This window comes from Prosopis cineraria, unplaced genomic scaffold (assembly GCF_029017545.1).
Source record: "Prosopis cineraria cultivar Desert tree isolate PC_DT_omini unplaced genomic scaffold, ASM2901754v1 PC1, whole genome shotgun sequence".
In the NCBI taxonomy this organism is placed as follows: Eukaryota; Viridiplantae; Streptophyta; class Magnoliopsida; order Fabales; family Fabaceae; genus Prosopis; species Prosopis cineraria.
Genome location: NW_026555332.1, coordinates 18,486,791 through 18,630,969, shown reverse-complemented (window position 1 = coordinate 18,630,969; position 144,179 = coordinate 18,486,791). Strand labels below are relative to the sequence as shown.

At 34.7% G+C, this 144,179-nt stretch overlaps 3 protein-coding genes across 13 annotated transcripts; 2 read left to right on the top strand and 1 right to left on the bottom strand.

Moving 5' to 3' along the window:
- Nucleotides 1-33,724: 33,724 nt before the first annotated feature.
- LOC129304798 (U-box domain-containing protein 32-like) lies at nt 33,725-104,346 on the top strand. Of its 5 annotated transcripts, none has more exons than XM_054944600.1 (10): nt 33,725-34,147; nt 35,042-35,163; nt 35,400-35,521; nt 49,973-50,077; nt 73,875-73,999; nt 74,112-74,212; nt 90,355-90,495; nt 91,970-92,494; nt 102,160-102,909; nt 103,892-104,346. In XM_054944600.1, exons 1-10 carry the CDS (start codon nt 33,961-33,963, stop codon nt 104,072-104,074), a joined length of 2,361 nt encoding a protein of 786 aa, XP_054800575.1. In that variant the 5' UTR covers nt 33,725-33,960; the 3' UTR covers nt 104,075-104,346. The 5 variants fall into 5 exon arrangements, with proteins under 5 accessions (XP_054800575.1, XP_054800583.1, XP_054800591.1 ...); XM_054944608.1 differs by having other exon boundaries at nt 33,726-34,147; nt 35,045-35,163; XM_054944623.1 differs by lacking the exon at nt 33,725-34,147 and adding an exon at nt 55,636-55,713 and having other exon boundaries at nt 35,045-35,163; nt 73,880-73,999.
- Nucleotides 104,347-127,372: 23,026 nt separating this feature from the next.
- On the top strand, nt 127,373-128,698 carry LOC129288322 (protein OXIDATIVE STRESS 3-like). Its single transcript, XM_054924843.1, has 2 exons — nt 127,373-127,799; nt 128,233-128,698. Exons 1-2 carry the CDS (start codon nt 127,540-127,542, stop codon nt 128,537-128,539), a joined length of 567 nt encoding a protein of 188 aa, XP_054780818.1. The 5' UTR covers nt 127,373-127,539; the 3' UTR covers nt 128,540-128,698.
- A 1,373-nt stretch (nt 128,699-130,071) lies between these two features.
- LOC129310156 (arginine--tRNA ligase, chloroplastic/mitochondrial-like) lies at nt 130,072-143,254 on the bottom strand. Of its 7 annotated transcripts, none has more exons than XM_054952034.1 (20): nt 142,922-143,254; nt 141,567-141,692; nt 141,018-141,404; nt 139,408-139,484; nt 139,101-139,237; nt 138,913-138,988; nt 138,699-138,800; nt 138,299-138,514; nt 137,587-137,667; nt 136,714-136,797; nt 136,511-136,615; nt 135,755-135,933; nt 135,124-135,208; nt 134,576-134,762; nt 134,316-134,385; nt 133,347-133,416; nt 132,988-133,077; nt 131,956-132,024; nt 131,229-131,330; nt 130,072-130,471 (listed from the first exon to the last, which is right to left on the bottom strand). In XM_054952034.1, the coding sequence occupies exons 3-20, from the start codon at nt 141,073-141,075 to the stop codon at nt 130,361-130,363; spliced, it is 1,899 nt and encodes a 632-aa protein (XP_054808009.1). In that variant the 5' UTR covers nt 141,076-141,404; nt 141,567-141,692; nt 142,922-143,254; the 3' UTR covers nt 130,072-130,360. The 7 variants fall into 7 exon arrangements, with proteins under 7 accessions (XP_054808009.1, XP_054808033.1, XP_054807999.1 ...); XM_054952058.1 differs by having other exon boundaries at nt 139,408-139,488; nt 141,567-141,672; XM_054952024.1 differs by having other exon boundaries at nt 141,567-141,672.
- Between the last annotated feature and the right edge of the window lie 925 nt (nt 143,255-144,179).

The window sequence follows — 144,179 nt, the reverse complement described above, 5'->3', positions numbered from 1 at the left end:
GTTACAGAACATAGTTATTTCTATAGAAAAGTGTCCATGCACCATGGTAGATGTACAATGCACCATAGTGCATGGCACAGAGAGGACTTCTCCAGGTGTGTTAACATGCATACTCCATGACGGCCTGATCCACAAGCCGTGGTGCATGGCACATAACCTTGCCCTTCAAATTTCTTCCTCTCCTCATCCTCAGGTAATCCGATTCTCCTTCAGATTGGAGTTTAAGGCTTGAATTCATAATTAAATATGCCCATTAGATCTCTCTAGCCACACGCCTTGCTAATACACTTAATTAATCTGGTTTAAAATTGAGGATTTTACAATGGCCGGATTACCTCCTAAAAGGGAAGTTGAGTTTTCAACTGATCTGGTGCTAAGCATAGAACCTATTTATAAGGCTTCGTATCAAAACTTACCATCAGAGTTAACTGAATTGAAGAAGCACATTGAAGAGTTGTTAGATATAGGGTTCATTAGATTGAGTGTATCACCCTGGGGATTGCTGGTATTGTTTGTGAAGAAAAAAGATGGTAGTTTGTGACTATGCATTGACCACTGATAGTTGAATAAAGTTATGATAAAAAATAAGTATTATTTACCTATCATTGATGATTTGTTAGATTAGTTAGCTATTGACTCAATCTTTTTCAAGATAGATTTGAGGTCAGGGTGTCATCAGTTGAGAGTTTATGCAAAATATGTACCCAATACAGCTTTCAAAACTCGATATGGTCACTTGAGTTCCTTGTCATGCCATTTGATTTGATTAACATGCCTGTGATATTCATAGATTACATGAACCGTATCTATCCTAGTCTTTATTGATGATATCTTGATATACTCATAGGATAAGGAGTAGCATGCTAAGCATCTCAAGATTGTGCTTTAGATTCTGTGAGATAACAAGCTTTATGTTAAGCTAAGTGCATGTGAATTTTGGTTGAGAGAGGTCACATTTTTAGGGCATGTGGTGTCTATAAACAGGATTTTGATTTCTACACAAAGTTAATACAATTTTAAAATGGGAGCGTCCAAGTTCATTCACGAAAATAAGCAATTTTTTAGGATTAGCTGGATATTATTAACTATTTATCTAGGGATTTTCTCATACTGCATCTCCATTGACTAAGTTAATGTGGAAAGATCAACCATTCTTATGGGATGATAGGTGTGAAGCAGTATTTTAGAAGTTGAAAGAAAAGTTAATTACATCACCTATGTTAGTTATCCCTAATTTGTGGTTACCTTACAAGGTGTATACCGATGCTTCTCTAGAAGGTCTGATTTGTGTGCTAATGCAAAACAAGTAGGTAGTAGCATATGTGTCTCAACGACTGAGACTATAAGAGAAGAACTATCTAGCTCAAGATCTAGAGCTTGCAATATGGGTATTTTCTTTAAAGATTTGGTGTCATTATTTGTATGGTGCGGTGGTCAGTGTATTTACTAACCATAAGAGTATGAAATATTTAGTAGATTAAAAAGAATTGAATATGAGGCAAAGGAGATGGATGGAGTTACTTAAAGATTATAATTTTAAGTTGAAATAGCATCTTAGTAAGGCTAATGTGGTTGCTAATGCATTAAGCTGAAAGATGTTACATGTGGCTAGTCTTATGGTATAAGAGTATAGTTGGATGGAATTATTTTTGGATTCACAACAAGATGCACCATTGAAAGTGTTGGTCATAGTAACTAGTAACAATTTTTGGAGGGTGTTAAGAATGTCACATCTAGAAGATGAGTATTTTCTTAGGGTTGGAGAAGAGATTGAGAAGAATCAGATTATGGATTTCAATTTTAATGATGTTTTATCAGGACAAAATATGTGTACCTAGTGATGAAAATATGAGAAAGGTGGTTTTAAATGACACTCTCTGTAGCAAATGCACTATTCACCTTAGAGTTATAAAGATGTACTAGGATATGAGACACCATTAGTGGTGGCCGAGCATGAAGAGAGAGGTAACAGAGTTTGTATCTTAGTGTTTGATGTGTCATAAGGTCAAAATTAAACACTAGAGAATAGCTGAGACGTTGCAGCCCTTAGATATCCCTAAGTGAAAATGGGATAGTATTTCAATATACTTCATATCTAGGTTGCCAAGAACTCAGTTAGGTGATCATTCTGTCGAGGTGATTATTGATAGGCTAACGAAATCAACTCATTTTCTAGCCATTTGGATCAATAACTTTCTAAAAAAGTTGGTAGAAATTTCTATCAGAGAGGTTGTAAGATTGTGTATAGTTTCAAGAGATATAATCTCTGACCGTGATCTAAGATTTATCTCTAAGTTCTTGGGAGCTTTACAAAGAGTGATGGTCATTGAGTTGAAGTTTAGTATAGCATACTATCCTTAGACTGATGGTTAGATGGAGCAGACTATATAGACTTTAGGAGATATGTTGCGAGCCTATGTACTAGAGTGGAAGGGCAATTGGGACAACTATTTTCCATTGGTTGAGTTTTCTTACAATAACTACCACTCCAATATTTAGATAGCACCATATAAGGCATTGAATAGGAGGAAGTACATATCACCTTTATGTTGGATTGAAATAAGTGAGAAGAGTATGTTAGGACTATACACTATGGATAAAACTACACAAAAGATAGAAATCCTAAGACAAAAACTATTAGTGGCTCAGAAGAGATAAAAAAGTTACATAGGCAAGCATAGAAGGCTATTAGAGTTTTTGGTAGGGGACCATATATTTTTAAGATTACATTAGTAACTAGAATCGAGAGGTCAATTAGAGTGAAGAAATTGACTACCAGATTCATAGGTCCATTCGAGATTCTAGAAAAGATCAAGCTGGTTGCCTATCGAATTTCCTTACCGCCACAATTGTTAGGTATTCATGACATATTTCAAATGCCTCAACTTAAGAAATACCAGCTGGATCCTTATCATGTGATTGAGTCAGAAGAATTAGAGCTCTAGGAGAATATGACTTATAAGGATGGACCAGAATGAATAATGGATATGAAAGATAGACAACTTTGAGACAAGAATATTCGTTGGTTTTCTAAAAAGGTATAGCTCTTGGTGATACTACTTGGGAGACAATAGATGAAATGAGGCAGCAATATTCACATATGTTTCCTTAGGCATGTGTTTGTATGGTTTTTGAATTTTGGGGACTAAATTCTTAAAAAGAAGGAAGGGTTGTAACATCCTATATTCTTAATTTGGGAAAGTAATTGCTAATGAAGGGTGAATTAGTAATCAGTAGATTAATTAGATAATCAAAATTTTGGATGGAAAATTAATGTTTTGATTTATTGTGTTGTTGAATGGATATGATCGAGTGGAATAATGGTGGTTCAGAATGAGGCATGTGAGTAGTAGTAAGATTCTCCTCACTGTGCCACACATCATAGCATATGCTTTATGCTTTATAGCATGGCATAGAAATTTGACTTTAAAGATGTGGATTAAATTATAAAGGAAGAGGAAAATGGGGGCAAACACACGAAAGAGGAGGTGAGGAGATTTTCTTCTGCTAGGGCAAGATTATATGGGCTACAAGATGTTATTTCAGACCTGTCGCTTTTTAGGTAAGTTTCGTACCTCCTTAAGCTCTTCTTTTACCTAAATTTCTCTTAGTTTGGGGTATAGAGAAATTGAATCAGGGAATTTTAAGGGGTTGTTTTCTTACCCTTTAGTAATAAAAAGACCCTTAGGAGTTAAACTAAGATTTTATGACTAGTTTGGAAGTTAACGACTAAGCTTTAAAGCTATAGGCTTAATTTAGCCTAAATTGTGAAGTTTTAAAGGATGGAGTATAAGGTGTGTTTGAGTTGGTAAAAGTGTTCAAATGTTTAAAGGGAATAGTTATGACCTAAGATGGATAAGTGAAGGTGTTTGGGTGGTTAGTTGTAATTTATTATGATAATTAATACTTCTGGTCAATTTGGTAACTAATAAACAGTGGTTAATTGTATATATTACCGTGAATTATACGTTGATCTAACAAGAGGAATATAAGAAAGTGAACAGTACCATGGTAAACCTTTCTAGAAATAGAAGAGTTGAGGTAACCATATAATTTATTATATTTATTAACTTATTTAACTATTTATAGTAAATATGGTATTATGGTTTGTGATCTTATATTGGATGCTCTATAACTTGCATGTGTTAGCATCAAAATGAAAATTTGAGTTATTTGCTAAGTTATTACAAGTGGTTTTAAAAATAAATGAAGAGATATATATATATATATATATATATGAGGATATATGGTTATATGTGTGAATTGGCATGATCATGTTAACTGTGGGAGTTCACCCTGAGTGTGTGGAAAAGTGTGAAAAGAAAATTCATATGGTCGAGTTAGCATCATAGGACTCTAGTTCAGCAATACATTTGAGATTATTATCATAGGACAACTGGACAGTCTGACAACTCCCTAATGCTTATGAGGGTGTTGTTAAGTGTCAATGACATCCCTATCATGTATGTGTAAAGGGGGAAAACTATAGTCTGAAAGTGAAATAGAATATCTTTGGCTGAGTATTTCTACCACTAGAGGTGTGCTTGAATCAATGTTTACAGGATTAGTCCAATAGAGCCTACAGGTTCAGTCAAGGAGCATAGAGGTTTGGTGGATAGATGATCATGTGAGTGTGTGGAGTGTTTTGTGAAAATGATTATAAGAATAGGTAGTATTTGTGAAAATAACATAATTTTTTTGTTTACTTGTTTGGGGTTACTGCTGTTAATAGATATTGATGAATTATTTTGGTTACTAAGATATTTATTTTACCGGTGGTTATCATTTTTTCCAGGGTTTGACATTGGGAGCAATAGAGAGAAAGAGCTGGCCATGAGTAGTAGTGGGACTATTTATAACCCTTCTAGATTGGCGTAATGCATCTAAGTATTTATGAATGATATTATGTATATAAGTTGTCATAGTATTGCATATACATGTAATGTCTGATATGTTGGATATAATGACTTAAGACATTATGTTTAGTTTAAGTTTTGATAATGACAAATATAGAAAAGTTAACTATATATTTATGCCTAATTGTTTTCATATATATATATATATATATAGTAGTTAGTTATAACTATGGAACAAGTGTTTTTACTTATGTTGTTCCATATTACATAAGATTTCAAAAAATTATTCTATATTCAAGAGTGTTCATAGTATCATTTTTCATTACTTGAATATATGCATATTAATATTTGGACTAATTATTTTGTTCATAATATATCATTTAAAATTATCTAATGTGAAGATGAGAGCAAGTATAAAGAGAAAAAAGTTGAAGTCATCATTAGCATGCATGCTATACTCAAGGTGGGAGAACATAAAAAGAAGGATGATTCCCAAGAAGAGCTTCACATGATAGACTTGATTATGTCACTATCTGATGTTGAAGAAACTTATGAGGTATATCATTCCATTCTCTCTTGTGCATACAAGTCAAATGATTTTTAAAATTTTCATAGAACAATTTTCAAATCTATAACTAATTCTATTTTGAAAAATACATGAAATTTTAATTTTAATTTTGCTAAAAGTGTTCGAAATACTTTAAAAAGAGAGTATTTAGAAAAAAATAAAAATTTCTAAAGTAACAAATACACAAATTGCAAAAATTTTTAAAATGCATACCGTTCTATTATTTGCAACTATTGTGATAAATTTGGATATGTTTCTCACACATGCTACATTAGGAGAAATTCTAATATGAGAAACAAGTTTGTTTGGGTTTCTAAAGGACAAGGAAGATCTACTGCTAACTCCTAAGGACCCAAAGCTAAATTAGGTATTGAAATGTCTTTCTAGTACTAAATTTGTATAGAATAAGAAGAATGGATAGCTTGGTGTAAGAAAGGAATTAGTGACTATGAGGGCTTCTCAAGTACATAAAAGGAAATTCTTAAAGTTTGTACTAGCAAAGAGAACTCTCAAGACACTCATTTCTAAAAATGCAAAGTTCTATCAAAAGAAGAAGCAATATATAAGAGCACACATCTCAAGGATGGACTACCATAGAGTGCCATTCAATTACCTTGAGGAAAACAAATGAAGAAGGATCCCTTAAGTGCCAATAAGAAGACTTGTGAAGTCTACAACTTATAAGAGAGGATCATGTGCACCTAAGGCAACTTACACAAAGCCTAAACATCTTACACATTAGGCAACCAAATGTAAACCTCCAAGTACAAAGGTTAAGGTATAACATTAGTAAAACCTCCAATATTGTCACTCTTAATATTTATTGAGGTTTATATCTTGTGAGCTTAGGCATGCACATTGGACAATATTTTGAAATACATTTTGATGATCATATTCCTTAAAATTCATTATTGATAATTCTTTTACAAATGAATTGCAATGTTCAATAGATTATCTCTTTTTGCATACATATTTATTTTAGATGAAAATATCCTTTAAGCATAAAGACATATTTAACCCATTATGCTCAATTATTATGATTTGATAAAATTCATTAGAGCTTCTAAATCATGACTCTTACAAACTAACCATAAATGGATCCAAGCCAAAATGGATACCTTGAAAGAGAAAGGTTTCCATTGTTTTGTAGGAAGATGAAGAAAGCAAGATTTACCTCAAGAATGCTATACTTGGAGAGAATAGAACAAATCTTGAGGAAGTTGAACAATTAGAGCTTGAATTTTGATGTCATACATGCAAAGATGAAAAGATTGACATCCATATACCAAATCAAGCAATCTCACAAGGACGTGTGCGAAATTTGTGATATCATTCCTTACCTTATCCTATACTTTATGATACACCATATTAGGATAGAAGTCCTTGTTGCATTCCTTTAGCAATCCATCATTCATTTCTTTCAAATTAAATTTCATGATCCCTAAATTGACAAATTGAATTGTGCACATTTTGTCAAATGCTTGAAACTTGTCATTTTTAGTGCACAATTTGAAATTGTTCATGATTTCATAAAATAGATTCTTTTTAAAAAGTCATATGCATGATTTGAAACAATTATAATTTGACATCATTAGGATTTACCATTTTTAATTCTCTTCAAATACTTTATTCATGAAAATTCATGACCAACTTGATTTCATTCAAGTTTTTGAGAATTTCATGAAAAGTCAGCCTAAGAAAACTTGATTGGAAAATGAACATTATGCTTCATTTCATCAAGCTTTTACATATATATCAATACTCATATCTCAAATGTCATTTGCCAATTACTTGAATGGATATGAATAGAACTAATGTTTTCTAGCAAGCTTGTGATTCCTTTTGAGCAGTAAAGCATGACATGCTAATTATGGAGGAGAAGCTCAAGACAGCTCAACAAAATTAAAGTTGTCCACCATTAAATGGAGAAATACAAAAATATGACTATAGGAGATAGAGAATGACAACTATGCTAAAATCAATGAGAATTCCTATCCCTTACTCTTAGTATTGTTTCATTTCATTTTGGATAGGTTCTTCCTTGTTAAATTGATAATTTATGGCATGAGTTGTATATGCATGTCAAGACATACTTTGAGCATAAATTCATATTCTACATATTGTCATTGATTACATAGGGTATGACATTGGTTACACATCCTTTGCGCCCTAATTGCATAATTTGAGTTATGATCCCAAGTGCATAAATGCTAGGATGCTTGCTCATTCTAAAGGAAAGCTTACAAGTTTGAAATTTAGCAAACTTTGCATACTTCATGAAAAGTATCTTATCTCAAATTGAGTTTTTAAGCATTCATCAAAGCTTGAAAAATTACATAACATTGAAAATCATATTTTGGAGCATTGTATACAAAATATCATAACCTCTTTCATCACATGTGAAATGAGGAGTTTATTTTTACAACTCATTCTAAAATCCTCCTTACACTCAAAATTTTAGTTTAAAATCATGATCATTTTATTCATAAATATGTTTAATCAAGATGTCGATGATTTAAATTTAAATATAAAAGAATGAGAAGTGTATGAGTTTTAAAAATATAACCCTATTGGATTTAATAAAGTTTTGATACCATTTGTGTTAAAACTTTATAAGATCTTACTTTAATTCTAAGTGGTTACATAATTCTTACGGTGAAGACTAAAGGAATAGTTAATTCAACTATCTTAAAAGGTGAACCAGGCATGACTAAATGTTTTTAGAAGATATATGCTTATTGGTAGCTGAAACAAGCTTGGACTATAGGAGAAACAAGTATGTATGATCACTCCTTTAGCTATCTGAAAATTTGCCTTGAAGTGGCAAATCTAAAACAAGAGATGATTCATGAAACATGCTTGGAAGCAAAGTGAACCAAGCATACATTGGCTAAAGCAGAGATGAATGTGATTATTAAAGAAATCAACCATGATTCATCAATCAGAGAGGATTAAAGCTAAAACAAACATGTACTATAATGAAGAAGTAAAAAACATGTACTACAGTGAAGAAGTCAATCTAATTGCAACAAGCTTATACAGTTAAGAGAAGAGATTTCTTCGCTATGTGATGGCCTACACGGAAGAAAATATGGAATATATGATCCCAACTCAGATTTTAAGAAATTCTTAAAGACAATTCACTTAAAGTTTGATAACTAATTAATTAAGTAAGATGAAGAAGCTTCAACTTAAGGTTGAAATGAATGATAGGAAGAGGAAATGACATTTGGAATTAGAAGGATCTAGCAGTATCAAATTCATCAATCATTATCAAGCCTTTAAAGTTAGAAAATACATGGATAGCAAGACTGAGTTAGATCCAATGATGATATCCATAGAAATCACAAGGCTATATCACTAATGAGTTGTTGAAGTTGTCAAAACTGGGTATCCATGTAACCAATATGTGCCAACATAAGAAAGGTAGATCACCTCAATTATACCTATAAGCAAAGTGATGTTCAAATGATTTGAAGCTGGAAATGATAAAAAAGCATTAAGCTTTGTTAGAGTGTTGGACAATTTCATCAAGTTTAACGAAATTCAACAATAATATTTATGACCTTGCAACTAGCTAAAAGATCAAGAAGGAAGAGAAGAAGAGGAATAAAAAACAAAAGGAAGGAAGAGCTTAAGAAGAAACAATAATGGAAAAAATCTCCACAAGATCAGCACCAATTGCTAAATATCAATGATGTTCTATTCATACACAAAGAAGAATCAACATTCATCAACAAGAAAATTCTCTAACTCCTTTTGTGAAAGAAGAATTAATCATTTAAGGATAAATCAACAAAGTAGTGCATCAAGTACTTCATCAACTTATCACAAAATGGTATCACTAAGGGAGAGAAATTATCTTCGAGGAGCAATTCTCAAAGAACATCAAGAAGCCTCGTGCTTATATTTCTCCAATGAGGGGAGAAAATTCTAAAACAAGACTACCTTGATGTATTCATAAAGAAAGAAGTCACATTCAGATTTTAAATTTCTCTACTTGACAAATAAGAAGAAGTTATATTTAAGGAGAACTTTAAACCTTATCTTATTCTTTTATTCCCTTGCATATACTTTAAAGCTTTTTTGTTAATGACAAATAGGAGAAGTTGTCATGAAAAATATGATTTGCTAAAACACTTATTTTCTATCATATAAGCATATTTTTCATAGGTAATTTGTCATCATAAAAAAGGAAAAGATTGTTGGACATAATGGCTTAAGACATTATGTTTAGTTTAAGTTTTGATGTTGATAAATATAGAAAAGTTAACTATATACTTATGGCTAATTGTTTTCATATATATATATATATCAAGCAGTTAATTATGTGTAACATCCTGAGTTTTAAATATAAAAATTAATGGCCAATTAAGGGTAAATGAGTAAATTAATGGATTAATTTAGTTAACCATGTTTTCGTGTTGCTAATTGAATTTTAGATCATTGGATAGCTCCAAAGAAGGGCTAGGGTCAAAGTTGGATCAAATCGGGACACGACGGCTTGATATAAGCAAGATTGAGCTCACCGTGTCTTATGCTACGACATAAGCACATTATGTCGTGATATAATGCACAGCTCTACAAATTTAAGTTGTGAAAATCAATAGAAAAATATACGAAAACTTGTGGAAAAGCTAGGGCACAAAGGAAAAGGATGAAGGCTCCGCTTAGGCTTGAATTTGGTCAAGATTAGAGGCTTGTCTGGACCTCCAATCATCTAGGTAAGCTTACCCACAATCTTCTCTACCTATCTACCTTAGTTTTCTTAGATTTTGAAGAAAGGTTGGTTGGGTTTTGAGTTGGAGGGATACTATACTTGAACCTTAGGTCTTGTATGTGATTGTGGGAGTTTGATTTAAGCTTCATTAAGTTAAATAAGTGTTAACATGAAGATTTAGGTGGTGGGTTGGAAGGATTGAATGAACCCTAGCCATAATTTGAGAGTTTTAATATTGTGAGAGTTGAGTAATGATATAAATTAGCTTGTTGCTAATTGAAGATGTTCTAAGTAGTTGTAGCTTTGAATAGCTCCATGATTCGTAATTTGAGAGTTTTGATGTTATAGGAGCTAAGTAATGGTACAAGTTAGCTTGTTATTGCTAAATAAAGATATTGTGAGTAGTTGTAGCTTCAAATAGCTCTATAATAGAAGTTAGGGATTTTTGAGTAATTGAATTTAGCTAAGACATACTCATATCAGGTTTTAAACCTAACAAATTGTGCGTATGTTATAGATTTTAGTAGTTGAGACCTCCTTGAGGTTAAGGAAGCGATGAGACTACACGCAGACTACTGGTAATCCTTTTAATGATAAAAAAGTTGAGGTAACTAAATAGTCTACAATATTTATTAATAGGTTTAAGTATGTACAAGAAGTTGCATGTCCACAATATGAATTAAATTTATATAAATATGTTTTATGGAACTATAAACATAATTGAGTACATGTGCATATGTGTGCGACAAGTGCATGAAAGAAAGTGGTTATTAATATCCTTTTATGGGGTAATGTGCATGCATGGCATTGTGGTGAATTGTTTATACATATATGGTGATTTATAGTATGAGAGCGAGACATTAAGGAGAAAAGTGGTGAAATAGTGGTGAAAAATCCATATGGTAATGCTAACACCTTGGGCCTCTAGGTATGGCACACATTTAAGATTGCTATAATGAGTAGTTTAAGTAGTCATCTCAAGTTTAGACTAACCATTTTATTTATAACGTATCATTTAAGATTGTCCAATGTGGAGATGAGAGTAAGCATGAAGAGGAAGAAAGTTGAAGTCATCATTAGCATGTATGCCATACTCAAGATGAAAGAACATAAAGAGAAGGATGATTTAAGAAGAGTTTAAGAAGAATGAAGACATTCATACAAGCTTGGATGCACCTTGAAAGGCTTTAACTTGATAGGTATAATATCATTAGGTTAGAAATTTTTATGTTAAACTCATTGATTTAGATATGCAATATTAGCTTAAGATATTTTAAATTTAAACATGCATTTTAGCTCTTAAGAGAAAGAGTGAGATATAATTTTTTATAATTTTATGTTTTCATCTTTGATCATATATATCTCACAAAGTTTAAAATGTTTTGATTACTAACTCCATAAAGTTTTCAAAGTTTCTCTATTTACTCAAAAAGGAGTTAAGTTGAAAAAGTTATGAACACTTAAACTCTAAGTTTTGAAATGTGAATTATACGTAAAATTATATTTGACCTTTATTATGTTTTTAATCATATCTCTCACTTTACAAATCATTTTAATGTGAAATATATCTCATTTAAAAATAAACTCCAATAGTTTTTCGATGATAGTTTTTTATTTAAAATGGAGTTCTATTGAGAAAGGTATGATTTTTATAAGTTGAGTATTGAGATATTATTTTTTCACCATATTTAGAGTTGACCTTCATTTACTATTTTGATTGTTCTCAAAGTTACATTGAATTTAAGCATGAAACTTCTTTTATTAAAAACTAGACTTTAAGAACTTTTCAATGATAAATAATCTGTTAGATTTGAAGTTGTATTGAGTGAGTTAGAGCCTTATTAAATTCTATGTTGTGGCACCCTCCAAATCAAACATGAATGAAAGAGGGACACACGTGTGAAACATCATTAGAAATCTTCAGTGTCTAATTCTATCATGAATTCTCATTGAATTCACACATGAATGAGCCTCTAGAAGCCTTATTTTTCATTGAATAGCTAACGTCGTCTAAATCAAGCGTGAATCACTTTTTATCCATGTGTGATTTGCCACCTGTGCAATATTGCTTGATGTTTCAAGTGTAATTTGTCACATTTCAAGTGAGTTTTGTCACTCATGCATGTGAAATTGCCATTTGACACATGAATGATTTTGTTCCACAGGTGAAACATTACCAACGATTATAATCACTGTGCAACGACTATAAATAGTCATATTATGTCTCTAATACTTATTTCACTCCATTTACTATGGACATAAAACTCTAAACTTATCTTAATTAACCATAGGATTAAGACAAGAAATTATTGAATTATGAGATTTGCATTCTTTATACTCTTATTATACGAAAATCATTGTTCTTGAGCCAAGATAATCTATATCTTCATCATTTAAGTATTAGAACTTTATTGTACTCATCATTACTCTTAGAGAAATTTTCAATTGAGTGATTTATATATTCAAAATCATTGTAAAGGTGAAGGAGAGATGTTTTTTTAATCAAGAGAGGTTATTCTCTTGAAAAAAGAAGCTCATTAGTGAAATGAGTTGTTGTAAAGGCTTGTAAGTGCCCAAACTAAAGTTGTGGTTATATTGTGGTGGCAAGAACCCACTTAAGCTTGTGTTATAGTGAAGAAATTTTAAGTGATTGCTTGAGGATTGGATATAAGTTCAAGTGGTGGAGCCAAACCAGAATAAATCATAGTTTGCACTCTCTCTTCTTTTAACTTTTTATATTTCTAGAAACCTTAGTTAAAGACTATGTTTTAATGTATAAAATTGAACTTCATATATCTATATGCTCTTACTTAAACTTCCACTTAAAAATTGATTTTATACATATTGACTTGTGAAAATTATTTTAGCATTCTTGTAATAAGAGTTTGGTACTTGAATTTGCTTAAAATCTTCCTTATACACAATTTTACTAAAAAAGGTTTTCAAAGAACCGTAAATTTCATAAATACTTAATTCACCCCTTGGTTTGTTACCATATCTAACACGATGTACTTGTGCAATTTTGTGTAACTTAGCTATGAGGTGTGTACATGTGTGATATATGATGATTTTTGTAAATGAGAATTAAGATACTATTGCAAGTGCATATTTGTGTGGTTGGAAGTGAGAAGTGTGTGTAATTTGGCCAAAAATGTGCATATGTGTGAAAATATGAAAATAGCCTGATATGTGATAAAAAGGTGATTTGGTGACCAAACCTTTATGTATATGTGATTTTGTTAATATATGTATTTAATCAGGTTATAAATATCCCATTGAATGTGGTCAAGGTCTTAAATGTGGCTATTGATATTTGGTTTAGTTTTTAGGATGCTTAGGGAAGTGAAAGTGATATAAAATGATCATTTTGCATCTAAGTGTTCAATTTTCAAATGAAATATCAGATTGAAATGAAAATAGTGTCATTAGTTAGATTTTGAAATAAGTTTTATTGTGGGTGATTGAATCACCCTAATCAAACATCATATGTGAAAATGACATAAGTTGCGTATTAGATGAGCTATTTTGACAGTAAAATCTGGTGCACATGTAGCGGTGTATGTCAAAAAGCATAGGCTTATGGTTTTATACCACATGCCATGGCATGTGGCCCAATTTTCTTGAATCCATTATATTTCACCTGGTACATCTTTTTGAATGATTTAAAGTTTTTCAAACAGTTTCCTTTGGGATCCCAACCTTTACAAAGTATTGAATTTTGAATGTATGTATATATATATATATATATTGGAGTTTGAGTGTATAACACTATAATGTCAAGATGGACATTATACAGCATATGCATGGTATAGAATTTGGATAAGTAAGATATGAGTTAACTTGTGAAATTTAAAGGAAGAAGGGAAAAGAACATAAGGGAGGAGGAGGAAGAAGGAGTTTCTCTTAGTTTAGGATATATAAAAATTGAATTGGAGAGTTTTAAAGAGTTGTTTTCTAACTCAATAGTTAATTAAGGACTATTGAGTGTTAAACTAAGGTTTTACAATTAGTTTGGGGATTAACGATTGAGTTTGGAAGCTATAGGTTCTATGTAGCCTAAATTGATAATTTGTAAAGGGTAACATTATCAGGTAGATTTTATAGGGAGCTAATAGAAGTGATAGAAGGCTTATGAAGGGTGATTAGGACCTAAGATGGTTAGATGAAAGTGATTGGGTGATTTATTAAGCTTAATTGTGTTAAATAGTGCTTGTGGTCAATTTGATAATTGACTTATAGTATTAAATTGTGTAAATTAATGTGGCTCATAAGTTGTTTTAAACAATTAATTGTTAGGAGTGTAAAAAATACCACCAGTAACCTTTATAGAAATAAAAGGGTTGGGGTAACTAAATAATTTATTCTATCTATTAGCTAGTTTAACTATCTATAAGTAAATTTGATAATTTGATATATGATTTTAATAATTGCCATTAGTTGAAAACTTGTATGATTTTGAATTGAAAAGGGACTTGATTTATAAAGTAACTTACTAAAGAAAATTTTTGTAAAAGCTAAATGATAAGCAAACTATTTTATATACATTTAGATATATGATTGTGTATTATATGAAAAGGCATAATCATGATAAGAGTGGTAGTTCACCTTAGGAGTGGTAGTGTGAAAGTCCATATGATAGTGATATATTCTCCTTAGTGCCCAATGGGGTTCAGCATTAGAGAATTTCCTTGCTCAGTGCCTATATGGGTGTGGTGTTGGAGATTTCGCTCTTCAACATATATGAGATGCGACATTAGAGTAACGATGTCCCAGTTGTGTGTGTGATAGGGAGAATTCATAATCAAAAAATGGGATAAAACACTTTTGGTTGAGTGATTCTACCACGAAGGTGAGCTTAGATAAGTTACAATATTGTTCCTGTGAAGCCTATGGGTTCAGTTGTAGCATCTTGAGTCCTTGATTCAAAAGCTAATTGCTAATTAAAGGTAAATTAATAAATTAGTGGATTAATTGAATAATTATAATTTTGGAGGGTGGATTGACTTCTTGATTTGATAATTGATTGTATGAATATGATTGAGTGAAAGAATTGTGGTTCGAAGTGAAGTAAGTGTGCTACAATAAGATTCTTCTCACTACCATGCATGGCACAAAAATTTGAATATTAAGATATGGCTAGCTTATGAAAACAAAAGGGGAGAGAAAGTAAAAATGCGAGAGAGAGGGAAGGAGAAGATATCCTTGCCAAGTCAAGTGATCATTAACACTTGGGAACTATTTTTGACCTCTTTCTTATTGCGTAAGTTTCGTACCTTCCTATTCTCCTATTCTATTCTAATTTCTCTTAATTTGGGATATAGAGAAATTAAATTGGGGAGTTTTAAATTGTTGTTTTCTAACTCAATATTTATTAAAAAAAGCTATTGGGCATTAAACTAAGGTTTTATGACTAGTTTAAAAATTTATTGTCAATCATCAAAGCTTTAGGCTTGGTTTAGCCTAAATTGTAAAGTTTAAAAGGACGAAGATGTTTGTGTGGATTATAGGAAGATTAATGGAAGTTATAAAAGGTATTGGGAAGGTGAATTAGAGTTAAGGTTCTTAACTAGAAGTGATTAAGTGTTAAAGTGAGCTTAACTTAGTTTAATTATATTGATTAATACTTGTGGTCAATTTGATACTTGACTCATAATGCTAAATTATATAGATTGACATAGCTCACATGTTGGTTTGGAAAAAGTATTATAAAAGAAAGTGAAGGTACTATGGGTAACCCTTTCTAGGAACAGAAGGGTTGAGGTAACTAGATAATTCATTTTGTTTATTAGCTAGTTCAATTGTTTATAAGTAAGTTTGTGTATTATAATATATAATTTTGTTTATTGGCATGTTTTGAAACTTGCATGATTTTTAATGAAAAAGTAATTTTATTTATTAAGTAATTTCTAAAGAGAGTTGTTTTAAAAAAAAAGATAAATAATTAGTAAATTGTAATATTATATGAAAAAGGCATGATCATGATAAAGTGTGGGAGTTCACCCTAGTTGAAGGAGTGTGAAAAAAATCCATATGGTCTAGTTGACACCATCGGACATCTGATGCAGCAACATGTAAGAGATTGCTACATGGGACATTCGAGTAGTCATTACATAATTTGAACTCCTAAGTACTCGAGAGGGTGCAGTATTGGAGTAATGACACCTCGATCGTGTGTGTGATAAGGGAAATCTATAGTCCAGAAGTGTTACAAAACACCTTTAGTTGTGTGATTCTACACTTGAAGGTATGCTTGGATCAATACTCAATCAGGGTGATATGGAGGTTCAATTGGATGAGATAATCATGTGTGAGAGTATACATATTTACGGAAATGGATATATGTATAATAATTACAATGTTTTTTTACTTGTTTATGGTTTTAGTTGTTAATAGATAGTTTTGGAATATTTTAGTTACTGGGACTTTGTCTTATCTTGTGGTTATTATTTTACAGGTTTTGAAGTTGAAAGGAGAAAGGGAAAAGTCACTGGCCAAGAGTAGTAGATTTATTGCTTTGCCATCTCAGAGTCTGTATAATGAGTTTGAATTGTTGTAAATAAAAAAGTTTATAAGTTGCCATAGAAATGCGTGTATATAATGTGTTTGTTGCACTTACATAAGGTTGCCCTTACTAAATCCACCATTAATACTAAAATCAAGGTAATCATTGGGCTAACCCTAATGGATTACCAAGTTTGTAATATTTGTAAGGATAAAAAATCCTAAGTTTTTATTAAACACAAATACTTATATATCATTTTGCAAACTAGAATTAGAGTATAATTTAGATACGGAAGCATGAGATTTCAATAACAACTTTAAAAATAATGAAGGATAGTTAAAAAATCCATTTAGCCCTCTAACTGGGAGATGCACTGCGACGCGTTGTACATTTTGATAGCACTATTACTGGTATGTTGATGGTAGTTTGAGCAACTTTTGACTTGCCCTAAATCTGCATCTGACATTTGATTAAGGTGACCTCAGTGTTTATAGAAAGCTTTTGGCATAAATTAGTTAATGGCATGAGTTTTACTCCCATAAGATTTCACACAAAGGAGTTGGACATCCAAGTATATTTTTAACATTTCTCACACTTTTCTCAACCAAGGAGTGTCCAAAACTCACATTTAAGTGTGTCAAAGCTATAATTATCACCTAGACCATATTCAATAGACTTAGGACCACCTGTGCAACTCACCATATTCACATAATAACATCTAATTCACATTTACAAGCCTCAACCCTTTAATATAAAAACAATGGGGGAGGTCAAATATTTACATTAAATTAATATCCATACTCAATAAACAATAAGAATCTTTTCTATACTTGCATTAGTATTTTGGCCCTATTAAAGTTAATCAAATTTACACACAACACACCAAGGCCTAGAATATAATAGAAATTCATAAACCTCCACATAGTGCAAGTATATAAAAATGAATTCCTAGCTTGGCAATATCAATTAATTATACAAAACAAATAAATTTAATAAGGAGGCTTTACTATAGGAATAACAAAATTTCCTAGGTCTCAGGAGCTATTCCTTTTCTGTACTTGAGCTAGAGCTTGTAAAATATTAAGAAAGAGGGGTGAGTACAACTTCTTAGTAGCCAAGGAACATCTATTCAATGAAATTGTTTATTTATTAACAATAAGGATTAGGCATTGTGCAAGGAAATTTACATTTTATCCATCCTAGTTCAGCAGTCACAACATCATATTCTCATATTAATCACAATACATATTGCCACATAATAACAACTAAACGAGAATGTTATCAATGATTATATCAACTTGTCATAAACTTAATAACCATGTGACACGTTTGATATAATATGCATAATCTAACCATCCTTATACCTTCCAACAATCATCAAAACACATGATCCAACTTCTTCACTGGTCTCTTTCTAGTTTCCTTTATTCATGCCATCATAAAGAGTTTTTTAGAGAATTGAGGAATTTAGGTCAGAGAGAGAGAAAATTTCAAAGTGAAGAGAGATGCAAGAAACAGATTAGAAGTGATGGGCAAAGAAATTCGAATGCTAAGATGGCTAGAGAAGAATCAGGAAGGTAGTTAAGAAGGAAGGATTGAGTAACAACTATAAAGAGTAATGTTGGTTCATGCGTGAGAATGAAGGCAGATGAGAAAGATATATATAAGTGATGCAGGATCACACGTGAGACAAAACTGGTTTCACACATGATTTAGCACTTTTAATTACTAAGGTGCTAAATCTTGTCTGTGATAAAGAAGTTTCACGTGTGATTTGACAGCCATAATAATGTTCAAATAGTGCACAATAATTACAAGCAAAGTCACGCCTGATCATAAATTACTTTCACACGTGAAATGACCATAATTATAAACCATGCTCTTAGGAAGGAATTTCATACAAGTAAGCCTTCCACTATCAAGTATGATTTTATACTTCTTAGGAAGAAGGATTCATTAAATGCTATTTCACATAAGCAAGACTAATGTCTTCAAGCGTGATTTAGCACCACTTAGTAGTGAAGCTTTCCTAGGTGCTATTTCATGTGAGTGAGCATACCTATTTCACGTGTAAAAATGCAAGCAAAATAGAGAGGTACATAGAAGCAAGAAAATTTATGGAAGACATGATACTTAAATTTTCAATAATTATTTTCCAACAATAATAACCTATCTTTTAAATGAATTATATATGATCTTCTGACTGCTTTCTTCAAGATTTTCTTTGATTTATTCCAACGAAGTTGAGATTCCTAGATTTCTTCTTGCAAAAACAACTTAAGGTAACTCCGAAGCTTAAATTAGTAAAAGATTCAAAATGTAATTTGTTAGAATTTAGAAAATTTACAACTTATTGGGATTTACCATTCCCAATTCTCTTCTAATAATTGTGAATTATTCTTTAGCCAGAGGTTTAGTGAATATATTTGCTAGTTCCTCGGTGGTAGGCATAAATTCAAGTATGATATCCTTCTTTTTACATATGATCCCTTAAGAAGTGATGTATGATGTCAATATACTTGGTTTTTGAGTGTTGGACAGGATTTTTAGCCAAGTTGATAGTGCTGGTGTTGTCACATCTGATTGGAATTTTCTTAAGATGAACTCCGAAATCTTTCAATTGTTGTTTTAACCATAAAATTTGTGCACAACAACTTCCAGCCACCAAGTATTTAGCTTCACATGATGATAAGGACACATTATTTTATTTCTTGTTGAACCATGATATTAATGAGCCACTAGAAAACTGACACATTCCATTAGTACTCTTTCTATCTACTTTGTACCCTCCATGATCAGCATTTGAGTAAGTAATCAATTCAGGCTTTCCTCCTTTTAAAAACAATAATCCTAGCTGTGTAGTTCCATTTAGATACTTGAAGATTCTTTTCACAGCCTTTATGTATGATTCCCTTAAATCAGCTTGAAATCTTGCATACATATAGACACTAAACATGATATTAGGTCTACTAACAGTCAAGTAGAGTAGTGATCCAATCATTTGCCTAAATTTTGATTGATCCTCCTTTTTTCCTTTTTCATATTTATCCATTTTGATTAATGCACTCATAGAAATGTTACTTGGATTTGAATTTTCAAATCCAAACTTCTTTATTAATTCTTGAGTGTACTTGGTTTGGCTTATGAAGATCTCATTCATTTGCTTGATTTGCAATTTGAGAAAGAAGTTCAGCTCTCCCATCATAGACATCTCAAATTCTCCTTACATAATCTTAGCAAATTTCTCACAAAGAACCTCATTAGTATCTCTAAAAATGATATTATCAATATAAATTTGAACTATAAGAATATCACTACCTTCAGTTTGATAAAAATAGTATTTTATCTACCATTCCTCTTTTGAAGTTATTATTTAATAGAAAAGTACTTAACCTGTCATACTAAGCTCTGGATGTTTACTTTAGTCTATACAATGCTTTCTTCAATTTGTGGACATGGTTTTGCATTAATGGATCCTCAAATCTTGGAGGTTATTCTACATAAACTTCTTCATTGATTAGTCCATTCAAGATTGTACTTTTGACATCTATTTGATAAAGTTTAAAATCTTTAATGCAAGTAAAAGCAAATAAAAGTCTAATAGCCTCTAATCTAGCAACAGGAGCAAAGATTTTATCATAATCAATACCTTCTTCTTGATTGTAACCTTTAGCTACTAACCTGACCTTATTTTTTACCACAATACTAGTTTCAGCAAGTTTGTTTTTAAAGATCCATTTTGTCCCAATAATAGGATGATCACTTGGTCTTAGTACCAAATCCCAAACTTGACTTCTCTCAAACTGGTTTAACTCTTCTTATATTGCAATGAGCCAATATTCATCAATTAAGGCTTCTTTAATATCAGAGGGTTTAATATTAGAAAGAAATGCATTGAAATGGCATATTTCTCTAAGTGAAACTCTTGTAAACTCTATCACTAACTTCTATAATGACTTGATCAATAGGATATGACTTACTATATCTCCAACCTTTTAGAAAATCATTTGTCTTTCCACTTTGATCATTAGTTATGGCATCATTGCTGGTTTGATTTTCCTCCTTTTCTTTTAGTGAGAGATCATTAAGAGGAAGATTCATAGTTTCTTCTTCTTTGTTTTCATCTAATAAGGATTCATCAAATCTAATATGAATTGACTCTTCAACAAATAAGGTTCTTTTGTTAAAGTCTCTAAAAGCTTTACTTCTATTGAAATAACCAAGAAATACAGCTTCATCACTTTTAGAATCAAACTTATCTAGATTATCCTCACCATTGTTGAGTATAAAATACTTACAGCTGAATACATGTAGGTGAGAGATGTTAGGCTTTCTTCCTTTGTAGAGCTTATAAGGAGTTTTGTTCAAAATAGGTTAGAAATGTGCTCTATTTATTATGTAGCATGCTGTACCCATGGCATCCACCCAAAAATATTCAGGAAGTTTCTTCTCATTCAATATGGTCCTTGCTATCTCTTCTAGGGTTCTGTTCTTTCTCTCCACAACTCCATTTTGTTAAGGTACTCTAGAAGCTGAGAACACATGACTAATTCCCTATTCTTCACAAAACTTAATGAAGTTGAAATTATCAAATTCTCCACCATGGTCACTTCTTATCTTTACAATTTTCAAACCTTTTTCATTTTGTACTTTGGCTACAAATGCCATAAAATATTCAAAGGCTTAATCCTTATGAGACATGAAGATAGTCCACATGAACTTAGAGTAAGCATTAACTATAACAAAAGTGTATATATTACCCCCTAGACTTTTTACCCTTAAAAGACCAATTAGATCCATATGAAGCAATTCAAGAGGCCTTGATGTGGATACTATATTTTTGCTTTGAAATGTAGTCTTGGTTTGTTTGCCTTCCACACAAGCATCCTATAACTTGTCAGCTTCAAATTTTATCTTTGGTAGTCTAATGACAAGTTCCTTCTTTACAAGCTTGTCCAATTGCTTCACGTTGACATGGGCTAATCTTTTATGCCACATCCAACTCTCATCATTCACAAAGATGAGACATTTTGTGTTCAGTGAGCTATTATCACAAAGATTTACTAGATATACATTTTAAACTCTCTTTCCTTCTAGAATATTTTTCCTATTTTCTCATCTCCCACAATGCAATGCACAATATTAAAAATAACATCATAACCTTTATCACATAATTAACTTATACTTAAAAGGTTATGTCCTAAACCATTAACTAAATAAGCATTATCAATACAAGGAGAGTTAGATGCATTCTTATCAACTTTACCTATACCATGAATTCTTTCCTTTTCATTGTTTCCAAAGGTGATAGTTTCACCATCTTTGTTTTCCATTATATACAAAAACATGGAGCTGTCACCAGTCATGTGTTTGGAGCAGCCACTGTCTAGATACCATTTTTCATTTGTGGCTCTCATTGATACCTACACAAAGTTATGTTTTCTTAGGTATCCAAATCTATTTGGGTCCTGGTGGGTTAATTACTTCATATTTTCACTCAACTCTTGCTTCTTATGGATACATGACTTAGTCACTTGCCCTTTCTTGTTGCAGTAGGAACAAGTGGACTTGGGTGAGTTAGTCATAGTAGCAAGAACAAAGAAGTTCTTGTAATATTTTTGCTTCTTATTTGGTTTATAGCCTGTGCCAGCTTTATCAAAAACACTTCTTTGTTGACTCAAAATTTTGTTCAAGTTATCTCAACCTTTAACAAATTTTGCAAGAGTGTTTTTCAAATCTTCTTTTTAAGAAATATAAAGAGAATAATTAGCACATGAAATTTCCTTTTCTAAAACAATAATATTCTTTTTCAAAGCATCATTCTCAGTTTTGAGAAATAAGTTTTCTTTTTCAAAAATAGCAAGTTTCTTTTTAACTTGTGAAAGATTTTTCATAAGAAGAAAGTATTCATTATGCAATTCTTCTAAAGCAATTTTTAGTTCTTCAAAAGTAAAATCAAATTTAAAGTCAAAGTCTGAATCGTTTACTTGATCAGAATGACTTTTAGCCATTAGACACAAATTTGCTTCTTCTTCTTTTGTAGACTCCACATCACTGTCACCCAAAATTGAAGAGAGATAAGCCTTGAATTTCTTCTTATCATACTTGCAGCTTTTACTCTCTTGCTTCAGAGGACAATCAGCCTTAATATGTCCAAGTTTCTTGCATTTGTAGCAAATTATCTCTCTTTCTTTTTTCTTTAAGAATTTCTTCTCAAACTTTTTCTTTTCAAAGAATTTGCCAAATTTCTTAATAGAAATAGCCATTTCTTCATCAAAGTCATCATTATCATTTGTTTCATACTTAGATTCCTCCTTTATCACTTTCAAGGCTAGTAATTTTTTTTTATCAGCATCTTCCTTTAGTATAGACAATCTTCCTTCATACTCGGTAAAACTTCCAAATAGAGCTGCCACAGACCTCATGGAATCACTTTTTTCTTTTTCAATGGCAGTAATTTTGGGTTCCATTTAGTTGGGAGTCCTCTTATAATTTTTCTAACTTGCTCCTTCTGGGTATAAATTTTTTCAAGTACTGTAAGCTTGTTGATCATGTGAGTATATCTGACTTGCATGTCCTTGATGCTTTCTCCAAGCTTCATCTTGAATAACTCATATTGCTGAGTCAGGGTGCTCATTTTATTTTCCTTAACTCCTTCAGTATCATCATGAGCAATCTTTAAAGCATCCCACATCTCTTTTGTAGTCTTCAAATTACTTACTCTAAAATATTCTTGTTGGTTTAAGGCACTTGGAATAATCAGCTTTGCCTTAGAGTTGAGCATCACAAGTTTTTTCTTCTTTTTAGTAAATTCACTCCTCTCTTTTATTATAAGTTATCCTTCTACAATTTTGTATAGAATGTAGAGACTATTTTTGACAATCTCCCATAAATCAAGATTTGAGGCCTTAAAAAATAATCTCATTTTACTTTTTCAGAAAGTATAGTTTTTACTATTGAATCCAAGAAGCCTATTAATTGTAGCACCTCTAGGGAGAACACTATCACCAAAATTAGCCATAGGATCCTCTTAGACTATTAAGTATTTTACCAAAAGTTCAAGCTCTGATACCAAATGTTAGGATAGGCAGGCACCCAAGAGGGGGGTGAATTGGGTAACACTTGAAACTTTTTGAAACTTAAAAAGAGTAAAGAGCTAAAAAGTGAAGGAAGAAGATGACACACTCAAGATTTATACTAGTTCAGCCACAAACTTAGCCTACATCCAGTCCTCAAAGATACATTTGATATTTTCAACTAAAAACATAGCTTTAATGGGTGTCTGCCATCACAGTACAACTCTCAACTAAAAACACAGGCTTCAATGGGTGCTTGCCACCATAATATAACTCTTAAAACTAATCTTGTGTTGAATCACTTAACACACTTGTTACAATTCAGCAAGTTGTTACAACACTTAAAAAATTCTTTTCAAGATTTCTGAGATGATAACAGAAGCTTTTTGCAAAAAACTCTCTAAAAGAGTAGATGTGAATACAAATAAAAGCTTATAAACCTTTAAGATCTTTTCACAATTCTTTTCAAGAATAATGAATGAATGCAATATGTAAAATCAAAATTCAAAAGCTCTTTATATATACAAATGATAATTTATTTGCTCAAAGATCATTAGTTCTTGTTCTGGTTCAAAATAAATTACTTATATAGCTTTTGAAAGTTGACAAATCATTGGAACAGTGATTCTATCTGTTGGTGCATTTTCTTGTGATTGACTGGTATAATCATGAGTGTTTTTGTATTAAGAAAGTTACACAAGCTAAATGTGATAGATCATGCATGAACACCTTATCTTCTCACACATGGTTTTGCACTCCTGAAAGATCATTTAGTTTTGTCCTCTCAAGAACGAGTGTTGTAGGGTGCCTAACACCTTACCTATACTTAATTGACTCCTAAACCCTATCTTATTTTCACAAACTATCCTTTCTATTTTCTCTTAGAGAGGTTTTTCAAGATTTTTCCTTAAAATTTTGGTGTGACTCCTTTAAATGCATAGAAAACTACACTTCATTTTATCATGCCAAAACCATTCATATTGCAAAACAATGCACAGAAAACTCACAAGCATTGGAACTATACTTCCATATTTACTTCTACACAGTTATAATAGTTAATAAACATAACAAACTATATAATTACCTTAACCCTTTTATTCTTAAGAAAGGTTACTTGTGTTTCACAATGTTACTCCAAGTTCCCTCTCACTATCTACTACGTTACATATAAAAATTTATACAAAATTGGTAATCATAGTCAATTATCTTATTGACTATTAGTGCCAATTATAGTACTTAAGCATTTAAACACTACCTTTTCCCTTACTTAAACCCATTTCCACCTTCTACACCCAATCATCACCCCATATAAGAATTAGCACACTCATTCCCCATTTTCATTCATTTTCCTTCTTCTAAGTTAAACAATTTAAGCCTACAGCTTTAAAGCTTTTTCGTTTAGACTCAAACAAGTTACAAAGTCCTAATTTAATCCTAGAGAACATTTTTATACTATAGAATAAGAATCAACTTCTTAAAACTTTCAGATTTAGTTTCTCATAAGTTTAAACTAAGAAAATAGTGTAAAATCAAAGGTTAAGGCAGTACGTGAATTACCCAGTGAGTAACAAGTCAAAAAAAACCCTTCAAGTGGTTGAAAATCCTTTCCTTAGCTCTCCTCCCCTTCTTCACCTCTCTCTAGTGTCTCTTTTCTTCTTTTTCCTTCTAGTCTCATAAGCTAAACCATAAACTTAAACCTAAAATTCTGTGCCATGTGCTATGGCGCATCCTGCGCTGGCCATGGCATATGGCACAATGAGGAAACTCCTTACCATACTCACACACTCTGCTTCGCAACATTAGTCTTTCTCTCCCATCCATCCATACAACAACTCAAAGAATCAAAATAACATTCCATCATCTAAAATCCTAATCTCGCATTAATACTAATTCATTCCTTAATTAGCATTAATGAAAGAATAAAAAATTTAAGATGTTACATGAAATGTGTTATAAAATTGAGACTTGAAGTGAAAATTATTTGTGAAAAATAATACTGATGCTCACTTTGGTAGTATGATAGTGTGAACCCAATGTGTTGATATCGAATAAATGAAATTATGAAATAAATGAGCATATTATATTACATGATTGTTTGGTAGGAGTTCGCCTAGGGAGAGGAGTAGATAAAATACATATGGTATTTATGGCTACCTTTCGGTGCATCAAGGCTAGCCTTGTCCAACTGTTTGTTGAGGAACCATCCCATAGTTTGTCGAGGGACTAGAACCTAACTATTTCTACCTGTTTGTCGAGGATATTGGCTTAGGATATATGACACCCTGGAGATTTGAGAGTAAGGAAATCTATAACATCCTGAACTTTAATTCATGAAGCTAATTGTTAATTAGTAGTAAATTAGTAATTAGTAGTAAGTTTGGATGGCGATTGATGTTTAGTGTTGTTTGGATGGTGTGTTAATAGGATCGAGTAGGAAAAGAATGATATGGAATGGAACCCACTAGTAGCAGTGATAGTTGTCTCCTTGTGCCATGCGTCGCGGCATGTGCTTCCTGTATCGTGGTGTATGGCACAGAATTTAGATAAAGCTGACATAAATAAGCTCATGAAACATAGTGGAAGGAAGGGAAACCCATGGAAGAGAGGAAGAGGAAGGTCAGCTTTGCTAAGGCAAGGGTTTTCAAAAGTTTGGGAATTAGCTTCAACCCAACTTATCGAGTAAGTTTTGTACTAACCTGCACAACATTTTTACACTAATTTCTCTAGACTTGGTAAATAGAAAAATTGGATTGGAATGTTTTGAAGGGTTAAAACTTAAGGAAAAGGTTAGAAAGGGCTTTTAGGTGTGAACTAAGGTTTTGTGACTGGTCTGAGGTTTAGTGATTTAGCTTAAGGCTATAGGCTCAAACTGACTTATATAACATCCTAAATTTCGTAATCCTGTGAATAATTATTAATTGGGGGTAAAGTGGTAATTAGCGTGGGATTAGAGATTCGAATGATTTCTTGATAGTTTAACTCATTGGGATGTTGTATGAATAGATATGGGTGAGAGGATTATGTTTCGGGTCAAAGAAAGTGCGCACGGTAAGAATTATTCTCACTGTGCAATGTGTTGCAGCTTGTACTACATGAGCTGTGCCACATGGACTAGAAAATGACCCCTTAAGTTGTGAATTTTGGGTGAATTTCAAAAGGAAGAATCTAAAAACACACGAAAGGAGAGGAGAGAAAGCTGAAATCTATTAAGGCAAGCTATTTTGGAATAATAGAAGGTGCTTTTGATCAGTAACTTAGTAGGTAAGCTACATATAACTCTTACATTCCATTCTACCCAAATTTCTCTGAATATAAGTTGTAGAGAAATTGAATCGATAAAATTTTAGGGGTTTGATTCTTGCCCAATAGTAATAAAAAGGTTCTTAGGAGTTAAATTAGAGCTGTGAGCTTTGCGACTGGTTTAAAGCTGAACAATAGGGTTTTGAACTCGTTGGCTCGATTTGGCCTTAATTCAAAGAGATTTTAGTATAAAAATCTTGTTTGAGAGAAATGAAACCAGTTGAGGTGATGTAAACTAGTAATCAAGTAGTAATGGACCTAGAATGAATAAATGGAAAAGAATAGATAGCTAAATATAGCCATAAGTTGTAATTATGTACTTTTGCTCAAATTTGACCAACTGATTAAATTATGTCAAATGTATTCAGATTGCCATAGTGAGTGTGTGAGTTGAGATAGAAAGCTTGTGATAAACTATAGTGGTAGTTGAAATTCATGGGTAACCTTTCCAGTGACAAAAGGGTTAAGGTAACTAACTAACTTTCTTTGTTTGACTATTTGTTGTAACTATGTGTGAGTTTGCTATGTAATCATGAAATAGCTTTGAACTGAGCATGTTTTCTAGCATTAAATATTTATTGTATAAAAAGATATTTTGGTTAAACAAGTAGTGAAAGTTGTGTAATTTGATGTGAAAATGTGTACATGTATATATATAAGTAAAGTGGTGATTGGAAACCTATGAATGGTTTGAAAAGCATGATCATAAGGGTAGGAGTTCACTTGAGTGGAGAGGTGGTGATATGACCATATGGCATATTATCCTTAGTGCCTGACGATGTGCGGTGTTGGAGAATTATACTTCCTTAGTGCCTTTGAGGTGCAGTTTTAGAGATGATCTCCTTAGTACTTATTAAGGTGCGGTGTTAGAGATTTGAACTCCTTAGTGTCTGTGTGATACAGTGTTAGAGTCAATGACATGCCATTATGTATATTGGAGAAACCATAGTCCGAAAGTGAGATAGAACACTTTTAGCTAGGTAATTCTATGTAAAGCTGGAAGTACTGAAGGTCTATAGCATTGATTATGATTTGCTAATGATGACTTAGGAATGCATCCACGACTGTAACCTAGACTAGGATAGGGAATCATGGCCCTACTCTGTATAAGGCTAGGAAGTCTTTATGGTCCAAACGTAAATTTTTATCTGCTAGTGGGGACACAAGAGAGCATTCCACCCATTCATTATATCCTAATCTAAGCATACCATCCATCTATAATTGTCTAGCCTTTTGTGCCTAAATGATTTCTTTATAGTCATACAAAAATTCAAGAGAATGACAAATACATTTTGGTTGCTCAAAATTATCATTTTGTTGCAGAGATGCTAGCTCCTTTTCTAATGAATGAATTTTATATGTTAAGTTGTCAATTTTGTTATTATTCTAATTGAATAGCCCTCTTATTGTTGAAGAGAGTTTTGCATGCATGTTAAATGATGAAGCTAGCCAAGATTTCTTAATGATAGAATCACATTCAGAGAAATTATGCTCACTAGCTTCAGAAGAGGAGTCATGAACATGCTTTGATGAAAAAGAACCTTTTATGCTTTTATAAAACCTTAACTTAGCATTGTAAGAAATAAAGGTTTTTTGCCTTTTATAAAAAATGATGCAAGATGATAGCTTTTTTCCATTATTATTCCACATATATGAGGTTATTGTAGTCATCCCCTCACTTAAAGAAAATCATGGAAGACCAAGATGCCATGCAGCCATGCAACATGCTAGAGCTAAAGGCAACCTAATTAGGATTGAGAACACTCTTTGTATTGACATGATGATAGAACACATTTATTACACACATTTATTTGTCAATTAGAACCATTTTATTAATATTTTATCATCTCAAAGTGTACACATTGTATTAGAATTGGAAAATTGGCTACATGTCTAGGTTTTGTGCACTAGGGATATTTTGGTCCAAAAATGAACTTTTGAGAAAATGTGCAAGAAAAATTGAAAAAGTGAATTTTATGTCTAGAAGATGAGTGGGTAAATTAAATTTTTGAAATTCATTTTAGTTTGAGAGTAATTAAATAAAAAGTCAACACTTTCTTAAATATTCTAGTTTAACCTAGTTTTCGATTTGCCTTTGTGTGAAATTTTTTATATGATTTTGTGTAGCCTAAAACTTGGTTATTTTAATAAATTATCCCTTCTAATTATAAATTTAATTCTGAATTTTAATTATATTTTATTATGTCACATGTTATTTAATTGAATTATGTGATTTTTGTAACATAGGTGACATGTAACTTGTGCATTAATTTGGCAAATAAAGTTAAAACTCCATGGGGTCAAATCTGATGCATTAGGGACGTTTTTCTTCTTAGTTGGGCGGTCTAGATCAACTTAAAATATGGATGATGTATGGGATTAATTGGATACACATTGGAATCATCTACAAGCCAATAGGAGGATGCCACTTTGCAATTATGACAAGGCCCCAAAATTCCTGTTTATTTTATTTTCTTTTATTTTAATTAGGAGTTAGCTGAAGGGAACCTATTTGCACATCCATTCACTCATTTTTTTCAGATCTAACACCACAATCCACTCATCCCTTCCATTCTCTGTCTATAATTCATAGCGTTCTTCATTTTCTCCACATTCTCACTACTTTCTTCATTTTTCCAGCACTCATACCTCCACTTCTAGCTACCAAAATTCCACAAAACATACACCATTCTTCATATATCTCCTTGCTCATCCCATGCTTTCCATTTTCACAAGAATCTAAGCTCAATTTCTTCATCCAAACTTCTATAGATTTTGGCCAAGGGGTGCTTCTCATAGAGTTCTTGAAGATAAAGATGGTTGGCTAAGTTTTTTGGTGGATTCCTAGAGAGATGATGATGGAGGATGAATCTAGAGCTTCACTTAGCTAAGTTTTTTTTTCTCTTTTTATTAGATGATTAGATATCTTAGTCTAGAGTTTAGTCATCTTGGCTTATAAATTATAATTTGAATTGATTTCAGTGTAAACAGATTGTGTTGATTAATTTCTTCCTTTTACTATCTTGGTTATTTTGGCCACCTTATGTTTAACACATAGTCTTGTGTTTTTCATTTAGTGAATTACATATGTTGGCATTGCATGATCTTGTGATGTTAATACTTGTGTTGTTAAGTAGTTTGACATAATCTTGTGGTTGCTCACTTTATTGCTTTGGCCATGGCATTTAAGATGAGAATTTGAGTGATTCACTTGGCTAATTTTTGTACCAATTGGTTAATTGAACTAAGGACTTTAATCTAAGACTTACGGAAATTGGCTCATTAGGTTAATTGGCTTAGGATGGTCTTCTTAGGTCAAGACAGCATTGGTTAAGAGGAAAGAAAAGCTTAATTTAGCCTAATCAGATGAAAATAATGATTCTAAAATCAACTAATCTCTAGGGTTCCACATTCTTAAAAAAGGAAGTCCACACCATTCACCTTAGCTAGCATTTTTAATTACTTATTAATTAGGTAATTAGGTAGTTAATTACGTAATCGAACATCCAAAACATATGAAAACCGTTTTGGAGGTTGAGTTGGGTTGGGTCGTTTCGAAACGGAGGGCAGATTGGGAACCAGATCAGATTTTCAAGAACCAGGCTGTTAAAAAAACCTTTTTTATTTTTTATTGATTTTTTTAAGAAATGATTGATTTTTTTTAATCATTTAATGTTAAGTTATATTATGTGGTTTATTAAGTCATGATAAACTTAAAATATTTGATTTTTTTAAGTTGAGTAGAAATTTCATATTTATTTCTTGTATTTAGATTATTATATACATATATAATTTTTTAATTTAATTATTATGTCATCAGTTTGACCATTGGTCCAATTCAATTAAACTATGCGAACCGTGAACCGTTGACCTTTCCAATTCAATATTCGATCTGATTTTGAAAACATTACTTTCAAGAGTTTTAGCAATAAATTCATTAAAATATTTAGTAGGGAGACCATTGAAGGAGACCTAACGCGAATAGTTTGGCAACTTGCGGTCATACAAAACTAGATTCAAAGTCCATGGTTTAGTCACTATAAGAGCATTTTCAATTGACCATAGGCTACTACTAGACACAAAGAGCTTGACTTCTTCATTTGAGAAGTGAATATGGAAGAAATTTTTGCCAAACTCCACCACTTTAAAACATACTTCAAGCAACCAAACTCTCCTTGAGTAAGAGGAAAGCCGTTTTTCTTGACAAACTTTGGAGTCCAAGATAACAAGGGCACAACCTTCCCAATATTGTTGATTAGACTAAAACATGGCAGCTTGGAGATCAATGATAGCATGGAAAGGGCCAATGATGTGTCCATGAGTAGAGATTAGATGAAACAAGGCAGATGAAAGGAGCAAAACCACAATGATAGCCGGAAGGACAAAAGCAAGGAAAAACCTAGAAGAAAAGAAGGCGAGACCGGAATGAATAATGAAAGAGAAGGAGTAGGAATGCTAGTTTACAGTAGGAAAAGAAGCAGAAAATGAAGCACCGATAGATATTGGAATAAGGATTGTAATCATGAGGTGTAGCTCAATCTAAGCACATATCAATTCCCAAGCTCCACAAAGAGATGAATATAACATATCTTAAGTTGGAGGAGAAGGATTACCAATAAGATGATGGAAAAACAATTATGCAAATACTTTTGCGTGGTGAGGGCAGTGGCATTAAATGTAGGAAGTGATGAAGAAAGTGGATGGAGGTGGAGAGGGTGAGGAACGGTCAGACACAAAAACAAAAGGCAAACAAAGAGCCAAGGGCACTGAGAACAGAAGTCCGGGAAGGAAATGGGCTAGATGAAAGTGGGCCTAAAAGCCTAAAGGCTATTCTCTCTCAATTCTAAGGAGAAGCCATAATGTTAAAAAAAAAATTGTTTTGTGCCATTAGCATTGCTTTTAAGATGGTTATGCAAGGAGTGTATATATATATATATATATATAAAAGAATGGTTATTATGCATGAGCATCGGGAATATCCATTCAACTTTGATAAGTGAATGGATTATTAATTATAATTATTATTAAGAAAAATTAATCTTTTAATCCTTCAACTTTTAACTCACTTGTAACTCAGTTCCTCAATTATAATTCGCTGTGACTCAGTCTCTCAACTATAACTCACTATGACTCAGTCCTTCAACTTTTGATTCACCTATAACTCGATCCTTTTTTTAATTTTTTTTAAATTTCTTATCAAATAAGAGGGATAAAAAAATGCTCATATATCATTTTAAAATACTCTCCTATTATTCATTGATGTGAGATATAAGTTAATATAAAAAAATTAATAAAAGTTAAGGGATTAATTTGTAAGTGATTTAAAAGTTGAGGGATTGAGTTATAGGCAAGTCATAGTTGAGGTATTGAGTCACAGCGAGTTATAGTTGAGGGACTGAGTTATAAGTGAATTAAAAGTTGAAGGATTAAAAGATTAATTTTTCCTTATCATCATCATCATCATCATCATCATCATCATCATCATCATCATCATCATCATCATCATCATATTATTTTATGAAGTAAGAGAATGGATCATTGTCCAACGAGAATTAGGTTGGACGAATAAAATTTACAAATTTTTATGGGCCAAATTAATTTTTTCATGAGTTAACATGTTCTAATTCTAATTCTAATTATAAATGTAAATATATGGAGAATGACATTGAGTCCATTGTAAGGGAACCATTAACATTTTGGCCTCTTCAACTACCGATGACAATTAATAACAAAATGTTAACAAGGGCAAAATATTAAAATATAACTTGTAACACCCCTTCGCTTTTATTAGCGACCAACGTATTACTAACAGCATGTTCAATTTTTCTCCAAAAGTTTATTTGACTTTCCTTGGGAATGGATTTTTGTGTCCAAAAAATTGTTGTTTCTTCTTTTTTTTTTTGAGCAAAAAAAAAATTGTTGCTTCTTATAAAGGAATTTTTAGACAACGCTGAGGAAAACCAAACATGTGGTCTTTTTCAAGAGTGATTGTATTTCAGCCAATGTAATAATTATTGCATTTTGATTGGAAAAACGATAAATAAATCCTTTCAAAATGGATGAAGAACAAAATAGTACCATAAAATGAGATAATTCTATTAAAGTTTCTAGAGATTTAACTATCATAATTTTTTTTATAAAATTACATTTCTAACTCTACCAAATAATAGAAAGTGTGGCTGTTAAAGCCTATTAAAGCCTACATTAAAATTATTAACAATGAATGTAAAATTGTTAATATAAGAAGTGTAGTTTTGTTTTGTTTAATAAATACAAGAAGAAGAAGTGTAGTCATTATTGCATGACTAAACTAAATTTATGATCAATTGTATCATTAATATCTAAATGGAAGCTGTTGATATAAAAAATGCAAATAATACATACACTTATTATATTAACAATTTTACTCTCATTATAAAAATAACAACTCTATTTTTTATTTTTTATTTTTTATCCTAGGGTCATAATCATGTCATAATATCATCAAAAATTTTTATGTATTAACTCTTGGGCACTTCAAAATAATTACTTCATTTCATGATTGTTATTTATGATTTACATGTTTTATTAGATTTATTTGTCATTGTCACCGTTCTTTTCCTTTGGCATATTTTGACGCGGGACCGTGCGAGCTATAAAATATTATAATCTAGCTTGGTGGAAGTCTTCACTGGACTTCGGGGGCTAGATGACCAATTGCGAGTCATTGGGTCTTGTTTCGCGTTGAAGCACGCCCATGGAGAGTCCTGGGACAGATTACCTACCGATGGCCCACTATGTAAAGCAAATAAAAAACTTCACAAACTTAGATGACATCAACCTTCCACTCTCTTCTCCTCTATTGACATTTTGCCCCGTATCCATCCAATTACTCGGTTGCGACTCGGAATCGCTGTGATGGAATCATCTAGAGAGTAATCGAACTCCTTTTATCTAGTATGGGAAGCACTGAAGTGATTGAAGGAGAGCGCGTGGAGGATGTTGGATTGGAAGAGACTGTATATGTTGCAGTGGGGAAGAACATAGAGAAGAGCCAACAGCTTCTGCACTGGGCATTGGATAATTGTGCCAAAAAGAAGATATGCGTGCTTCATGTTCATCGGCCTGAGCGTATATATTCTTTGAGTGAGTCTTTGACTGGTTTATGACATCTTGCAAGTGGAGAGAAGGAGAATAGAATTTCGGGTCTTTCTTTCTGATTTTGTTTTTCTATATTGCTTGCGTGTTTTTGCTTTTCTACTCACCCAATGTTTGAGATGAATGAATTCTTGGATCACCGCTCAAATTAATGAAAACTACTGCTTTAGGTGAAATTTTCTTGCTGGCAAACGTTTTTTTTTTGGGCTTGTCTGTGTTATACCATGAAATGAGATTTCAATGTTGAGATGAGAATTCAACGTGTGACTCTTGGCTGGCTGCTAACTTGTATTTAAAAAAAAAAAAAAAAACTGCTGACTTGTGCCAGGTTTGAGACTCTGTTTTTCGGTTGGATTGTATGCCTGTTGGACCTTTTAATCCGTTTCTAAACACCTTGCTGATAAATAAAGGAATGAGCATTCATACCAAATCGGAATTTTGTGAAATAAATTATTTGATGTTGAATCTTAGTTCTCATCTCTACCTTCTCAAGGTTTTAAGAGAACAGTTTGCTTAGAATTTTTCTTAGGTGTTTGTTGAAATAAAAACGCGAGATGCATGGAAATCTTGAGGACAACTAAAAAGAACCAAAATAGTTCTATCAGAGAGTTGTTTTCCTCTTCCAAGTTCCAATAAATCAGCCGAGATTGATGTTACATAGAACATGAATGTTAGTTTTGCCATAGTGCACAACTCCCTTAAATACAAGGATGAAAAGGGGAAAAGGAATGATTTGAAAGAATTATTTTCAATTTGGTTTCAGCTTTTATTGCAAATTTTGGTATAGCTACTTTATATCTCACTCGTTTTGTTCTTGCCATTTTCCTTCCAGTTAACTTTGTGGCATGTAACTAACTTCTCCACATTTGTACCTGTGTACAGCAGATGCTAAACCCAACGGGATTGAACCAGAAGGAAATAAAATAAAGGCATTCCAGGAACAGGAAAGGCAACAAGTGCATGAACTTTTAGATCAATATCTTCTCACTCTTACCCTGGAAGGGGTAATATACTTCATTAGTGATACTTTCATTTTGACCAACAAATTAGAGGCTATTCCAGTACCGATTATGTGGTTTAGTTGTAATAACTACATGGTCTATTATTAAGCCAATTAGTTGTGATTTTTTCAAAGCATTAACTCAGCATTCAAGCTCAAATGTTCAATCTTGAAATTGCCCATTCTATTTATCAACGCATCATTGTAGATTCTTGTTTACACTTTAACATATATCTCTAGGTAGAGGCCAATAAAATGTTGATTGAAATGGATAGTATTGAGAAAGGAATTGAACATGCCATTGCTCAGCACAATATCAGATGGCTTGTCATGGGAGCTGCAGGAGAAGGATATCAGTCAGGGTACAGTTGTGAATACCTTTTCTTTTAGCTTTATTTATTTTAATGTTCTCATATTTTATAACAATACTTTGTGATGTGTAGGAATATTTTGGACTGATAGAAATTAGAGAGAGATAGGGGGAAAGATGAGAGAAGAACAGGAAGGTAGGTAGAAGCAGAGAGGAATGAGAGAGATTAAGGAGAAGGGATTGAGAGAATTTGAGGAACGTAAGGAATACTTTTGACTGATCACTAAGATAAAGATTACAACTCAAAAGACATTCCTTCCCAATGGCTATATTCTAACTAACCAACTATTTAAATGAAACACACGTAAGTGATAAAACTATAACTATAACTAACATGTCATAATTATAAATCTATGACAACACCCCATCAAAAAGATCCTTGTCCTCAAGGATCAGTGATTACAAATTGGGGAAATTTTTGCTGGAATTGATGCAAAACCATCCAAGGTGCTTCTTCATCTGGCAATTGCTTCCACTTGATCAAAATTTCAGTAACAATCCTCCTTCTTTTTTGACCAATTCTCTTCTATAAAATACATTCAGGCTTTAAAGCTGGTGGTATTTCTGGCCAATCAAGGGGAGGATGCCTTTACTTCACTTAGGGTCAGGACATAGCTTAATAGAGACATATAAAAGGTTGGATGTATTCTAGATTCAGGTGGCAATTCTAATTTGTAAGCCACTGCACCAACTCTGTCAATAACCTTGTAGGGACCAAAATATCGAGGAGCCAATTTTTGAATGCTTCTAGAGGCTGCAGAAATTTGCCTATATGGTTGTAGCTTGAGAAAAACCCACTGACCAATAGCAAACTCACGATCTGTTCTATGTGAATCAGCATTCTGTTTCGTCAAATTGGCTGCCCAATGAAGGTGATGCTTTAAAACATCCATTACAGCTTCTCTTGCTGAAAAAGACCAGTCTAAAACATCCAAAGCAAAACTATGAGGCAAATAAGGATAGTGAATAGGAGCTTTTTGACATACAAAAGTTCATGTGGTGTTGCTTTAGTAGCTGTATGAAATGTGGTGTTGTACCACCATTCAGCTTGGGAAATCCACTTTCTCCAATCCTTTGGTTGTTCCCAACACATGCATCTCAACTAAGTCTCCAAACATTTGTTTAAATCTTTTGATTGCCCATCTGTTTGCAGGTAATAGGCTGTAGAAAGTTGTTTGACCCCTAAAATCTGCAAATATTCTTTCCAAAAAGTACTCACAAAAATTGGGTCACGATCACTAATTATTTCAGCAGAAGCACCATGAAGTTTGTAAATATGATCCATAAAAAGCTGTGCTAAAGAAGCAGCATAATAAGGGTGATTAAGAGGTATAAAATGGGCATACTTACTCATTCTATCAATTAACACCCAAATTGTATCCTTACCATGAGATTTAGGGAGTCCTTCAATAAAATCTATAGTAATACCTTTCCAAACTTGACTTGGAATTGGAAGAGGTTACAACAGCCTAGGAGGAGCAATAGCCTCATATACTTACAATGAGCACATGTATCACATTGTTTGATAAAATCCATCACATCATTAATCAGTTTTTTCCACCAAAATAATGCCTTAATTTTGTGGTAAATGGCCTGAATTCCAGAATACCCTCCTTGAGGATTAGAGTGCAACCATTCTAAAATTTGCTGTCTCAAAATAGGATCATTTTCGATCACCAACTTTCCCTTCCTTCTCAACAATTCTCCATCCCAAGAAAAATGCCCCCAAATACCACTATTTTCTTGAGTTTTCTTATGAATTTTTGTAACCACAGCATCACTTCCCCAATTTCCCTTGATTTTGTCCAGTCATTCAGGAGGAGAAGTGTCTAAAACCATTTGCAGCATCATCTGTTGTTTGGGTATTCTAGAAAGAGCATCAACTATTGAATTATTATTCCCCTTCTTATATTGTATCTCATAATCAAACCCAGCTAATTTTGCAGCCCAAAACATCTAAAATGAAGTCTTTAACTTCTGTCCGAGCAAATATTTCAGGCTTAGTTGGTCATACCTGATTATAAATCGCTTCCTTTCAAGATATTGATGCCAATGAAGGACAGCTAACACCACAGCCATTAATTCTTTTTCATATATAGAAAGTTGCTGGTGTCTTTCAGCTAAACCTTTGCTAAAGTATGCAATTGGCTGCCCTTGCTGCATTAGAATAGCCCCCATGCCAAAACTACATGCATCTGCCTCGACAACAAATTCTTTAGTGAAATGAGGAAGAGAAAGGATAGGTGCTGATGTTAATACCTTCTTAAGATTGTTAAATGCTTCAAAAGCCAAATCTGACCATTTGAACCCATCCTTCTTAAGAAGACGAGTTAGTGGCTTTGCTAGAGCTTTATAGCCCTAGATAAACCTTCTATAGTATCTTGCCAATCCTAAAAATGCCCTGAGTTGCTTCATAGTCTTAGGTTTAGGCCATTCAGCAACTGCTAGAATTTTCTTCAGATCTGTCTTAACTGTTCCATTCCCAATTATATGACCCAAATACTCCACTTCAGTTGCTGCAAAAGAACACTTGCTCATCTTAACGTAATACCGATGCTTACTCAAAATGGAAAAGACTTCCTTGAGATGCTGCACATGGTCATCCAAATTAGCACTATAAATCTATATATCATCAACAAATACTAGCACAAACCTTCTCAAATAAGGGCGAAATATGCTATTCATGGCCCCTTGAAATGTAGCCAAGGCATTAGTTAAGCCAAATGACATAATCAGCCACTCATAGTGCCCACTACATGTTTTAAAAGCAGTTTTTATGACATCTTGAGGCAGCATCCTAATTTGGTGATAACTAGCTGTGGTTAGACTGAATACTTATTAATTGTATATATTATTATGAGTATATTTCGGGTAGATATCAGGGAGATAATTTAGTATTTATGTAGGAGATATTGTGCGATACCTAGATCTGATTCTAGCTCCATGATTCTCGGAGAGATAGTCGCACACTCACTTGTATATATCTGTATATTCGCTTTCGGTTCAGTGAAGCAGTTTTACACAGTAAATTGCTACATGGTATCAGAGCTGTCACCTGTGACTTTAGACGCAGAACAGCTCGACTCTGAAAGCATTGAGAACAAGTTGAACCTAACTTACACTCCATCAATGTCGAAGAGTGATGGGTCCTCAAAAAATGATCCGAGCAAGCCAGGCGGTGGTCTCTTTGGGTTGACTATCAACCACGAAGGATCAACGATGCATATCGTCACTGTCAAACTCAACGGAGCAAACTACCGCATGTGGGCTCAAGCTATGAAGCTAGCGATTGGAGGCAAGGGAAATATAGGCTTTATCGATGGCTGATCTAAAGTCCTTGATGAATTCGAGACGCAAGAAGCTCTGCGATGGCACACAGACAATGCATTGGTATCGTCGTGGCTTATAAACGCGATGATACCAGAAATTCAGCAAAGTTTCATGTTTCTTTCTTCTGCTCATGAAATCTGGAAGGCCACACGAGATTCATACTCTGATGGAAAAGACTTAGTGAGACTGTACGAGCTTAAAACAAAGACTTGGACACTCCAACAAGGAGATTGTGAGGTCACTGCGTTCTAGTTGGAACTAAACTCTGTGGCAAGAGCTGGATTTGATGACAGAGGTAGAATGGTCAAGTAGCACTGATGCTACTTGCTATAGAGAGCAAATTAAGAATGAACGTGTATTTCAATTCCTTGTTGGTTTCAACCAATCGTTGGATGACGTAAGGGGACGAATTCTGGGTCGTACACCACTCCCATCAACAAGGGAAGTATTTTTTGAGGTTCGCTGTGAGGCAACTAAACGTGAGGTAATGCTCTCTGGAACTTTCCCTACTCCATCCACTCTTTTAGAGTCTGCCACACTTGTAAGCCAGAGTGGTAATACAACCCAAAGGAATCTGAAAGGGAAGGGCACGTGTGACCATTGCAAAAAGGTGGGTCATACTCGTGAGACTTGTTGGGACATCCATGGCAAACCAGCTGATTGGAAGCCACAGAAAGCAAAGGCTAAGGGGTACCAAACCTCTAATGACCCACCACCAAACAAATCAGATCCAATACCTCAAATGCCTCAAGTTGATAAGGAGCAACTAGGTAAGTTACTTGAGATGCTCAATATGCTTCAGAAGAATGATCAAGCCCAGAAATCAAATCATACTGCTTCTGTAGCCCGTAAAGGTAATAGTGCATTACTCACTACTACTAGCAACTTCAAGTGGATTGTGGATACTGGGGCAACAGATTATATGACCTTCGACTCCACGGTGTTTCACGCATATGTCCCTAGTGCTGGGAATGAGACAATTAGTATAGCTAATGGGTCTTTCGCAGCAATAGCAGGAACTGGGAGTGTAATTATTCTGATGTTATGAAATTAGAACATGTGTTACATGTGCCTTATCTAGCCTGCAATTTATTATCCATTAGTAAGCTAACGAAACAAGCAAGTTGTTGGGCTCATTTTTGCTGCACTCATGGTATTTTTGAGGACTTCTTATCGGGGAAGATGATTGGGAGTGCTAAGGAGCATAATGGCCTCTATTACCTCGACGAGTCAACCGTGAGTAACCTATGGTCTTGAATTCAGTGCAATATTGCATCTACATCTGAGGAAAAAGACTTTAAAGATCTTTTGTTATGGCATAGGAGAATGGGTCATCCAAATTTCCAATACTTATGTCGCTTATTTCTTGAATTTCAATCAAATAAAATTCCTTTTTTCCATTGTACTGATTGTGAATTGGCCAAGCATCAAAGATCTAGTTTCAAACCTGTGGAATATAAGTTGACCCATTCTTTTTCAATTATTCATAGTGATTTATGGGGTCTTACTCATATTCCTAATCGCTCTAACACAATGGTTTATCACCTTTATTGATGATCATACTAGAATGTGCTGGGTCTATCTGTTACGTGACAAGTCCTATGTCCCATTCGTGTTTTCTGAATTTTACACAATGATCAAAAATCAATTTGATACTACCATTCAAGTCCTTCATACCTATAATGGAACTGAGTATTTTAATCAATTAATGAATCTTTTCCTCAAAGAACACGGAATTGTTCATAAGAGTACATGCCCCAACACTCCCCAACAAAATGGTATAGCAGAGAGAAAAAACAAACACCTTTTGGAAGTTGCAAGGGCATTACTCTTCACCTATAATGTTCCCAAATATTTTTGGAGAGATGCTATTCTCACAGCAACTTATTTAATAAATCGTTTACCTAGCCGTGTTCTTTCCTATGTTTCACCTCTTGAAAAATTAAAAGAGTCCCATTCCATAGCCCATCTTGACACCAATCTCCCTCTTAAAATCTTTGGCTGTACCTCTTTTGTTCACTCATTTTTCTCACAAATTGGAACCAAAAGCTGTGAAGTGTATTTTTCTGGGCTATGCATCAACTCAAAAAGGTTATAAATGCTTTGATCCTCATACCCGATGCCTGTACATTAGTAAGGATGTCACGTTTGTCGAAACTGAACCTTTCTAACCAAAAGCCTCAATTCAGGGGGAGAGGGTGAGTGACATGAATGACTTTCAGCTTTTGGATACCATTTCTGAAATTCCTGAATCTCTTCCAGCATCAGAAAGAACACTTACAGCACCAGAAAACTCCCTTCCAGAACTAACAGATCCTAATTTCCTTGTCCAAAAACCCACCGAGCCTAGGATCCAACCTTCTAAGCCAGAAACTGGAGTGAAAAGTCTCTCAGAGAATAATAAAAATGCAGGTAGTGCACTGGAGAAGACACCAGCAGTTTACTCTGGAAAAATGTGGAGGAATAAAGAAACTATTATGCCTGAAGCACAACCAGAATCTAAGCCAATAGAGGTTCCTGGAGCTGAGATTGAGGGAAGTGAGAGACCCCTATGTGAACGTGGAGGCGGTGAAGTTGAAGAACCTGGTGATATAGACCTGCCTATAGCCTTCAGAAAACAACCCAGAACCTGCACACAACATCCTATTCAAAGATTTGTAAGTTATCATACTTTATCTCCCCAGTATCATGCCTTTGTAACTAATCTTGATAAGGTGAGGGTTCCTAAAGATATATGAGGCACTCAGTATACCAGAATGGAAGAATGCTGTGATGGAGGAGATGAATGCCTTAAAACGAAATGGCACTTGGGAGATAGTAGAGCTACCTCAAGGGAAGAAAGTTGTGGGATGCAAGTGGGTGTTTACCCCTAAATATGATGCTGCAGGTAACCTGGACAGGCTGAAAGCACGATTAGTGGCAAGGGGATTTACTCAGACCTATGGTTTGGATTGCAAAGAAACATTTGCGCCTGTAGCCAAACTTAACAACATCAGAATTTTGATTTCTGTGGCTGTAAACATGGATTGGCAGCTGCACCTATTGGATATTAAAAATGCTTTCCTGAATGGTGATCTAAAAGAAGAAGTGTTCATGACATTGCCCCCAGGTTTTGATGAAGGAAAACCCAACAAAGTGTGTAGATTGAAAAAATCTTTGTATGATTTAAAGCAATCACCTCGGGCTTGGTTTGATAGATTTTTAAAGGTTTTGAGATTTGAAGGGTATAAGTAGGGGTTATCTGATCATACCATGTTTGTGAAGTCTGAGGATGGAAAAAGGTGCATGATAATTGTATATGTTGACGATATCATCATTACAGGTGATCACGAAGAGGAAGTAACCAAAATAAAGGAGGCTCTAAGTCAAGAATTTGAAGTGAACGATTTGGGCAACTTAAAATGTTTCTTGAGCATGGAAGTTGCGAGATCACAGCGCGGGATTTATGTATCCCAAAGAAAGTATATCTTGGATCTATTGACTGAGACAAGCATGCTGGGGTGCAAACCAGTAGATATACCCATTATAGTAAAAAGGAAGAAAAAGGAACAAAAGAAAGATATAGAGGAAGAAAAAGATGAATTAGAAGAAGAGCCGGATCAGGAAGGAAATGAACCAATAGACAAAGAAAGATATCAAAGATTAGTGGGGAGGTTAATCTATCTCTCACACACTCGGCCAGATATAGCTTTTGCTATAAGCGTTACAAGCCAGTACATGTGTGATCTGAGAAAGAGGCACATGGAAGCTGTATATAGAATTTTGAAGTACTTGAAGGGAACGGCTGGAAAGGGGTTATTATTCAAGAAACAAAACCTGCGGTCTATTGAGATCTATACAGATGCGGACTGGGGAGGAGCAGACCAAGATAAAAGGTCAACATCAGGATATTGCTCATTCATATGAGGCAACCTTGTTACATGGAAAAGTAAAAAACAAAGAGTAGTCTCAAGAAGTAGTGCAGAATCAGAATTGAGAGCCTTAGCTCAGGGCATCACTGAAATATTATGGGTAAGATGTGTCTTGGAGGAAATACAGATCCAAGTAGAGTTTCCATTAAGACTCTTCTGTGATAACAAAGCAGCAATTAGCATGGCATTAAACCCAATTCAACATGAACGATCTAAGAACGTGGAGATTGACAGAGATTTCATAAGAGAAAAGGTTGAAGAAGGAGTTGTGTGCCTCATCTACTTACTGACTAGACTCCAAGTTGCTGATGTGTTAACCAAGGGTCTACATAAGCCATTATTTGATAATTGTATGCGCAAATTGGATATGATTAATATCTATACTCCAACTTGAGGGGGAGTGTGGTCAGATCGAATACTTATTAATTGTATATATTATTATGAGTATATTTCGGGTAGATATTAGGGAGATAATTTAGTATTTATGTAGGAGATATTGTGCGATACCCAGATCTGATTCTAGCTCCATGATTCTCGGAGAGATAGTTGCACACTCACTTGCATATATCTGTATATTCTCTTTCGGTTCAATGAAACAGTTTTACACAGTAAATTGCTACACTAGCCCTTAGGTCTAATTTTGTAAAACATTTTGCAGCATTGAACTTATCGAAGAGGTCTTCTACCAAAGGGATGGGGTATTGATTCTTTGCTGTTTCTTATTTAATTCCCTATAATCTATACGCATCCTCCAAGTTCCATCCTTCTTCTTGACTAAGACTATAGGAGCAGAAAATGAGCTAGAACTTTCTTGTATTAACTCCCTTGCAATAATTCCGCCACTAAGCCCTCAAATGACATCTTTTTTAGATGAGGGGTATCTATAAGGTTTTAACTTATAGGATTAGTGCTCTCTTGAAGGACAATAGAATGATTGTGCCTTTCACAGAAAGGTGGTAACCCTTTGGGTGTTTTAAAGAGATCAGAAAACTCTTGTAAAGTAGAAGAAATCACTTCTGGAACTTTTGAGCAAGTTTGTACAAAAAAACTCTCTATCCTTTCCTATTACTTTGTTATTAATTGTAGCAAAAATACTTGATCAGTGTGAAAATCCTTGATTTCCAACCTCTTCAGATGTACCACACATAGGGCATTAGGAGGAGTAGCTTGAAGCTTGCACATTTTTCCTTCAAGAAAAAAAAAAAGAGATTCATAATCCCAAAAAGCATTTTTAATACTTTTGAGCCATTTAAGCCCAAGTACTAAATCATAGGTATGTATTTCAAGAATTCTAAAATCAAAAGAAAACTCCAAGCCCTGCATTCTTCGTTTGAAGCCCTTCCACATGCCATGAAACTTAAGCTTTCTTCCCCTAGCCACTTCTACCCAAGAGATGCTTGTTCCATCAGGCTACCATCCAAGCTTTTTAGCCACATCAAAATCCAAAAAATCACTGGTACTACCATTGTCAATGAGGATCTGAAATTTTTTCTTGCCATAGTGCCCCATGAGTCTCATTGAAGAAGCACCATCCACTCCATTAATAGCATGCAGAGAGGTGGAAAACTGATCCTCATCTATCTCGGTCTCTATAGCTTCCTCAGTCTAACAATCATCTTCCTAAGTATTTTGAATCTCAATAAAATATAGTTGTAATTTTTGTCTCTGTGGACATTTGTGGTCTTAGAAGAACTTTTCATAGCAGTAAAAACATAGGTTTTTACTTCTACATTCAGCCTCTTCTTTTGTCGAAAGAACTTTAGTAGGATTTCTACTTGATTTTTGACTGAAAGAAGCATTTTTTTTTTGCTGATAAAGATTTGATCTTTTCTTTCGAATGGGTCCTACTGCTTGTTAAAGAATTTTTATTAAGTGCCCGCGTGTTTTGGTGAAAAGGTGGGGTACCTGAGAGTGTATGTGCCACGTACCCACCACTCTTGCTTTGAGTCTTCTTCTTGATCTGTCTCTTAATCGTCAGTTCTTGCATCCTGGCAAGTTTCCAAGCCTCTCTCATGGTTCGAGGCTTGAAAAGGCAAATTGGACCCTTGTATTCCTCTCGAAGTCCCGGTAGATATATGTCAATTGAATATTCTTCTGGCAATCAAAGCTTACACAAGATCATATCAAACTCATCGTTGTAGTCAACCAGAGTTCCTCATTGCTTCAGACGGGCTAGATCGCTCGTCAGAGTCTCGTGCATAGGCCGAAAGCGATCCTTAATCTCTTTTGAGTATTCGTCCCAGCTCGGATGCATGCCCTCCAAGATTTTTCATATGCTTGATGCCACTAGAAGGCTTTAGGATCAAGAGGCATACTGGTGATTTTAATCTCAGATGCTTCTGGGGTCTCGTTGAGTTTGAAGTAATGCTTACATTTCAAGAGCCAACCGAGTGCATCTTCCCTTGTAAACTTTGGGAATTCCATTTTCGTAAGCTGGGTGGGTCTCCTATACTCTCTTCGCCCATACCTATCTCTTTGTCTATGGTCCTCATGCTCGTGGTGATGATCAATGTTCTGCCCGTTTCGATGGTTGCCTTCCCTTTGGTTTTCTCGGTCCTGTACCCATAACTGGAGTTGTTGAGAGAGCCCATCAACCAATTCTGCTAAAGCATTAATCTTGCTGTTGTTTTCTTCAATCTTGACCAGGTAATCTTCCATTTCTTGTCAGGTTTGTTTGCTTTGACTTTGAGTCTTGACCATGAGCCATGATTGATGATGAAGGAGAGGGGTTGAGGAGCGTTTGTTTTGATACCACTGATGTGTAGGAATATGATAGGATTACTTTTGCTGGCCAGACCTACAAAAGAAAACCTAAGAAGAAGCCTGAAAAAGGAAAGATGCCTTCAGATAGTTAGAACGTTGACCTAACTGCTCCAACTATTAAGGAGCAAGAAAATCACAACTAAGGCTGCTTTAGAGTTGCTTTTGACCTGGCTTAGGAGAGGGTTCTTTTTGGAGTCCGTGAGGGTTGTCTTTTGGGTTTATAATTATGCTTGAGGTTCCTAAGTGGGGTGTGTCATTATTTTGGTATTTGAGAGTTGGGAGGAGAGGACTAGCCTTTCAAAAGCCAGCGGTTGCTCTGTAGTAGAGGGGCTGGGTTTATCTCAGTTGCTGTGATTTTCATTGTAACAAGGGAAGAGGGTTTTATACTGAATTAGGGAATCCTTCTTGTAACTCTGATTCAGCACCATATCATATTAATCTAAAACCTCAGGAATTCCTTTATTTTGTGCTCTGTTGTTGCTTGTTTGCTGTTTTCTGGTTTATTATTTAATAGGGTCTCATTAGAATATTTTGGACTGATAGAAATTGGAGAGATAGGGGGAAAGATGAGAGAAGAACAGGAAGGTTAGTAGAAGCAGAGAGGAATGAGAGAGATTAAGGAGAAGAGATTGAGAGAATTTGAGGAACATAAGGAATAGTTTTGACTGATTACTAAGATAAAGATTACAACTCAAATGCCCAAGTATATATAGGCCTTAAGACATTCCTTCCAAATGGCTATATTCTAACTAACCAACTATTTAAATGAAACACACGTAATTGATAAAACTATAACTATAACTCCGCCTATGTTTATAGCCGGTCCCAAGCCCGGGTAAAGGAGGAGGGTTGTGTTAGGCCATCAACAGCCAATGTAAAAATTTGTTGAATCTATCATGAACATGGACAATAGACGTTATAATGTTAATGCTAGGTCGTTGCCCGTAAGTAACGCGCTGCATGGCTCGAGTACAGTGATAAGTGAGTTAGAGCCGCTGCATCGGCGCTCGGATGTAGTGTTAAATGAGCAAGGGCTAGCGCGTCATTCTGGACGCACGCGGCTAAAGAAGTTAGTCCATAAGAGCAAAATTAGATTTGGTACTTGGAATGTTGGGACATTAAATTGTAAATCTGTAGAGGTTGTAGGGGTTATGATTCAAAGGAAAATCAATATCCTTTGCTTGCAAGAAACAAAATGGCGTGGAGAAGGAGCTATGGATATTCAAAGTTTCAAACTTTGGTACACAGGAAAAGTAAGTGCACGCAATGGAGTAGGCATCATTATAGATAAGGAGTGGAAGAAGAACGTTGTAGAAGTTAGCAGAATTGGAGACAGAATTATTTCTTTAAAAATGATAATTGGACGTGAGACTGTTAATATTGTTAGCGCTTATGCGCCGCAAGTCGGGACAGAAGCCAGTCTTAAGGAATTATTTTGGGAGGATCTGGAGGGGTTGATTCGACACATACCACAGAGTGAAAAGATTTTTATTAGAGGAGACTTTAATGGGCATGTCGGGAGGGAAGCTGGTCAGTATGCGAGGGTGCATGGTGGTTTTGGTTTTGGAGAGCTAAACAATGAAGGGCAAACTTTTCTTGATTTCTCATTGGCGTATGATTTTAAGATTGCCAACACTTGTTTCAAGAAGAGAGATGAGCATCTCATCACTTACAAAAGTGGAGCCTCAAGGTCGCAGATTGATTTTCTTTTGGTTAGGAATACAGATAGAAAACTTTGTAAAAATTGTAAGGGGATCCCCGGAGATGCTGTAACAACACAACATAGGGTCCTAGTCCTTGATGTGTGTATTATGAGTAAAATCCAAAAACGTCGACAAGTAGTAACACCAAAGATTAGGTGGTGGCAATTAAAAGGTGAGAAGCAAGATATTTTCAAGCGAAATCTTTTGGATAAAGGAATTTGGGATTCTCAGGGAAGTGCTAACATCATATGGGAGGATATGGCTAAAAAGATACGGGAGGTTGCAAAAGTAGTTTTGGGAGAATCGAAAGGTTCTGGTCCGAGAGATAAGGAGTCTTGGTGGTGGAATAATAGTGTACAGGACAAAATCAAGTATAAGAACTGTTTTAAAGCCATACATTTGTGTAACAATGAGGAAAATTGGGAGAGGTACCGTATGGCTAAGAAGGAAACTAAGAGAGCTGTGGGTGAAGCTCGTTCCAAAGCTTTTGAAGAATTTTATAAGCACCTTGAGACGAAGGAAGGAGAGCAAAATATTTATAAGATTGCCAAGAGTAGGGAAAGAAAATCAAGAGATCTAGAACAGGTAAGGTGTATTAAGGATGAAGAGGGAAGAATTTTAGTTACAGATGATGAAATTAAAAATAGATGGGAGACTTATTTTTCTAAACTTTTCAATGATGGAGAGGATTCATCTAGTAACTTGGAGGATTTAGTAACTGGTGAAGGAGAACAAAATTTGTCATTCTATCGAAAAATACGTGATAAGGAGGTAAAGGAAGCTCTTAAGAAAATGGCAAATGGTAGAGCCAACGGACCTGATTGTATATCTATCGAAGTATGGAAATGTTTAGGTGAAGAAGGGGTGAGATGGTTAATTAAGTTATTTAATGTGATTTTACGGTCCAAGAAAATGCCTGATGAGTGGAGGAGAAGTACATTAATTCCTATTTATAAAAATAAAGGAGATATTTAGAATTGTACTAACTATAGAGGGATTAAACTCATGAGCCACACAATGAAATTGTGGGAGAAAGTAATTGAGCACAGGTTGAGATTGGAGACAAGTATTTCTGAGAATCAATTTGGTTTTATGCCAGGTAGATCAACTACAGAGGCAATTTATCTACTAAGGGGATTAATGGAAAAGTATTGTTGTAAAGATAAAGATCTACACATGGTTTTTATTGATTTGGAAAAAGCTTATGACCGTATACCAAGAGAAGTGCTTTGGAAAGCGTTGGAAAAAAAGGGAGTACGGATTGCTTATATTAAAGCCATACAAGATATGTATGAGGGGGTAAAAACTAGTATAAGAACGCCTAGTGGTCAAACAAAGGATTTTCCTATAAAGATTGGACTACATCAGGGATCATCTCTGAGTCCTTATTTGTTCAACTTGATTTTAAATGTTTTGACGGAACATATTCAAGAGGAAATCCCGAAATGTATGCTCTTCGCGGATGATATAGTTCTTATAGCAGAGACAAGAGAAGAGGTTAATTACAAACTTGAGTTATGGAGGAGGACATTGGAGTCGAAAGGTTTTCGTCTGAGTAGAAGTAAGACGGAATATTTATATTGTAAATTTGGTAAAGGACTATTCGAAAATAATTTGGAAGTGAAATTGGGAGATCAAATTATACCTCAAGTGGAAAAGTTTACATATTTGGGAGCCATTATTCAAAATGATGGCGAAATCAGTGGAGATATTTCACATAGAATTCAAGCTGGGTGGTTTAATTGGAGAAAAGCTAAAGGAGTTATTTGTGACCGTAAGGTGCCTAATAAACTTAAAGGAAAGTTTTATCGTACTGCTATCAGACCGGCAATGTTATATAGTAGTGAATGCTGGGCTCTAACGGGACAGCAAGAGCATAAAGTTGGAGTAGCAGAGATGAGAATGTTACGATGGATGTGCGGACATACACGTAAAGTTAAAATTCGAAATGAGCACATACGTGAAAAAGTGAGGGTGGCACCTATTGAGGAAAAAATGGTAGAAAATCGGTTGAGATGGTTTGGGCATGTACAAAGAAGACCAAGGGAGGCACCAGTGAGAAAAGTGGAACATATAACTTTGAGTCCGATTAAGAGAGGTAGAGGAAGGCCTAAGAGAACACTCTTGGAAGTTGTTGAACGTGATCTCTTAATTAATAATATTTTTAAAAGCTTAATAAATGATAGAGCACAATGGCGTCTTGCAATCCATGTAGCCGACCCCACCTAGTGGGATAAAGGCTTGTTGTTGTTGTTGTTGTTGTATAACTATAACTAACATGTCATAATTATAAATCTATAACACTTTGCCACTTCTTTTTTCTTGTTTGTTTGAGATTATTGGAACCTTATTCTATAAGGTGAGGCTCCTTACTCAAATGATAATATTACTGTCTAAAGAATTTTTATCTTCTTGAGAGATTAGATGTTGGCAATGATGTAAGAAAAAGAACCATGGGGTTTGGCAATTGATGAGGTCTTTTAGATTGCACAAGATTGTTTTTATATAGTCTCATCAATTAGTTTTTGTGCTTTGGCGCCTATAACTATGACAATGTAATTATGATGTACAATAGTTCTTTAAGTAGAATATCGTATTAACATGGACCATTTGGATTTTGTTTGTGAAAAGTTACTATGTGAGTTTTCTGTAGAATGCCCTGATGGCTGAGATTTATGAAAGTGTGAATCCTTAGATTCAGTATTGACTACGAAATCATAATCATTGTAATTCCAGTAAACTGGCAGATGAAGAGACGAAGAAAGCTGTTCTTGTACTTGAGCAAGCATCAGTACCCTGTAATATTTGGTTTATTTACAAGGGCAACCTCATATGTACAAGGTACATGCTAAATTAATGCATTTCAGAAGCATAAATAATTGTTAGTTGTAGCTGAAGCTGAAGGCCAAAAGCTGTAAACTCAAATGATCAATGAACGCATTGATTTAGGGGTTTATGATCCAACCATGATTGAATCACAAATTATTAAATATATTGCATATGTATTTAATTTATTTGTTAAAAATTTAATATAATAATTAGTATGTTATGTGAATATTATTTTTAATTTTTATTATTACATTACAAGTCAAAACCATGCTTCCAAGCCATTCAATCCATCTTGGCTCGTTGTAAAAATTGCATCTTTCTATATTCAAATTATCAGGATCAATCCTCTTGGTTGATAGTGTTGCCAAAATAAAAATAGAGTTCTTACATAAAACTTTTATATAAGTAAGCGTCACTTGCAAGCTACACAGATGAGATGCTGGCATGAGACACTTTGTTCAAACCAATGCAATTTTAGCAAAATTAAAGTTTGGATTGGTTCAACACTTAAAGGATCATTTGTTAAAGCATATAATGCTGGATTGGACCTAGTTCGATCAGTTATGAGCCTAGCTGCTTTATAATCTCCAGGCCCTTGTGAATTGAATTTGAGACTGGTTCTCTAGTTTTTTGGTTGAACTGACTCGTGTGGTCTAGTTTTGATAACATTAGAAATGACATGCACATCTTCTATTCTTGATTGTATTGTCTGATGCATATTAAATGCACTGAATTTTAGCCGCTTAAACTCAGAAATTGTTGAGTATTTCTGTCAAGTCAGAGTAGTTTATGATGTGGTATTATGAACTGTGAGGAAATGGTATATTTTTACACTGGTGAATGGAGTGGAGATGTTGAGATGAATGAATTCCGATGTGTCAGGTCAAAAAAAAAAAAAGAAATTTTAGATAATGAATGGAGAATACATTTATGGTGAGAGCAGGTGTTAGGTGCTCAAAAAGTAATTGAAAGGGATAGGAAGAACAAATTTATTAAGACGATATAAAATATGAATCTTGTTCCATACTTTTCTTAATAGTCATGTTTAAGAGAATCCCCAAAGGATTAAAAGACAATTTTATTCATTATATACTAGCTTCTAAGTTGTTAGGCATATTTATATAGCCAAATACAAGGAAAAATGCTAAATGAAATCTAAATAATTAAATAAAAAATGAATAAAATATCCTAAAATCTAAATAAAGTCTAAAGAACTAAATATTTAAATAAAATATCCTAAAATCTATCCTAAATAATATCCAATTTCAAATCAAATGATAACAAAAGAATAAAATCAGATTTAATTTATCTTCCATCGCTTCCTTCTTGAGTAAGTCTTTAATAGAATCTTATATGGAATCTTATCAGTAGGGAGGCAGGGTAATGGAGGATACAATAAGCAAAAATGGAGGCAGGCTGATGGAGGATGTGATACTGATAGTGTGACTCTGCTGTGATACATCTTGAAGGACTTTGTTAAGAAAAAGTAATTGAGGGAAAACAATTGATTGAACAGATGGGAAAGAAAATGTTGGTTTGGGGTTTTTGAGTAGTTCAGGTAGTGAGGAAGGGGTGTGAAGTATCATTTTGGAGGATGGTACTTGGAGAGACTTGACCCTTTTGAAAGCTAGAGAGTTATCATTCTTTATCTTATGGTTTTATGGCTTGAGGTTCTGTTTTAGATCTTTTAATTCAGTAATTAGAAAAGAATGACTTTGCTCTGCTTTGGTGTTGAATTTTGCTGTTCTGTTTACTACGTTCTATCAAATTGGTATCAATTTGGTGAGATTTGTTGGGGATTTGCAAACTCCGCCTATGTTTATAGCCGGTCCCAAGCCCGGGTAAAGGAGGAGGGTTGTGTTAGGCCATCAACAACCAATGTAAAACTTTGTTGAATCTATCATGAACATGGACAATAGATGTTATAATATTAATGTTAGGTCGTTGCCCGTAAGTAACGCGCTGCATGGCTTGAGTATAGTGATAAGTGAGTTAGAGCCGCTGCATCGGCGCTCGGATGTAGTGTTAAATGAGCAAGGGCTACCGCGTCATTCTGGACGCACGCGGCTAAAGAAGTTAGTCCATGAGAGCAAAATTAGATTTGGTACTTGGAATGTTGGGACATTGAATTGTAAATCTGTAGAGGTTGTAGGGGTTATGATTCAAAGGAAAATCAATATCCTTTGCCTGAAAGAAACAAAATGGCGTGGAGAAGAAGCTAAGGATATTCAAAGTTTCAAACTTTGGTACACAGGAAAAGTAAGTGCACGCAATGGAGTAGGCATCATTATTGATAAGGAGTGGAAGAAAAACGTTGTAGAAGTTAGCAGAATTGGAGAGAGAATTATTTTCTTAAAAATGATAATTGGATGTGAGATTGTTAATATTGTTAGCGCTTATGCGCCACAAGTCGGGACAGAAGCCAGTCTTAAGGAATTATTTTGGGAGGATCTGGAGGGGTTGATTCGACACATACCATAGAGTGAAAAGATTTTTATTGGAGGAGACTTTAATGGGCATGTCGGGAGGGAAGCTGGTCAGTATGCGAGGGTGCATGGTAGTTTTGGTTTTGGAGAGCTAAATAATGAAGGATAAACTTTTCTTGATTTCTCATTGGCGTATGATTTTAAGATTGCCAACACTTGTTTCAAGAAGAGAGATGAGCATCTCATCACCTACAAAAGTGGAGCCTCAAGGTCACAGATTGATTTTCTTTTGGTTAGGAACATAGATAGAAGACTTTGTAAAAATTGCAAGGTGATCCCCGGAGATGCTGTAACGACACAACATAGGGTCCTGGTCCTTGATGTGTGTGTTATGAGTAAAATCCAAAAACGTCGACAAGTAGTAGCACCAAGGATTAGGTGGTGGCAATTAAAAGGTGAGAAGCAAGATATTTTCAAGCGAAATCTTTTGGATAAAGGAATTTGGGAATCTCAGGGAAATGCTAACATCATGTGGGAGGATATGGCTAAAAAGATACGGGAGGTTGCAAAAGTAGTTTTAGGAGAATCAAAAGGTTCTGGTCCGAGAGATAAGGAGTCTTAGTGGTGGAATAATAGTGTACAGGACAAAATCAAGTATAAGAAAAACTGTTTTAAAGCCATACATTTGTGTAACAATGAGGAAAATTGGGAAAGGTACTGTATGGCTAAGAAGGAAACTAAAAGAGCTGTGGGTGAAGCTCGTTCTAAAGCTTTTGAAGAATTTTATAAAAGCTTTGAGACGAAGGAAGGAGAGCGAAATATTTATAAGATTGCCAAGAGTAGGGAAAGAAAATCAAGAGATTTAGAACAGGTAAGGTGTATTAAGGATGAAAAGGGAAGAACTTTAGTTACAGATGATGAAATTAAAAATAGATGGGAGACTTACTTTTCTAAACTTTTCAATGATGGAGAGGATTTATCTAGTAACTTGGAGGATTTAGTAACTGGTGAAGGAGAACAAAATTTGTCATTCTATCGAATAATACGTGATAAGGAGGTAAAGGAAGCTCTTAAGAAAATGGCAAATGGTAGAGCCAACGGACCTGATTGTATATCTATCGAAGTGTGGAAATGTTTAGGTGAAGAAGGGGTGAGATGGTTAACTAAGTTTGCAAACTTTACCAACATTTTCTGAGTTTCTCTTACCTAAAGGGACTTCCATGTATCTCTCTTCCTCAAGATCACCGTTGAGGAAGGCATTTTTCACATCTAGTTGATGTAAAGGCCAATCTAAATTTACAGTAAGGGATAGTAAAACCTTTATCGTATTGAGTTTAGCCACAGGAGCAAAGGTCTCTTGGTACCTTGGGCAACTAATCGAGCTTTGTATTTATTTATACTTCCATCAGGATTATACTTCACTATAAATACCCACTTACTACTCACAACAGATTTGCGCTTGGGTAGATTTACAATCTTCCAAGTTCTATTCTTATATAAAGCCCTCAGCGCTTCTTCTATAGTTTGTTTTCAGTTCGTATTAGCAAAAGTCTCATTAAAACTTTTGGGGATTTTTACAGTTTCAACATTAGCAACAAATGTCTTTAGATGAGTAAAGAGCTTTCTGTATGAGACATACCTGCCAATAGGATGTTGGGTATAGCTTCTCTTGCCTTTTCTCAAGGCTATAGGCTAATGAAGATCTTCAAGACTTGTCTCAGGTACAGAATCATGGCTTTGCCTTGGTATGGTAATGGAACTTTCTCCTCCATGCTGCTGTTCAGTAACATTAATAGATTCATCCACCATAGTCTTAGTCAAACCTGGTTTGGTGAGAGAGTTTAGAGTCTCAAAAGGGTTTTTATCTTGAAAATCAGATCTGGTTGGTGGATTTCCAGAGTTTGTAGACTCTGATTCACGGGTTCTAGGGCTGTTTTCTGATAAAAAGTGGGAATTTGAGCAATTTCCAGATCTATCCAGAAGACAACTCTCAGAATTTGTGGCAGGTGAGATAGGGATAATAGGTTCATCTAGTGATGTGTGAGGTCCATTAGGCTAAATAGTCTCAATATGTTGTTTTTGATCAGATTTATCACACTTGGTGTCACAAATGAGCCATTCACTCCACTCACTCTCCCCTTGAATGGGTGATTTGGGATAAAAAGACTGTTGTTCAATAAATTTGACATTCATATTGTGGAATTTTGGGAGAGAAACAATATATTTCTCGTTCATGTGTTTTCTAATGTACAAACTAAGGCTATATACACATCAAGTGAGGTAAAACCTAATAAATGCTAATAAAGCCTAATAATGATAATGAATGCTAATTGATCACAATAATGACACAATATTTCCATACTTCCCCTCAAGTTGGATCATAAATACCAATCATGTCCAACTTGCTTGTATAACTCTCAAGGGCAAGTTTAGGCAATCCTTTGGTGAGTACATCAACAGCTTGTAACTTGGTAGGTAGGTATGTCAAACATACAATGCCTTCCTCTACTTTCTCTTTGATAAAATGCCTATCTACTTCAATAGGCTTAGATCTCTTCTGTTGTATAGGATTCAATGCCATGCTTATGGTAGCCTTGTTGTCACAATACAACTTCATTGGTGGATCAATTCTTACCTGTATTTCTTCCATGATCCTTCTTATCCATAGTTCTTCTGTGATTCCTTGAGCTAATGCCCTCAATTCTGATTAAGCACTGCTTCTGGGTACGACTCTTTGTTTCTGACTTTTCCAAGTCAGTAGGTTTTCCCACCCAAATGAACAATATACAGAGGTGGATTTCCTTTCTCTATAGGTCCCGCCCTAGTCTGCATCTGTATAGATCTCAATTGTCCTTTGATCATTCTTCTTGAATAGCAATCCCTTACCAGGTGTACCTTTAAGGTATCTGAGAATCCTATATATAGCTTCCAGGTGTTTCTTCCTTGGATCACACATGTATTGACTTGCTACGCTGACAGCAAATGTAATATCTGGCCTTGTATGGGATAGATAAATCAACTTTCTAACTAATCTCTGATATTTGTCTTTATCAACCATTTCTTCTTTTTCATTGTCTTCTTCTTCTTCAACCTGATTATCAGAGTTGTCATCTCCTTCTAATTCCTCCTTGTTGTTTTTCTCAGGCTTCTTCTTTCTTGAGACCACAATAGGAGTTTCCTCAGGTTTACAACCTAACATGCCAGTTTCCTTGAGAAGATCAAGTACGTACTTCCTCTAAGATACATATATGTCTCGTTTTGATCTTGCAACTTCCGTTCCAAGAAAATACTTCAAGTTCCCAATATCCTTGACTTCAAATTCCTTACCAAGGATAGTCTTTATCCTTGCTATTTCCTCAACATGATCTCCTATAAGAATTATATTGTCTACATACACAATATGGATGCACTTCTTAGCTCCCTCAACCTTAACAAACATCGTATGATCTAATAATCCTTGTTTGTAACCTTCTAACTTCAGGACTCTTGAGAACCTATCAAACCAAGCTTTAGGTGACCGTTTCAAGCCGTATAGGGATTTTTTCAGCCGGCGTGCTTTGTCACTTCTGTCTGTATCAAACCCTGGAGGTAGAGTCATGTAGACTTCTTCCTTCAATTCTTCGTTTAGAAAGGCATTCTTGATATCTAGTTGATGAAGTTGCCATTCAAGATTGGCTGTTACTGACAATAGAATTCTGATAGTATTTAGTTTTGCCACTAGTGCAAACGTCTCGTTGTTGTCTATACCATATGTTTGGGTGAAACTCTTTGCTACTAACCGTGCCTTTAACTTGTCAAGTGTGCTATCAGCCTTATACTTTGGGGTAAAGACCCACTTACAACTAACTAGCTTCTTACCTTTACATCTCTCAACAATCTCCCATGTTTCATTTTTCTCCAAAGCTTTCATTTCCTCCATAACTGCATTTCTCCATTCTGGTATTTTCAAGTGCCTCTTGGATGTTGGTAGTAATAACAACTTTATCCAAATTAGTGATGAAGGCCCAGTAACTAGGAAAGAGAGCCTTGTATGATACATGTTTTTGAATCGGATATAAAGTACAAGTCTGAGGTTGTTTCCGAAGAGCAATAGGAAGATCAAGTTCAGCGGATTCACTTCCTTGTTCTGAATCATCTGGCTTACTAGATGGATCAGTCCTTAGTACTTCAGCTTCGAGAACTCTCTCTGGTTCTGTCTCTCTTGGTGCCTCAGATACAAGTTGCTCACTATCTTTTGATTTCTTCATTCGAGTGTAAATCAATAACTCTTCCTCTTATGGTCCTTCTACATCTCCCTCTGTTTTCTTGTTTTCCCCAAACTTTGTCATAAGAGAAGAGGTTGGTGAAGGTGGGGTGTTTGACGGAAAAGATGATGAGGGTAATGATGCTGGTGAGGGCTCAAAAAGCACGTATTCTATGTAAGGTGCTAGTTCTCAAGTTTGAGATTCAGCTATACTCTCTCCCTGAATTGAAGAATTGAAATAAAAGGGAGTTTCTTCATGAAAGGTAACATCAAGGCTTACAAGGGTGCATTTAGAAATAGGATCAAAACATTTGTATCCTTTTTGAGTGGGAGAATAGCCAAGAAAGATGCAGTTGATAGCTTGAGGTTCGAGTTTATTGTTTTGGTGGATATGAACAAAGGCTGTGCAACCAAATATGCGAAGTGGAAGTTCGGTTTCAATGTGGGATGTAGGAAAAACACTTTGCAATTTTTGGAGAGGAGTTTCAAAGGATAAGATTCGATTGGGCATTCGATTGATGAGATATGTCGCGATTAAAATGGCATCTCCCCAATAAAATTTTGGCACCTTGCAAGTGAACGTGAGTGCTCTTGCAACTTCAAGGATATGTCTATTTTTCCTTTCTGGAACCTCATTTTGTTGAGGGGTATGAGCACAAGTACTTGTATGGATAATACCATGATTTTGGAGGAAATGACTCAAAGATTGGTTGAAGTGCTCGGTATCATTATCAGTGTGTAAGACTTGAATGCTAGTTTTGAATTGGTTTTTGATCACAATGAAAAAGCTCATGAATGTGGATGCAGCCTCAGACTTGTTCTTAAAAGATAAACCCAACAAATATGAGTATGGTCATCAATGAAGGAAATGAACCGTTTTGTTTGAGTACGGTTTGGAGTACAAGATGGGCCCCACAGGTCACTGTGCATGATTGTGAAAGGTTTGGTGGGTGTGTATTTAGCTTTGGGAAAGGAAGGTTGATGGTGTATGGCAAGTTGTGCACCTCACATTGGATTTCACTATAATTTAGGTTAGTGCATAAGGTTGGAAACACTTGTTGAAGGTAATGAAAATTAGGATGACCCATTCTCTTATGCCATAATATAAAATTATCAATGTTAGAGGTAGACAAAGAATTACCGATAATAGGTGAGTTATCTTCTCGAGTGACGATCTCTAAATAATAGAGCCCCTCGTATTCCTTGGCACTGTTGATTATCACACTAGATGATTGGTCTTGAAACAAGCAATGAGATGGAAGAAATGCAGCAAAACAATTTGACTGCCTGGTCAATTGACTGATTGAAAGTAAATTGCAATCAAGTTTTGGTACATGGAGAACAGATTCCAAAACAATAGAATCTGATATACAAATACTCCTTTTCCCCGCCACAGGTGCTAAGGAGCCATCTGCAATTTTTACTTTAACATTTCCAGCACACGGGGTGTAAGTGCTGAACAATTGATGATAGTTAGTCATATGATTGGATGCCCCAGAATTCACAATCCATACCACTACACTTCGAGTTGTCTTTAAAGCTTGAAGAAAGGAACCCCTTTTTGCCACTAATGCTACAGGTGCAGATCTGGAAAAATTAGTCATGACACTATAGAGGAGTATACATAGCACTTCAAATAAGGGAAATGCTTCATAATAGACTGAAAACAGAAGCCACAACCCATTATAACTCCAAACCCAGAAAAACAAGGCACTAACAACACCATACGACTTGATATGGTTCGAAAACGATGTACCCATACACCGGATTGTGTTGGATTTGGCTGGAGAGAGTGCGTCGTCACTGTCCGAGAAGATTGTGTCCTGAACGGAGCCTACACATGTCGTCGGAAGCTTGCTGACGCAGTTCGCAGAGGTGGCGTGTGTGGTCCACACACGCTGCCGTTCACTGTCGCCGTCTTGGAGGGTGGCGGTGAGATTCAAAACTCGCTCCACCATTGTCTACACACAAATGCCCTCATGTACTGTTCAGAAAGTCTCATCCTAGCCACTCCAAAACTAACCTAATTTGAATTTTTGAGCTTGATGCTTTAATGCCATGTGGAATTTTGGGAGAGAAACAACATATATTTCTCATTCATATGTTTTCTAATGTACAAACTGAGGTTATATATACACATCAAGTGAGGTAAAACCTAATAAATGCTAATAAAGCCTAATAATGACAATGAATGCTAATTATTCACAATAATGACATAATATTCCCACACATAGTGATATACACCTTTTTGGTAGTAGGAGAAGACTTAAAGAGTATCCCAAAAATATACATTTAATAGCTCAAGGATCTAGCTTCCCCCTAGTACACAAAAGCAGTACAGCCCCTTTTTGGTAGAGATTTAGTGAGGGAGGAGTGGGGATATATGTCAAGGAAGGTTTAAAGGGGTGTACAAAAGTTCAGAGTTTTAGATGGTATAAGGTTAATCAAGTAGGCTGAGGTGAGAACAGCATCCCCCCAAAACTTGTGAGGAACATTACCCCCAAACATAATGGCTCTAGACACTTCAAGGAGATGTCTATTTTTTCTCTCTGAAACTCCATTTTGTTGAGGAGAAGAAGCACGAGATTTGATGGTGTATACTATGAAGGGCCAAAAAATTTTTAAAATTAGAATTTAAGCACTCCTTTCCATTATCACTACAAAGTATCTTGATTGTGGTCTGGAATTGATTTTTAACAACAACAACAACAACAACAACAAGCCTTTATCCCACTATGTGGGGTCGGCTATATGGATTGCAAGACGCCATTGTGCTCTATCATTTATCAAGGTTTTAGAAATATTATTAATTAAAAGATTACGTTCAACAACTTTCAAGAGTGTTCTCTTAGGCCTTCCTCTACCTCTCTTAATCGGACTCAAAGTTATATGTTCCACTCTTCTCACTGGTGCCTCCCTTGGTCTTCTTTGTACATGCCCAAACCATCTCAACCGATTTTTTACCATTTTTTCCTCAATAGGTGCCACTCTCACTTTTTCGCGTATGTGCTCATTTCGAATTTTATCTTTACGTGTATGTCCGCACATCCATCGTAATATTCTCATCTCTGCTACTCCAACTTTATGCTCTTGCTGTCCCGTTAGAGCCCAGCATTCACTACTATATAACATTGCCGGTCTGATAGCAGTACGATAAAACTTTCCTTTAAGTTTATTAGGCACCTTACGATCACAAATAACTCCTTTAGCTTTTCTCCAATTAAACCACCCAGCTTGAATTCTATGTGAAATATCTTCATTGATTTCGCCATCATTTTGAATAATGGCTCCCAAATATGTAAACTTTTCCACTTGAGGTATAATTTGATCTCCCAATTTCACTTCCAAATTATTTTCGAATAGTCCTTTACCAAATTTACAATATAAATATTCCGTCTTACTTCTACTCAGACGAAAACCTTTCAACTCCAATGTCCTCCTCCATAACTCAAGTTTGCAATTAACCTCTTCTCTTGTCTCTGCTATAAGAACTATATCATCGGTGAAGAGCATACATTTCAAAATTTCCCCTTGAATATATTCCGTCAAAACATTTAAGATCAAGTTGAACAAATAAGGACTCAGAGATGATCCCTGATGTAGTCCAATCTTTATAGGAAAATCCTTTGTTTGACCACTAGGCGTTCTTATACTAGTTTTTACCCCCTCATACATATTTTATATGGCTTTAATATAAGCAATCCATACTCCCTTTTTTTCCAACGCTTTCCAAAGCACTTCTCTTGGTATACGGTCATAAGCTTTTTCCAAATCAATAAAAACCATATGTAGATCTTTATCTTTACAACGATACTTTTCCATTAATCCCTTTAGTAGATAAATCGCCTCTGTAGTTGATCTACCTGGCATAAAACCAAATTGATTCTCAGAAATACTTGTCTCCAATCTCAACCTGTGCTCAATTACTTTCTCCCACAATTTCATTGTGTGGCTCATGAGTTTAATCCCTCTATAGTTAGTACAATTCTGAATATCTCCTTTATTTTTATAAATAGGAATTAATGTACTTCTCCTCCACTTATCAGGCAATTTTCTTGGATCGTAAAATCACATTAAATAACTTAGTTAACCATCTCACCCCTTCTTCACCTAAACATTTCCACGCTTCGATAGATATACAATTAGGTCCGTTGGCTCTACCATTTGCCATTTTCTTAAGAGCTTCCTTTACCTCCTTATCACGTATTATTCGATAGAATGACAAATTTTGTTCTCCTTCACCAGTTGCTAAATCCTCCAAGTTACTAGATGAATCCTCTCCATCATTGAAAAGTTTAGAAAAATAAGTCTCCCATCTATTTTTAATTTCATCATCTGTAACTAAAATTCTTCCCTCTTCATCCTTAATACACCTTACCTGTTCTAAATCTCTTGATTTTCTTTCCCTACTCTTGGCAATCTTATAAATATTTTGCTCTCCTTCCTTCGTCTCAAGGTTCTTATAAAATTCTTCAAAAGCTTTAGAACGAGCTTCACCCACAGCTCTCTTAGTTTCCTTCTTAGCCATACGGTACCTCTCTCAATTTTCCTCATTGTTACACAAATGTATGGCTTTAAAACAGTTCTTCTTATACTTGATTTTGTCCTGTACACTATTATTCCACCACCAAGACTCCTTATCTCTCGAACCAGAACCTTTCGATTCTCCCAAAACTACTTTTGCAACCTCCCGTATCTTTTTAGCCATATTCTCCCATATGATGTTAGCACTTCCCTGAGAATCCTAAATTCCTTTATCCAAAAGATTTCGCTTGAAAATATCTTGCTTCTCACCTTTTAATTGCCACCACCTAATCCTTGGTGTTACTACTTGTCGACGTTTTTGGATTTTACTCATAATACACACATCAAGGACTAGGACTCTATGTTGTGTCGTTACAGCATCTCCAGGGATCACCTTACAATTTTTACAAAGTTTTCTATCTGTGTTCCTAACCAAAAGAAAATCAATCTGCGACCTTGAGGCTCCACTTTTGTAAGTGATGAGATGCTCATCTCTCTTCTTGAAACAAGTGTTGGCAATCTTAAAATCATACGCCAATGAGAAATCAAGAAGAGTTTGCCCTTCATTGTTTAGCTCTCCAAAACCAAAACCACCATGCACCCTCGCATACTGACCAGCTTCCCTCCCGACATGCCCATTAAAGTCTCCTCCAATAAAAATCTTTTCACTCTGTGGTATGTGTCGAATCAACCCCTCCAGATCCTCCCAAAATAATTCCTTAAGACTGGCTTCTGTCCCGACTTGCGGCGCATAAGCGCTAACAATATTAACAGTCTCACGTCCAGTTATCATTTTTAAAGAAATAATTCTGTCTCCAATTCTGCTAACTTCTACAACGTTCTTCTTCCACTCCTTATCTATAATGATGCCTACTCCATTGCGTGCCCTTATTTTTCCTGTATACCAAAGTTTGAAACCTTGAATATCCTTAGCTTCTTCTCCACGCCATTTTGTTTCTTGCAGGCAAAGGATATTGATTTTCCTTTGAATCATAACCCCTACAACCTCTACAGATTTACAATTCAATGTCCCAACATTCCAAGTACCAAATCTAATTTTGCTCTCATGGACTAACTTCTTTAGCCGCGTGCGTCCAGAATGACGCGGTAACCCTTGCTCATTTAACACTACATCCGGGCGCCAATGCAGCGGCTCTAACTCACTTATCACTGTACTCGAGCCATGCAGCGCGTTACTTACGGGCAACGACCTAGCATTAACATTATAACGTCTATTGTCCATGTTCATGATATATTCAACAAATTTTTACATTGGCTGTTGATGGCCTAACACAACCCTCCTCCTTTACCTGGGCTTGGGACCGGCTATAAACATTGGCGGAGTTAACCGAGTGTGATCATTAATAAAAGTAACAAACCAATGAGTGTCAGAATTCATTTCAAGCTTAGATGAACAATGTTAAAAAAGGATGAGTGGGAACATAGGTATGATTTGGATAAGAATTTCGACTTTGTTTTCCTAGATGGTAAGTTTCACAACTAAATTCATAAACTAATTTATTAGTAATGCTGGGAAACAAAAGTTGCATATAACTGATATTAGGGTGGCCTAACCTAAAATGCCATAACATAAGATCATTTGCAGAAGTAATAAGTAGTAGCACAAGAATTATGCGCCGTAGGTGAACCTCCTTCAATGTAGTAAAGTCCATTCCATTCCTTGGCATTGCTAATCATCCTCTCCAAGGTCAAGTCCTGAAAATCACAACTGTTTTTGTAAAAAATAACAAGACAATTTATTTGGGCTGCAACTTGTTGGACAAATAATAGGGTACATTTGATTTCAGGAACATACAAGACATCCTTTAACACAATGTTTGTAGAAATAGCAACTATGCCTGAGCCCAAAACTTTAACATACTACCCATTAGCTACTTCAACAGAATCATGTTCAGAAAATGCATTCAATTCAATAAATAGCTATTTAAACCTGGTTATATGGTCAGTTGCACCTGAATCAACTATCCACATATTCTTAGATGTAGTGGCACTGCTAAGAGCTTGAGTGAGGGCAGTACTTGAGTGTGCTAAGGTAATAGAGGGGGAAGGTTTCTTACATAAATTTGCAGAAGCATGTTTGTTTAGAATTTTTCTCAATACCAGTAATTCCTCAGGGCTTAGAGAACCTCCTTTTGACTCAATAGTACCAACCATCAATCCTTTGTTTTCTGATTTGGGTTTTTGTTTGAAATTTGCTGGCTTCCCGTGAAGTTTCCAGCAATCATCTTTGGTGTCTCCTTGGCAGTGATCACACCATTTATTTGATTTTTTACCCTTTGTATTACCTTGATTTCCCGGGACAGCAAGTGCAGAAAATTCATGGGAGGCAGTAGAAGAAGCGGATGAGAGAGAGATGAGTTGGTCAGTACCTGTCTGCTCTCCTCCCATTTGATCATATTAAATGATTCTTTTAATGATGGAAGTGGCTTCATGCTCATAATGCAACCACAAGCATCTTCAAAAACATTATTGAGACCAAGGAGGAAATCATAACACCTTTCTCGATCAACGATCGTCTTATAATACAATCTATCTTTATGGCAGGACCATTCTTGGATCTCATAGAGATCTATTGTGGGATTTTTGAGAGGAGAAATATGATTTTCCATTGATCATAATAGTAGGATACAGAAGACTATATATACACAAAGCTAGGAGACAAGCAAATAAATGGCTAATAAATACTAATAATTCTAATAAATCCTATTAACTCCTAATAATCAGATAATAATATTTACAATAAATACAATATCTCCACACTCCCCCTCAAGTTGGATCATAGATGTTAATTATGTCCAACTTGCTTATGCAACTTTCAAATGCGGGCTTATGTAATGCCTTTGTCAAAACATCTGCAGCTTGAAGGTTTGTAGGTAAATAAATCAAACATATGATTCCTTCTTCCACTTTTTCTCTGATAAAATGTCTATCCACCTCCACATGTTTTGATTTCTCATGTTGAACAGGATTTAAGGCCATGCTTATAGCTGCCTTATTGTCAGAATAAAGTTTTAATGGTGAGTCCACTTCGACATGTATCTCTTCTAGGATTCGTTTCAGCCATAACTTTTCCATTATTCCTTGAGCCAAAGCTCTTAACTCGGACTCATCACTACTCTTAGAAATGACTCTTTGCTTTTGACTCTTCCAGGTAACCAAGTTCCCCCAAACAAAGGAACAATAACCAGAAGTTGATCTTCTATCAGGGTGAGTTCCTCCCCCATCTGCATCTGTGTAGACCTCTATGGTTCTCTGTTCTTGTTTCTGGAAGAATAACCCTCTACCAACAGTACCCTTTAAATATCTCAAGATCCTCTAGGCTGCTTCCATATGCTTCTTCTTCGGTTCAGACATGTATTGGCTAGCCATACTTACTGCAAAGGCAATATCCGGTCTTGTATGGGAGAGGTAAATCAACTTCCCAACAAGCCTCTGATATCTCTCTTTATTAGTGGCCTCTTCATTCTCATTGTCTTCTTCTTCAACCTCATCATAAGACTCATCTTCTTTTGATTCTTCCTTATTCTTCTTAGGCTTCTTTTTTTCGGAACCACAATAGGGGTTTCAGCTGGCCTACAACCTAACATACCTGTTTCCTTCAGAAGATCGAGTATATACTTCCTTTGAGATACATAAATACCTTTCCTTGACCTCGCAACTTCCATCCTAAGGAAGTATTTCAAGGCACCAAGGTCTTTTACCTCGAATTCTTTGCCCAGAACAACCTCTACTCTTGTGATTTCCTCAAGATAATCTCCTATAAGAATAATGTCATCAACATATACAATAAGGATACACCTTTTACCTCCCTCAACTTTAACAAACATTGTATGGTCTGACAATCCCTGCTTATAGCCTTCTCGTTTGACGACTTTTGAGAATCTATCAAACCATACCCTAAGAGACTACTTTAGGCCATATAGAGATTTCTTCAATCTGCATACTTGATCACCTCTGCCTCTATCAAATCCTGGTGGTAGAGTCATGCAAACTTCTTTTAGTTCTCCATTTAGGAAAGCATTCTCGATATCAAGCTGATGGAGTGGCCATTCTAGATTAGCTGTTACGGATAAGAGAACTCTAATGGTGTTTAATTTTCCCACTAGTGCAAAAGTCTCTTTGTAGTCGATACTATATGTCTGAGCAAACCCTCTTGCTACCAAGCGTGCTTTTAACTTGTCAAGAGTTCCATCGGCCTTGTACTTTGGGGTGAAAATCCGCTTTCATTTCCTCCATGACTGCATTTCTCCATTCTGGTATTTCCAATGCCTCTTCAATGTTGTTGGGAACAACAACTTTATCTAGACTAGTGACAAAAGCACGATAACTTGGAGAAAGAGCTTTGTAGGATATGTGCTTTTGTATTGGGTGCAAGGTACAAGAGCGGGGTTGTTTTCTGAGAGCAATGGGTAAATCAAGATCAGATTGAATACTTACTTGTTCAGGACTTTGCTGAGGTGATTCAGGAGCTACCACTGGTTTTGACTCCTTTGGTGCTTCAAATACAAGTTGCTCTCCTTCCATGGATTTATGCTTTCGAGATTAAACCAATAAGTCTTTGTCTTTTTACCTCTCTATATCTCCTCCTGATGTTGAATTATCTTCTGTGACTGGCACAAGAGATGGTGATAGTGGTAAGGGTTCGGATGAGCGTGATGGCTTTGGTAATTGAGGTGGTAATGACTCTGCTAGTATGGACCAAGAATACGAAAGCACTTGTTCTTTGTTAATCTCTTGTTCCCAAGTTTGAGATTCACCTATGCTCTCCCCCTGAATTGAAAAATTGGGGTAAAATGGCATATCTTCATGAAAAGTAACATCAAGGCTTACAAACATGTGTTTGGAAATGGGATTGAAACATTTATACCCCTTTTGAGTAGGGGAATAACCAAGGAATATGCATTTTGTAGCACGAGGTCCAAGTTTACTAGATTGATGGATGTGAACAAAGGTTGTGCACCCAAAGACACGAAGAGGGATGTTGGTTTCAATATGAGATGTGGAGAAAACACTTTGCAATTTTTGAAGAGGAGTATCAAAAGACAAAATACGACTGGGCATTTGATTGATGAGATAGGTTGCAGTTAAGATGGCATCCCCCCAATAAAACTTTGGGACATTATGAGTGAACATGAGGGCCCTAGCCACTTCAAGAATATGTCTATTTTTTCTTTCTGCAATCTTGTTTTGTTGGGGTGTATGGGCACAAATGCTTCGATGGACAATGCCATGCTTGTAAAGAAAGGTACTCAAGACTTGGTTAAAATATTCAGTACCATTGTCGGTGTGTAGAATTTGGATATTTGTGCTGAATTGGGTTTTAATCATGGTAAAGAAATTGATAAATACGAATGCAGTCTCAGACTTGTCTTTTAGGAGATACACCCAGCAAATACAAGTATGATCATCGATGAAGGTAATGAACCATTTTGATTTGGTGCGGTTTGGGATACGAGATGGACCCCATAAATCACTATGTATGGTAGCAAATGGTTTGGTGGGTGTATACGGTGTTCTAGAAAATGATGTTCGTTGGTGCTTTGCCAGTTCACACACTTCACATTTGACATCATGGTTGGTAGGGCAAAGGTTTGGGAACAAACGAGATAAATAATGAAAATTAGGATGCCCCATCCTCTTGTGCCATAACAGAATATTTGTATCTTTAGAGGTCGATATAGAGTTACATACATTAGTGGCTTGATGGTGACTCACTTTAGCATTCTCAAGGAAGTAGAGTCCCTCACACTCTTTAGCATGTCCAATTGTCATACCTAATGATAGATCCTGAAAGACACAATGGGTTGGAAGAAAATTAGCACAACATTTAGATTGCTTTGTTAGTTGGCTCACAGACAACAAATTGCATGCTAATTTTGGTACATGAAGAACAGATTCTAGAGTGATAGATTCAGAGATACGAATACTCCCTTTCCTCGCAATAGGAGCAAGAGATCTATATGTAATTTTGACCTTCAAATTTCTAGCACATGGAGTATATGTAGAAAATAATTGGTGGTTATTGGTCATATGATCCAATGCGCCAGAGTCTACGATTCACACTGTTTCAGCCCTAGACGTTTTTAAGGCTTGAAGAAAATTACTTCTTTGTGCCATGAAGACAGAGACTGACTGTGGAATCTAACTAACACATAGTGCATCAGATTCAACAACTTTTGATGACAATTTTGCAAGTTTCATCATCCAATGTCAAAAGCTTATGAGCAAATGGGTACAAAGCAGACGAGAAGACCAAGACATATCACTTCTAGGATTAGAAGCCCCATTTCCATTAGAAATTTTTGGGTATTTGTGTTCTTTAGGTCCAATTTGTTCTGACAGTACGCACATTAAACGAACAAGGCGAAGGCTTGGAAGACTCACAACAGGAAAATGCTGAGACTAGGTCGGAAATGGTCCATCGTTGCCGAAAAAAGTCGTCGTTGCTGGAAACAGCTCGCCACGCGCTTCCACGCACCCAGACTCTCCCTCTGACATAAACTGGACAAGTGGCGCGTGTGACAACCACGTGCCGTCGACGGACGCCAAACTTTGGGGTTGAACCGATCGGAGGTCTCTGGTCCTTCCTTAGTCGGCGGTGAGATCCAACGGCGCCTCTCGTACTCCATTAGGGTTTTGTCCGTGAGCTAGTCTGAAACTATGTTATACGACAGAACAAAAAACAACTAGGGTTCTGATCTAATGTGCTCTGATACCATGTGGGATTTTTGAGAGGAGAAATATGATTTTTCATTAATCATAATAGTAGGATACAAAAGACTATATATACACAAAATTACGAGACAAGCAAATAAATGGCTAATAAATACCAATAATTCTAATAAATCCTATTAACTCCTAATAATCAGATAATAATATTTACAATAAATACAATATCTCCACATCTATTTGTTGCCAAAGCCTCATTAACGCACTATAATATTGAGTCATAGATTGCTCGCCTTGTAGAAGGTTGTGAAGCAATCGTTTGGTTTGAAAAATTGCAGCAGTGTTCTCCTTGACAAATGCGTTGTCTTGGCAGAATCCCAGATCCCTTTGGCTGTTGTTGCGAGCAAATAGTTCTTGCTTATTTCCATTGTCATGGAGTTGACTAGCTATGTCATGACCATGTTATTTTCTGCACACTAATGTTCAAACAGAGGATCATTGGGTTCAGGTGGTTTTGGATTCCAAGTGAGATATTTCTCCTTTTTTTTGCCATGAACGAACATCAGAATATTTTAGGACCACTAGACATAGTTGTTGGTTTAAATCGATGTGTTACTATGACTTGTGAGAGAGACTCAAGTGTCAAACTAGTCACCATCGTGTGCGAGTTTGCACTACTACTCCCTCCTGATTTCATCAAGTCTAGTCCTTGTAAGCCCTCACTATTCGACGAAGATTTGTTGGGTTCCCCATCAACATTGAAGACACATCACTGACCAATTCTTGCTGCCTTGGACGACATTTTCAAACCACACGCTTTGATACCATGATAGTATTTGCCAGCAAAAAGCTCTGATTTTATTCACAGTAGGTGTACCGATATATAGTACAAGGAGGGAGAGAATAATTGAGATCAAATCCCTTAGATTTCTCCCACAACTATGAATATTAATAACTAATAAATACTAGAATAATAACAAATCAAGAAATAAAAGAAAATTAGGTTAAATGTTGATTGTGGGCCTAAAGGCGACAAGCCCATTCTCAACACTATGGCTAGAGGCATGTTTGTTGCGGTGCAAGTCACCATGACCTACTCATTGTGGCTAATAGCTCTGCTCGCTGCGGTCGAAAAGCACCAACCACTCACTACGACCACAATTGTTGTCCACCGTGACGAACTCTACATTATCAGCATAGGAAATAGCATGTAGAAAGTTACTTCAACCTTGCTTAACTAATCATTCAGACCTCTGATTAAGGCAATCCAAGAGTTTGTTTAGACAAATTTAATATCCAACAACTACTACCCATTATAACTTAATCCAATACCGAATGAGGATCTTGGAACACTGCGTGGCAATAAGAGCATTCAAGCCCTTTGCACATATACAAGTGTCCCCCTGTAAATATTAACGGGAGAATCACATTCAAGGATCACTCAAGGAAATTATTTACAAGCAAGAACCAAATACGGAATGGATTATTGTTAAAATGAGAGTGTGACTTGTTATTTCTCGAATGTGACTTTTTAGTCCTTGTTTGTGAATAATTTCATTGAGTGGTCCTTGGATGTGATTTTTCCAATATTAATTCATAGCAAATGCTAAATTGCAATGACAGATATGCATGAAAATATTCTCTTTAATATACCAAGTTGTATCAAATACTAAAGTTGATCTGCCATATCACTACATTTGCACAAATGCCTTTCCAACTCTAGGACCAGACCATCAACAATGCTCAAGTTAACAAATAAGTCTATTAAGCAATTGTTGAATAATTCAAACGTGCAAATGAGATATAGCTAACATATGCAAACCTCTAATATTGGCGATAATAAGTATTCAAATACACAAACTACAAATCTAGACGTTTTACTAAGAAATTAAGCATTTTCAGCCTCTGATGCTTTGATCTTAGCCACATCCTTAGCATTTTCTGGAAAGTATTAAGCAATAGGAGTGATATTATATTTAATATATAGAAGTGTGGCAAATATAAGCATATAGGGCAAAGATTCACATTTTACATGCTATTCGTATTCAATATGCATCATAAAACTATTAATTAATAACAAAATGGGCATCTAATTCAACGCATGACGATGATGCATGATCATATGCAATCCATTCTTGTTTCTTTCCTTATATCTTCTGATTGAATCCATCAGCTACTAATAATATAGGACTAATCCGTGTGACTGGATTAGGCCAGCTCTTCCATTGTGATGGGTGATCAGGCTAAGGCCTCATGCTTACTCTTGGGCCATAGATTCTCCTATTCCAAACTCATGGGATGTCATTCTGCGTAGTCTAGGGCAATACATAGTTCAGGATAATAGTCAAGAATCAACATCGAAGCCTTGCAATGTTGTTGAGTACCATGCGGGTTTCCTTATTGTCCTACTCTTTTGGGTGAACTCTCACCTATCCATGATCATGTAATACACTTATGTTATTTGATGTTATGTCATAAATGCAAGCTTGATTAACTCATCTCATAATCAAGCGCATGCCATCAAGTCAAGAATACATGTCTAATATCGATCTTAAGTCATAATCATCTATTCATGCTTTTTATAATACTGAGCATTCACTTAAGCACATAATACAACTCAATCACATGCTCATCCATTCACTAGAGTCATGTTCATTAAGATTACAATGGTCATAATTCCAGCATCACTTTGTGCTTACTAATTACATTGACATTCATTAAGATTTACTATTTCCATCATGCCAAACAATTCATGCCCTCATTACATTTTAACATGGTACAATTACACAACCCAAAACAAGTCAACCGTTATATTTCATTATCAAACAAACTCATGACCACATGTTGCATCATTCTTAGCAATCAATACCCACCTGCTTGCATATTCATATCATCAAATTCATCACAATTAATAACATACAACTCATAATTGCAAACAACTATTATCTACAAGAATTTAACTTCTGATTACTTCGACTCTTGGGTTACCACCCCAAGAGCACACTTTTGGATCCCAAAAGAGCTCTCAAGCAATCAATAAGCTCTGAGAGTAGTTAAATTTACAATTAGAATCATTAAACCTCATTAGTGACTAATCTTATTAATCAACCCTTAATCATGATTAAGGCTTAATACCCCCATTAAGCATGATTAAGCAAAATCAACACCTACCTCTTTATGATAAACATCTTCAAAACAACTTAGATAACATATTTAACTTCAAACAACCCATAAAATTTGAACCCCATGGCTTGAGTTGCTTTAGATTTGAGCCCTTACCTTAATCACTACTAAAATTACTTAAAGAAGAGATTAGAGGGTAGGAGATGGATTAGAAGTGTTACCTCGAGTGATTAGGAGTTAAAATTCATGCCTTAGTGTTAGGAATTCCAAAACCTTGGTAGCACTCTTCAAAAATTGCTCCAAGCTTCTCAAAAACTCCATTTTTGCATTCTATTTCATGACAGAGCATTTAAGTATGAAAATGCGCTATTTGCCACGGCCAGAAGTGCCACTCATCATGGCCAACAGTACCATTTCACTAACTGAACTTCACAAATTCATAATTAATTCCACACATATTTGAAAATTGCAAATTAAGGCTCTATAGAAAGCTTAAGATATCTATTTTCTATTGTAAAAAGAAGTGCTAAAAAATATTATTAATTGCCCTTTGAAAATATTTAATTACAAAGATAGCTCATTTCTTATCTTCTTCCAAGCCCTAATTGACTATAAATCATTTTTCAATGTATTAAAATACTCTTAAGCTCTCTTAAAATATTATTAATTAATTAACTTAAAAGGTAAGAATTTAGGATGTTACAGAACTATAGTCCTCAACTCCTGTAGGGATTGAAGGTGGTTCTAATGACTGTGGAGAGGGAACTTGCTAAGTTCAGCAAGCTTGGGGTACCACTTTTTTCTAGGGATAATCCCATTGAATGGATGTTTTAGGTTGAACGTTATTTGTTAGTGAATAAAGTCCCTGGTGAGAAGTTAGAAGTGTTGGTGATAGGATACAGAATTGATTAGATTTAAGATTTTTATTTTATTAGAATGATCCTAAGATTTGATTTGAATAAATGTAATCTTTTAGATTGCTAGGTTATCTTTTAAATTATTTTAGAGTATTTGCATTTAAGCATTAGGATTTTGTAGAATATTATGCTTTTAATATTTTTATTTCTAGGGTTAGGTTAATACATGCCTATAAATAATGCCTTAACATATTTACTTTGTACCCCTTTTTGAATAAATAAGAATTAATATTGATTTGCCTCTTCTCCGAGTTTCTCTCTTCTTTAGACTTAGTTCTTTTTTTTCCCCCTCTATTCTCATTACTCCCTTTTTATCTTTTCTATATTCTCTTTCCTCTTCTCCTTCCTTGTTCTACATCAGTTGGTGCTCCTAAAGTCCTTAGTATATCTTGGGTCGCATCTAAAGCAGCTCTTGGAGCTTGCTCTGCCTTCTCAACAACTTTCTTTTGCCTTGTTTGGGGAATTGTAACTGTCAGTGCAACCAAGTAGTTGGCAAAATTATAACACAAACCAATGGACTGTCAAATGAGGCAATACTCTTGGAGTTTAAAAACAGCTGGGAAAATTTTGAAGACATTAACTAGAAACTTCCTTCATTTTAACCTTGTGGACAAGTTTGAAGTTGCTTTGAAGGGGATTGAAATCAATGTGCTTGCTATGCCCTAGTGCTAATATAAACTAGAAGTCTTGTTTCAATAAAAGAACAACAATAGTAGAAGGGGATTAGAACAATATAATAGCTATCTTTGACATGAGTGGAGCTTGAGGGAGAGTAGTGTATCGGAGAGAAAAGGATGTCATTGTGATTTTATGAAAGGTTCATGGGGAATTTGAAGGATGGTCCTTCGAAGAGAATCGAGCCCCTTAAAAGCTAGGGAATGATCAGTCTATAACATTTATTTTCTTTTTGGTAAAATCAAAAGTATCCCTTGCCGACGACAGAGACTAATCTCCTTTGAGGTATGGAGGACAAAGGGTAGACCCCTCCCTACTAGGTTTGCTCCTTGCACCAGAGTTTGAATTCAAAGCCCTCGCTACTTGCTTAAGTAACAAGAATCCTTGCCACTAAGCCACTCATGCCAACCTGAGTTCACATGAGTCTAACTTTTAATATTTGTGTGTGGGTCCCCCCTAAAGATTCTATTGCTCCTCTTTTAATTCCGTAAGCAGAGAGTTGGCAGCCCTATGAATACTATATCTTCGTATTATTTTCTGTGTATGTTTTCTGTTTATTTAATAATTGAAATGAAGTTATTGGGAGTTTCCGTGTTCTGCTTTGGTGTTTGTCTTTGCTGTTCAATTATCTATGTTCCATTAGAAAATCGTTATATTAATATATATATATATATAAAATAAAATTTCCAAAAAACTGAACTATATAATCATATATAATAAAATCTATAAGAAGTCGCACTGTTTATAATTCATGAACAATGTAGCTTGTCTTAGATATAATGCAAAAAACGTGGCCAGCAATCTATTTTTCTATAAAAAATTGAGTTCTTTGCTAGACGGAACAGCTTTAATATAGAATGATGTGCTAAAACTGCAAGGATTGAATTAGATTAGAGAATGACTTGGAGGGACTTATTGGGTATGTCATAATTGCCTTTTTATCATTGAACAATCATAATTTGCATCTTAAGTAGGCATAATAAATGATTTTTAATGAACATGCCATAATTTGTTTGTCAAAAGTGCAGACAAAATGAAAGACAAGCTGAATAAGAAATGGAAAGGAAAAAGACCATTGTTTAACTAAGATGCCCTGATAATGTATTTTGACATCACTTGTTTTTTTCTGTATATTCTGCAATCTTTGCCATAAGTCATTGTGGCTAGTAAAATATGTTATCACTTCAGCTTACATGAAGAAATTTGAACAGCGCAGATTGTAAACATATATCAGAAATTGAGACTAGTCCATCATTGTTGGTGATTAGTTCGAATACAGGAGGCAAAAAATCTAAGATCAATTCTGAATGTACTGCTAATTCACAGAAATATTTAGGTATTCTTGCTCGGAGCTTCATAGCTTTTCAAATGTTCAGTTGACAGGTTTTTTTGGAATAATATTTATTATTGTCTATGAGTATTGAATAACTTATAACAGGGTTGTGCAGATGCTGAAAATATGGAAGGAATGCTCAGAAATTTTAGTTGCCATTGTTCCATAGAATCAACACAATCAAGTACTATGTTGACAGATTTGCTGTCTCTTAAGGTAAGTGATGGTTTCTCTCTTCAATCCTTGCACATGAGTTCCTGGCATTTCGAAACTGTCCATTAGTTTTTCTTGATGTCACTGATAATTTTTTTATCATTATTCTGTGTTGAGATCAGCATACAACAGCAAATAATATGAAAAAGAAAAACATTGCAAGGGTTTGGATTAAAACATTTCTGGGTAAACTAGGTGTTCTATATGATGACTGATGTGCCAATGATGCTGCTACTTGACAACTTGGTGAGAAAATCCAGGAAACTTTGTTCTTTGTCTATTTCAAATACCATGGCAGTGAACAAATAGGGGAAAGACAACCACATACACTTGGGGTACTCAATCTTAGTAAATCAGATTGAAAATGGAATCAAAGGAAATTAAAATCTGATCTTAAGAGATTGCACATCTAAAAGCATCCTAAGAAAGAACTAGTAAAGGGAAAATATGTACAATGATATTTGGCCTTAATGGGCTTGATGCTTCCTAATATCCATGCTCAAGCTAAAGAATAGATGACATTTATTCCCAACTTTATGATTAATTCATCTAATCTTACTCTCAAATTATTAAATCTCTCCATCTGTCACCTTCATTGCATTGGCCCCTGTGGAAACAGAGGTGTACTGTGCCTTTGTTATTTTATTCATGCGATACAATATGTGTATCCAAATGGGATTGATATAGGCTACAGCAAACCCTAAACCTAGGATCCTAGAAATAATATCTCTGACTAATTATTATTATCTTAGGTTTATCTTCTAAGATATGATATCTTAACAGAGGATATCATATCTAAAACTAACCTAGGGAATTATTGATAGAACAATAATAGTAATGATAATAAAACAGAAACTAATGTAATATTAATAAAGTAATAGTAATCAGTGCCTCTTCAATACTCCTTCTCAAGCTGGGGAGTAGATGTTAAGCATCCCCAGCTTGGATGTGACTTCTTCAAATCTTGGTCTATCAAGTGCTTTAGTAAGTCAGCCGCTTGAGAACTTGAGTCTATTTTCTCTTTGATAAAGTGTCAATCAATTTCTACACATTTTGTTTTGTCAAGTTGGACTGGGTTCTTTGTCATCTTAATGGTCGATGTGTTATCACAGAACATCTTCATAGGTAAGGTCACCTTTTGCTTGAGTTCAAGTGACCTTAATAACCAGATCCCTTCACACATCCCATGTGCCAATGCTCAAAGCTTAGACTCTGCTCGGCTCATGGATACATGTTGTTTCTTCTCCAGGTCACTTAGTTCCCCTACACATACATAACATATTTGGTAGTGGATCTATTATCTGTTATTGAACCTCAATCATCAGCATCAGTAAAGATTTCTGTACTTCTACTTTCTCCTTTTGTGGAAAATCTGAATCAATTGCATCAGATATAGGAGAATCAGGAATATATAGGAAAATCAAGGATTGATTACATCGGTTTCTATTATATTTATTGTATTTATTCTATTGAGTTTACTATAAGTTATCATCCTTGCTGTATAAATTCCCCTAAGATGTATGAATGAACCTATGAAATGAGAATATACAATCTTTCCTCTCCAAATTTCCACATGGTATTAGAACCTCTAGGGTTTGAAAAAATTCTTTGCTTAGAGTTAGAGCTCTACATTGAGATTACGTCTCTGTTTTTTTTTTTTTGTTTTGGAAAGTGGCCTCAATCTGGTGTGACTGGTTAGTCATGTACCTGAGGATAGAGAGCTTGTTACCCAAAGAGCATCAAAAGATGTTGATCAGCCAACCCCAGAAATATCACAGTGAATGGCAGTGCATGTAGCTTACATGCGCCACCTGGTGAGTTTGATGCGATGCAACGCAAGGGCAGTGGCGCACTGGGGCATGGAGCCTCTAGTTGGATGCGAAGTGCTATTTCTAGCGAGATCTAAGTGCTTCTTGAGTCTAGGAAGCCCTCTATCCAAATGTCCATATCATCTGTACCTCATTTTACATTGTAGCCTTCTGTGTTTAGGGTTATAGTGCTTGATTTCTCTCTGTTATGGGAGAATTTTTTTGTCTGAGGCTATAAGAGCGTTAATGTTGTTACTCCTGATCATCAAACCACTCATACGCATATTTACACCTCTCGCATTAGTAGTAAAAAAGGGGATGTTTCTTTAGGAACTAATGACATCCGAGAATCCATAGTATGGATTGTTGACTTAGGAGCATTAGATCATATGACAAGTTGTCATGAGTTGTTTACTACTTACATCTTGCTATGATTAAGACCTAATTGTAGTATAGTATTCAAATTTTGCATGCCGACAATGGCATGGAATACTTTAATCAGACCTTGAGTATGTTTCTTCGAGAACATGGCATCATTCACCAAAGTACTTATGTGCATACCCCCCAACAAAATGGGATAGCCGAGATTTAGAGGTGGCAAGAGCTCTCATGTTTATTTGTAATGTTCCAAAGTACTTTTGGGGGGATGCTATTCTCACTGCCACTTATCTCAAACAGAATGCCAAGTCGTGTATTATCTTACGAATCACACCTAAACACCTTACATAAGGTATACCCTACCTCCTGTATTGAGGCCAACCTTTCACTTTGAGTCTTTGGTTGTACCTCTTTTGTCCACCTTCACCAGAGTTCTAAACTTGAACCTCATGCACTTAAGTGTATATTTTTAGGTTACTCACCTACGCAAAAAGGTTATAAGTGTTGTGATCCTATATCCAAACATCTCTTTGCTTGTCTTGATGTTACCTTTTTTGAAGATACTCGTTTCTATCCCTAGTCCTTAATTCAAGGGGAGAGTATAGATGAATTTCAAACTTGGGAAAGTGAGAGACCCAACAAAGATTCCATTTCTAGCATACCTACATTGCGTGAACCTCTTAAGCCCTTTGAACCCTACTCTCATGAACTAATTCCAACTCCGCCATCATCAACTATGCTAGAACTTAAGGAAAATAGAAAGACAGGGGGAGATGCAAGAGAACCATAATAGAGAGAGTTGTTTGTCGACACTCGGAAAAAACAAGTCCAAAGATAGTGAACAATTCATGCCTAAAGCACCAAAAGAGTCAAAACCAGAGGTAGCTCTTGAAGTTGAAGCACCAAGAGAAATAGTGGCTGAGAGAACTCCTAAACTCCCAAATGCTGATTCATCCAATAAGCCAGATGGTCCTAAATCTACTAATCTAGATCTCCCTATTGCTCTAAGGAAACAACTTCGCTCATTTGCTCAGAATCCTATAGAAAGGTTTGTGTCTTATAAGGCTCTTTCTCTAAGACTATATGCTTTCACAACAAATATGTTGGATAGGAATGTGTAGTGGAAGATTAAAATTTTAAAGTCCCTATCCTGATATGGACCAAACGAACTCGTTTAAGTCAAAATGGATAAAAGAATTACCTTTTAATTCTTTGAACTTGATGCACGTTCTCTACAAGAGTTTGGATCTCAGGAGCTAACAATATAGATCTGCTTCCTCACTGATATCCACACGAACAGCACTCCAACTTGAACAGCGTGCTAGTACTCCCAACGTCCGTTGTTCTTTGAACGTTAATTTTTCTTTTTATAAGGTATTTCGTGGCTCTCAGAGTGCTTTTTCTATGAGAACTTTTCTAACTTTCTCTTCCTTCACAAAGGACGTCCCTATTTGTGTATAGTATATCAGGGTTTTCGACTTCCACTTAAAAGCCTACGAAAATTTAATTAAATTTATCCCATTAATTTAATCCATGATATCTAATTCAAATTTGTCTTATAAATTTAAATTATGAAACTGACATAATATTCTCTCATATCATATTAGTTACTAAATTTAATCTATCATATAAAATTAATTTTAAAACTAACATAACATAACATAATATAGCATGTGATGTATATTATATTATATATATATATATATATGAATATATATATACATATATATTTCGATAATAATATATATATATTATATAAATTTAATTTTATATATCATATATACACACACATGAATATATATATGAAATTATATTTTATATTTTATATTTCATATAAATATATATAAATATTTATTAAATAAATATTCAATAATATATATATAATTCATTCACCTTATATTGCATTCATTGAATCTAGATATATTTCATATTCAGGACATTATAACTCGAGTTGGGCTGTTTTTGTGTCTGATTCTGTAGGCCCATATAAAATTGGTAGTGGGCTAATTACGCCATTAGCCCACAAGTCACAAGTGGCCTTTAACAAGACATTGCAACTACCCAATTTACATGGGGATCGATGATCCAATGTAACCTATCATGCAATCGTATCACATTCCTTTTCCCATGTGATATTTCGGTGAAGTATGAGATATGGAATTGTCATTCTCCTTTACCTGACCATTACTTTCTCGATCTCTAAGTAAACTAACAATAATAATGGAAAAACCCTTTTCATTGTAATATGGCCATACATTTTCTCAGTCTTACTCATCGAGGGACCCAGTAATATCTTTCACTTAATGTGAGGGACAAATTTCATCTTGACCACTTATATTCCTTGGCATGAATATCACTAAACTCAATCATAGCCTTTATGATCACCTGGTTAAAGGTGACTTTTGACTAGGTCAAAGTTTAGTGGTCATCATGTAAGAATTCATGATGATTTTAGGTCAAAGGGCTTAGTGATATAATTACATATGAGATAAACTTATGACTTGTACCATGCAGCTTTCTCATAGTGGGTCAATTTAGCACTTTATACTCTTTCAAGTGCCTATGATTTTGATTTGTATTTCTATAATTAATCAAATTCATACTAGTCTTGTTTCATCTATGATCCCTCATAGATGACCGACCAGGGACATTTAGGACAATCACTATAGGTTGTCCAAGAATACAATTATCATATTGAACATACAATTGTTATAATAACAAAAGAGAAATTCATTAAATAACAATGTACATAGTAATTGACCTTAGGGCATAATTTTCAACAAAATATTGATAGGATAAAAATACCTAGTAATATCCATGAGGCTTTCGAAATACCAAAATGGGGAAAGGCTGTTATGGAAGAGGTGAAAGCTCTGGAAAGGAATAACACCTAGGAAGAAGTTGATTCACCAGCAGGAAAGAAGTTTGTTGGATGCAGATGGGTTTTTACATCAAAGTATAATGCCGATAGTTCCTTGGAGAAATACAAAGCTCATCTTGTTGCAAAAAGATTCACTCAGACTTTTACACAATTAGAGTATTATTATCTTTGGCTGTGAATCTTACTTGGCCACTCTATCAACTGGACACAAAGAATGCTTTCCTCAATGGTGACTTAGCAAAAGAAGTCTATATAACCCTTCTCCCTGGTTTTGAAAAATAGAAGGAAAAAAAAAAACAAGGTGTGCAAGTTGAAGAAATCCCTTGGTTTGATAGATTCTTAAAAGTACTAAAAAGAGAATTATCAGCAAGGCCAGTGTGATCATACACTCTTTGTTAAACGCAGAGAAGGAAAAAAGGCTATACTTATTGTCTATGTGGATGATATGGTCATAACTGGTGATGACTTTGAGGAAATAGAGAGACTGAAGAAGGTTTTGGCCTTTGAATTTGAAGTAAAAGATTTGGGCCAAATGTGTTATTTTTTGGGCATGGAAGTAGCTAGGTTGAAGAAAGGAATATGCATCTCACAAAGGAAATGTGTTCTTGATCTCTTAACTGAAATTGGAATGCTTGGTTGCAAGCCAATTGATACTCCCATTGCAGTAAAAAAGAAGAGAAGGAAGGCAAAGGAAGGCAAAGATGAGAAGGAAGAAGGCGGCCAACTAGTTGACAAGGGGAAATATTAGAGGTTGTTAGGGAAGCTAATATACTTATCACATATGAGACTTGACATTGCCTTCACTGTGAGCTTTGTAAGCCAGTATATGCACTTGCCAAGGGAAATCCACTTGCGAGCTATGTACAAAATCCTAAGGTACTTGAAAGGTACTCTAGGAAAGGGTTTATTCTTCAAAAGGGGTGAGCAACTTAATTTAGAATTATTTACTGGCGCCAATTGGGCTGGTGTCTCAGAGGATAGAAGATCTACATTCGGGTATTGTACCTTTGTTTGGGGTAATCTAGTAACTTAGAGGAGTAAAAAGCAGAATGTGTTGTCCAGGAGTACAGTAGAAGCTGAGTTTAGAGCTATAGCACATGGGATCTGTCAAGGCTTGTGGTTGCAAATACTTCTCAAAGAACAATAGATTGGTATGGAATTGCCTATTAAGCTCTATTTTGATAGCAAGGCAGCTCTAAGCATATACAGAATCCAGTCCAACATGATAAAATGAAACATGTTGAAGTGGATAGACATTTCATCAAAGAAAAGATTGAAAGCAGAGTAGTATGCCTATTATATGTTCCATCAAAGAAGCAAGTTGCTGATGTGCTCACCAAGGGCCTCCCAAGAGAGAACTTTGATACGTGTGTAAGCAAGTTAGACATGATAAATATCTACGATCCAACTTGATGGGAAGTGTGAAAAATCAGAATTAATTACATCAGATATAGGAGAATCAAGAGTATATAGGAAAATTAGGGATTGATTACATTAGTTTCCATTATATTTATTGTATTTATTCTATTGCATTTATTGTAAATTATCATCCTTGCTGTATAAATTTCCTTAAGATGTATGAATGAACCTATGAACTGAGAATATACAATTTTTTCAATCCAAATTTCCATACCTTTCTTAAAGCGCAATCCCTTTCCAGGAGTCATCTTTAGATAATGCAGAATTCTAAACACTAAATCATTTGTGCTTCATTTGGATCATTCATAAATTGGCTAACTACATTCACGGGAAAGCAGATATCTAGTTGAGTGTGTGACAAATAAATCAATTTTCTCCCAAGTGTCTTGTATCTTCTTAAGTCTATTGGGGGAGGAGTTTCATCTTCATCCTCATTTGGCTGTATTATTGACTTGTAATCTGCCTCCATGGGAGTTCTTGCAGGTCTAGAGGCTAACATTTTTGCCTCTTTTAAAAGATCTAGTGTGTATTTTTGCTAGAATATTGAGATGCCCTCGTTTTCGAGCAACCACCATGCCCAAAAAATGTCTCATCTGTGCTAGATTCTGTACCTCAAAATTCCTTGCTAACCTGCTCATAAGTCTATGAATTTATGTGTCCCAATCAGTGTTGTTAAAGGCACTCGCCTCAGCACCTAAGGCGCAAAGGCGAGGCGTTGAACATGGCTATCACCTCTCAGTGAAGAGAGGCAATGGGTTTGGTCAGGCGCTGGCCTAAGAGCGCCGTGTGCGCTTTGCATAACCAAAAGGCGCTTGCCCGATAACGCCTTCAAGCAGTAGAGAAGAGATGATCAGTAAAGAAGAGAAGATCCAGATCGACAGGGACTGGGTATTCAAGAAGGGAAATGACAACTGGGATTGTGTATTGCAAAAGACAAGACGAGGAAGGAGGACGACGCTGGTTGGGAATAGAAGACGATTCATCCACCGACTGGGTATTGCATGACCAGCTGGGCGTTGCAATCATGAGACAACAACAACAACAACAACAACAAGCCTTTATCCCACTAGGTGGGGTCGGCTACATGGATTGCAAGACGCCATTGTGCTCTATCATTTATCAAGCTTTTAGAAATATTATTAATTAAGAGATCACGTTCAACAACTTCCAAGAGTGTTCTCTTAGGCCTTCCTCTACCTCTCTTAATCAGACTTAAAGTTATATGTTCCACTCTTCTCACTGGTGCCTCCCTTGGTCTTCTTTGTATATGCCCAAACCATCTCAACCGATTTTCTATCATTTTTTCCTCAATAGGTGCCACCCTCACTTTTTCGCGTATGTGCTCATTTCGAATTTTATCTTTACGTGTATGTCCGCACATCCATTGTAACATTCTCATCTCTGCTACTCCAACTTTATGCTCTTGCTGTCCCGTTAGAGCCCAGCATTCACCACTATATAACATTGCCGGTTTGATAGCAGTACGATAAAACTTTCCTTTAAGTTTATTAGGCACCTTACGGTCACAAATAACTCCTTTAGCTTTTCTCCAATTAAACCACCCAGCTTGAATTCTATGTAAAATATCTCCACTGATTTCGCCATCATTTTGAATAATGGCTCCCAAATATCTAAACTTTTCCACTTGAGGTATAATTTGATCTCCCAATTTCACTTCCAAATTATTTTTGAATAGTCCTTTACCAAATTTACAATATAAATATTCCATTTTACTTCTACTCAGACGAAAACCTTTCGACTCCAATGTCCTCCTCCATAACTCAAGTTTGCAATTAACATCTTCTCTTGTCTCTGCTATAAGAACTATATCATCCGCGAAGAGCATACATTTCGAGATTTCCTCTTGAATATGTTCCGTCAAAACATTTAAAATCAAGTTGAACAAATAAGGACTCAGAGATGATCCCTGATGTAGTCCAATCTTTATAGGAAAATCCTTTGTTTGACCACTAAGCGTTCTTATACTAGTTTTTACCCCCTCATACATATCTTGTATGGCTTTAATATAAGCAATCCGTACTCCCTTTTTTTCCAACGCTTTCCAAAACACTTCTCTTGATATACGATCATAAGCTTTTTCCAAATCAATAAAAACCATGTGTAGATCTTTATCTTTACAACGATACTTTTCCATTAATCCCCTTAGTAGATAAATCGCCTCTGTAGTTGATCTACCTGGCATAAAACCAAATTGATTCTCAGAAATACTTGTCTCCAATCTCAACCTGTGCTCAATTACTTTCTCCCACAATTTCATTGTGTGGCTCATGAGTTTAATCCCTCTATAGTTAGTACAATTCTGAATATCTCCTTTATTTTTATAAATAGGAATTAATGTACTTCTCCTCCACTCATCAGGCATTTTCTTGGACCGTAAAATCACATTAAATAACTTAGTTAATCATCTCACCCCTTCTTCACCTAAACATTTCCACGCTTCGATAAATATACAATCAGGTCCGTTGGCTCTACCATTTGCCATTTTCTTAAGAGCTTCCTTTACCTCCTTATCACGTATTATTCGATAGAATGACAAATTTTGTTCTCCTTCACTAGTTACTAAATCCTCCAAGTTACTAGATGAATCCTCTCCATCATTGAAAAGTTTAGAAAAATAAGTCTCCCATCTATTTTTAATTTCATCATTTGTAACTAAAATTCTTCCCTCTTCATCCTTAATACACCTTACCTGTTCTAGATCTCTAGATTTTCTTTCCCTACTCTTGGCAATCTTATAAATATTTTGCTCTCCTTCCTTCGTCTCAAGGTTCTTATAAAATTCTTCAAAAGCTTTAGAACAAGCTTCACCCACAGCTCTCTTAGTTTCCTTCTTAGCCATACGGTACCTCTCCCAATTTTCCTCATTGTTACACAAATGTATAGCTTTAAAACAGTTCTTCTTATACTTGATTTTGTCCTGTACACTATTATTCCACCACCAAGACTTCTTATCTCTCGGACCAGAACCTTTCGATTCTCCTAAAACTACTTTTGCAACCTCCCGTATCTTTTTAGCCATATCCTCCCATATGATGTTAGCACTTCCTTGAGAATCCCAAATTCCTTCATCCAAAAGATTTCGCTTGAAAATATCTTGCTTCTCACCTTTTAATTGCCACCACCTAATCCTTAGTGTTACTATTTGTCGACGTTTTTGGATTTTACTCATAATACACACATCAAGGACTAGGACCTTATGTTGTGTTGTTACAGCATCTCCGGGGATCCCCTTACAATTTTTACAAAGTTTTCTATCTGTGTTCCTAACCAAAAGAAAATCAATCTACAACCTTGAGGCTCCACTTTTGTAAGTGATGAGATGCTCATCTCTCTTCTTGAAACAAGTGTTGGCAATCTTAAAATCATACGCCAATGAGAAATCAAGAAGAGTTTGTCCTTCATTGTTTAGCTCTCCAAAACCAAAACCACCATGCACCCTCGCATACTGACCAGCTTCCCTCCCGACATGCCCATTAAAGTCTCCTCCAATAAAAATCTTTTCACTCTGTGGTATGTGTCGAATCAACCCCTCCAAATCCTCCCAAAATAATTCCTTAAGACTGGCTTCTGTCCTGACTTGCGGCGCATAAGCGCTAACAATATTAACAGTCTCACGTCCAATTATCATTTTTAAAGAAATAATTCTGTCTCCAATTCTGCTAACTTCTACAACGTTCTTCTTCCACTCCTTATCTATGATGATGCCTACTCCATTGCGTGCACTTACTTTTCCTGTATACCAAAGTTTGAAACCTTGAATATCCTTAGCTTCTTCTCCACACCATTTTATTTCTTGCAAGCAAAGGATATTGATTTTCTTTTGAATCATAACCCCTACAACCTCTACAGATTTACAATTTAATGTCCCAACATTCCAAGTACCAAATCTAATTTTGCTCTTATGGACTAACTTCTTTAGCCGCGTGCGTCCAGAATGATGCGCTAGCCCTTGCTCATTTAACACTACATCCGAGCGCCGATGCAGCGGCTCTAACTCACTTATCACTGTACTCGAGCCATGCAGCGCGTTACTTACGGGCAACGACCTAGCATTAACATTATAACGTCTATTGTTCATGTTCATGATAGATTCAACAAATTTTTACATTGGCTGTTGATGGCCTAACACAACCCTCCTCCTTTACCCGGGCTTGGGACCGGCTATAAACATAGGCGGAGTTGTTGCAATCATGAGACAACTTTTATAAAAATGGCAAAAGATTCATTCATGGACTCATGACTCATGAGCGTGACTGGGCAGTGGGTATTTCAATATTTTAGTTTCCTTATTTTTTATATCATATAATTTATATCATATAATAAATTTTAATATTTTATATCATATTTTTTCCTTATTTTTTATATCATATAATTTATATGATATAATAAATTTCTATATTTTATATCATATTTCTCTTGCCTATTTTTTTATATGATATAAGTTTCCTTATTTTTTATATCATATAATTTATATGATATAATAAATTTCTATATTTTATATCATATTTCGTATTTACAGGCAAATACAATTACAAAAAAGAAAAGATTAATTTATTATAAGAAATTATTTTTGATTGAATTTTTAAATATGACAAGAGAACACAATTTTATATAAAGTTTTTAAATAAATTTATATTTATCATTTTATCTTTGGTTAGTTGGCTATATATGTTGCATTTTTACATGGTAGCGCCTTGCTTCATTCAGGCGTGTGCCTTTCTAGTGCCTTGTGCCTAAGGGATTTTACAGGCTTTATGCCTTGAGTGTGCCTTTCGCCTTTAATAACACTGTTCCCAATTGTCACACCCCAATACTAAAGGTATGATCGGCAGGGAATATAACATGGACTCACATTTCATAAGCCTTGATTATCTAAAAATTTAGTTAAATTGGCGATATATGCAAGTTATATATAATAGTAAAGTTCTTAAAGTTTTTAAAGTTTTTGTAGAAATTTCAGCAGAGTCTCTCCTATAATTTAGACCTCTCGAAATTTCCACAATAACTACAGAACTTGTCAATCAAATCAGCAAGGAGACTAGCTCCATTCCAGAAATTTTCACAATAACAAAATAAAACTAGGATCTAACTATATGGTAAGTGGAGCACTAACTTATAATTTACAAAATACAATATAAGATTTCACCAAAAAGGGTAATCACAATGTACTTCCTTTATCCAAAAAGCAAGAATAGCCCTCAATGGTCAGTTGGAGGCGCAGGGTTAGCTATAATATTTGAGACCAAATAAATTTTCGGTGAGTAGCGTTCCAATCAAGTTTATAAATTATAAATAAATAAATAAATAAAAATGTGAAAATAATAACTACTAATTTAATTTAAACAAATCAAGGAAATAATGAAACACTTGCCTTAATTAACAATAAACAAAGAGTTTGCTTAATGGTATAATCGTGGAATCACCAACAATATTAGAACCAAACAAGTTTATAATATATATAAAATTTCGAGTAATGGTGCTATAAAAAAAATGCCTTTAAATAAATTAGTAGAAAAACAATAAGTTTTAAGTCCAATCTGGAAGGGCTTTATCAGAACGAACAACGGGCGTGGGCACATAATCTACGAGGGTAAGTAACTTATTTGGCATGGCAAGAAGCCACAAAAAAAAGGCGTAAGCATAAAGCTCATGAATAACAGGCATGGATTATATCCACAAAATTACATCCTCCATTCCACGTGTGTTAGCCAGCACACGGGGCTAGCATCTTCAATATGTCCTGCTAGCTAGGTGTACCATGGCGCGCCAAGAGCTAACGGAACTGTTGTTAGCATCCAGCGTTTTGAATTCAGTCCCCCTTAGTAAAACAATTTTAAAAATTTCACTTTCAATCACTATTCAACTATCATTTTTTATTGTTCAAATTATTATCATTTCCTCCATACACAAATTATTGCATATAAATCTTTATATCTACATAGAATTAACTAATTAAACTAGTTTTGAGAAATAATATCGTTTATCATACATCCGTTTTAAATGTTGCTTATCAACAATATAAATTATCAGAAAAATCAACATACTTGCCTTAATAAAACAAATGTTAGAAAAATAGAATTAACAATAATATTTGTATAATTTATAAAAGAATAATAGTAAAATTTAAATAAAGGGATTTTATAAAACACTTTTCTAGAAATTGATTTGAAACAATATCCACTCACCTGAGTTTTCAAAATCTTACAGTCCAACTCCCACAACTCCTTGCTCATTCCAATGGTGCCCGAAGATTAATCTATCACATAACCCAACAATCTTCTTGTTATTATGAATATTTATAATTTCTCTAGGCTTTATTATAACTTTAACAGCCTTATTTTCACTTATAAATCTTTCAAGTATATATTTACAATTACCAAGAGGAAATATATCATACTAAATCATGAAGTAAGCACCCAAGTAAAACTAATAATTTCCATCTTCCAATTTCCTTTGCAAAATTCTAGCTCAACATATACTAAAATAGTATCTAATCCACACCACCCAATTATTTCTACCACCTTAAGAAAATACTATAAGGAAGCAAAGCACGTTTTCGGTCACTAAAGAAAGAAGAGTAAATCTCCTAATATACTAGAATTCCACATTCACGGAAGAAAAGAGAATCAACATATAATCTTGGCCAACACGTAGTAATATCTGCCACTCACATATGTGACTCACGGACAGCATGAGAGAGAGAGAAAACTACAGCCCAAACAGCCCAAGAGAAGGAAACCGATCAGATTTCATAGAGCAAAAGAGGAAGAAAATATTAAGCTTCCTCTGTGCATGGATGATCCGATGATGAAAATGAAAATAACAAATTATGTTTCCCACTCACCACCAACAACCCTTGGCAGAGAAACACAACAAAAACCTCAACCTCTTCCCTCACCATGGCAAACGGGAAAAAAAAAAAAAAACAGAGAGGAGGAAGAAAATAGCTGTGAGTGCATAGACCGAACAGCAAGATAAGAAATACAGTATCACGCACCTCCAATAACACCGAACAGCAACGGTGAGAGGGAAGGAGAATCAGCAACTCATCTCCACTGTGCTGGCACGAGAACGATGAGGCCAACAGTGATGATGATTACAGCAAATGAAGCAACAGCCACACAAAAATTCTCAGCCGACAATGAAGTAAGAGGTAGACAAGAGTTAGAGAAGGAACCGACTATGTGAGGCTCTAAAGAAGTGTAGAATGGCAGTGAGAAAGAATGATCAAGATGCTCTGTTTTTTAATTCGCATAAACAAGCTGATTCAGAGCAAATGAAGAAATGGGAAAAATTACCAAAAGAGCACAAGAAAATTACAATAAAAGGCATGAGAAAATTACAAGAAAGGACACAACATTTTCCTATAATTTAAAACCAAACTTCAACTTAGAAAATTTGGACTCTAGATCCTTGTGAAAGTTTCTAGCATAATCTCATATAAACTACCCCTTTCTAATTGCTATAAAACTTATTAAAATATTAGGAATTTTTTTTTTCAGTTTAAATTTAGGGTCATTACACCAATCACCTGTAACAATGATATCATCTACATACACAATCAAAATTGCAGCCTCTCCCTTTGGGTTTTGCCTTGCAAACAATGTGTGATCTGTTTCAACAATCTTTTTGTAAGTTTCAGCAGCTTCACTACAGTGCCACTGGTGATTGTCATAAGCGTCAAGTTGCTGCCAATGCATAACAAGAGTATTATAATACCGAGTAATGTCCATATCACCTTGCTGTAACTCATGGGTGACTCCTTTTATCTAGAAAATAGTGGTTGAGTTCTCACGGGCACAGTAACATTTACAGACATGCCTCCTAGATGCCTTTAGTAGTACGAAAGAGAAGAAATGTTTGGCCAATCTTTGGGGTCATGGAATTAATGAGCCAGGACTTCACCATTTTAGTTTCAGCATTCCATACCTTGTGTTTAGGGTCATGCAAAGGTGGTTTAGTGGTTTCTCCCCGTGAGATAATCCTCTTTTCCTTGCCAGCAACGTACATGAGTACTCCTTGAGACCACTGTAGATAGTTGTTGCGATTGAAGCGGTGCATTGTGATAGAAAGCAGCTGATTTTCTGTCATAGAGGGACATGACAGAGAGAAACCAGCACTACCAGGAGTCCGTCCTTTGTGTTGCTCTCCGTCTTTGGGCTTCTCATGTTCATCCACTGTGTTGAGAGCGTTGTAGGTGCCAAACTGCATCATAACTTTGATTGATGCTCCGATACCATGTAGAAACAGAGGTGTAGTGCACCTCTATTTTTAATTCATGCGATACATCTTGTGTATATAGATGGGATTAATATAGGCTACAGCAAACCCTAAACCTAGGATCATATATATAATATCTTTGACTAATTATTAGTATCTTAGGTTTATCTTCTAAGATATAATATAGTAACAGAAGACATTATATCAAGAACTAACCTGGGGAATTATTGATAAAACAATAGTAATAATAAACAGAAACTAATAAAATATTAATAAAGTAATAGTAATCAGCGCCTCTTCAACAGCCCCCATTTCCTTTAAAGCATCAATTACCCCCATTCTCAGTAGTTATCATCAATACATTTTTAATATATCTGTAACCCCGAGTATTTAATATCTACTCCTTCTGAACCTATATGTTAGACACTTTTAACCAAATCATGAGGATTGAGAAAGTTGGTTAAAATTAGTTAAGAGTCTTGATATTTTATTTTAATTTTTTCTCATGGAAATCCTAAGTCACCCTTAATTAAAATTATTAACTTTACCTTTAAATCCTAAAGTCAAACATGCCATCTAAATGAACCAATTAGATATGTAGGCATTTTCAGAAACAACTCATTGGTGCTTTATCAAGTTTTATAAGGTATCTTATATTAAGGACCAAGAAAAGCTTCTAAAAGGCATCTTATATTAAAGACCGGAGGGAGTATATTATCTTTGTAACCCTGAGACCTAAATATTGCAGAACAGAGTAAACCTCAATTCCCCCAAATATCCTATTCTTTCTTTTCTTCTCTTCACTCTTTTTCTTCCTAGAAAGAAGGTGAAAATATGGAAAGCTGAAAATCTACTGAATTTTGTGATTGGCACTTCAATATTGCTGTACTACATGCGCAATCCCAACCTCTGCCTTTTGTTTTATCTATTCCTGTTTATATGTCAGCTAAGAACGTAACAAAAAGTTGTTGAAACTAACCTATCTTGCTCTGTTTTGCAATATTTATTCATGTTCATTCAATTTCAAGACTTTACCATTGTCCCTTGCCTTCTTATCTGCGTGTTTACTCATTAGGTAATAGTGTTGGCTTTCAGTTCAGACGAGGGTTGGGTTGAGATGATGTGGCAATGTGGTGATGTTGGCTTTGAATTTCACTTGGCACCGATTTACTATTGTTTATTCAATTAGGGACTGAGTTGCTATTATTTTAAATATAGGGACTGAGTTGCTAGTTTTGAAAGTATTGTGATTGAGTTGACAACTCAATGAAATTATAAGGATGTATTAATTAACTCTCCCGATTTTGAATGTTGATTGAAATATTGAAAGATATGCAGTTTGGCCAGTTGTCTTGAAAATATGCATCTGCTTGATTTTAAATTTATTTCTATATTTTGAGTAATTCGTGATTTTCTAGGAGGAAAGTGATGTGCACAATGATGCCAGAGAACAAGGTGAAAGACTGGAACTAGCTAATGTAGATGCTACAAGCTTTAAAACAAAGGAACCTATAGGAGTAGAGGAGAGCAGCAGCGTAGAAGATGACAATACTATGGAGGTTGACTGCAAAAGAAGTTATTTTACTAATTCAATTTGTTTTGAGTGATGATTTTTTGACCTGGAAATGTGGGTCTTGTTTGGTTCTTTTCCTATTTTTTATTTTTAAAAATACTCCCTCCAGTCCTTATTGTGAAACACTTAAGAAAAGTTAGTTTTTTTCTTGATATCATCAAAAAATGAGATGTACTTCCTTTTCAACTGCATTAAATATCTTCACATTGATCAGGAAGGGGGGAAATTGGAAAAAGTGGTTTAACTATTATAATGTGTCCTACATTTTGAATCAAAAATTACTTCTGGAAGGTGTCTTGCAAATAGGACCGGAGAGAGTATTTTGTAAACTAATTTTTAAAAATTGTTTTCAAATCTGAACAAAAAGAAATTTGTTTGATTATGTTAATTTAAAATCAATTTTAGACTTAAAAAATTGACTAATAGTAGTGGTCGCCATAGTGGCCTATGATAGTGGTTGGTTATAATGAAGGAAGTTTACAATAGTCGAATGTGGCATGCCTTAAAAACAAAGAAAGAAAACTAAACTAGATCTAAGATGTTTCCATTTTCTTTTGAAACCAAAAAATGAGAACAATTTTGAACACATTTTAATTCAAAACACTTACTCAAACAATTATTATTATTATTATTATTATTATTATTATTATTATTATTATTTTGTTTTTACAAATATAAAATAGTTTTTAAAAACAGAAATCAAACAGGCCCTTGGTTTTTTGAATTTTGTTTCCTGATAGTCTTTTTACTTGGTTGCATGATTCACTTTTGATGCCTGCAAGTAAATGAAGCATACATGCATTGCATGATGTAAATGTGTTTGATAGTTATTGCCTGATTCGAGATATGGAGATCAATTCAATTTTCTTCTATAACATTACATTTGACGTGTACTCATTCAGGCCAAAGCATTAGAAAGCTTGTGTGTCATTGAGATATGTAGAAGAAGAGAGCTTGGAGAGCAATTGGCTGGGGAAAAGCTACAGAAGCTATTGTTTTGATTGATGGTTGTTTGACTTGGAAAGTTGGGGTTTATTTGTTTTTTTCCTATTTTTTTAAAATTATTTTGTGAACCCAGTTTTTAAAAATTGCTTTTCAAAACTAAACAAAAACAATTTTAGACTTACAAAATTGGTTGATAGTGGTGGTTGCCAATGGTCAATGGTAGTGGCCAGTGATAATAGTTGGTCTTAGTTGAAGGTAGTTTACAGTAATCAAAGGTAATATTTTTTGAAAAGGGGGAAAAAAAATAAAGAAAACGAAAACAACTCTAAGAGGTTTCCATGTTTTTAAAATGCAAAAAATGATGACAGTTTTGAAAACATTTAAATTCAAAAAACTTACATAGAAGCTGATATGCATTGCATGATGTAAATGTGTTTTATAATTATTGCCTGGTTCAAGATATGGATCAATTCAATTTTCTTCTATAACATTGCATTTGACACGTACTCATTTAGGCTGAAGCATTAGAAAGCTTGTGTGCTATTGAGATTAGTCGAAGAAGAGAGCTTGAAGAACTATTGGCTCAGGAAAAGTATGAATTACTAAAACTGAAAGATCAACAAGATGAGACCATGGTTGAACTGCGAATGATCCAAGACCAAAATTCAGCACTTAACAGCCAAGTTGTTGATTCCCGGGCCATGGTAACAGAGTTGGAGGAGAAAATTTTATCTGCAGTGGAACTCTTGATTAGCTTCAAGGAAAAACGAGATAAGTTAAGGATTGAGCATGCAAATGCAGTCAGGGAAGTCAACAAGTTGAAGTTTGTGAATGCAGATTCTGAATATCCACATGAAGCAGAATTTCCCACATTTTCATTCTTAGAGATTAATGAGGCAACTAATGATTTTGATCCATCTTGGAAGATTGGAGAGGGAAGATATGGAAGTGTTTACAAAGGATTGCTTCACAATATGCAAGTTGCTGTAAGGATGTTACCTTCTTATGGCTGTCAGGGCCAACTGGAGTTCCAACATCAGGTCTTTATTAGCATTTATTCACTAGCCTGAAAATCATAATATGAACCATATTTTATATTGTGAATGGAACCTATAAATTACTTACATGCTTGTTCCCCTTTTTCTATGGTAAATGTTGAAGTTAGATGTGTGATGTTGTAATTTGCACTGTTCTTTTGTAAAATATTCCTATTAGAAGCAGTTTTCTAATGATTTTCTACTCATAATGATTATCGAGCTTATTAATGTCAATAATCAAAGGAAAATTACAAAAGAAAGTGGAAATAGAGAGAGAGAATAGTAGTTTTCTCTTGCTTGTAACCATTTCATTTGCTCCCCAAGCTATGAATGATATGGAAAGTACTTCAGGTTTACCATCTATGTTAGATTAATAGCCATTTGCCCACAGCCTGTGCACTTTGTTTTGGAAATTGGTGGTAGAATGAATTTGTATTTTTGTATTTGTTACTATTTGGTGTGTTGTAGTTTAATTGGAAATCATGAAGTGGATAAAAATTATGAAAAGAGGAACTTAAATTATTGAATACAAGAAATATGGTGGTTTAGAGACAATGGAAAACATGGCTTTAAGGTCAGTAGCTGTTCTGGTTTTACCCGAAAGTTTACGTCACTTCCCCTGTTTTAAGGTGTTGCTGCTTGTTCAAAATGTTTTGGCCTATCTTGTCCTATCTTTGAAGGCCAATTAGTAATAACTATTGCAATTTTGATAAGAGGCTAGTTGGTACCAATTTGGAGGTTAGATTGGGAATCAAATCATGCCACAAGTGGACAAGTTTAGAGATTTGGGAGCAACTATTCAAAGTGATTGTGAAATTGATGGGGGGTGTTGCACAAAGAATTCAAGCTTGGTGGTTCCAAGGGAGAAAATCTATGAGAGTTATTTGTGATTGAAAAGTACCTAATAAGCATGAAGGGAAATTTTATCAAACAACTGTAAGATCAAGTGTAATTTATGGTTGTGAGTGTTGGGCTTTGAAGAGACAACAAGAACAAAAACTTGTAGTAGCAGAGATGAGGATATTGAGGTAGATGTTTGGGTATACAAGAAAAGATTTGTAATGATCATATATGAGAAAGAGTAGGACATTTATTGAGAAGAAAATGATAGATAATCATTTAAGATTGGACATGTCCAAAGAAGGCTATGAGAAGTGCCAGTGAAGAACGTGGAACAAATAGCATTGAGCCCTATGAATAGGGTAGAAGAAGGCAAAGAGAATAATCAAAAGTTGTTGAATGAGACCTTTTAGTTAACAATATACCAAAGCTCTAGTTGTTCATAGAGCACAATAATGTCATTCCATCCATATAGTTGATCCTTGATAACAGCCGACTGTTAGTTTGTAGCAAGAAGAAGAAGCCTAGACTTGAAACACTATCGATAGATAGGGAAATTATTTATTTAGAATAACTAATAATGTTGTGTTGTCAGTATTTTAGACTTGCAGTTTATTTTAAGTGTTGTACTGTCATTTTAGTGTTGTGTTGTCAGTATTTTAGACTTGCAGTTTATTTTAACTGTTGTACTGTCATTTTAGTGTTGTATTGTCAGTCTATTAGGATTATTAAGTGTCGTGTAGCAATTATAGTAATTGCTAAGCGTTTTACAATATAAGCATGTAATTTCAGCATTATGAATGACTAGTGAATATTCAGATAATGTTTCAGGAGATTCTCCAACTGTTGGTTAGTTTATGAAAGTGAGATTCTTGCTACATAAATTAACAAATAATCTTCTTATTCTCTGTTTTATATTTCTGGTCTCAACAATTTGGTATCTAAGCTTGGTTATCCAGGATGGTGAGGCCAAGAAATAATAACAACCCTAGTGAATCAAGCCCAGATTCCATCACTCCTGCGTCCATGGAATCCATTTTGCAACAATTAAATCAACTTACCTCAAGGTTGAATGCTATGGACAAGGTCTCGGTAGAATTAGCAGCATTAAAAGTCTAGCAATAACAACTTATAAGAGAGACAGAATTCCATACATTTAGACAAGCAACCCGACCATGTTAATGATGAAGAAGATGAAAGACATAATCCTTGGTGGTTAAAAGAACCATTGAAGTGTAGTGTCCACAAACTAAGGTGGATTTTCTGAAATTTGAGGGAGGAGAGATGAGAGGATGGATACTTAAAGCTGAAAAATATTTTAGATATTATTTGACTTTAGAGGACATGAAAGTCGATGTAGCTGCAATGTATTTGGAAGGAGATGCTCTGGACCTCTCCGAAGGAATTAGTGTGCACGCTACAAGAAAATTTTGGACCAGCTGAATTCTGAAATCCCAATGAATTCCTTTGTGGAATCAAACAAGATGGCATGATGCAGGAGTATAGACTTGAATTTGCTAAGCAATCGGCACATGTCAAACAGTGGCCAAAACATTGTTTATTAGGGTTTTTTCTAAATGGGCTTAAGGAAGAATCAAGGGCTGACCTAAGAATATAAAAGCCCAAAACTATCGACAAAGCCCAAAGCCTAGCTTTGGAATATGAGTCCAAATTGCAATACTCAAAGGGCCCAAATCTTTAGTGAATAACTCCAGCAAATTCCCCTTGCAGTCAATGTGGCAAAATAGACTCCCAAGTGTTACCTTTGTGGAATTTGTGAAGAAAGTATTTCTCATTGATACTAAATATTGAAATACAACTAGGTATTTATACACTAAGATGAGAAAATAATAATAATGACTAATAAAGACTAAAAAAGCTTAGGAATATTTACAATAAATGTCTAATATTCTAATATTCCCTCTCAAGTTGGATCATAGATGCTAATCATGTCCAATTTTCTTATACAATTCTCAAATACAGGTCCAAGTAACCCTTTAGTCAAAACATCAGCATCTTGCAACTTTGCAGGCAAATATGTCAAACATAGAATTCCTTCTTCAACTTTTTCTCTGACAAAGTGTTGGTCAATCTCAATATGTTTAGACCTGTTGTGTTGTACTAGATTTAAGGCCATATTTATGCTAGCTTTATTATCACAGTAGAGCTTCAATGGTGAGCTTGCTTTTTAGCCACAACTCTTCAGCAATTCCTTGAGCCAAATGTCACAACCTCTCTTCAAAAAGAGAAGAAATCATGAGGTTATGATGCTTTTGGAGACATTCAGGACGATGCAAAGATTTCCAGGAAAGTCCAGGACGTTCAAGAAGAATCTAGGATGATCTAGAACAATCTAGAAATATATAGGAAAATCTAGAAGTTTTTAAAAGGTTCTAAAAACTTATAGAGAAATGTGGAGATGTCTAGAATATTCTAGGATATTCTAAGATGTTTTAGAACATTCCACACATATCATAAAGATTAGTCTGGAAATATCCTTGTAAATATCTAGATATTTGTTGTAGATATTTCTATAGAACATTCTAGAGGATGAATGTAAACTGTTGGATTGGATTAATCTCCACCGTCCATTAAGGAGGTGGGAAAACTCTAGAATAAAGGGGAAGTCTATAAATACCCCCTCACCTTTTATTTGTAAATAAACAAGAAAACCAAGTAAAGTTCTAAGCTTTCAAGTTCTCTCATCCAAGCTCTCTCTCTCTCTCTCTCTCTCGTGTGTTCAAGTTTCCTAGTCTCTTTGCCTACATTCTGAGGGTTTGGTTGATTTAGCAAAGATCAAGAGGTTAATCACGTTAAGGCAGCACGGTTCAAGGAAAGGGGAGTTCCAAGGTCGTGACCCAAAGCTTTCAATTTAGATTCAGCATTGTTTCTGGAAACAACTCTTTGTTTTTTGCTTCTCCATGTCACTAAATTTCCCCATACAAATGGAACAGTAGCAAGAGGTTGATCTTTATAGGTTCCATCCCAACTTGCGTCGGTGTAAACTTCGATGGATCTTTGCTCATGTTTTCTAAAGAACAAACCTCTAATGTGAGTGCCTTTTAGATATCTCAAGATCCTGAACACTCCCTCCATATGACTCTTCATTGGACAACTCATATATTGATTGATTACACTGACAGAGAAGGCTATATCTAAGCCTCGTATGAGAGAGATATATTAGTTTTCCAACGAGCTTCTGATATCTCTCTTTGTCAGCTGCTTCTTCCTTTTCTTTGACCTCCTCCTCCTCTTCTTCACCTTCCTCATTTACCTTAAGCTTCTTCTTTAGTTTTTTGACCTCAATAGGGGTTTCAATAGGTCTAAGCCCAACATACCTGTCATCATCGAGAGGTCAAGTATATATTTTCTTTGAGAAACATATATTCCTTTGCTTAACCTGGCAACTTCCATCCCAAGAAAGTATTTTAGCTTTCCAAGATTCTTGACTTCAAATTCCTTTCCAAGGGAAGCCTTCACTCTCTATATCCTCAAGGTAATCTCTGGTGAGTATTATGTCATTGACATAGATAATAAGGATGGATTTCTTGCTTCCCTCGACTTTAACAAACATTGCATGATTCGACAAAGCTTGCTTGTAACTTTGGACTTTAGGACTTTTGAGAGCCTATCAAACAAAGATCTTGGTGACTGTTTCAAGCCATATATGGACTTTTGTAGTTTACAAACTTAAGTTTCTTTGCTTTTATTACACTTAGGAGGTAGAGTCATATAGATTTCTTTTTTCAACTGTCCATTTAAAAAGGCATTTTTTATGTCAAGCTGGTGAAAAGGCCACTCAAGATTAGTCGCTACAGGTAACAAGACTCTAATTATATTCAATTTTGGCACCAGAGTAAATATTTCTTCATAGTCCAATTCATATGTTTGGGTAAACCCCCTTGCAATGTGTGCTTTCAATTTGTCAAGAGTTCCATCAGCCTTGTATTTTAGGATGAACACCCACTTACAACTGTTCTCCTTCCTTTAGGTAGATGAACAAGTTCCCATATCCCATTCTTTTCTAGGGCTCTCATTTCTTACATGACAGCTGATAGGTTCCACATCTACCTAAAGGAACAGAAAAAAGGAAGACCACATCCCGACAAACGAGCAGTCACACGAACAAAAGAACTTGAGATAGAGGAATATGGAAAACAAGTTGCCTAGACCTAGGGCACATTATAATCGGATCATAAATGTCACACCGATGACAGAGGAAAGCGTCGCTGGCCACCGTGGTCCTTCACACACTCCCACACACCACATGGCACTCTCTGGAGTAGAATCTTCAGTTGGCATGTGGGAGTGCCACGTGTTTCTGGCCATTGTCAAACTCTAGGATTTCGCCAATCGAACCCTTGTGCACTGCCCTAAGCCAGCAGTGAGATTTGGAACTCCCTCTACTACAATGAACAACAATGGCCAGAGACACTCCAAAGGCCACATTTGACGAGGCATCACTTAAAAAACCCTAGACGCCCTCAACCAGAGACCTTATATGCATAGACTCTAATACTGTGTGGAATTTGAGAAGAAAGTATTTCTCATTGATACTAAATATTGAAATACAACTAGTATTTATACACTAGGATGAGAAAATAATAATAATGACTAATAAAGACTAACAAAGCCTGAGAATGTTTACAATAAATGTCTAATATTCCCACAAACTTCCACAATGACAATACCTACAACTTCAACTCCCCAACATAGTGCAAACACCATATGGAAGGCTAGGAAGTAGTTACATCAAGACAAAGGCTTATGTTTTATACGCAAAGAGAAGTTTGCTCTAGGACATTGTTGCAGAACTAGAAATTTAACACTCATGGAGGTTGCTGAGGAACACAATTCATGTTCAAAGGCTACAATAGTGTTGAATGAAGAAGAAAATCAAGAGGTGCATGCAGAAATGACTTTACGTGTTATTCTAGACCATCCCATGAGTACAAGTGTACAACAATGAAAATAGAAGGTTTCATTAATAAAAAAAAAAAAAGTATTCATCTTCATCGACAGCTGGTCAACTCATAATTTCATCTCATCAAAATTGGTGAAGGAGGTACAACTTCCTACCAAGCTTGTTCCTTCTTTTGGTGTACAGCTATGGAATGGCAACGTGATCAGCTGCCATGAGGTTTTCTCTCAAATTACTCAAAATTCAATCTTTAGAAATTATGGAAGAATTCTGCCCTTTCTCTCTCAAAGGCATTGATGTAGTGCTCGCATTAAGTTGTTAGCCTCTTTAAACACTATACAAGCTAATTGGCAATGTATATTCATGATTTTCTGGATCAATTGCAAGCGTCATAGGTTACAAGGGGTGAATGTGGGGGTACATAGAGAAGCAAGCATGAGAGCAATGACACGGCAACAATCTACAGATATATCACCTAGCACATTCCAAAATGTTCTCTAAGGAATCTTGGACAATTTTGGATCTATATTTGCTGTTCCAACATCACTTCCTCCTTTTTGAGAAAGGTTCTACTCCATTCCTTTGCATCCTGATGTTGCTCCTCTAAATATTCACCCTTACAAATATCCACATTATTTGGAGGATGAAATTGAGAAACAGGTTTGACACTTATTGGAGAAAGGCTTTATTCATCTCAGTGAAAGCTCATATGCATGCCCAGTCCTCTTAGTGAAGAAAAAAGATGGCTCCTGGTGTTTTTGTGTAGATTACAGAGAATTGAACAAACTTACAATGCCAGATAGATATCCTATACCAAACATTAATGAGTTGATTAGTGAGCTTCATGGTGTGTTAGTATTTTATAAAATTGATCTTCGTTCAGGGTATCACCAGATTAGAGTCAAGCCAGATGACATCCACAAAACTGCCTTTAGAACTTATTTGGGACATTATGAGTTCACAATGATGCCATTTGGCCTTACCAATGCTCCTTCAATCTTTTTGTCAATCATGAATGACTTGTTCCGACCTCAACAAGATGGAATTGATAAACGATAAAATTGACACATCCTTAAAGTTGCTAGAGCACTAATGTTATGTAGCAATGTTCTTAAATGTCACTGGGATGATGCAGTTCTCACTGCTATTTTTCTCATCAATTGCTTACCCAACAAAATGTTTTCCTTTCAAACACCCCTACAAGGTTCTCCATTAAACCTACATACTTCCATTTGTCTTTGGCTGTACCACATATGTTCATCTTCACCATAGTGATAAACTTGAGCCCAAAGCTGTTTTGACCCCATCACTAAGCAGCTCTATGTTACATGTGATGTTACTTTCCACATGAACAAGTCAAAGTACTCTCAGTCTTCAATTCAAGGGGAGAGTTGGAGTGAATTTCAAACCCAAACCAAAACAACTCAAATTGAAACACCTATCACCTTCGAATCTGAACCTCTAGATCTTATCCTTCATCAGTCCATTGAAAGTTATAATGTGCTTAATCCTAGTCCAAGAGAGAAATCTGAGGCAAGGGCGACACTAATCAACATATGAAGGTCTATGCATGAAAGCACAAGACAAGTAATGCGCCCTAGGCTCCTAGCACTCACCAAGAGTTAGAATCAATGATAGATTTTAATAAAGAAGCTGGTGTGCTTGAGGATGAACAGATGATTGTGAAAACAAGTGAAGTGGCAGGAGACCTTGATCTTCCTGTAGCTGTAAGAAAGAAACCCAAAGCTTGCACTAAACATACTATAGAAAGGTTTGTCTCTTATCAGGTTCTCTCCTCATAGAATAGTGCATTTGTTACTCACCTCAACAACATCAAGGTACCCAATACTATTAATGAGGCAATGGCTTCACTTGAATAGAGACAAGTTGTGATAGAAGAAATGGAGGCCCTAAGAAAGAATGATACTTGGGAGATAGTTGATTTGCCCTATAGAAAGAAACCTACTGGTTGTAAGTGGGTGTTTGCACAAAAATTCAATGCTGTGAGAGTCTCAATAAATATAAAGCAAAACTTGTTGCAAAAGGGGTTCTCGCACTAGTGGCAAAGCTCAACACAGTAAGAGTGATGCTGTCCTTGGCTAAAAATTTAGAATATTCTCTACGCCAGTTAGACATCAAAAAATGCCTTTCTAAATGTGATTTGGAACAAGAGGCATACATGAAAATTGTCTCTTGGCTTCCCATGAGAAAGATCAAATCAAGTGTGTAAATTGAAGAAATCATTGTAAGAGTTGAAACAATCCTACTGAGAATTGAGATTGGTGTGCACAATTCACCTGAGTTCTTAAAATGGACAGCTATACTCAAGGACAAAGTGACCATACTGTGTTCTTTAAGCATCATAATGGCAAGATGACTGTCTTGATAGTGTATGTTGATGATATTATTCTTACATGGGATGATACGGATGAATTAGGAAAGATTGAATAGGCATTGGGCAGAGATTTCTAGATAAAGGATCTTGGTGAAATGAAATACTTCCTTGGGATGGAAGTTGCCCAATCAAAGAAGGGGATTTATCTCTCAAAGGAAGGACATTCTAGATCTCCTAAAGTAGACATGCATGTTGGGTTGTAGTCTAAGTGATACTCCCATACGAGCAGATAAATTGGTAATGAAGAAGACCTTGGCAAAGTTGTTGACGTGGGAAGATACCAATGCATGATGGGAAAACTGATATACCTCTCTCATTCCAAGATTGACATTGCTTTTGCAGCTAGTCTGGTCAATCAACACTCATGACCCAAAACAAAAACATTTGAATGAAGTGTATAGGATTCTTGGGTACATGAAAGCTACTCCTTGTGGTTTCATGTTCAAAAAATCAGTAAACAAGATGTAGAGATCTTTGCAGATGCCAGATTGGATAGGAGACCAAGAACATAGAAAATTTACATCCAGCAATTGCACATACATTTGGCGTAACTTGGTTACTTGGAGGAGCAAAGAGCAGAGTGTAGTTGTAAGAAGTAGTGCTGAAGAAAATTTGAGATCAGTTGCTCTTGGAATTTGTGAAGTCCTATGACTTCTAGAAGAATTGAAGATGAGTGTCGGTTTACCAATCACACTATGCTCAGACAATGTTGCAACCATTAATATCTCATATAATCATGTGCAGCATTACATGACTAAGTATGTTGAGATAGATAGGCACTTCATTAGAGAAAAGATCGATAGTAGTATCATCCACTTGCTCTACATACCTACTAGAGAGCAAACAGCATATGTTCTTACCAAAGGGAGCTCAAGACAAATTTGAGTATTTGTTTGGCAAGTAATGATTCAACTTTACAGTGAGTGTGGAAATCTGATATTGACATAATTAGATAGAATATTTTTGTTTTTATTAGGATAGATTTTATTTTATTTTCCTGTATCTAGTCCAAATTTCTCGCTGAGATTATTGGGCCATCTCTGTACATATACTGCTGTAGATGTATTTTCTTGTAGTCAACTTATAGCTAGTTTCTTTTTGTAAATGATATATTAGAGTAGTAGCTGATAGACCATTATAATGTTGTGATTCATGTAGGCTACCTCACTCAGTGATACAAGGCTTGTAAATCTTTTTTTTTTTTTTCATATTGCATGGGATCTAAGACAAATCACAAACTGTACTATTTATGGCTTTTATGTGCTTCATTTATGTTTTTTTTTTTTTCCTTTTCAAAATGATGAACTTACTCTCTAGAATGCTTTATTTTTTCTACTTATCAATCAGTCCATCTCAATTCTGGCATTACTCTAACAATCCTCTAACATGAAGTTTCTGTGGACCTAAATAATGTTGACAGATTGCCCAAAGTAATATTTATGTGACAAATTCAACTTTCTGAATCCATACTAAGAATTGCTGGTGTTGTCCATATTATTCGATGAATTTCAGGTTGAGGTTTTGAGTAGGGTAAGACATCCAAACATTGTCACACTGATTGGAAGCTGCCCGGAAACTAGATCGCTGGTCTATGATTACCTTAACAATGGCAGCCTTGAGGAACACCTTGCCCGCAAAGACAAGACTCCACTTCCTTGGCAAATTCGAATATCCATTGCTGCTGACATATGCTCTGCTCTTATCTTCCTTCACTCCAGCAAGCCTTGTATAATCCATGGGAATTTGAAGCCCAGTAAAATTCTCCTTGATGTGAACTTTGTTGCCAAACTTTGTGATTTGGGCATTTCTTCTTTGGTCCAGCGCAGTGGGCATTCAGCTGATAGTAACACAACAGTCAACAACAGAAATGAAAGTTCGGTGTATGTGGATACAGAATTTCTTATCACTGCAAAGCTCGTGCCAGAATCCGATGTGTATTCGTTCGGAATCATATTGTTACAGCTTTTAACAGGAAGACCTATTTCGGGAATAGTAAGGGATACAAAATGTGCATTGGAGAAGGAAAACCTAAAAGCGGTATTGGACATTTCAGCGGGAGAATGGCCACTTTATCAGGTTGAACAGCTGGCATATTTGGCATTGAGATGTTCTGAGAAGACCCGGATGAATCGGCCAGACCTTGTATCAGAAATCTGGAGTGTTCTTGGACCGTTAAAAACTTCATGTAGTAACACGTCACCATATTTGACTTCCAAGAAGCTTCATCGTCCTCCTTCTCACTTTGTCTGCCCCATATTTCAGGTGAATATCATAAGCTCCTCCAAATATATTATAGGGGGAATGACATTTTGGTCTCAAAAGATTTTGCTGAATAATAAGACGCAAATAATTTTTAAACAATTGCAAATATAGCAATCTTGTTTGCTTACAAGTAGGGGTAACTTCTGAGATATAAATGCATTATTTGCAACTAACGTTCCTATATTTGCAATTGTTTATCTATATCTGCAGCTCATTTTTTCAGCAAAAATTTTTGGGGCCCAACTGTCATTAAACTGGAAAAACATAATTTTAACTAATTTAAATCTATTAGTTTTATAATAATTTTTAAATGAAGATTAAAAAAAATCATTCATTCCTCTTATAAAACTTTCAAATAATGGAACGTTTTGTTCCATTTCACCCCATCTCACTCCACCCTATTCCACTTTGTTAATGTTCATTCCTCTCCATTCTATCATATGCTCTCAAACATAACCTAGGTGTCATTCTTCCTTTATTTTAACCAATCCATCATTGCAGTCTAGAATATTATTTACTTTCATAATTTTCTCATGTTTTAATCAAATGCCTTTACATGTTGGTAGTTAGTAAACAGTTATGGCATGTGAATTGCTAACATGTACACAAGATTTACTGACAATTTCAAAGCAAAGCCGATCAATAGTCATTACCGAGTAGTAACGTCACGTATGGATCACACTTATGATAAATTTGCCCCACAGGTTTAAGTGGAACTCTGGATCCATCATCTATTCTGGGACTTAGTGTCATTTTTATAAAAGAGATAACTTTTATACATATAGAAAAGCTGCATTCATACTTTGAGAATCTGTACAACTCAAGATGTACTGAAGCGAAATTATCTCCTTGACCCAAGTTGTAAGAGCGCACGGCAAATTACACTAAAAAATAATAATAATTACCTGGTTGACAAGGTAACTATAGATTTCTTGTTGGATTGTTATCTAATGCTTCATTGGTATTGTGTTTGAAATTGTAGGAGGTCATGAAAGATCCTTTTATAGCTGCAGATGGCTTTACGTATGAAGAAGACGCAATAAGAGGATGGTTGGATAGTGGTCACAATACTTCGCCAATGACAAACCTTCAGCTTGAACACACCAACCTGGTGCCTAACTATGCGTTACTCAATGCCATACAGGAGTGGCAGCAACTGCAATGACATATTTGCCCTTGATCAATTCTACTTGCACATATGTATAGTGACAATCATAATTCACTGGTTACTCTGTTCTACACTGTAATACTAACCATGTAATTGATTTAGCAAAATATGCCTGTCATTTACCATCACAAAGGTACACATAATTGATGTTTTATAGAGGGTCTATAGGCATCATCCCATTTTATGAATTCTTACACATTTAAATTTAAATGCTCTCTTGAGCTTCTCTGTTGATGGATTTGCTATATAATATTCTCTCATTAAATTTATATAGATTTGTTATTTAAAAATGTACTGAATTTGTACCCGCCTTTTTTTCTTTGGATAACTAGTGCATAGCAAGAAATCATGCAAAGAGGATAGAATGAGGACAAATCAGTCAAGCATTCTCGCTTTGTGATGGAGACAGCTTGGAAGACTTGACATAAGAATTTACCTGAGAGCATGCATTTTTTTTTTTTTAACAAAAAAAGCTATAAACAGATTTGAATCCTGCTTAATAGTTTGTTTGACCAAAATAATTTCCACCCATCTAAATACTTCTGTTTGATTAAAATACTCATTTATATATTTAAAAAAAAAGATTAATAATAAATTTTGGTAGCCATGCGAGTTTGCTCAAATGAATCACATTGATTTTGTCTATTGATGTAATTTCTTGTAAGTAATTGATAGAATCACGCATGAAATTGCACTTAAATTGTTTTAAAAATGTATATGTGATAAATTGCATGTGAACTTCTTGATCTCATGCATGGTATTGCACTTCTGAATAAATATTCAGTTTTATGTGCTAAAACTCGCATGAAATCTCATTGATCTCATGCGTGGTTTTACATTTATGAATAAGCATTCAGTTATGTGTTAAAACTCACGTGATACTTTTTTGCTCTCTCATGTGGTTTTACACTTGTGAATATACTCACATATTGGAGTGATAAATTTTGCGAGTGAACCATTAACTCTCACATCATCAATTCTGTGTGACAAATCACATGTGGAATCTCTTTCCTCTCACGAGTGACATGGCTAGTAGAAAGCTAAAGTCAATCTATATGGTCAAAACTCACATAAAACCAAAAAGCTATCACGTGTGAAATGCCGAGCAATAATGCACAAACTTGTTTGGGTGCATTTTCACACATGGAACAATACATAACTCAAGCAAAAGAAATATAGATTTATGAATCAATAATCATACAAGTGAACAATTCTAACTTGACTTGAGATGACTTAAGACTCAACAAAGCAAAAATGTAATTGTGCACCAAGTGATAAATCATGTATGGCTATCATCAGTCTCATGCATGATTTTACACTTTGACACAATGTAATGAAGCATAATTGCTAAAACTTGCATGGACAACAAAGGCTCTCATGCATAATTTTACATGCAGAAACAAAGCTTAAGGCATCAGATAATACAAGTGATAAATCACGCATGAATCACTTCCTGACTCTTGCGTGATCTAACAGTCAATGTGCCTAACCTGCAAAAACTCATGAATGACGTGCAGAATCACGCATGATTCGGCTTCTCACACTGTAAACAGCTTCTATGAAATTCAACACGCAAGAAAGATATTATTTGCAAGCTTTAATTTGCTTAGATGAGTCTTAATGCATATAAATGAAACATATAATGCATTCATTTTAATGATTATGAAAAATAATTAAGCTCTCAAAGTTTTCACATTAAATCTAAGAAAATTTAAAATAACTTATCTGAAGCATCTTCATCTTATTTTGATTCTTCATGTTCTTGATGTTTTATCTTTATCCATGATTCTTTATATCTACACACATAACAAATACCTCTTTTCTTGGTTTTATAATCATCAAAAGACATGATCCAACATATACAAGCTTAAGAGATGCCTTATGGGTATGATATCCAGATTTTTAGTTTTAAGAATTAGGGAAGATTTAATGTTAATGGGAGAATTAATTGAGGTCAATAATGAATTAGATATGATGATTGAGGTTAACTCTCAAAGGCTAAAAGTTCGAACGCATTGTCAGTATCACTGAATTTTGACCGAGGCGGCCAGAGCAAAAGTATAGGCTCGGTGGGAGCATGAATGGCAGATCTGAACTTGGCGACCAACTCATCTTTTGGCTTGAACTCTACACAAGAAAGAAAGGTCAATAATTGCCAAGCAGAACGACGATGACAAGGAAACAGAGAACTAAGATACTCACAGAAAAAGCCATGCACAATAGCTTTGAAATGTTGGACCCACCATGGCAAATAGATTCTGCAACTCAATGTGGTCCCACTTCTAGATAGAAAACTGAATCATACAAGTACCTGTGGTGATCAATAAAATCAGGGCTTGCATCGAAGGAGGATAGGGAATGCAGATTATTAGGCCAAACTGAACATAAGATGTTGGCTTAGAGGCTTACTAGAAGCACGGTACCAAGGGTTAAATGTTTCCAAGTGTCCAGATATTGCACCAAAGGGAGCAGATCACTAGTTGGTTTGCATCTGGTTGGGGAGAATATATAGGCATACATATATATATGCATAGTTGCTGATAGGGGTCCCAAGAAGATTAAATGCCCATTCACATCAGGAATAGACTTATTCCTACAGCATAAGATCCCAAGATCTTAGTACCCATTGATAGCTTTGGAGTGGAACTTGATATAAGGCAAGGCAGGATCATGGGACTTGATATCGTAAGAGGGTCCCTAAATCATTCATTTATAATTAAACACTATTCATACCCATTCACAAGTGATGTTCTTTATGTTCACAAGTGACATTCCTTAAATTCAGAACTAATTATCTCTACATCACAAATGAAACATAAATTCGTGATCCTATCTATTTATTTAAAACTGAATTTCATAAATTCATTGATGATATTTTTAAAATTTGCAAGTGATTATCCTTAAATTCATAAATGATGAAATATAAAAAAGTTTGATTTGAAAAAAAAAACACAAATTATGATGGGATTTAATCAATGTTTTGTATACAACTAAGATTTGATTTTCTAATGAAAATTGAGAAATAAATTTGAAATAATTAATTTTTAAAAAAGATAATTGTAACTAAAGTGAATGTTTGTATTCAAAAGAAATAGGTGATATTTGCTAATTAACTAATGAGTGAATGAAGACGTTTCTCTTCTTGCAAGTTGTCTCTCAGTTCTTGAGAGTGTGAGTACTTATCATCTGTGGGGACCCATTGTGAATACTGTAATGCCCTTCCTGACATTACCGTTTAAAACTCAAACACACAATCTAATAAATAAAACTCTTTTAAGAAAGGTTGGGATCTCAATTTAAAATATTTGAAAACTATTTCTAAAATGTTCAAATCATAAAGTAGTACACAATGGAAACACTAATATTATGTGCGTGAAAACCTTAAAGAAAGCTAATTCTAAACAACACATTTTAGGCAAAATATGGGTCATGCGCAGCGGCATGTGACACAGAAGCACCAGCATTGGCTCTATACTGCGTAGCGACGCACACATCAGTTTTTACTGTCAAAATAGCAATTTTGATGGAAACTTCAAATGTGCGTTATTTTCACATTCGATGTCCGATTAGAGTAATTTAATGGCCCACACAGTGCTTGTTTCAAAATCTAGCCAATGACATTCATTTAAATCCAATATCACATTTGAAAATTAGACACCTGAAAGCATTTTGACCATTTTAAGTTAAAATCTTCCACTTGAGCATCACAATTATTGGCCACTTCTAGAACCTTGACCACATTCAATGGGATCATTTACATCTAATTGACCATTAATATAATTAATATCACATATATACATAAGTTTGGCTAGTAAACTGCCTATTTTACGCATTTGATCAATTTTACAAACTTTCCATTCAATTTCACATCAACGGCCAAGCTTTTACATTCATCACATACCCATTTTGTTCATATGCACATACATTCAATTCCAAGCCTAGATCATCACAATCACTTCAAACACATACATATATAAACAATAGGACTAGGACACACAAAAATCACACACATATTTGTATTGACAAGCTTGTGCACAATTATATACTCCTATAGCAACTTATATACAATCTCTTACTCCCAACCAATGGGTATATTAGCTTCTATTAAGTACAATTTAATCATATGAGCATAAATAATATTGATTACAATATCCAACAACCTAAATCATCATTTCAATGTCTAAGGTTCATCCCAAAATTCAAAACCCAACTTCTCAATTTTATAGAAACTTCAAAACTAAAGATGGGAAACTTGAATAACTCCCTTTAGCTTTAATTATCATTAACAAATTCATTAGACAATATTAATGGCATCCAACCCTCCTCACCATTAAAATAAATATCATTTTTCATCCATAATGAGGAACTCAAGCTCAAGGACATTCAAAATCATTAATATTAAGCTTAGACAACTCAAACAACTCCTGTTCACTTCATTTAAATCAATGGGTTCAAACCCATGGCCTCAAAGGTTTGAAAATTACTTCTCAACACAAGTCCTAACTCAAGAATATGTCAAAATGGAAGAGGAATGAAGAATGGAGCTTGGGAAACATATTGTAGGTGATTGCAAGCTTTAAAGTGCTCCCAAATCTTCACAAAACCAAGCCCTAGCAGCACCCTAGAGTGTTCTCCGATGCCTTCTATCTATCTCCTTTTTTCTCTCTCTGTTTCTGATCTAATTTTATGACTTATTACTATCAAATTTTGTCGCACCGTGTTATGTGACACAGAGAGGGTTCCTTCATGTTTTCTAGCCAAATGTATAGCAAAACTTGATGGACGTGACATGGCATCTAGCATAAAGTTATTCCTCCTTATTTTTCTTCCTCTTTGAGGTCTAAGTAACCCAACTTCACTCCAACCCAAAACATAAGGCTGAAACCACAATTCAAGGCATTCATTAGCCCTCTCTAACCACACAGCACATTAATTTACAAAATCATTCTCATTTATCCTAATTAATCAAGTTTAAATTTTTTGGGCTATTACATATGACATGGCATAAAGTCCTATTTGAACAATAAACTCCCACTCAACATTCCACAAGTCATGTATATAAGGATTCCAAACAAATGAACATGCTTTTAAACATAATAGTTTCATACCAAATATAATCATATACAATATTTCATCCCACTAGAAATATCTTTTAATTTAAATCTGAGACAACTTCTCACACACATAACTAACATAAGAATTTCTCTCATATTGTTATGCTGTGAGAATTTCCTATGACATTTTCTATGAGAAATCCTCACATACAATAAATCTGAAAGAATTTCTTTTAAAATATATCTTAGAGAAATTCATTAGTCTCTTATAATAATGTATCATGAGATATGTGAATTTAATACTCTCCACATAAAATGATTAACCAACAACTCTTGAACGTATACTAAAGGCCTTATCAGTCGAATTATACCTCCATAATTTATGCTATTATGACGGTATTGCGCTTTAGATGGTTGTGCACGTGCCTAATATTTCAATAATACTCTAGAGATTTTGTCATAATCTCATAAGAGCAGCCCCACTCCACATTCATCTTGGTAATTTCACCAAATGTATCTACAATGAATACACCTTCTATAAGAATATGAAATCATTAAGAGCATTGCTTAACCTCACCAACAATGCATTCTAGTACTTTCTCATATCATACACCATAGGAAGAGGGACAAAGTAATTCTAGAGCTAGCAGAACTAACAATTGACTTATTCTTACCCATATAAACCTTTTTCATAGGATCACCAATCACAAAGGTTGGGTTACCATCATTCTTTAGTTTCAAACTAGCTTAAATCTCATTCTCCTCAATGTTTTTATAATTTGTTTCCTCCTCGAGGGCTTGTTAACAGATCTACCAAATTTATATCTTATCTCACATATTCGATTAAGATGACTTCATTTTTTTAGTAGCTACTTTATAATATTATACCTCAATTGAATATGCCTACACTTGCCATTATAAGTCTTATTTTTAGCCGTAGTTATTGCTAATATGCTATCACAAATCATTGACATACTCTATGTCAATTTTACTCTTAATATAATATTTGCTAGTTGCAACTACCCAGCCTCATTGTTAGCCAACTGCAGAGTAATAAGCTCTGACTCTTATAATATTTTATTTGGCTATCGATGGGTTTTTTCTCATTGGAATATAAAATTCAATGAGCATCATTGTATTATTTTAATACAATGAAAATTCATTATACATGATAACAACATTTATACTTCATTCATGGTAATAAGCTCGACCTCCATTATGATTCCAATAATATATTTGTTTGCATCATCACCTAGGGGTGGATAATCACTAGTGGATTTTCTTACATGAGTATGCAATTCAATTAATAAAATCTATGTATTTTATGCAAAAACAATCCACAATTCACAATATCATAATTAAAAAAAATATTTCATATTTCATAGGACCACAATGACACATAAATTAAAATCATTTACAATCATGAACATTTATGTCAAGATAAATAGATCATGCACAATTTTAAAATACATTTAATCTACTCTAGACAAATAATTAAATTTTCATGCCACTAATCACAAATTTCATAATTAATAGGCATTTCTTTTTATGCAAATAACAAAGCCTCCACTTTAAATTTTTTTGGCTTCAATGTCAAAAGTAAAAAAAAATTGGTGTTTATTCTCTATAGGATATGCCAACAATCTTAAAAGCATTTTTGGTATAGTTGTCAAAACTTCTCAAGATTAAACGGAACCCTTCTATAAAATAAATAGGGTGATAGAACAATAGAAATATAGAACAACCCAAGAGAGGCACGAGGAGGGGAGGAGATTAGAGTACCTGTGTAACATCCAAAATTTCTTAATCTCATGATTAGCTGTTAATCGAGGGTAGAGTGAAAATTAGTGTGAAATTAGAGATTTGGATGGTTACTTAATAGTTGGGATGTTCTATAAACAGGTATGAGTGAAAGGATTTCATTTCGGGTTGAAGCAAGTACACGTGGTGAAAATTATTCTCACTGTGCCACACGTAGTGGCTTGTGCTGCATGCGCCACAGTGCATAGACTAGAAAATGACCCCTTAAGTCATGAATTATAGGTGATGTTTAGAAGAGCAAATCAAAAAACACATGAAAGGAGAAGAGAAGAAAGGCAGGTCAGCTAAGGCAAGCCATTTTAGGTCATTAGAAGGTGCTTCTGATCGATTCTTAGCAGGTAAGCTATATATGACCTTTACCTTCCATTTTACCTAAATTTCTCTAAAAATGAGTTATAGAAAAATTAAATCAGTGAAATTTTAGGGGTTTGATTCTTGTCCAATAATAATAGTAAAAAGGTTCTCGAGAGTTAAATTAGAGCTTTGTGACTAGTTTAGAGCTGAATGATAAAGCTTTAAATCTGTAGGCTCAATTTAGCCCTAAATCAAGAGGTTTTTAGGATGAAAATCTAATTTAACTGAAATGAGATTGGTTAAAGTAACGCAAAGTAGTAATCGAGTAGTAATGGACATAAGATGGATAAATGAAAAGAATATACAGCTAGTAGGAGTTCACATGAGTAGAGAGGTGGTGATAAGACTATATGGCATATTCTCCTCAATACCCAACGAGATGCGATGTTGGAGAATTATACCTCGTTAGTGCCTTTTGAGGTGCGGTGTTATAGATTTGGGACTCTTTAGTGTTTGTGTAATATGATGTTGGAGTCAATGACACCTTATTGTGTGTATTAGGGGAAACCATAGTCTAAAATGAGATAAAACACCTTTAGCTGGGTCATTCTACCACTAAAGGTGAGCTCGGGGCTAATGTGAGTGTACATTGGTCTAAGACGAGCCTATGATTTCATGTCGAAATAATTTAGAGGTTTGGTCAATAGTGGCCATGCTATGTGATGCTATATGTTGCTATATGCTATAAAAGTGAAGAAAAGTGGTGAAACAAGTGTAAAAGTGATGAAATGTTTGATATGACTAATATTTGAAATAAAATATGTGATATGCTACATTAAATGGTATATTTTGCTTTACTTTCATATAGTTACATGTGATAGTCAATAGGAGTGAATTATTTCATTACTGAGATTTTTATCTTACCCCTGTGATTACATTTTTACAAGATAGAGCAGTGATCAGAGCAAAGAAAGAGAGTCTGGACCGGCATAGTGGTACTGTGGTTATGGGATCCTTTTCAGTTTGTGTAATGAACTAAAAACTTATGGATATATATGTATATAAGTTTCCATAGGATTGCATGCATGTCTTGAGTAGTGATTTTGTGAAATCCTGGCCCATGTGTGAAATTATGATGAAATGAGTAATTTAAGGATAAGATTGAGTAATAAATATGTTATGGATGTGAATGTGTTGAGAAAAGGCAGTTGTGCCAATTTGAAATATATTGTGTAAAGTTGGAAAAATATGAAAATTGGCCATTGAGAGGTTAAATTTTTAATATATATATATATATACACACACACACATGTTATGTTGTGGTCAATCAGTTTTGGACTTGATTCCAGGCCTTGTATAGTCTAATGAGAGAAAAGGATTGATTTGAATGCTTAAGTGCGCAAAATTTTCAAACAAAGTGACTTTTTGCACCCGAGTGTCCAAATTTTGATTGGACCGTTAGATCATATCCAAACCTATCTCAGTAGCTAGCTTATGAGATAATCTTTATATAGGCCCTTGAATCACTCTGCTTGAATTTCATATGTGAAAACAGCACATGCTAAAAGTTTGTCATTTTACTGTCAAAATGACAGCAGAAATTTCAGATTGGATGTCACAATGCATGATGTCACATGCCACAGTGCACATATTGCACGTTGCAGTGTATGACCTAATTTCCAACTTGATTTTATGGTTTTTAGGGTAGGAAATAAATGATATGAATGCAACTTTTTGTCTTCCACTGTATGATGCTCTAATATGGTGGGATTTTAGTGATTTTGCAAAACAAATATTTGGCCAAAGCTTTTTAAATAAATTCTTTGATTACTAATTGGTGTTTAAGTAATGATTATGTTAATCTTCTCTTGTATTGAGAAATATGGGAGGAGGTTACAGCGTAAGAGCTCGAGGTGGTGACCGTCTACTATATGACCCACACTGCCTTTTATAGGCAAAAGGTCATGAACATTGGGCAATTATAACACTTATTAATGACACCTTAATGCAATTAAAAAAATTTTAAAAAATAATGGTGTTTAAATTACCAATGATGAAATAAATAGATTTAAATGTTAATTAATATCATTAATAAAAATAAAATTGCCAAAACACTATTTTTAGTCCCTACACTTTGTTTGGGTTTTAGTATAGGTCCTTGCACCTTATTTTTAATACTCTAAATCCATACATTTTCCTACTTTTGCAACATTGGTCCCTACATTTGCAAAAGGGCATTGATATGGCATAAATGATATTAATAATGCTGACATGTCAATTAACATCATTAATTTTGTGCTTACATGTCAAAATGATATTGACATAAAATTATTTAATAAGAAAAAATTTAAAAAAAAACCCTACATCAAATCAAATAAGAAGATTGATCTGGACTTTTTAAATAATTAGCAAAATACATAAATTCTATATATAGGCTTTTAAAAAAAAATTGCTTACTAAAAATTTCATGTCAACATTAATTTGACACGTGAGTATAAATTAATAATGTTAATTGATATGTTAGTATTATTAACATTATTTGTGCCACATCAACGCCCCTTTAAAAATATAAGGATCAATGTTGCAAATGGAGGAAAGTGTAGGGACTTAGTATATAAAAAAAATTATAGGGACTTGTACCAAAACCCAATCAAAATATAGGGACCAAAAGTAATGTTTTTTTAATAAAATTGCTTTCGAAATACCATTATATAATTAAAATATCCAACAATTATGATGGAAGAAAATTTTCACAAACAGAATATGCAAGAAGAATGTTGTATATATCTTGCACTTATTGACAGAGTTTCGCTTTTCGCAAAAGAACTCTTCCATTAATTCTTGGAAGAAATCTATACCTCATGAGAGAGTTTTGCATCTCATGAAACGAACTTGCAAATGAAATACGCTCAAGTTATGTGCTCTCTCTATGGCGAATGGTTTTTCTCTGTGTGCGCCTCGTCGTCACCCACTGTGCCGACACGGTGGAGAGTGTCTTTTAGCGAGTGATATCTAACGCCCACTGCATTGGAAATATTGAGAGTGTTCATCTTTGTTTTTTCTTTTTCTTTGTTAGTTTTGTTTTCTTTCTTCTTTTGACTCTCTGTTCTATCATTCTGGTGTTTAAAAGGCCGGTAACTCTCGAATAGAAAATATGGATGGTCCCAGCCATCAGAAGCAATGATTTAATCTCGTTTGGAAGAGCTTCCCTGCTCAGGCACGATTTGAAGGCTCATTGATTGGAAGAATCTTATCGGGACGATGCCTCAACAGAAACGCTATTCTCGAGATGGTTCAAAATGCCTGGGGATTAGAGGAGGGCCAAGATGTGGATATAATAGATGCTGGGATAAATACATTTGTTTTCCATTTTGACGCCATTGCTATGAAGGAGCGTATTCCGAGGGGTAGACCATGGGTCGTACACAGCGATACTATTAGTTTTTATCTATGGTCGGATTATATGGTTGTTGATGATGTGTCATTCCACCTGATTCCTTCATGGATTCAATTTCACAATCTCCCAAATGCTACTATGGGTGATGAAAATGTTATCAACATGAGCTCTCTGGTGGGAAATGTTGTCCGGTTTGAGAAACCTGAGGTTGAAGGGCGCTTACACCGTAACTTTCTTGGAGCCAGGGTGGTTATTGATACAACTAAACCCTTCCTTCCTGGATTCTGGTCTTCCCGCCCTGACTCGTCTGAATTTTGGGTTGCAATCAGATATGAGAGGCTTCAAAGTTTCTGTTATGCTTGTGGAATCATTGGGCATGATAGTTGAAGTTGTAAGAATTCATCCCCTGCCCTTAGTGAGGAGGATAGAAGGCTAGGTATTAGCCCCTGGTTATCAGTTGAAGCTTCTCGGACTAATGAATTTGCATTGGTTAAGCATGCACCAAGTTGGAAGGAGGAAGATGGCTTGCTAGTCATGGTGGCGAGTGCAAAGAAAGCGCAAGAGGAGCACATGCCTGATAGCTTCAAAAACCGTTATGCAAGCAGCAACAATTTCATGCACCCTCAAACGTTCGGCAAGGGTAGTGGAGCAGGGTTTCCCGATACGGAATGCCAGGCTAGCACTAAACGACAAGAGAAAGAGAATTCTCATTCTTTGGGCCTAACTATCCGTGAGCCCTTACCTACGTCTTGTTCGGCACCACTGCAGCCCAATGGACCGAAGAAGACCAACCTGTATGAATTTGGCCCATCTAGCATCATCAGTATCCCAGGCTCTCAAATTGACACTCCGAAGCGTAGAGTCAAGGTGATTACCTACGTCTTGTTCGGCACCACTGCAGCGCAATGGACCGAAAAAGACCAACCTGTATGAATTTGGCCCATCTAGCATCATCAGTATCCCAGGCTCTCAATTTGACACTCCGAAGCGTAGGGTCAAGGTGATTACTGATTAGATGCCAAAGTCCACGTGTCTCTCATAGCAAGGATGATTTAATTGATCTGTCGAAAGCCATTGTCCCGTACACGCCTATCTCACCTGTCTCTGAAATGTCATTGAAACTTCAACAGCTTAATCTTAAGCACGGTCTAAGTGATCCTAGTTCTCCAACTATTCCAAAATGTTGAGAGCTTTTCTCTGATGAAGTATCTGCCGAAGAAGTTGATAGCAAGGTAGTTGCAGAGAGCAAGATCGAGAGGAAAGTTGTCAAACGACCAGCTAGAAAGACTATTAAGTTGAAACTGAAAGCAAAATCTCCTCGACCTCACCCTCAATCCTCTGTTAGCTTGGATGATTCACTAGTTAATGTTCCTATTTTGGAGGAAATTGATTTTCCCACAAATTGGTTGAAGTTTAATGCTAGACCAAGTAATGAGAAAGAATCTAATTTCACTGAAGGTTCTGGTGGCTGGCCTCAAACAGCCACCAGAGTGCCATGAGTCTCCTATCTGGGAACTATTAGGGGATTGGAAAACCCCTGACAGTAAAAAACCTCAAGGAGGTTATTTCCAAAAGTAAGCCGGCTGTTGTTTTTCTGGTGGAAATTAGACAAAAGGCAGAGAAGTTAGATCTAATCCGTCATCATGGTGGTTTTATTTCCTCCTGGCATGTTGACCCGGTTGGCCTTTTTGGTGGTCCAATGAGGTCGATATTCAGGTCCTTTATTCATGTAAAAATTTCACTCATACCAACTTTTCATCTTCAACGTGGGAAGTTCCAGAAACAATCACTTACATCTATGGCCCTCCGATTGAATCTGATAGGAGGCAAATCTGGAATTTGATAACTGGTTTTGGTAGAAATATTAAAGCTCCTTGGTTCTGTGTAGGTGATTTTAATGATTTTTTATCTATCTCTGAGAAAAGTGGTGGGAATCCTTGCGTTATGCGTAGGATCTTGAATTTTCAAAATTTTGCTGCTAACTGTGATTTATTGGATATTGGATCAAAGGGTCCCCGGTTTACTTGGTGTAATCAAAGAATTGAGGAAGATTGCATTATGGAACGTATTGACAGGGCAATGGGTAATGGAGCTTTCCGTGACAAATTCCCAAAAGCCCTATCTTTGATCTTAGAATCAGTTGCTTCTTACCACCACTTTCAATGGGTTAGTTTTTGTTACCAGCATCAAAACTTGCCCCCTTCATTTAAGTATGAAATCAACTGGGCATATCATCCTGAGTTTAAGGTGTTGTCAAGAGATCTTGGTACTTTGAAGATCCTCATGCAGCATTTATTGTTCCCCAGTTTCATCATTGCACTAAAAGATGTAGTAAAGCCCTATCTATATGGATTAAAGGGGCTTTTCCCAATAACAGAACTTCAATTAATGGTCTTTTGAATCAGATTGCAAAGATTAAAAGCTCTAGTTTTACTTAAGAAAGTAGGCAACAATTGAAAGCTCTCTCTTCGGGTCTTGAAGAATTCTGGAGACAAGGGGAGAATAACTAGTGGCAGCGGCCTAGAATTCAATGGCTCACAGCTGGAGATCAGAATACCCATTTTTTCCATCAATCCATTCAAATTCGAAGACAGAGAAATCAAATATTGAAACTCAAGACCCCTGCAGGCCTCTGGATTGATAATGAACAGGATGTGGCGCAAGTAATCTCTGGCTTTTATGACAATCTCTTCTCAGCCAGTGAAATTAAAGAGCTCAATTTGGTTCTTTCATATGTACACCCAAGTGTAAGTGAAGAGCAAAATGATTGGCTTGTTTCCTGCATGTCAAGAGAGGAACTCAAGCAAGCTATCTTTCATTTAGGGGCCACTAAAGCCCCCGGCCCTGATGGATTTAATGGAAATTTTTACCAAGCATCTTGGGAGGAGGTAAGTGAAACTCTCTTTGCTTTGGTAAATAACATTCTGTTTAAAGATGAATCTTTTGGAAAGTTTAATGAAACTAATTTGGTGTTGATCCCAAAGATAGAAGGGCCAGAATCTGTCTCACAATTTCGACCTATATCTCTTTGCAACTTTGCTTTCAAAGTCATCTCTAAAATTCTAGCAACAAGATTTAAAAGAGTTTTAGATTGATTTATCTCTCCTTCTCAACATGCTTTCATCCCAGGTCGTCTCACACATGACAATATAATCTTAGTCCATGAAGTCTTTCATTACTTGAGACTAAAAAACGGTGGTAGTGACTCTGAATTTGCCTTTAAAATGGATATGAACAAAGCTTTTGATAGGCTTGAATGGAAATTCATTAAAGAAGTCTTCAGAAAAATGGGTTTCTGTGAGTTATGGATAACTTGGGTCATGAAATGCGTAAAATGTTCTTGTTTTAATATTCAAATAGCAGGCACGACCATAGCCAAGATTACACTAGAGAGAGGTGTCCGGCAAGGAGACCCCCTGTCTCCATACCTTTCATCATTCCTGGTGAGGTCTTATCTTATATGCTTTGTTCTCATAGTGAAAAAGGTGATTTGATGGGCGTTCAACTGTCAAAAGATTGCCTGATTTTTACCCATTGCCTTTTTGCTGATGATACTATGCTGTTTTTGAAAGCTAGTAGGAAAAATGGCAGTGTCCTCAAGGAGCTTTTAGATTGCTACTGTAATGCTTATGGGCAAAGAATTAATTATGACAAATCCTCTCTGTTTTTCTCTTCCAATACTCCTCAGGATATTAAAAATGAGGTCTTCTCTTTTCTTCAGTTTAAGGCTGTCACTGAACCTGGTATATATCTTGGACTACCAGTTATATGGGGTAGATCCAAAGTTGCTGCTCTTGCCTATATGTGTGATAAGGTAGGCAAAAAGGTCCATAACTGGGAGAGTAAGATGTCCTTCGCTGGAAAAGAAGTTATGATAAAATCTGTCATCAATGCCATACCTATTTTTCCAATGACTTGTTTCAAGTTTCCCAAACACAGTTGCAAAGAACTTGACAGTATGGTAGCAAGCTTTTTTTGGGTAGACTCTGATTCTGACGGAAAAATACATTGGAAGGCGTGGAATGAGCTTTGTGCTCCGAAGAAAGATGGTGGTCTTGGATTCAGAGACTTTACCCTTTTCAATAATGCATTGCTAACCAATACTGCATGGAGACTCATCAATAATCCTGATCATCTATGGGTAAGAGTACTTAAATCTGTTTATTTTCCTAGCAAGTCTTTTTTGCAAGCCTCTAAAGGCCCTAGAGCCTCCTGGGCTTGGAGCAGTATTCTTACTGGTAGAGAATTTTTGCTAAAAGATGCTTGCTGGAAAGTAGGTGATGATACTAATATTCGGGTCTAGTCTGACCCCTGGATACCTAACATGCCTAATTTTCTTCCCGAAAATATTACCGAAGACGCCATACGTACCACCCAGAAAGTGGTTGAGCTTGTATCAAATGCTAATTGGGACCTCCATTGTGTTGAGCATCTCATGTCTTCTGCCTCTATCACCAACATTCATAATATTTACATTCTATCTCAGTCCCAACCTGATTCGTTAGTTTGGAAAGGAAATAGAAATGGCTCATGTACTGCTAAAGCAGGATACCGAATTAATTATCCCAGAGAGCACCCACCTGATCTGAACAGCTCTTGCTCATCTTTCGCCTTTCCAGATCACTTCTGGCTTGATATTTGGCAGCTCAAAACTCAACCAAAAATTAGGCATTTTATTTGGCGTGCACTCACTAACTCTTTGGCCACAAAGGAGTCCCTTTTTAACTGAAAGTGCTCACCAGATCTCTCTATCCAATTTGTAAAATTTATCCAGAATCAATTGAGAACCTGTTTTATGGATGTGATTGGACCCATAGAATTTGTTTTGGATGCCCTTTTTCCTTTCAGCTGGATTTAGCACAAACTAATTCTTTAGCAAGATGGTGTTCTTACTTTCTATGCAGATCTAGTCCACTTGATGAATTTGGCAAAGCATATGTGGCATGCTTACTATGGAATATCTGGAAAACGCGTTGTGCATCAGTTTTTAAAGGGGCTGAACTGAATCCTGTTCGAGTCATTAGCATTACTGAAGCTGCTATCTTGGAGGTCTGGATGCATAAGTACAGAGGCAATAATGATGATGCTCCTATTGATTCTGCCATTTATCCAAACTGGCAGCCTCCACAGGGTAATACTATCAAAATTAATTGTGATGGAGCTTTCTCTACCTCTAAAGGTGCTGGCAAAGGGGTGATTTGTAGAGATTCTCAAGGCACTTTCTTAAAAGGATGGATTGAAAAAGTCACTGCAGATTCAAGTTTTTTGGCTGAATTGAAAGCATGTAACAAAGCAATGACTCTGGCAAAAGACTTCCATCCTAACCCTGTGATTATTGAAACAGATTGTAGTACTTTGTTTAATATCTCATCTCATGGGAATATATCAGTGGGTCCATGGATTTATCAGAATATGCTCAGTGATGTTCTAAACAAACTTAAATCCTATTCTCATGTGAGTCTTGCTTTTACAAGAAGAGAAGGCAATTTTGCTGCATACTCAATTGCAGCCCTTTCGCTTTAGGGGATGGCGGCTGAGGGATGTCTTCTTCAACCTCCACCCTCTCTCCTCAGGATCCTTACCTCAGACTTGCAACCTGTTTCAAGTGGCAATGCTCAACCTATGATCAATAGGGATAGAGAAGGAATTGGCTAATTTGTCTGCTTTTGTTATTTGTCTGTTTTGTAGTTAGGTCTTTGCCTCTCGGCTTATGACTTTCATTTGCTATTAGACTTTGTTTCTTTCTTGCGGTTAATGATATGAGTATTTCCCTGTTGGTCAAAAAAAAAAAAAATATTGGCATGAATGGAAGAAACTTGCATATGGTGGAAGAATGTAGCGTGTACTTGTAGAAAGTTGCATCCAAATGAGGGCTAAGTTGGTCATTTTGCAATCAAACTTTATTCCTCTCAAAGACCTGAGTCCTTATACAAATTCCATGTCACTCTGGACAATTAAATTTTTAATGGGGCAATTTTTAGCAATTTCCCCTAGTAATATAATATAAAGCATTAGAGCTAGAAACCACGCTGCTAGAAAATTGAGAAAGGAGTAATAATTCATAACCAAACCTGTGGGCACTGATTAAGAGTCGTTAAAAAACCATCAAATTAATTCATAATTTAAAGCCTTCTTTAGCACGTGGCGTGGTGTGGTGGTGGTGGGGCAGTTTGATTGCTCTTTCAAGGACTAGTCGGTGAATTTAAATAAATGTATATACTACCAATAAGATTAGCTCTAACAGAAGATGTTGGCTTTTTATAATGTGATAAATTAAAATATAAATTTATATTAAAAGATATGTTATATTAATATCCAAACGGTACTTCAAATAAAATTACTTTTAATAAAAAAAATACTTGTGAGTAATTAAAAAAAAAGAAAAAAGAAATGTGCATGTTGCTTAATGTTCATTTCATCTCTATCGTTTAAATTTACTCTAAATGGTTTATATATATTTTTCTGGGATGATTGTGTAGTTGTCAATGTTACCATGTTAATATTTTTTTTAATATATTTGGCATCTGATACTATATATTGAGTTATTTTCCAACATTATAAGACCTAAATGGGTGTATGGCTCTGTTATACCACTGATGAATTTTCTTGTTAAGATTTTAAATAGGCATAATATTTATGGACATATCAAAAAATGTCTTAAATATAAATATAATAAATATTTGATACACACACATATATAACATGCGGATTTTCATTACCTCCGGATTATCTTTAAAATTCTATACTTAAAACTCTATGAATGTTGTCCTTTTGAGTTTTTATTATGTTTAATATCCATAACTCAAATGGTAGATTTAAACTAGTGGCATGTTCAAATTTTATGACTAATTTGGTGCGCAATTTGTAAATATTTTTATAAACTAATTTTTTGAATTCAAAAGCATGCATTAACTTTGGTGAACTCTCAAGACTTAGCTTATTTAAATCTGCTTATTCAAATTCCTTTTATTCAACACTACTTCTAATAATTCATTTTTGAGATAATGAAACTTATAATTTTTTAAATTTGTCTCAATTATTAATCCAGTCCCTCATGTTCAATTCTCATCAATTTAGTTTTTAAAATTTTATCAATTACCAATTTGGTCTTTATTATCTAAAGACAAGGCATCACTGTTAAAATTCGATGATATGAATTATAGAATATTAAGAAAGCCATGTAGGTTAATGAAAAATGTAATTATTTAAGTAGGAAAAGAAACAAAATCACAAATGTTAAAAAATAAAAGAAAAAAAGATGTTGCTCGAGGGACTAGATTTACAAAAAGTAAACGAACTCACAGGGCCGTGTGTACTTCAAAGCCATTATAGCCTTTTGAAAAAATTTACTTATACCCTATATAACTTGTCATTATTTTTCTTGTTAAGTATATTGATAGTAATTAAATATTTTTATTAAGAATTTGTTTATTGATTATAACCAACCATCATTTTTACATAAAATATTAATGTTAATTATATCTTTCCATTAAAAATTTACTGCCACACATTTCACTATACCTATCATTTTCATTCTCAATATCAATTGATCATTCTCTAATTACAAGAGTAACATGCATATTCTATATTAAAAGATTAAACTCCTTTTCAAATATATATTGCTTAAGAAGTATATTATTGATAATACCACTAATAGCTACTACTAATGAAAGAAACTTTTCAAACATAAAATAGTTTAAATTTAATTTTAAGATCAGTCATTTATTAAAAGTAAAATGTTAGAATTATTTGATTATAAAATTTGAATATATGATTTTGCAACTCAAAAAGCTAAAAAAGTGATATAAAAATAGATCAATAATAATACTTTAAGCCCTAAAACCTCTTCACATGGCCCTGATAATTCGAGGCCTAATATGTTTTCATTTAGCTATATATGTATGTCAAGTAATTGACCTGCTTTAATTTATATATTAGATTAATTTTAGAGTTACTTTTTGTTTTAAAATTCAAGAAACCAATATGATAATTTTAAAAAATATAAAAGACTAAATTTATAAAAATTAAATTTAAAAGATCAAATTGATATATGAAACAAACTTAAGGGAGTAAAAATTTCATTATATATCCCTTCTTTTTTAAAAAATTCAATTCTAATTTAACTTAAGCAAACCAAATAATCATTATTTTTTAATTATCACTTAAAATATAATTTAATTTTGAAATGTGAAAAAATTGTAAGACCTAAATTATTTAAATTTCATTAGCATAAAACAACACATGGACAATGGACCAAATCTGAGTAGTCCCTTTGTGATGAAGTCAACAACATCATCTCCTCATTGCCACATTCCAATTCCAATGTCATATCATTCTCGCACCAATCCACCTCCTTCTTTAAAAAAATTCAAATGATAATATTAATAATAAAAAATCTCATAAATAAAAGAAAATTATAAAATGACAAAAAAGAAAATAAAAAAAGTTCAGCAACGCACTGAGTATTCTGCTTATACAAAAGAAAAAAAAAGAATAATAAAATATTAATTAGCTCATTCTTGAAACAACAGACTGCTTTTAATACAAGCTCCTTTTTTTAAATTATTTTTAAATATGAATATAGAAATTGATTTAAATATTTATGTTGTTTTGGTAAACATATTTGCCAAGCCAAATACACAGAGATATATCTGTGTGTGTGTGTGTAATATATTTTGTGTGTGTGTGTGGGGTGAGCAACAACAATTATCTATCTTTCTATTGTCTATAGGTTATATCTTACAACTACATTCCGATTATTTTCCCTCTATCCCTTTACGAGTGTAACATACCAAATTTTTTTTTTAAATAATTTAACTCAACCATAGTTGGGTTACAGCCACCCAACACATTTTTATATCAATAATTTCAATATAAAATATTTTATAATTGGCTTCAACTCACACACTATAACATTTCAGATAAATTTTTACCTCCCACATGCCATTAGGCTAAATCACATTTGTCCATCCTTATACTCCCAACAAGTAAATTAAATCACATTTGTCCATCCTTATACTCCCAACAAGTAAAATAAGCAATTTAATAAATTTTCAACACAAGCCAGTTATTTGGCCTTATAATCATGCCATTTTAACCAATCCAAAGTAAACCAAATATTAAAATTACAGTCATCCAAATTGTACCAAAAATAGAAATAGTTTGAAAGGCATGATTACATTTATATATTCATATAATTGACAATAAATAAAAAAAAGTCCTAATATTGGCAATATAACACATTATAAATTATAAATTAAAAACCCAAAAGAGACAGTGGATCTATACCACTAAGCCTCTGGGACTCCTCCACGTGTCACTCGTGGCTCTTCTCCTGAAAATTGTTAACCACATAATGAGACTCAAAAGTCCCAGTAACCAAAGCCAATTTATGATAGTGTATACAAACAGTTAAGTGTGTGCTTACTAAGTGAGAATTAAAAATAATATAATTCCAACAAATATAAGAAATATTACAATACACACAAATAACCATCCTTATATCCCTCCATTAACCTCGAGCCATAGCCCTCACTCGGTACTAAATTACCCGGCCAAAGGTAGATTAGCCCGAGCCCTTACAAGCCACCTATTGAGCTCCAATAGGGGCGTACCACGTGGCACATAAATATAACAACAATAGCAAGTCTCCCAACACATCCCACAATAATCAAACAAATTCATAATAATATTGCACAATATACAATATAAAAAAATTCATAATTTTCTCAATAATCACCCAATTAACATGAAGTAACACTAATCATAAATTAAAAGCATGGTTACCTCGTGGCTTTTTCAATAAATTATTTCTTAAAATTTCTCTCTCACCACAATCTTCACCAGTAATACAACTTACAAATAACATATTATTTATAAATATTAGTTTCAATTTTTGAAACTAATAAAATAATTCTAATAATAGAATTAAAAATATAACATAATTTCTAATCTCAATCTTAATACAAATCTAGAGTCAATACTATTAAGTAAAATTTTTAACTCCTCTTTTAATTATCAATAAACATTAATAATCTAAAAATCAACTTCTAAACTAATTTTTATTATCAAAATTTTCTTTTTATTTCATAAATTCGTACCTAAAATATCCAAAAATTAAAAATTGAGTCTCTAGCTTAGAATCATAATCCTATAACTATAATAATTCATTTCTCATCCCAAATAATCATCTAAACCTCAATAAATCAACATATATTTTTAGATCTAGTTTAGAATTTGATCCATAAGCCACAGATTCAAAGATCATCAATAAATTTATACTCTAGAACATTTATTATACTATTGACAACCTCAAAAATCATATTTATTCAACATAAATTCATCCCTCTTCCAGATCTTAAATTTTCTACCACTACAAACTCAGAAACCAAAGAAGAAGGATAACTAAGAAAAAATTTTAGAACACTTACTTAGTCTTGAAAAGCTTAAAATCACACCCTAAATATTTTATTAAAAACTCTTACCTTAAAAATTTAGATATTTTGCACCGGCGACTTGCTTCTCTCCGCCTCAGCTCGCACGCAGGAAAAGAATTGAAGAAATGAAAGGAAACAGGTGAGTTTTATAAAAATTTAGTGGGTCTCACATTTTTTTATTATTTCCTCTCTCTTCTTCTTCTTTCTTTTTTTTATTATTATTTTATTTTACTATTGAGGCGGCCGAAAGCATTCACGTTTTCTTCCTTCTTTTTTTTTTGCATACCTTTTCCCTTTTTTTTATTATAATAATAATTTAATAATATTTTTTTATTATTTTTTTAATTAATTTTTTTAATAATTTTTTTTTAAATTTTTTTTTAAATTTCTATTAACCCAAATTAACTATTAAAATTTAAATTGGGATGTTACAACGAGTACGCCACATGCAGTTAATTTTGTGCAGCATAAGAAAATAGGAGAATTATGTTGAAATTTCATACAAAAAAATTAATTATTATAAGGTTTATTAATAATTGAACCAAGGCCAATGACTATAAATCTTGTAGTAATTAATTTTTTTATGTGAAACCTGTATCTAATTTTTCCTAAAAAAAAATTTGGGACAAGGAGGGATGAAAAATTATCATTTTTATTTTTAAGTCAATAATGTAATATTTTCTAATTCTGCGCTTTATTTCTTTAAAAATATAGTACAAGATCATGAAAATTTTAATCTCTCAAGTTTTTCTCAATTATTAATTTAGTACTTTAAGTTTAATTTTTATTAATTTAATCTTTATGCTTGTTTAAATTATTATGTGAGTCTTTTATATTTTAAAATACAAATTAATTTTCAAAATAATGTAATGTATAAAATATATTGATGATTTCACACACACACATATGTATAAATGAGAATAAAGTAACCCTCAAATTAATTTAAGTTTTATCAATATAATCTCTTATACAGTGTTTTATTCTTGTTCTTTAAAATTTCAAATTTTATTTTTCTCCCTAAATAATTATTCTTCTTTTTATTAATTTATATGGCTGTCATCAATATTCTATTATACATGTCAACAAATTTTAACAATATAATCTCTTTTTAAATAATAAAGATCAAATCAATATTCTAATTAAGTTTAATAGATTAAATTAATAAAAATTAAATTTGAGCAACCAAATCAATAATAATTGAAACAAATGAGGAATGAACAATCCCTTGGTGGAAGTCCGATAATTAAGCAGAGTAGGAATGAGAAGAACACATGTTGAGCCCAGACAAGGTTTGTTGTAAGAATGTAGTTTCCTCATGCAAAAGAATGAAACTTTATCCTTTCCATTATTGTTGTTGTTGTTGTTATTTTCTCCGCGCATTCTGTGACTTTTTCTAAATATTCAAATATTTACATTTATACCCATTATTGTGAAGCGAAATTGACGCCTTAGAATCAAATGAAAATAATTTTTTATACAATTATCATGACATCTAATCTATCTATAGTACTGTTATGTCAATCAAATCTGAGGATCCACTCTAAATTAATTGAGATTAAAATAGCTCTCTTAACATAATTTCTATCTCAAATGCTTACACTATTAGAACGAACCATTCACCTTTATAAAAAAAAAAAAAAAACAAAAGAACGAACCATTCACCCAACCTAATCACTCTTTCCAAAAATAAAAGAATTGCACCTAAAACCCCCAAAACCAAGAAAATTGCAACTAAATTCTAATAAAATCTGAATTGATTCTGCATGCCCAAAGAACACCTATGCAATTAAGTTGTCTTATGAAATGATGAAATTGTCCTTGATATGAATTCCATTGATCTTCCCTTCTTGACCGAAATTTCTCATTTCATAAGATAATTTAATTCCATAGGGATTTTTGGGCTTACAGAATCAATTCAAATTTTATGGGATCTTAGTTGCGATTTTCATGATTTTGGATTCGTAAGTGCGATTCTCCTTTTCAAAATTAACATATAGAAAGAGAGATAGCTCTCTTACCATGATTTATCTCGTTTTTAATAGATTTGAATATTAGCCCTACTTAGGATGTATTTGGTTTGGGGGAGGGGAGGAGAGAGAGAGAGAAAATGATGATGGTGTCTCAAGATATGGATATACATGTTCAATCTAGATCTTATCCTCAATCTTAGTAGGCCTGAAACAAGCCACTAATTTTGCACCATAAACCGTGATTGATAATGACCCTTTTTTTTTAATTCAGATAAACAAACATTACAAAACCAATAAATAACGTTGGTCAATGTTATCCATATTTCTTCTTCATTCGTGTGTCTGAGTGTGCAATAATAAGACTCCATTTTGCTCTGTCAAACACACATCATGCAATCAGGTATGTGGGATCTATGCATGCTAAGGAACTGTTCTTCGTTCTCTCGTTGACAGATCAAAACTTTCTGAAAACTTATTCGCCCGGAGAATTATGGAGGTAGGAAGAAACACGACTTGGGATTTCAAAAAAGCTGATGATGACGATTCGACATCATCCATTGGATTTGGATCTATCTCAGAAGATTCAATGAACACTCTGAGTTCATCTTCTTCTTCTTTATCAGAATTATCCTCTGAGGAAGAGGCAGCGGACTCTTCAAAAACATCATCTTCTTCTTCATCATCATCAACTCAAACAAATAACGGACCTTTATATGAACTGTCCCAGCTCATGAACCATCTTCCTATAAAGTAAGCAATTTCCTGCCTTGTGTTTCTTTTCTTTTCCATAAATATGTGCGCGCTTGGAATAATGCGGAGAGGAGAAATGAACAATAATAACAGAAGATGCCACTTCTTAAGTTAATCACTCAAATTTATACGTCTTTCTTTTTTTATTATATATTAGTTATTAAACTTAATTGACAAACGGGCGTGGCATGAATCGTCTGTATCCTTAAATATCATTCCAGGGATTGATTTTGTTGGGAGAGTATTTCTCCGTAAATGACATTCAGATATTTCTTGAGAGATTAATGTTATGGTTGCCAGCTGTAAGAATAATTTGGGAAATTTAAAAAAAAAAGTTGTTAAGCTTAATTTCATCCGATATGTAGAACTTTTACTTCAACTAATTTCATTCATACTTAAACAGTCTAAGATTGGATGTTGTGAACTGATGCAGGAGAGGGTTATCAATGTTTTATGAAGGGAAGGCTCAGTCTTTCACTTCTTTAGCAACGGTGGAGAGCATAGAAGACCTTCCTAAGAAAGCCACGTTTTGCAGAAAGAAAATGAAGTCAATAAGCAAAAGCTATGGAGGAGATTTGGATCTGGACAGACACAAAGCTATATCACACATTAATACCAAGGCGACAATATCAAAGGATAAGTCTTCAAGATCAGGATCTTTGGTTTCTCCACTGAGTAGCAGAAGAAGAGGGACTTTTCTGGGAGCTTCGAGGCTCTCCATTGCTGTACACAAGAACTAATTTGAAGATTCAAACCAGTAATCTAGAGCTTACTTCTTTAATTCATGCAAACAAAAAATTGAAAAATTTTGGTGGGTTCTGTTAAAAATGCGAGTATTTTAAATTTTTCTTTAGTTTATTTTAATATATGAGAGAATAATTGACGCATTTTTCTGACAATACTTCTTCATATGAATCTCGCACCTTCATGCTAAAGTATCATTTTCCATGGTGGTCCATGTTCATATGTGGTTTGTTTTGGCTAATAATACAACCCTACCCACAAGGGATAACCCATTAGGATATCATTACCATGAGAGAAAATATAACTTTAAATTCATATTGTATTTTATTATTAGTTTCTATACTTTTTTCAATATTTTTAGTTTTTATATTTTTATTTTTCATTATTTTAGATCCCTTCAAGTCCCTATACTTTGTTTATGAAAGAATCTAAAACAATGAAAAACAAAAATATAAGAACCAAAAATATTAAAAAAAAAATATAGGGATCAATAACAAAACATAAATAAAATACAAGAATCTAAAATTATGTTTTTTCTCATCATAATTATCAATTGGGATAATCGAAGAATCATTACCCAGATCTATCTTTAATAATTATCTGAATCTCATTCGCTCCCTTTTCCTTTATGTATTGTATCCACCAAACCATACCGTGTCTTGTTATTCACATATTACCCTAGTAGGAATGGGATCTCCCGAAGTTGATAACAGTGAAACCATGAGTGAGTGAATGGAATGATTTCTGTTTTTTTTTTTTTTTTATGTGTTGGGCTCATGCCTTTCTATATTTTACTTTCTTTTAATTCAAGCATTAAAACCAAATCAATTATTAAACCAATTAAAATACTAATTTAAAAATTAATAATTAAAACTATAATCAAACCATAATCATACCGATAATAAACAAAACACGTTGGTTTAATGATTTATCAATTTAACCAAACAAGTTGCCTCAAATTTTCATACTATACTGTTAACCTTTCAAAAAGAAAGAAAAATCGAGAAAAAAAAAAAGAAAAGAAAACTTGGGAAGGAAACATAAAAATAGTATAAGAAATTATTTTTGAAATTCTTTTCTCCTAATTTTTTTCTCTTCCCTACTTTCTTCTCACTTTTCCCCATCTAAACCAGGTTCTAAGTGAAGCACAATTGATCGGTGAAAAATCGAATTCACTAAGAGCTTTAGGTTAAAAAGGATTAAATTCCCAATTTCAAGGATTTGGTAAAAAAAATCATATTGAAAAAAATATTTATACATGAGCTCAACTATAATCGAATCAAACTTTACAGTATCAAATACCATTACCATTCACCGCAAATCTAACAACCCAAATATCCAAATATGTCGCGTAAGTGAAATGGTTGACGAGTGCAATGAAAAACTCAATGAATGATTACTAGGCAAGAGAATGAAAAAAAATAATAACTGATACATGTTGAAACTAAAATAAAAACACGCACTCCATCATGTTACATTAGGATTACTTTTCAGATTAATCATCCTTATATTTGAGGCACAATGCAAGTTGAGGAAAAGAAAAGGAAGTGCAATTTAACTTCTGCCATAACTTCGGACATGGCATATGGTTACAAGCTCACATCACAAGATGAAGAAAATTGGGGATTAGCGGCATATCATGTCAAATAAAAGTTCAAATATTACACAGCACTCATCATTTACCACGTTTTCTTCCGGCCACGTGGACACAACAGGAAACTAAAGCCCCGGAGGACAGATGAGTTTTAAATTAACAAGTCTAGAGAGGTGTACAAAAAATGACAGCTGCAAAAATTGTGTATTTTACACTTGATGAATCATATCTTGTAGACAGGTACAATCCCAAGGAGATAAAAACACTTTCTCATCACAGTGGCTGTTGCTTCGCAAAGCAAGAGTCTACTTGTTTCCTCAGGCGACCCAACAACCTGTGATCTCATTTGCTTGAGTCAGTATTCTTTAACCACATGCATATCAATTCAGACTCTAGGTTGTTTAAGGTTTTGCTGTAAGTAACAATTTAAAAAAAACATTAACACAATAAGGTTGATGGGGACCTAATAGTATGAAATAGCAAGTCCCATATGAAGTAGTATGGAATGCTCAATGTGATATTTAAGTGGTGCGTTCTTTTGCTTCAAGTGCTAGTTTTTAGAATAAGGTTCCTCATCCCACTTAGATATCCATCATTACTAGGTCTACATCAATTGGCCCCCCCATGAAAGTCGACATCACGGTGGCTACACTTAATGGAACTTGACTTGAGTTCCTGCTGGTCAAAACCTGCCATGGGTACTTAGGTGGGATGAAAAACCCTACCCCAAAACCTAGCTACTGAGGTAGGACAATCAACCCACTTAAACACCCCTTTAAGCATTCCATACTACTTAATGTGAGACTGTATTCCATACTGCCAAGTCTCTATCAAGTTAAGAACAAGTTTCAGCTGATTAATGACCAACTGGTACTTCTAAAGATTACAACTCATCATTTAGCAGGCACATAAGAAATATTGCAAGCTAGATGTAGGTTCCTTCCATTGCATGAAGTTTGAGGAATGAATTGTGTTGTTCATGGCTCATGAATAGTATAGCATGCCAAAATTGTGAGCTCCACTCTAGGCACGCCACAGATTGACAAGAAAAACATGAACATAAAGCATAAATTTGAGTGTCAGGATTATACCTGACAATTGGAATAAAACTTTTTTGTGAAGATCTCTGATAAATTATATAGGTATTCACACAACACGTTGGGCAATAAATTGGTGCATGCCTCCTCAACAACCTGAAAAATAAAGCAGCAGAAAGTCAAACAAAAGGAATTTAGGGCATGTTTGTTTTCTATTTTTAAAAATTATTTTTTTTTTCAAAGCAAAAAAAATTAAAAACTTGTTTGGACGAGTGTTTTCAATTTAATTGTTTTTAAAATAGTTTTTATTTTTTGTTTTTAAAAACAAAAAAAAAATAGAAACAACTTCAAGTTGTTTTCATTTTATTTTTCCTATTTTCAAAATATACTACACTTGATTATTGAAAATTACAGTTATCTTAACTAATTTCTATCATAAATCACCACCATTCATTCTACTTTTTAATTCTAAACCTATTTTTACATTAACATAACCAAACAAATTTTTGCTTTGTTTTGTTTTAAAAGACAATTCTGAAAGCCGTATTACAAAACATATTTTAAAAACAAAAAATAGGAACAGAAACCAAACAAGCTCTAAACATCGTTGTGGATTAACCAATAAGCCGGAACACAATACAGGATTAGAGTTGTGATCTCATCCCAGTCTTGTGCTTGAAGAAGTGAAGCAGCACGACTTATCAAATTCTAAATATTTAAGTACGGATTATAGGTCAAAGCATAAGAATCAAAGCACATATATCCTTTTGACATGATCTACCTCACAGAATTGTAGCAAATGGAGCCCCAGTGCACGCTCATCTTGATGATCCAATGCTATTCTCCCAGTCTGTCACATCAAGTAAATAAGCATGAGATACACAGCACTACATACAAGCTGGGAAATTAGCAGACTGACAATATATAAACACGAGTGGAATATCTATTATGACAACACTAGTCTTGGGCGATCCACACATGCAATTAAATCATGTTCAATTTTAAATGGATGCATAAAACAGCAAAGGAGTCAGAAGATCATTTCAAAACTCCAGCTGTCCAATACTCAAATCTTATGAGTAAAAATAACAACAACAACAAAAGCCTTATTCTACTACAACTAAATACATCACACGGCCCCATTGCGTTTTGTCCAAGACCAATTCTACCAATAAGCATTAGCTGGGAGATCTCAATTAATGACTTCTTTAAGTGTTCTTCTTAGTCTCCCTCTACCTCTCTTCATAGGCTACAGATTATACGCTCACCGCTCTTTAAAGGCACATCCACTGGCCTTCTTAGCACATGAAAAAACCATCTTAAATGATTTTCTATATTTTCTCCTCGATAGATGCCAACCAACTTGTCCTCTTAAATAATCATTACATATCTTGTTCTTCCTTGTGTGGCCACACATCCATCTGAACATCCCCATCTCTACAGTTCCCATTTTATGCTCATGTTGTTCCTTTAATGCCCAACACAGAATTTTCTATAAAGCTCTATATGGACCTTACAATCACAAAGAACTCATGACGCCTTCCTCCATTTCATCTACCCAACTTGTATCCTATGTGTAACATCATCATCAATTTCCCCCTTATTTTGTAGAATTGATCCCAGGTACTTCAACTTTGTGACTCAGGGTATCGTCTCCTAAACTCTTAAGATCCACGTTGCTTAATTTAACATCTTTTAGTAGATTAATATCACAGCTCACAATTACATTAGATGAGTACTAGTCATATCAACCATGGAAAAAAGCAATTTATTCAAACATAGCCAGAACTGCAGGAGGAAAAAAGGAACTTACTCTTTTTAACTCTTCTATGTCTTTACCAGATTTCCTGATAATGGAACAGATCCGGGCATGAGCATACAATAAATAGACAGCAGTATTGCCCTGTTTCACATGAGGTTAGTAAGACGACATTAACATCAAAACCAACAGTTGTTGTGGAAGATAAGGAGAGTTTGGCAACCACTTAGAGAAGTTTAATACACACATATTTACAGGTAGCTTTTAACCATTTTCAAAGAAATTGTGAAATCAAATAGAGTAAACGATTATGGCTTGTAAAAATGGGGGTAGGGGGTAATAGTCCTGAAATCAACAAGATTCTTCCCCTTAGCTTCATTAGAGTACTTAAAATTTATATGTTGATACTGCACCTTATCGCTAAGCATCTGATCAAAGTTGAATGTGTAATTTGTTAGTCTGTTGTTCTTCAGGTCAGCATACCTGTCAAGACAAATTAAGGAGAAAGAAATAAGAGGCTTCCCCTCATTTAATATTCTTATTCATAACATCAGCTTAATTCACAAAGATTGTACATTGAAGAATATTATTAAAATAGCCATACGTTACTTAAATCAATCATCATGGCAATGGCACAGAAATAGACAATTGATTGCACGCTTGAAAGGATAAAAGTTGCTATATGCATTGATGTATTTACTTAGGCCCCGTTTAGTTGCAAGAAACGAAGGGAATGGAATGGATTAAAGAAATAAAGACCAAATGATTAGAATGTGGACGGGAGATGAGTCAACCATGCTCATGAGGGAGGAAGAGTAATTTAATTCATAAGATTGGGAATCATGATTCATGAGGTTTTTGGAGATTGTGGTGATTGTCATATTTGTGATATGGTATTAGGTTTTACCATACTTACATGAAGGGGAGGGTAATTTAGTTCATTTTTGTTCTTATTTCTTTAATCCATTCCATTCCAATCTTTTCCAACAACCAAACAGCTCCTTAGATTGTAAGGGGGAATTTGTACATGCCAACACAATTCACAGCTGTAGCTCTTATTTAAATTTAAAGGCACCCTAAATATAACATGTGAATATTCAGTCCAAGGCTTCTCTACCACATATATACACATGTATATATCCAAAGTAACATCAGATAATAATATGGTCATACAACTCAATATCTTAGGACAAAATGTCAATTTTCCCCTCAAATAGAGGGAAATTTTTTAAAAATGGACTGGTTATACATTTTGTTTTAATGTAACAACGGATGCCTAAGCCAGGACTGTTTATACTTTAACTGATGTTATCTGCCACCAGTATTTTAGTTTAACTAAGCAAGAAAACTTTCAGATGCTTTTAAAAGAAAGAGTGACTTACTTAACAGCGCCATAACCAACAGCCTCTGCTGTCTTCTCAACCTCCTCATCAGACCAATCTTTAGCCGTTTCTAAAGAACATCAACAATTTGAAGTTATCTTCCAGGTTTAATATCTATGTAAATGGTATCAAAATAGGCATATCCACTCATCAATTTTAGTCTACAAGAACTTTTTCTTTCCCGTAGATGCTTGCATGCATATAAGGTGAAACAGAAGGTTCATACATTACAAGAGTAAAGTAGGCATCCAGTAACTTACCTCGCTCAATTAGGGCACTTTTGCTGCGATTCTTGGCTTCATCAAGCAAATCAACCAGTCGAACAACTTCAGTGTTGCGAGTGCGAAAACGTTTTCCATCTTCCCCAAGAACAAGACCAAAGCCCACATGAGTAGCTTTGGGATATGAAGCATCATCTGCTGGCAACCAGCCAGCTCGCTTAACAGCCTGAAATAGAAATTGGAAGCCTTTATTTTATCATAACCTATGAATCACAAATACTTCAAAAATGGATACTTGGTCAAGTCTGACCCATATCAAACATGTGACACTCAAATTGAACCAGAGAACTTCACACTTCTCTCAGAGAGCCGAATCGGGCTTCTTAGATCATATACATCCTTTTGAAGAAAAAACTAAATCGTAAGCTGTCATTGATTAATTAATAAAGCAAAGTAGGAAGACAATATGAAATGATTTTTTTTGTCAAAAAATTCAACCAATAAGGATGACCATATTGGTAAAAATAAATTATACTACAAAACGCAGGAGCCATAAAATAATTTGGACATTAGCATCTGAAAGATACCTTAAAGACCATATCGAAGTGCTGCTGTTGCCCTACATCTGTAACGTATATAATCCACTCAGCTTTTTCTTCATTTAGTCTATACCTATATGAATAAGTAGCACACAGCATCATCCACTTTTTGCTGATATTTTTGCTTCTATAATCAGATAAAAATTGATAAGGATAAACATAAATAAAAATCAGCACTGAAGATGCAAAAACAAAGGAGGGATATTTACCATGCCGGCATAACAATTCAGTTAACTGGTACATGGAATTAGTCTGTCAAATTTATGTTCATGATATTGAATGATCGTGAACATTGTTATTCCGGCCTAAAGAAACATTTTTTTAATATATTCAAAACGATAAGCTAATTTATTAAATGTACTCGCTAGCTGCACTGCACATCTTATGTAATCAAGACATTTAAAATTGCTAGTAGAGTAGTAGCACAAAATGATTGATTTCCAACTGATGTAGTCTTGTTCAAATTGAAATGTTAATGTTATTGTAATCATAAATTATTGTCTGATTACCACTCACAATTAAATTAATAAAAAATAAATCTGTTTTTGCTTCTTTTAATCATAAATTTGTTTAAATGAACCAGTACAAAAAAAGAAAAAAAAAAAGAAAGAAATCTTACCAAATGGCAGCTAGGTCGGTTGAAGCATAGTTGTAACCACCATCACTCTTCACGACAATAAGTGGTATGTTTACCCCTTCAAGAAATATCACACGAGCTCCTTCGCTTTCTTCAATCAGTCCTTGTCTACTCAGTTCCTCTAAAACCCCAGGAATATACGGATTATAAAAGCTCTCTCCCTGTGAGAGAAGGTAACACAATTCGATGATAGTAAAAAAATGTTAAAACTACTTTTTCAAGCAAAGACTACATCTGCAAATACTGCAACTGTTGTACAATATATTCAACCCAAATCCACACTAGCACATGAATCATGATTGAGATGGTTCACAATGTCAAGTCAAAAGTAATTATTTCAAAAGTTTCACGGCTCATGGTAAATCCTGCGAATTTATAAAGCATCTGAGGAGTCCTCTTCCATACAAAAGCAGAATTTCAAAATTTCAATGTTATTTAATAATACTAGGAAAACCATATGCCTGGTAAAAGGATCAGAAAATTTCAAAACGTAAATTTCAATCTAATTTGTGCAAATGATCAAACCCTCAATCATAATTAAATACAGAAAAAAAAATGCTAGATCAGAACTTAATTAATAGACTAATAAGCATCTGAACTGCTAGATTTTGCAGCAAACTGAAGGAAAAATAATCAAGCATAAAAATCCCATCAGTAAAGCCTTCTAAAAGGTACCAATAAAAAGATATCACGAACCCCCCCCCCAAAAGTGAACAAAAAGGAAACTACTACAAATACCTTTTCCTCCAAATGAACTCCAAGACGTTGATAGACCCTGTGGAATTCAGTCCGGCTAATTTCACAAATTTGTGCCCATGCCTTATGATATTTGGTTTCCCCACCCTGAAATCAAAATAAATCCAAACAATTTAAAATAAAGTCTTCCAAGATCTCATATGAGATAAAAGAGAGTTATGAAATTAAAAATTGACATGATTTACCTGAAGACGGACCACTGCCTGTTGCGCCCTCTGCTTAAATTCGGGATCACTGTCAAATCTCTGTTTTGAAGCCTTGTAGAATGTCTAACAAAGTAGAGGTTTTTATTAGAAAATAACCAACCATAATTTACTTTCTAAAATGTCAAGAAAAATTTTCATGATAAAAGAACCAAATAGATATGCATAACAAAAATGAAGAGAAAAACATACAATGTAGCTATTAATAAGAACATCATCCCTCAAGGCCTATGCATATTGCCATCCCTAGGATGAATGTCAGTTGCAAGCATTGAAAAGGAGCAGTGTTACCAATAAAATATCAATTCAAGCAACGATGTCTAATTCAATCTTTAAAGAACCTATAAAAATGAAACCAGCATTGATTTCAAATAGCACAGTACGAATTCAAAATGTGCATAGAAGAAAATGGGAGAATTACATTGAAGTCCCACGCAAGAAAATTAATTACTGTAAAATCTATTAACAACCGAAACAAGGCCATTTACAACAGATTTGTGTTGTAAATGACCTTACTTCAGTTGTTAATGGATCTTGCAGTAGTTAATTTCCTTTTGTGGGATCTGGATGTAATTCTCCCAAAGAAAAAAGGCAGAAACAACAGTTCACAATGCTGCACATTGAGAAGAATATAACAACTGTTGGTTGAAACTATTCTTTGCTTAGTCATGAACAGGCATTTATACTTTCTTGCATGGATTAAATACTATTTATAGAAAATCCTACTCAACTCTGACCACCAAAACATGAAACTAAATTAATAGAAGCTCACACAGTGAATCCCATTTAAAATAATAGATTAAATGGTTATATAAGATTAAATGGAATTGTATTCATTTTAATATATCTTGTTACCTGAAGATCTCCAATGGCTGCTTCATTGACATTTTCTGGGTTTGGAAATTTTTCAAAAAGGAATTCAATTAGCATACCAAACTGCAAAACAAATAGGCAAACTTTGATGTTTGAGCAAGATAATATCAATACGAAAAAGGAGAAATTACCCAAGGTCCAACAAAATCATTTTTTAGGTAAGGATATCTCTTCAACATAGCAATGACCATTGCTAATTTTACTCATTAAAATGCTTAATATCAAAGATACTATTAAAATGCTTAATATCATAGATACTCAAACATGCTCTAATTTAATATCATATAATGAAGAAAACACTGGAGAAATTATCTTAAGTCTCATCTTATTTGAATAACTATCAACAGATTTACATAAAGGCCATGGCTGCAAAACAAAAGAATCATTTAATTCTTTCACTTCATAACTCAAGCTTTCTACCAAACACTCAAATCTTTGCTCTCAAACTTGTCAACACAAACTCTGCTTTCAATAAGTTCGTTGTCTTAAAGAAGAGACTGCCCAAAGTATTATTTAGTTCTAAAAACACCATTTCAATGTTAATGAATCACAAAGTCACCAAGCTAAGCAATGGCCAAAATCGAGCTACCAAAGTCCAGGAGCTATTTACAAAGAAGACATGAAATCCAGAACAATGTAGATCCATATGGAATATTTGCCACTTTTATAAGCATATCTTCAGAATCAAATCTACCTGTGTTCCCCAATCCCCAACATGATTCCGGCGGAGAACTTCCACATGTGAAAATTCAAGCATACGAGCTAATGTATCCCCAATAATGGTAGATCTCAAGTGACCAACATGCATTTCTTTTGCAATGTTGGGAGAGGAAAAATCAACCACTGCCCTCTTGACTGGAAGTCGTGGTGCCCATGTCTCTATACCATGAATTAGCATCCTTTGTAAGTTCTGTAACAGGAACTTCTAGTGTAAGTGCAAACAGATCACTTTATGACCAACTAAATCAAACAAAGCAAAAACTTTAAGCAGCCTTTCACAATAAATGAATAAAGTTAAAGTAAAAAAAAAAAAAAGGGACCCAAATATTAGGTAGATACAAATCGCAATTTTAATCTCAATGAAATATAATTACATGCGCCATCCAATTCTTTGATAAGACAACATTGACAAATCCAGGCCCAGCCACAGAGCATGAATCTATAATCTCAGAAGGAGGAAGATTCCCCATGATTGCCTACACAAACAAAACAAAAAGGTGATCATCTAGCAGTAACAAATAAAAATTTAATTCTAAAGTAAGATCCATAATGTTGAGGAAAACAAGTAAAGAACGTCACTGGCTATACCTGCCCAACAGATGGAGGACCCTTAAATTCTGTTTTCTTTCCTTTTATTTTAGACCATATGCCCATTGCATTGTTACTGCACAAAGGAAAATAACCTAATTTAACTTTTAAAAGTAGGATGAAGATGACATACATTTAGATTCTCAAATTCAAATAAACGTTGATCAGGAAAAAAAAGCTTAGCCCACCATTGGTAGTCACCAAATTTTCCCGTGCAAGCAGCAATTAAAGGCTCCACATCAGGCTCATCAGGTACTGTTGCCGTCAGAGATATCTCAAATAGTTTTGCCAATTGTCTCTTGACATTACCAACATTATCTTCATCCTGGATCCATCCAAGCAATAAAAAATAGTTTCACTCCTATCAGAAAGAACAGCAAGACACTACCGCATTTTGTGTAGTAGTAGAAAATGCAATGTCCTCGCAGAAAGAGTCACAGCCTACAGCATTGAAAAGGAAGAGAATTTATAAATTTACTAGATGAATTAACGTACAACTGCCATGGTGGAAAGGGATTGTGTCTTTGTCTTTGCGGAAAAAGTAAGTCTTCTAGATGCAACCTTCAGTAAATCTGTCTAGTTTCACAATGACAACGTTAAATTGGCATAAGCACTACAAACAACTACCAAAATTGTTAAACTACACAAAGAAATAACAAATCAATAATAGTTCAGCCAAGGTAGCTCAAGTTTTGGGAGGAAATCCAAACCATGTGTGCTCACACTGCATGATTAAAAAACAATGAATACTACGCAAAAGAAATTATTTCGTGTTTTGTTCATTAACTTCAAGAACAAAAAAGAAAAACACATCCCAAAACCCAATATAGAAAATGTGGGTGTAATACTGTACTCGGTGGATATAATACAGAAAGAAAATAACACAATGCCACGACTCAAAAACTTCTTTGGTGTCAAGGCAGCATAGAAACACGAATTACCCAGTAGGGAACAAAGGTGGGATAATCTACCAAAACAAACAAAACTTAAAAAAAAAACAAAAAACAAAAAAAGAGCATGCTTAAAAACCTAAGGTCCTCATAAATGGTGAAACCGCTTCCTCCAATAACTCAATTATCTTTAGCATAAAATAACAAGAAAAGACATTGAGAGGCAACATGGATAATAGATTGTGCTCAAAATCAGAAAGAGTGGAAGAGTGAGAGAGAGAGAGAGAGCTGACTGGCAGGAGAAAAAGGAGAAGGTGAGGAAAAGTGAGAGAGACAATTGAGAATGGGAGTGCACATAAGCAGGGCTGGGTCCAACCCAATGCCTAGCCCGAAGGATACATGGGCTGCAAAATGCATCCCACTGCCCAGCTCTACCCACAAAAAGCCCTATTAACTCGTACTGGGTTGGGCGGGCTGGGCAACTTCGAGCCACCTTGCCCATCATTCTAAGAAACAAGTATAAAATTATCATAAATCAACAATAACAACCATGGCCATCATTCTAAGAAGCAAGTACAAAACTACCATTAATCAACAATAACAACCCTGCCCATCAGCTCAAAATAACATCCATAAAAGCATAAACCATAAATTTTTAAGTTAAAAGAATCCATTGCCCTAGTTATGGAAAACCAAAGAACTAGTCAGCGAAAGATACAAAAAATAAAATAAAAAATAATAATAATAAAGGACTTATGTCCAGTTTAGCCTAAGAACCATACAAAACATGCTTGAATATTTCCGAGTAATCAACTTGGTCTGTGTCTCTTTTGATAAACCGTATCTACCTAAAACAATTTCAGCTCGTACAATTCAAGCATGGTGTGAACCTATTGACTTGTCTGCCTAGGCACACAAAAAAACACACGAGTTCCCCTATATTGCCTACTCACTACTCAGGGCAATATTGGAGCCTCATGAATAGTTTTAAATGCCACAGGAGACAAGTTCATAGGCATCTATTGAAGTCCAGCCCATATTTTAACAAATAAAATGAGGTCAAATGCAGAATTACCAGAAAAAATAGCAACTAAATAAAGCATAAATAACCCAGATAAATTGCAAAAAAATCCACATAAATAACCCAGCTTGTGCTTCAAGCATTATAGGCATCACGTATCAGACTTGGGAGAAATGATCAACTGATTTACAAACCTGGGCACCCGCAAAAGGAGAAATGAACGAGACAGAGATCACGACAAGTCGGCAACATGGACAAGCAAGAGACAGACACGAGCAAGAGCGAACAGTCAAACAAGAGACGGCAATGGGCAAGAGCACGACAACACTGAGACGAGCAACACAGATCTAAGCAAGAGACGAGCACCGCAGAGCCAAGTAAAAGCACAAGACAGCGATGACGAAGAGTTAAGTCGGAGTGAACATGAGACAGCCAAACAGGAATGGAAGCTGCGCCGATTGTCAAGAGCAAAATGGGAGAGTGGAGAAGTAGAGTGTGGAGGCTGCAGACTAGAGTGGAGTGGAGACAGCAAGATGCTCAGATGCGAGTGTGGAGATGCTCAGATGCATTGCAAGTTGCGACTGGAGTGGAGAATGGAGATACAGCTAGGGTTAGGACTATTGAAAAAGTTAACAAAATGACTAAAATCTCCTCCTTGCTTTCCCTCAGTCAACCACTTAAAAAAATTAAAATATATATATAATATATATTTCGGGCTAGGCCAAACAGGCAGGGCAGCTTACCTTGCGAGTGCACGAGCTACAAAATGCAGCCTGCTGCCCAACCTTGCCCACAAAAAACCCTATTAGTTCAGGCTAGGCAAGGCAGGGTGGACAACTTCAGGCCGCCCTGCCCAACAGATAACAACCCTGCCCATCAATAGATATAGAACACTCATGCAAAAGATAAAACAGATCAGAAGGTTATATCAATGGATTTTTGTTTGTATAATTTAAGAATAGTGTTATTGTAATTTAAACAACTAATCACATAACAGTTTAAACAATCAACTAAGCAATTTAAACAACTAATCACATAACAGTTTAAACATGTTTTGGAATGTGCCATATGAATACATGTTTTGAGAACTACGTGACACACCTTTTATAGCTAATAATTCTCTTTTTTGTGGCCTTAGCTTCTATCAATTATCCGTATTATACATTTTAATGAAAAAGACAAACATCAAATTGATATCCATTTCATGACGATATTGAACTAGACCCAGGTGATGAGAATATGCTGTGGACAAGTTCAAAACAAGAGGTTGTGATTGTGCGGGTAGGATTTTTCTCATATTTACGCTTTATATATAATTCAAAATCAGTTTTTGTGGTTGTATGTTCAGACTTCAGTATCTCAATAGAATCAGGAAGGCTGCTGGTGAAATTATTGCCAGAACCTAGTTGTCATGCAAAAGGACTAGAATCCATATACTTCAAGCTAAAGCTACATAAAACCATCATTATGCAAGCATTAGAGAGAAATGACACCTTATTACAAATTTAATAAACAGAATCTGAAACATGAAATGTAAACCCCACCCCCCCCATCACCAAACTATCACAAAAAGTGAGAACACTCCAAATCAATTAAACTGTAAACAAAAGCGGGGATTTATGACTAAAACCCACAAGATTGTTAGGCAACTGTTTACATTACCATCACCTTCCCCAATTCCCCGACACTACATAAATGTTTACATTTATATTTATGTGACTTTCCTAAAAAATGACACAATAGCAAGATCCATCCCGCAACAAGCGGTAACAACACAAAAAGAAATCTCCCTACAAGTTAATAAGCCTTGAACCTCACTTAAGACACCAAAAAAACCAAAGAAATACTAAATTGGCATATGTGGGAATGAAAATAGGTTCGGTTCAATCCAAAAACAGCACATCAATTATAAATCTATGAGAGCATTTCAAGCCAAAAGAACATAAAACCATAGTGAATCAGAACACAAAATCAGATCAAAAAGAAAAATTTGATAAGGATTATGAGAACATATAACCAGAAGCTCAAGTGAATCAGAGTTTGCATTCTCAGCAGAGCAGGAGTCGGGGAGAGAGAGGACGAGAACGAGGTGACTTACTTGATGTCGGCAAGACGGCGACAGAGTGACAACGAGCAGATGAGATGAGATGAGATGCAAGGAAGAACGGCGGAGGTGAAGACGAAGCTTGCAGAAAGTCAAACGCTCGACTCAGGCTTCAGGCGAAATCTCGTTTTATGGTGAAATCTCCCGCAGTCTTGTTCCCCTCAGGCTTCAGGCGACCAGAACAGAGGAGGGGAGATGGCCGAAGGGGGCAGCGGCGACTTGCTGACTGGCTGTGGCGGGCGATGCGAACCCCGAACGAACGAGAAGCAGAGTGGACTGGAGTAGAGGTATGTCAGTCAGCTCACTCAGCCGCTCAGTTAGGGCACAGGCGCACAGCCGGGGGTTAACATTTAATAGCCACGGATAGCCCGTATAACGGGCCAGGCTAACCCGTATGAGTTAAACCGCGTTTAACCAGCCCGTTATTACCAGAAAATTAAAAAAAATTATGCAACTAAAAAAAATGAATAAGAAGAATTATATTGAATCAGGACGTTGGAAAAAAAAAATTGAGAGTATATTACAAATATAATATTCAGCAAAATATAAAATGCAAATATAATATGCAGTAAATTTTTATTATCCGTTCAATATCGTTTCTCATCCATCAAAACTTAAACAAAGAGCCCTCCAAATCCAAATCCAAATCCCAAGTTACAAATCCCGTCACCGTCAACGAGCACCAAATCTCAAGTAAAGCCAAGATATTTGCAAGATTACAGGAGAAGCGAAGTGCTTTAGAAAAGGAATGATTTGCAAAGCAACAGATGCAGATCAGCAAGGGAATAAACATACGATGGTTGGGTCTGTAATTTTTTTGTCAAGATTGTGATAGGGGACGCAAAAGCAGAATCATATTAGATTAGGGACAGAATCCTGAAACACAACAAAAACACAAGAACAAAAAGAAAGGAATGAATTTATAATGAAAATAAAGAAAGAAAGGAAATAAACAATGGAATAATGATCAAGGATAAGATCCTCTAGAGCACCTGTCTTTAGAAATCTCAACCTTCGAAGACACCACAAAAGTTAATCATGCTCTTGATCACATCTGTTTCTTACACAGGATGCCACTACAAAGCATTAAGGCTCACAAGAGTTATAAACTCTAAAATGAATAATTTCATTCAACTTCTCTTCCGTTTATAAGAGGGAGCATGCCTAATTTATATAGACTCATAGAGAAGACTATTTCCTAAAATTAAAACCCTAATTTCCTAACACTAAAAAAAAATAATATAAAATAATG

Bases quoted from the DNA above. Each gene is read 5' to 3' on its own strand.
- LOC129304798 (XM_054944600.1), top strand. From the start codon at position 33,961: ATGGGAAGCACTGAAGTGATTGAAGGAGAGCGCGTGGAGGATGTTGGA. The intron at 34,148-35,041 runs GTGAGTCTTTGA...ACCTGTGTACAG, and splicing joins TGAGCGTATATATTCTTTGA to CAGATGCTAAACCCAACGGG. The intron at 92,495-102,159 runs GTCTTTATTAGC...GATGAATTTCAG, and splicing joins AACTGGAGTTCCAACATCAG to GTTGAGGTTTTGAGTAGGGT.
- LOC129288322 (XM_054924843.1), top strand. From the start codon at position 127,540: ATGGAGGTAGGAAGAAACACGACTTGGGATTTCAAAAAAGCTGATGAT. The intron at 127,800-128,232 runs GTAAGCAATTTC...GAACTGATGCAG, and splicing joins ATGAACCATCTTCCTATAAA to GAGAGGGTTATCAATGTTTT.
- LOC129310156 (XM_054952034.1), bottom strand. From the start codon at position 141,075: ATGTTGCCGACTTGTCGTGATCTCTGTCTCGTTCATTTCTCCTTTTGC. The intron at 135,934-136,510 runs GTATTTGTAGTA...CTTCTCTCACAG, and splicing joins GAGTTCATTTGGAGGAAAAG to GGAGAGAGCTTTTATAATCC. The intron at 133,417-134,315 runs GTAAGTCACTCT...TTGTCTTGACAG, and splicing joins GTTGGTTATGGCGCTGTTAA to GTATGCTGACCTGAAGAACA.